The sequence below is a fragment of the Myotis nattereri genome (assembly GCF_964212035.1).
Source record: "Myotis nattereri genome assembly, chromosome: 11".
NCBI lineage: Eukaryota > Metazoa > Chordata > Mammalia > Chiroptera > Vespertilionidae > Myotis > Myotis nattereri.
Window position 1 is genome coordinate 17,243,754 of NC_138086.1, and position 144,179 is coordinate 17,387,932.

The window sequence follows — 144,179 nt, forward strand, 5'->3', positions numbered from 1 at the left end:
AAACCATCAAAATATTCTCTGCATCTATGAGTTTGTTTCTTTTTGTGTGTGTTTATTTTGTTTATTAGATTCCTCATATGAGTGAAATCATATGGTATTTTTCTTTGACTTATTTCACTTAGCCTAGTACCCTCTAATTTATTCATGTTGTTGTATGTGGCAAGATTTGATTCTTTTTTATGGCTGAATAATATTTCATTGTATATATGTACCATCTCTTCTTTATCTATTTGTCTATCAATGGATACTTACATTGCTTCCACATCTTGGCTATTGTAAATAATGCTGCAATGAACTTAGGGATGCATGTGTCTTTTTGATTAGTGTTTAGGATTTCTTTGTGTAAATACCCAGAAGTGGAATTGCTAGGTCCTTCTTTGTCTCTTGTATACCTTTGTTTTAATTTATTTTATCAGATGTAAGTATCACTACCCCAGCTTTTATTGATTTTTAGAGAGAGAGAGGAAGGGAGGGGGAGAGAGAAACATCAATACGAGAGCAAAGCATCAATCAGCTGTCCCCTGCATGCCCCCTACCGGGGATCAAGCTTGCAGCCTCAGTATGTGCCCTGACTGAGAATAGAGCCAGCAACCTTTAGGTGCATGGGATGATGCCCAACCAACTGAGCCACACTGGCCAAGGCTCCTTCTTCTTAAAGAAGTTCCTGTAACATTTCTTATAATACTGGTTTGGTGGTGATGAACTCCATTTGCTCTGTCTTGTCTTTATTTCTCCTTCAATTTGAAATTGTAGACTTTGTGTTTAGAGTAATCGTGCTTGTAGATTCTTGCTTTTTATCATTTTGAATATTTTGTGCCAATCCTTTCTATCCTGAAAAGTTTCTGTTGAGAAATAAACTAACATTCTTTTTTAAAATATTTTATTGATTTTTTACGGAGAGGGAGGGAGAGGGACAGAGAGCCAGAAACATCGATGAGACAGAAACATCGATCAGCCGCCTCCAGCACACTCCCCAACAGGGATGCGCCCACAACCAAGGTACATGCCCTTGACTGGAATCGAACCTGGGACCCTTCAGTCCGCAGGCTGACGCTCTATCCACTGAGCCAAACCAGTCAGGGCTAAACTGACATTCTTATAGAAGTTCCCTTGAAGATAACTAGCTACTTTTCTCTTGTTGCTTTTAAGATTCTCTCTTTGTCTTTCCCTTTGGCATTTACATTATGATATGTTTTGGCGTGGGCCTCTTAGGGTTCATCTTGTTTGGAACTCTCTATGCTTTCTAGAGTTGTATGTCTATTTCTTTCCCCAGGACAGGGAAGTTTTCCATTATTACTTCTTCATATAAGTTCTCATTTCTTTGCTCTCTCTTCCTTCTGGTATTTCTATTATGCAAATGTTGGTGCACTTGATTTTGTCTCAGGGACTCCTTAAACAAGCCTTATTTTTGAAATTATTTTTTCTTTTTGCTGTTCTGATTGGGTGTTTTCTGCTACTTGTCTTCCAAATATCTGATTCAGTCCTCTGCTTTGTCTAATCTGTTGATTTCCTCTAATGTATTCTTCATTTCAGTTGTATTTTTTATTTCTGACTGCTTCTTTTTTTATGCTTTCTATCGCCTTTATTTTTGTTTCTTATTTCTTTGTTAAAGTTCTCACCGATCATCCTTATAACCAATGTTTTGAACTTTGCATCAGGTCGATTGCTTGTCTCCATTTTGCTGAGTTCTTTTTCTAAAGTTTTGTTCTGGTCTTTCATTTGGGACATGTTTCTTTGTCTCCCCATTTTGGCTGCTTTTCTGTTTGTTTCTATGTATTAGGTAGAACTGCTATGTATCTCAGTCTCAGAAGAGTGGACTTATGCAGTAGGTGTCCTGTGGAGCCCAGTCTTGCAGTCTCCCTGGGCACCTGAGCTGGGTGCTCCAAGTTTGCCCCTTGTGTAGATTGTGTGTGCGTGTTTCTGTTGTAGTTTTGCCGTGATTGCTTTTGGCCTGCTGTGGGAGGGATCAAGCCTCAGGCTGATTGACTGTGAGCACTGGCTGTGACGATAGCAGAGGAGCTGACACCATGGAGCAAGGTTTGCTTTAGTGGGGCTCTGGTGCCTGCCGAATCTGCCTTTCAATGTGCCATTTGAAGAGGTGGTTGGGTGGTGCTCTGGTGTGGTCTGAAGCTGGCCCCTAGGTGTGTTAGTTTTGGGCCTCTTGGGAGGGCATCTGGTATAGGCCAAGGTCAGCCACTGTCTTTGCTGTGTTCAGTGACTCCTGCTACAAAGTAATCTGCAGATCGTTGCCCCTCTTGCTTGGCTTGGAGCTACCTGGGAGAGGCTAAGCTGTAAACCAAGGCTGGCTGCCACTAGTGCCCGACTTGGCATCACTTAGCATGATGAGGCCAGGTGCTGCTTGATTGGAGTTTGTGAACCACTGAGAGATTTTTTTGGAAGTCTGGAGCATGAGCCAGACAGTTTGTATGAAAAATCCACTGTAAATGGCTTGGGTGGGCTCACAAGTTGGGTGGGTCAGGGTCTCAAGGATACACTAGGGCCAGGAAAACAGTGTTAGCCGGGTTGATGGAGATTCTAATATGGTACCTGCCTGCCCCTGCAGTAGGAGGGCTCAGCAAAGAAACAATGGCCTTTATGAACACTTCTGCCTGAGAGAAAGCTGTCCCCCCTCCAAGCCTTTATTCTGAAGCCCACAATTTAGCTTTTCCCTGTGTGGCCCTCAGGTTTTTGAGCTGCTGCTCTAGTACTGGAGCTCAGAGTGAGTGAGTCTGTCAGCAAGCAAGTCCATGTGCTGGCCCTTTAAGAGGAACACCTGGGACTCCAGCAGTGCTCTGCCTCACTTAGCTGCAATCCCTGCTGCTTTTCACAGCCAGAAGTTATGGGGACTTCTCCTCCCAGCACTGAAACCATGGGCTGGAAGCCTGGTGTGGGGATGGGACCCCAGGCTCCTCAAGGGGAACCTTGGAAGCCAAGATAACTACCGCACATGAGTGTGGGCCAGCTTATTCTGCATCTCTGTCCCTCCTACCAGTCTTGACGTGGCTTCATATATATATATATATATCCTTAGTTATAGGACTTCTGTTCAGGTAGATTTCAGGTAGTTCTCAATGATGGCTGTTCTGAAGTTTAGTTGTAATTTTGATGTGTTTGTGGGAGGAGGCAAGCCTAACATTTACTTATTCCCGTATCTTGACCAAAAGTTGTATATTATGGTTTCTGTGTGTCAGAAGTTCAGGAGAGGTTTTCCTGGGTCTTCTGCTTATGGTCTCACAAGGCTGTAATCCAGGTTTCAGCCAGGCGAGCTGTGTTCTTTTATTGCGCTTGGAGTCCTCTGCCACTCACGTGGCTGTTAGCAGAATTGTGATTAGCTGTGATTACAGGATGGAGGCCCCTGTTTCTTTATTGGCTGTCATCTGCAGCCTGCTCTAGGCCTTGAGAGATCCCCCGTGTTTTCTGGCACATGGCTCCCACTACATGGCAGCTTGCTTCTTCAAGGCCAGCAGGAGAATCTCTCCAAAATGTTCTTGCTTCATAAAAGAGCAAGGCCTTTCATAGTGAGGTGTGAATTTTTCATTAGCACAGTTGACACCGAAATAGTGTTTTTTATTTTATTTTTAAAATATATTTTTTATTGAGTTCAGACAGGAAGGGAGAGGGAGATAGAAACATTAACGATCAGAGAGAATCATTGATCGGCTGCCTACTGCACACCCCCTGCTGGGGATTGAGCCCACAACCCGGGCATGAGCCCTTGACTGGAATCAAAACCGGGACCCTTCAATCTTCAGGCCAACATTCTATCCATTGAGCCAAACCAGCAAGGGCTGAAAGAGTGTTTTTTATATACTTACTAAACTTAAGCATATTTTTAAGAAGACTGGAAGGGAAATAGTTTTGTACAATCACGATAATTCGGCAGTTCTAAAATTTGTTCAGCTGGAGGGACACCAGTGTTCTTTGATAATTAAATGAAACAGTTCTAATAAAGTTCAGTTCCTCATGATGAACTTTCCCCAGAACAAACCTTACTCCTAAGAAGAAAAAACTAAACTCCTCACTCATCCTCCCCTCTCCAATATCTTGCCAACTCTTTCTAAAATTCCACTAATTAGGGATTTGTTTAAATAAGCAAACCTTCCTGGAAAGATTATGAGAGAAAAAGAAGAAGGTTGCTATTGGTGACTCACAGTTAAGTGTGGGTAATTGCATAGGTTGCCAGGCTGTGGTAACTAGTCAAGATACAGGTAGAGCCCGAGCCGGTTTGGCAAAGTGGAGTGTCGACTTGCAGACTGAAGGGTCCTGGGTTTGATACAGGTCAGGGGCACATGCCTGGGTTGGAAGATCAATCCCCACTAGGGGCCGTGCAAGTGGCAGCCAATCAATGATTCTCTCTGATCATTGATGTTTCTCTCTCTCTCTCTCTCTCTCTCTCTCTCTCTCTCTCTCTCTTCCTTTCTGAAGTCAATAAAAAAAAATATATATATAAGATAAAGGTAGAGCTCAGCAGGCAGGTGGATTTTGATGGAGTGAATGGGATGAGAGAAAAAGGTCTAAGCAGCAGTTCTCAGCCTGTGGGTCGTGACCCCTTTGGGGGTCGGGCGACCCTTTCACAGGGGTCGCCTAAGACCATCCTGCACATCAGATATTATGAATCAGATGATTCATAACAGTAGCAACATTACAGTTATGAAGTAGCAACGAAAATAATTTTATGGTTGGATCACAACATGAGGAACTGTATTTAAAGGGCCAGAAGGTTGAGAACCACGGGGAAAAATTCTGAAGCAAAGAGTACTCTTGGGAAAGGCAGGCCTGGGGAAGGTCCAGGTGAGGGAAAGAGGTTAGGAGAAGCAGACAGCTAACGATTGCCTGGTGTGGGAGTGGGACTGAAAAAGGTGTCTGGGAGGTACCAAGTGAAGGGATGTCCTCCAGCGAGGCAGGATTAAGAGAGGGCTAGAGGGTTCACCAGCACTATCACCTGCCTTAAACATGAGATACCCACCAAACAGGAGGCATAGGCACAGCATCTGACTTATTTATTTTGCCGGTATTCTTTGTGCAACCTCACATTTTATCAGGAGCTCTGCCTGTCACCTGCTATGGAATGTGTACCCTCCACTAAACAGAATTAGGGGAATAATAATGGCCCAGGAGAGAAGAAAAGAATCACTTGGTAACTTTGTAATAAGTGAATGAGGACGTTCTGTGGCAGTATGAGGGGGTTGACCAAAGGAAATGATACTCAGTAAAAAGCTATGTGCTGAATAAAACCAAAAGCAGGAAGGATTTTGGAAGAATAGACTTTTTTTTTTTTAACACAGGTAGAGCCTTCTCTAACATGACTGAATTTTAACTTGTTAAAAAAAGCTTCCCACGTACTAATGAATATGTATGCAGATTCATTTTTCTTATCCTGAGGCAGAATAAACTAAAAAAATCAAAAACAGCATTGAAAACCACAATTTCTATTGTATTCATAAAATTATATTTCCTTAAAAATACTGTTCTCTTTTTCATTTATATATTCAGTGGAATATATTTCATCCCACTACGTGAAGCCACCTCATTCATTTTATATTGTGGAAGAGTACAGATATTTATTCAATGAATGGATGAAGAAAATATTTACCTTCATAGCTCTTAAAAACTAATATTTTTTGTAGAGCCATTTGCTTAGGACTTTTTAAATGTCTTTGAATAAAATTTTATAAATTATTTTATTTTTTCCTTTTAAAATAGTTATTCAATTTTTCAATTACGGTTGATATTCAATATTTTATACAGTGGAGCCTTGACTTATGAATGTCCCGACTAACGAGTTTTTTGAGATACCAGCTGTCTCTCTGCCGATTTTTTGCATTGAGTTGATAGAGTAATTTGAGTTAACGAGCTCCTTAACGAGCTTTGTCTCGGGATGAATTAAACTCGTAAGTCAAGGCCCCGCTGTATTAATTTCAGGTGAACAGCTTAGTTGATAAGGCAAATATATATTTATGAAGTGATCCCCTCAATAATTCTAGTACTCACCTGGCACCACAGTTATTAAAATATTATTGAATATATTGCCTATGCTGTACTTTATGTCCCCTTGGCTATTTTATAACTACCAGTTTGTACTTCTTCATCCTTTCGCCTTTTTACCCAGCCCAACAACCCCTTCCAGTCTGGCAATCCTCAGTTTGTTATCTGTATCTGAGTATGTTCCAGTTTTGTTTGTTCATTTATTTTATTTTTTAGATTCCACATAAGAATTAAATCCTATGGTATTGGTCTTTTCTGTCTGACTTATTTCACTTAGCATAATACCCTCTAGGTCTGTGCATGTTGTCACAAATGGTAAGATTTCATTCTTTTATATGGCTAAATAACATTCCATTGTATATACACACATCTTCTTTATCCAGTCCTCTATTGATGGGCATTTGGGTTGCTTCCATATCTTGGCTATAGCAAACAATGCTGCAGTGAACACAGGGGTATGTATATCATTTCAATTTTAGTGTTTTGGGTTGCTTTGAATATACTAGAATACCCAAGAGTGGCACTGCTGGGTCATAGGCAGTTCTCTTTTTAATGTTTTGAGGAACTTCCAGACTGTTTTCTATACTGGCTGCACCAATTTGCAATCCCACCAACAGTGCACAAGGGTTCCATTTCCTGGTCACGGCACATTCTGGGGTTGCTGGCTCTATCCCCAGTAGGAGGTGTATAGGAGGCAGCTGATCAATGTTTCTCTCTCATTGATGTTTCTCTCTCTCCCTCTCCCTTCCACTCTCTCTAAAATCAATAAAAACATATTTAAAAAATAAAATAAAGCTTAAATCACTTTGTTTTAAAAAAAGGAGAAGATGTGTGTTACATGAAGTCTATTGGTGATAAATTAGGGAAGTGAGAGAAAGCAAAGTGGGGAAACCTCTGGGATTGAATAAAAAGCAAAATGATAGACATGTACATCTTTTACATAGGTGGGTACAGGATAGTTAACAGCCAACAATTAACATGATAATAACAATTATAGGACTTATAGTGTCTGCTCTGGCATGGTCGTTTTGCCCTGAGGGGTCCAGAAAAAGAGACGTTACCTTTACATTCTGAAAGTATGTTATCATAGATGCAAAAGATAGTAGACAGGGTCAATTAAAATAAAGATTAACTTTCTCAGGGAAGATTCTAGCCTAGGATATGACTACCCATTATAAACTGCTTTCAGTTCCAAAGTTTTTATTTCAGACCATCCTATGTGGTTACTTTAGGTCTCTGAGTTTGTAAGGCCACTACACTGGCCTCCCCTGAGCTTGTCAGGTTTAGTATGTGGCCCTTTTGTGTCCACAATCTTATTGTTAACCCATGCATTGTTTAGTAACATATTATTTAGCCTATGTCTTTGTGTGTTTTTCAGTTTTTTTCTAGTGACTGATTTCTGGTTTTGTACCATTATGGACTTGATATGATTTTAATTTTCTTAAAATTATTGAGACTTGTTTTGTGTTCTGACATGTGTCTTATTCTAGAAAATGTTTTATGTGTATTTGAAAAGAATATATATTCTGCTGCTTTGGGGTGAAATGCTCTGAAGACATCAATTAAATCCATCTGATCGCATGTGTCATTTAAGACCGCTGTTTCCTTGTTGATTTTCTGTCTGGAAGATCAGATATCAGTGGGGTATTAAAATCCCCTGTTATGACTGTTTTACTCTCTATCTCTCCCTTCATGTCCATCTAGATTTGCTTTATATATTTAGGCGCTTCTATGTTGATTGCATGAATGTTTACAAGGGTTATATCTTCTTGTTGGCTTGCTCTCTTAATCATTATGTAGCATCTGCCTGTCTCCTATTATAACCTTGGATTTAAAGTCTATTTTTTCAGATATAAGTATTACTAGCCTAGTTTTTTTTTTTTTTCATTTGCATTTGCATGAAATATCTTTTTCCATCCCTTTGCTTTTAGTCTGTGTGTATCTTTCATTCTGAGGTGGGTCTCTTGTAGATGTTGTAATGTACCCCGTGAATCACAGAAGGACGCCTGAAGAAGTCGAATTAAAGAGTCACATTTATTGCAATCTGGGACTATGAGAGGCCATTTTGCTTTCCCAAATCTCATAGTGCTAAGATGGCCGCAACACCAGATTTATATAGGCAAAAATCACAAAGGTATTGATTACATCCCAGGGTTTGGAATGAGGAACCTGGTTCGCAAAAAAGCAGTTTACAGAAGCAGACTTAAGCATGTTAATTATAGTTTTGGGTCTCTGGATCACTGAGTTGACAGAAACACATTATCTGGGACCACTGGGTTGACAGGAACACATTATCTAGAGCCCTCGGGTCTTGAGACCACTAGGTTGACAGGAACACATTATCTAGAGCCCTCGGGTCTTGAGACCACTGGGTTGACAGGAACACATTATCTAGAGCCCTCGGGTCTTGAGACCACTGAGTTGCCAGGAACACATTATCTAGAGCCATCGAGGCAATTTAGAGTAATTGCGCTGTCCTGGTCTTGGGACACTGAGTTAACTGGAACCCATTATCTGTAGCCACTAAAACAATTTAGGATAATTATGTTGTCCTGTTTCCCAGGTACAGAAGAATGTGCTTCGATAACCAGTAAGATCACAATCAGTGTGATATTCACTTTACAGTTAATAAGGTATTCAATCGAGTGGGATGATTTATACAGTTCAGGAAATCAAAATAACTTTTCTATTGTTAAACAAAGCAACTAAGTACAGAAGCCAAACAGCAGGGTTAAAGTTAAACTACAGTTTCTACCTGAGATGACTGTTACCATACTTCATAGACAGCACATATATGGGTACTGTTTTCTTATCCATTCAGCTACCCTATGTTTTTTGATTAGAGCATTTAATCAATTTCAATTTAAAGTAATTATTGATAGGTATGAAATTATTGCCATTTAATTAGTAATATATATGTTCTCTTCCCCCCCTCTCCTCCCTTCTTCTTAAAGTCCCTGAAACATTTCTTATAATACTGGTTTGGTGGTTATAAACTCCTTTAACTCTTTCTTGTCTGGGAAGCTCTTTATCAGTCCTTCAATTTGAAATGATAGCCTTGCTGTTTAGAGTAATCTTGAGTGTAGGCCCTTGCTTTTCATCACTTTGAATGTTTTGTGCCAATCCCTTCTGTCCTGAAAAGTTTCTGTTGAGAAATCAGCAGACAATCTTATGGGAGTTCTCTTGTAGGTAACTAACTGCTTTTCTCTTGCTGCTTTTACAATTTTCTCTTTGTCTTTAACCTTTGGCATTTTAATTACGAAGTGTCTTGGTTTGGGACTCCTTGGGTTCATCTTGTTTTGGACTCTCTACTTCCTGGATTTGTATGTCTCTTTCCTTCACCAGGGCAGGAAAGTTTTCAGTGATTATTTCTTCAAATAGGTTTTCAATTCCTTGCTTTCTCTTTTCTCCTTCTGGTACCCCTATGATGCAAATGTTGGTATGCTTGATCTTGTCTCAGAGTTCCCTTAATCTATATCTTGTTTTAAAATTAATTTTCCTTTTTATTGTTTAGATTGGTTTTTTTCTGCTACATTGTGACCTAAATTGCTATTTTGATCTTCTTCATCTAATCTCCTATTGATTTCTTTTAGTCTGTGTGTATCTTTCATTTCGGTTATTGTATTCTTTATTTCTGACTGGTTCTTTTTTATGCACACCACATATTTTTTCCATTCTTAATATCTCTTTGTTAAAGTTCTCACTAAGTTTCTTGAGCATTCTTATAACCAATGTTTTGAAATCCATTTCTAGTGGATTGCTTGTCTCTTTATCATTTTATTCTTTTTCTGGAGATTTCTGCTATTTTTTCATTTGGGACATGTTTCTATCTTCTTATGTTGGCTTCTTTTCTGTGTTTGTTTCTATGTACTAAGTAGATCAGTTACATCCTGCAGTTTGGGCAGGTGGTCTTATGTAGTAGGTGGCCTGTGGGGCTCCGTGGCACAGTCTCACTGGTCACCTGAGCCAGGTGCTCCAAGAGTGCCACTCATGTGGGTGGTGTGTTTCCTCCTGTTGTAGTTGAGTATCAATGGCTGTTGTCACATCAGTCAGTGGGATTGACCCTCAGGCTGACTGACTGTGAGGTTTGGCCATGACCACAGTGTATGAGCTGCTGTGTAGGGCTGACCCCATGGAGCAGAATTTGCCCTAATGGGACCTGGTTTCTGCTGAGATTACTCTTTGTTGTGCCACTTGTTGAGCTCATTGGGTTCTGCTCTGCAGTCAGCTACTGTCGGTGTTGTTTCTGGGACCTCTTGGGAGGGCCTCCAGCGCAGGTCAATGTTAGATGCTGCCTGTGATGGGCCTGGGCTACCTATTAGGCTCTCAGAGCGATCTGTGGTTGGTAGCTGCTTGTGCTTGGCCTGGACATCCACGGAGAGGCCACAGTGAGAACCGAGGCCAGCTACTATCCGTACTGTGCCTGGGACAGGTCAGCAAAGGACTCAAGGCACCTGCTGTCACCTGCTGGCTCCCTATAAAGCTCAGCTTCTGGAAAGCCTTGGAGTTTGAGCGAATTGTGTGGGGCCGGGCCTCACAGGGCTGCCAGGGGAAAGCCAGTGGAGTTTACCCAGCTATTGCAGCTTCAGATTTCGCGATGATGGGAGAGGGCTCAACACAGGAAATACGGGGTCCATTGGCCATCCAGAATAAGGGCTCAACACACGGACTGTGGCAGCCAAACCTCCAGTCCTCACTTTGAAGCCACACCTGGCAGGTTCTCCCTGTGTGTCTGTGGCGCCTCCTGACCTGAGTGGAATTTCCTGAGATTTTTTCAGAAAGACTGTCATGGGCCCAAGCTGGCTGCCCGTAAGTCTCAGCCGCTGAGACCCCCTGTAGGGGCACACGCGTTGGGTGAAGCAGGTTTGAGGGAATAACCAGGATGGGGCAAGTGGTCTTCCCCAGGTTAGTTCAGGTTCACATTGGACACCACTGCTGAGCCTGAGGTCCTTCAGCTAAAGTCTCAGGGCACTCTGAGGCGAGCCACCATCTGCCTTGGGCTTTCAAACCTTCCCGGTGGGGCAGGGTCCCAGGGAGTCAGCAGGGTGGAGCTAGGGGAGGTCAAGCTAATGCAGATTCAGATTTGGTTGAGGGAGGACTCAGCACAAGAAAGATGGTCCCTGGCTGTCATGAGGAAGGAGGGTTCCACATGGGGACAATGAGGGGTGCATTTCTATCACTCGCCCCGAAGCTGCACAACTCAGTTTTTCTCTGTGTCTCTGATGCCCCCAGAGCCACTGTCACTCTGACAGAGACCAGGGGAGTGCCTGTGAGTGAGAGTGTGTGTGCCGGCCCTTTAGAGTCCCCCTGGGTGTTCAGCAGCCTTCCTTCCAGCGCAGCTAAACCGATGGAATCCCCTCTGATTTCACAGCCTGATGTTATGTGAGTTCCTCTTCCAGACTGGTGTCCTTGGCTCTGCCTGGGGCTCAGACCCTTCTCTCCTTCGAAGGGACTTTCGTAGCTGAGATATCCCTCCAGTTTTGCAACTGACACACATGGGTGTGGGACCAGCCTGTTTGTGTCTCTTTATATCCTTAGTTATAGGACTTCATGTAAGTTATTTTATTTATTTATTTATCCTCACCCAAGAATATTTTTCCATCGATTTTTAAGGAGAGTGGAAGAGAGAGGGAAAGACAGAGAGAGACATCAATGTGAGAGAAACATATTGATTCGTTTCCTCTTGCACGAGCCCCGACTAGGACCCCACGCCGGGGAGGAGCCTGCAACCAAGGTACATGCCCTTGACCATAATCAAATCCAGGACCCTTAAGTCCACAGGCTGACACTCTCTCCACTGAGCCAAACCGGTGAGGCAAAGACCTCATTTTATTCATTTTTGTTTTCTGGACACAGGGCCCAAGCATAGATGAGGGCCATATAAATTATTTTAAATTTTTGTTTACTTCAGTGTCCAGGCCTGAGAAGGCTATAAGGTTTGGCTAGTGACAATGGTATAAAATGATAATGACATATAACAGAGGATCAGCTTGGTTAAAGGAAATGCTCAGACGGCACACATTCCAGGAAAAGATCTGCTGTGAAATAGTTCCCAGTGTTAAGCAACCAGAACAAAACCTCTCTGACTTGAGCAGGAAAGGGCTGTCCCCTGAGGACAATGCTGCCATTTAGCATTAACACCTTGGAGGCAGGTTCAGGAAGCCCTGGCAGGCGCTGCCACTCCCGATCACGGAATTTCTTTCACAACCTGCGCTGCCACCTTTCAGACTCTTGATTCCCAAGATTTCAATTCCAAGTCTGGAATAGGATGCATCTAACTGGCCGGCCACGACACATACCTTCCTAGCTGCAAGGAAGGCTGGAAAAGCAGCTGGACATTTTGGCTTACTTAATGAAATAATCAAAAAGTGTTTACAAGATTAAATGAGATAAATATAGAGGATTTAAGCACCGTGCCTAGGATTTGATGAGTTTTCCAATGAGAGTGGTTATATTTTACATCGTTATTTGATCATGAGCTTTTTTTGATGGCAAAGACCTCATTTTATTCATTTTTGTATTCTGGACACAGGGTCTGATCTCTGTGAATGTTTGCTGAATTGCATTGCTTGCCCTTGAATACAAGCTAGGTTACTACACTTGCTTCTATATCTCAATTTACTTACAGGCCTCTTTAAAACTTTTAAATAAAACATACAGTAGGTCCTCAGGTTACGTCGGAGCTCCGTTCCTAGGCGTTCAATGCAATTTTCACTGTAAGTTGGAACCCACCTACGTAAGCACCTACGTCACTCACATGGAGCACACACACAGCAGTAATGAAGTGAAACAGTAAAAAGCATTTAAAAGAAAGATAACAATTCCTCACCTTTACTTGTGGCAAATAAATAATAAAAAACATAAAGCACATATATACATACATCGAAATGACAGAATTTTTTTTTTTAATAAATAAATGGGGGATAGCTACGTAACCACGAAATGATGTACGTCGAGTCCGATGTAACCCAAGAACTGTCTGTACTTTAAAATATAAATATATAGCAACAATAGTAATATCCATCCAATGTTTGAGTCTTTTTCCTCAAAATTACTACTAATAGAAAATTAAATTTATCCACAGGTCTTTGAGAGCACATAAAAGCAGAAGACAACATTTTCGTCTTATCATGAAACGATTACCTGAAGGACAATTAAAGTTCTGTGTCCAACCACTGCATCTCACCTCATGGCTGCTCCTATTTTTCTTTCTGAAGTCTCTCTCTTCTCTAAAACCCGCCCGGCTTCCAATTTACCAAAGGAAACCTTTTGTAGCAGCTTGGAATGCTCCAATCGATCAGTGTTTGATAAAATATAACATCCGACTAAACTTGAAAATGTTTCAGATGATCGGAAGCCCATTTGCCAAAGCCAGGGGGCAAAATGTTACTATATTTTATGTGGACAGATTGGGATACTATCCATGGTACACGTCACAGGGGGCTCCCGTCAACGGGGGTTTGCCCCAGAACACAAGCCTGCAAGTTCATCTGCAAAAAGTTGACCAGGATATTAATTATTATATCCCCGCTAAAGATTTTAGTGGACTCGCTGTGATAGACTGGGAGCACTGGCGGCCCCAGTGGACCCGGAACTGGGGGGAGAAGAATGTCTACAGACAGAAGTCACGGAAGCTTGCTTCTGACAGCCTGAAGAACGCGTCCGCTACGGACATCGAATGTCTGGCTAAAGCAACCTTTGAGCAAAGTGCAAACGCTTTCATGAAGGAAACCATCGAACTGGGGCTGAAGAGCAGACCCAATGCGCTCTGGGGTTATTATTTATATCCCGATTGCCACAATTACAATGTTGAGGCCCCCAACTATACGGGGTCGTGCCCAGAAAAGGAGGTGCTGAGGAACAATGAGCTCTCTTGGCTTTGGAACAGCAGCGCCGCTCTGTACCCTTCCATCGGTGTCAGGAAATCTCTGGGAGACGGCGAAAACCTCTTGCACTTCTCGCAGTTTCGGGTGCACGAATCCATGAGGGTCTCCGCCATGACCTCCCGAGACTATGCGCTGCCTGTGTTCGTCTACACGAGGCTAGACTACAGGGACGAACCTTTATTCTTTCTGTCCAAGGTAAGACCCCCCTCCCCTCCTTGCCAAAGACAGGGGACCTCCTCCCTATCTCTAAAAGAGCCATTTCTGTGTTAATTCAGTTCTTTGAAGAATTCCCAATTCGTGGTCCGCTAGAAAGGAGCATACGTCTTCCTTTGACTAGTCACCCGCTTAAGTTTTTAGGTGAGCGACATAAATTTTGATGATCTAATTTCTTATTATTCTTTTAAGGAATGAAATAAGGAGGGACCAGGGTACAGTGCAATGTCAGCCACTCGTGCTCCCTGCTCCCCACCTTTGTGCTCCCTTGTGATTGGCCGGCTGGAAAGGGTTTTGAAACGGCTGGTGGTCAACAGGTTGAAGATCGGAGAGGATGTGTGAAAACGGAGTCGTTTGCTCACACATGTGGAAGTGCAAGGGAAGGCGCCATCTGAAATGTCAAGAGGGAAGAAAAGTGTTTCCTTTTTAATGTATAATGCCAGCTCTGAGGAAAGGTGTAAATGAGGCACAGCAAGGTGAATACGCTTAACACTGCTGAACTTTATACACTCAGACATGGCTAAGACAGTTAATTGTATGTTTGTGTTTTTTAACCACAATTAATCTTCTTATTTAAAGGCATAAGAGAGTTGCAAATCTTCTAAAAGTAGGTGAATTTATAGATTTAGCCATCTGGTTTATTCTCCCTCCTTGCCCCCCAACTTCCATCATAATTTATTTTTCCTAGAATTTGGATACAATTAACTATAGCAAGACAGTGCTCTATACTATTTAAGCCTCACTTTAGGTTCTTAAACTACCTCAGAATTTGTAAATGTGAATTCATATTCCAGTAAAACTAGAAAACTAAAAATTGCCATACCAATAAATTTACTCAGTATTGATGTAACTGAAAAATTTTGTATGTAAAGGTGTACTTTATACAATTTAGCCTTTACTTTTAAATATATTTTTATTGGTTTCAGAGAGGAAGGGAGAAGGAGCGAGAGATAGAAACATCAATGATAAGAGAGAATCATTGATCATTGATCGGCTGCCTCCTGCATGCCCCCTACTGGGGATTTGAGCCCACAACCCCAGCATGTCCCCTTGACCGGAATTGAACCCGGGACTCTTCAGTCTGCAGGCCAACACTTTATCCACTGAGCCAAACCAGTTGGGGCCAGAATTTAGTCTTTAGAAAATAGCTTACACATAAACAAAGTTACGCTTTGCTTATCTGCCCTTACTTATTTAGTGTTATACAAACAGACCCCTTCCCATAGCTTTTATCATGTAGAAACAGATGATTCCTCCCTTTAGGACAAAGTGAAAGAAACAAAGTTCTCACCCAGAAAAAATGTTAACAGAGTTATCCAATTCTAAAATATCAGCAGATATAACACCAGAAATAGGTCATGACAACTCTGAAGTCTTTTACCTAAATAGTACAATAAAAGGTTACAGTGTTGACTAAAAGAACACACAGGTTTTTCATTCAACTTTGTTTTAATGGGTCTCAAAGTTCGGTGACAGATTTTTGTTCAAGTTGTTTCCATTAAAAAATACCGATTTTAAAAGCGAATAACTTAAAAACTGCCACACACACAAAAGAACCCAATGGTCCACAAAACATCCTCCTTCCCTTCCGAAGGTTTTCCGATGCATTGTAATCATTAACCAGTCTTTTACTATATACTTAGAGGCCTGGTGCATGGATTTGTGCAAGGGGCAAGGGGAGGCGTCCCTTAGCCTGGCCTGGGCCTTCTCGCAATCCAGGACCCTTTGAGGGATGTAGCAGTGCACCAAGCGGCAGGTGGCCAGGGAGGAGCCTGAGCTGGGGCCAGGCACTGCGCCACTCCTGCTCAGCCTGACCCGCTGCGCCTGCCACCACCACTTGGTAGCGCTGCTGCAGAGTCGGGAGAGGCTTCCACTGCAGCAGCGGCGCTTGCCAGCCGTGAGCCTGGCTTCTGGCAGAGCAGCGCTCCCCCTGGGGGAGTTCACTGACCACCAGGGAGAAGCTCCTGCATTGAGCATCTGCCCCCTGATGGTCAGTGTGCATCAGAGCAACTAGTCGACCAGTCATTCTGGTTGTTCTGGTCATTCGGTCGTAAAGGTTGCTTAGGAATGAGACAAACATTCCTGAGACCGTTCTTCCACCCATGATTGAGACTGGGGTGGCAGGTGTTGGGAATAATATTCATTTAGCTTCTGAACTTTTGGGGGCAGACTTGGTGGCTTTGCCAGCTCCAGCTGTCTTCTTGTCCACTGTTTTGATCGACACCCACAGCAACTGTCTGTCTCATGTCACGAACAGAAAAACAGCCCAGAGGAGGGTAATCAGTGAAGCTCTCGACACACATGGGCTTGCCAGGAACCACATTGACATCACCGGCCAGCTTTTTCCCAGGCGAGCAATCTTCTCCGTCAGCTCAGCAAATTTGCAAGCACCATGACCTGTGTGACCATCCAGCACCGGTGCATAGCCAGCACTGATCTGGCCTGGGTGGCTCAGGATAATCACCTGAGCTGTGAAGACAGCTGCTTCCCCTGGTGGATCATTTTTGCGGTCGCCAGCCATATGGCCACGGCAAACATCTTTGACAGGCATGTTCTTGACGTTGAAGCCCACATGGTCCCCAGGAAGAGCTTCATGGTGCATTTCAACAGGCTTCCCTTCAGTTGTAACACTGACCGGAGCAAAGGTGACCACCATGCCGGGCTTGAGAACACCAGTCTCCTCTCGGCCCACAGGGACAGGACCCATACCACCAAGTTTGTAGACATCCTGGAGGGGCAGGCGCAGGGGCTTGTCAGTGGGACCAGTTGGTGGCAGGATGCCATCCAGAGCTTTAAGCAGCGTGGTTCCACTGGCATTGCCATCTTTACGGGTGACCTTCCATCCCTTGAACCGAGGCATGTTAGCACTTGGCTCCAGCATGTGGTCACCATTCCAACCAGAAATGGGCACAAATGCCACTGTGTTAGGGTTGTAGCCAATTTTCTTAATGTAGGTGCTGACTTCTTTAACAATTTCCTCATATCATTTCTGGCTGGAGGGCGGCTCAGTGGAATCCATTTTGTTAACACCAACCATCAGCTGTTTCACACCCACTATCTAAGCCGGAAGGGCATGCTCACGGGTCTGTCCATCCTTGGAGACACCTGCTTCAAATCCACCACCACCGGCAGCAACAATCAGGACAGCACCGTCAGCCTGAGATGTGCCTGTAACCATGTCTTTGATGAAGTCTCTGTGTCCGGGGGCATCAATGATGGTCACGTAATACCTGCTGGTCTCGATTTTCCGCAGGAGGTATCAGCGGTGATACCGCGCTCCCGTTCGGCCTTCAGTTTATCCAAGACCCAGGCGTACTGGAAGGAGCCCTCCCCCACCTCAGCAGCCTCCTTCTCAAAATTTTCGATGGTTCTTTTTTTTAAAAAAAAATATATTTATTGATTTCAGAGAGGAAGGGAGAGGGAGAGAGAGATAGAAACATCAAGGATGAGAGAGAATCATTGATTGGCTGCCTCCTGCACACCCCCTACTGGGGATTGAGCCCACAACCAGGGCATGTGCCCTTGGCCGGAATCAAACCTGGACCCTTCAGTCCGCAGGCTGACACTCTATCCACTGAGCCAAACTGACTAGGGCTCGATGGTTCTTTTGTCAGCCCCACCACATTTGTAGATCAGGTGGCCAGTAGTGATAGACTTGCCAGAATCTATGTGACCAATGATGACGATGTTGATAGGAGCCGTCTCCTTTCCCATTGTGGGTTTGATTTGGCGGTGGTTTTCACGACACCTGTGTTCTGGCGGCAAACCCTTTGTGAAAAAGCCATCTGGTTTATTCTTGACTTTATGACCACAACTAATGAAAAGTTGGTAAGAGCAGTCTGAGTTTCTAAAATTCAGTCATAAATGTCATAAATTCATCGCTAGTAGATGGTTGTGTGATCCTAGGTTAAAACTTACAAATAGAAGTTTTATTCTGTTTATTTTACGTAAGCCACACGTCACCAAAGACCTCACACAAACCATGAGGTTAGCTTTTAAAATAGATAAACTTTCAGCCTAATTTCCCCTCCCCTTTTTTCCCTTGGCTACTCTAGTCACTTAAATGAAAAATTCTAGAAATAAAAACTTAAAAGTAAATGACACCTTGACCTTTGGCCTTGAATAATTCTACCTAACTTTTCTGTAATGAGACTTGCTCATGTCTTCCCATTTGTGATACGATACGGTGGCGCTCTAAGATATTACGGGTTCATCACACTTCTTCTTTGTCTACCATTACAGTTTCAGTTCTCCAGCATGTTTGAAACATATCAATCTATAGAGATGTTCTGAGTGTTAGGCATCGTCCGAAGGCAGAGACTCAGGAAACACTCAGGTGAGGGCTCTGCCATAGCCGGCAGGTACCTGCGGAGCACAGAGAGCAGGGCTTACTCCTCAGAGGAATGGCACAAAGGTATGAGGACTTAGTACATGCTATGCCTTTGACACATGAATGAAATGAGGAAGAAAAAAACCCTCTATTGTGAACTGATATCTGTATTACCCAGGAAAATTAGCAACAAATGACAGACATCATATAGGAAGGCTTAAAAAAGTTATCTAAATCTTTGCGAAATAGTGTTGACTCTGGGATTGAAAGTTAACTACCACCTTCTTCTCTGAAACTTGTTTTCCTTTTCTGTGTTTGGCTTAAATAAGTTCCTTTCTTTAGTAATAACACATTCACTTTAGGAAGAAACAATAAATTTCAAAGGACAAAGTGTTCATTTCAGTGAGGCTATTTTAGACGACTGGCACATTCTTCACATTATCCAGACGTAGAGTAAGCTACTGCATGAGCAGCTACAGCCTCAGAAAAGCACATGTTCTCTTGTGGGAAAGAGGAAGCAACAGGCAGGCTTCTTATCTAGAAGCCGTTTTCTTTGACCGTCCCAAGGGATCATTCTGTATCATTTGGAAAACTTTCTGAGTGGCAAGCTATTTTCAAATGTTTGAAGCCATCAGTTGAACCACCATTTTACTCTATCCTCCATAAAAACCTGCCCACAATTTTTAGAAACTTGATAGTTATTTATGCCAACACATAAGTGACCAGGCATGGCTTCCATTTCTGATCTTCTCAAAGATACCTGCATTTTATAAAGTGTGTGTGTGTGTGTGTGTGTGTGTGTGTGTGTGTGTGTACACATGTGTAGTTAGGATTAGAAAAACGATTAACCACCCTAGCCAGTTTGGCTCAGTGTATAGAGTGTTGGCCTGTGGACTAAAGAGTCCTGGGTTTGATTCCAGTCAAGGGCACATACTAGGCGTTGTGGGCTCAATCCCCAGTAGGGGGCATGTAGAAGGCAGCCAATCAATGATTCTCTCTCATCATTGATGTTTCTATCTCTCCCTCTTCCTTCCTCTCTGAAATCAATAAAAATATATCAAAATAAAAAGGATTTACCAATAAGTAGCAAAATGGGGCAGTATTACATGCCCTATCTACATAGCAGAAGTCTTATGAAAGTCAAATGAGAAAATAGATGTGAGAATTTGAAACACTGCAGAAATGTATTTGGTAAAGCTACCACTTTTTATCAAGCGCTCAAGCCTTACATTTGGGAGGGGGACACCTAAGAATGGGCTCCCTGTCAGTAGCCACAGCTTGAGGGAAGGGTAAAGAGCAGTAACATGTCACATCACACAGAAGACTGCCTGCATTACTTACATATATATACAACCTAGATATCATTTGATGTCTGCATTAAATAATAATGCAAGAAGTTCTCTTGACTGTGGATTTCAAGATGTTTTTCCCCGTAATGGATTAATATTCCCTCTGGTAACACACAAAGGAAGCTTATTAGTGATGCTCCAGCTCCCCACAGTGGGTACCTTACATACTTGTGCTGTGGTTTACCAGGGACAGAAACCTGAGTGTGGGTTATGAATCCTCTGGGTGCCCATGTGCTCTACTTCCAAAGACCAGGAGCAGGGCGAAACAGTCCTATACCATGCTAGGATCTGGAAGATTTGTTGCTATTACGTCCTTTGCTTTTTCTCTTTTTATTTGAGAGAGAGAGAGAGAGAGAGAGAGAGAGAGAGAGAGAGAGAGATGAAGGGAGAGGAAAAATATCAATTTGTGTGCATTCATGCATTCATTGGTTGATTCTTGTATGTGCCCTGACTGGAGATCAAATCTGTAACCTTGTATATCAGGACAATGCTCTACCCAATGACCCAGGACTTTGCTTTTTCTTTATTTCTTTATTTCTCCTTTCATGTGACATCACTCAGGTGGTCCCAATCTACTCCCAGAGGCACCTTAACTATGACTTCCCTGAGTAGTGCCCTTGCTTTTTTGATCCCCAAAACAGCTATTGTCTGACTCATTCAGAACCCTGCTCTCCGCAAGGTGATGGTAAGCTAATTTGGTACAGAAATTTCCATTAACTTCTGCTACTTCCTCCTCATCTCCAGTCAACATGTGCATGAAGACTTGCCATTTTGAATAAGCCCCAATAAACTCTCTCTGATAATGACACTAAAGAGAGAAGAAATATTCTCTCCTGATAGCAACCTCACAAAGTGTGGCTTTCATGACAAACTTTTGTAGTTTCCTTACTTAATATGGATCAATAACCCCAGGCCCTCACTAATCCATTGTCTGTATCCATGGACCATGCACACATGCATTCAAGGTCCTGGTTGATTACTCCCCCCCCCCACCCCCAACACACACACCCCTTTAAACACCCTTTTCCTTGGAGTTTCTGCACTCTAATGGAAACATTTTGAATACTCCAGAGCTTTCTGTTCTTAACAGAGTGCACTCTCAGGAGAAACTATTCAACCAGAGCCAAACCTACCTGGGTCTTATCAGAGCCTAACTGATCTGGGGGAAGAGAAATACTCACCTTCAGCTGGCTCTAGCCTTCCCCTTAGAAGAAGGGAAATACCAAACTCCAGCCCCATTTAGCCAGCCTGTCCCACCTAAGATGGGGAAAAGCATTTGTGAAGTTCACAATCTAGAGATAGTCTCACTAAAGACAGACCTAATCATAGCACTGTAAACCCTTCCATTTCCCCCACACCTTACTAGCACATTACTAAAGCCTGTTCATCATATTTCCTTTTACCCAGTGTGAGCTATATGCCCATCAAGAAAACTTAAATCATGTCTAGCTATCAAGAAAAAAATTACAAGACATTCTAAAAGGCAAAAGCACAATGTGAAGAGACAGAGCAAGCTGCAGAACCAGACACAGATGGCAGGGATGTTGGAATGAGTGGACCAGGAATTTAATATGCTGAGGATTTATATGCTAAGGATTCTAATGGATAAAGTAGACTGCATGCAAGAACAGATGAACCAGGTTAGCAGAAAGAAGGAAATTCTAAGAAAGAACCAGAAAGAAATGTTAGAGGTAAAAAACACTGTAGCAGAAATGAAGAGTGTCTTTATGACTGAGAAAAGAGTCTTTGCGTTTCAGGGTATCTGAATAGAAGCTTCCAAAACTGAAAAGGAAAGCAAATAAAGACTAAAACAAAACAAAACAAAACAAAAAAAGCAGAACAGAATATCCAGGGTAGCTGAGATAGCTGAAAAAGGTGTATCATACACTTGACAATTCATAGAAGGCCTTTGGGGGATTTGGGCCCCACAGATCACATGATGACATCATGCGAGTATGGCATCACTGTATTCAGGGAAGTTTCAAAGTGAGTAAGAGGGAAGAGCTCTGGCCTCTGATGTCTTTGCCAAAAAAGGCCATGGACAGGCTTCATTCGGGGCACTTACGCTATTTCACTTGAGCCTCACAAAATCTGCCCTTCCTGTCATGTGAGTGCTGACCTGTTCAGCAGACGCTGTGGTCATTGCAAATGGAAATGGATATGAGCCTGAAAGGCAAATTACTTTAAACCAAAATCATTTTTCTTTTTGAAAATTTCCAGAAAGTCGTCCAGAAAAAAAAAATAAAATAAAACCACTTTAAAAATTGAGATTGCAAAACCATTAATTTGAGTGGTATCAGATAAAAGTATCAGATAAGGAGACTTATTTTTTAAGTATTGATCCTATGTAATAAAAGCCTAATATGTTAAGTGTCTGGTCATCCATTCAACCAATCAAAGTGTAATATGCTAATGATATGCTAAGGCTGCTCAACTGCTCGCTGTGACATGCACTGACCACCATTAGGGCAGATGCTCTGACTGGTAGGTTAGCTTGCTGCTGGGGTCTGGCCAATTGGGACTGAGTGAGATGGGCTGGACATACCCTGGAGCCCTTCTGCATTCTGTCCCTGGCCCTGATCATGCACAGTTGGGGTCCCTCGGCCTGGCCTGCACCCTATCTCAATCTGGGACCCCTCAGGGGATGTCGGTTTCTGCCTGATCCCACAGGCCAGGCCGAGGGACCCCAACTGGTGTACAAATTTGTGCACTGGAGCTCTAGTATTAATATAAAATGCCCCAGGCAAAATATAGCTTAAAGTTCTGCTTTTCTTTGCCACCAAATCACTAAAGTACATCTTCCAGCATATGTAACTGATGGGGGACTATTTTATAATTTAACAAACTTATTTAGGAAACCTGCTGTAGGAACTTCATTTAGGAAACCAGCTGCATACATTCAACTCTGAATTTCCCTCAGAGATCAAGGGATCCGTGTTCATCTTTAAACACTAAAATGATGATCATTTAGGGTTACAAAACCACATTCTCCCTGCTGAAATTCAGTTTTCATCTATCTTAACCATATTGACAAACCTTTCGGCAGGCCTACTAGAACTTGAGGAGTCATCAGTAAAGTTTATTGAGACAGGTACTCTGATATTAAACACAAATGATTTCAGGGACCAGATAGAAGGGCCAGACCCATCAGATCCTGCAGCTCCTCCACACTGCGCTCCTTTGCCTGATCCTGGGATCCAAATGATGCAAAATCCTCCCAGTCACTGCAGAGTCGACGCTCTCAGTAGAGTGTTGCAAATTGAAAAGGTAGCTTAGCAAAGAGAAAGCTGAGCCATTCCTCACATTTGGAGAAGGAAAACTTTTGGATTCTGTTTCTGGGTCCTATACATATAGCAGGTTCCATGAAACCACCTTTGGTGGCTGTTTACAGGCTACTTGCCTTCAAAATAATATCTTGGACTAAGTGTAAGTGTTTCTTTAAAAATAGTTAATAGGTTTGTCCACAGGCTTATAGAGTGTTAATTTCTGAGCATTGGGTCTTTCAACATTTTCATTATCCTGAGAAAATAGAAAATAGTTTCATCCTATTAAACTGAATTCAGCCTCCAATCCTAATTCCTGGCATGTTGTCTTATATTCAAATGGATGATGAAGTCTACTCTCTTCCATCTAGCAAGATCTAATCAGGACCATTGGAGAAAGTGCTGCCCTGGGAGCTGCAGGCATTGTTATTTGGGGAGACATGAATTTAACTTCATCCAAGGTAAGACAGTACCTCGAAGGACTAGTTCATGTTGTTTAAATAATTTGCTCTGTTTTCCTAAACTCACTAATCAGAGGTCTCATGGCTTTCCCAGTAAACCGGCTTTAGAAAAAAAGTCCAAACTAGTGCCTGATACACAGAAGGAGCTCAATAAATATTAACTTATATTAAAGACAAGAGGCCCAGTGCACAAATTTTCATGCACTGGGAGGGGGGTATCCATCAGCCTGGCCTGCCCCCTCTCACAGTCCGGGAGCCCTCAGGGGATATCCTACCGACGGCTTAGGCCAGCTCCCCCTCTTTGGGAGGTGACCGGGATGATCAGGGGAAGGTGCTGCCCCCATCACCCCAATGCTGCTGCCACTGCCTGCGGCGGTGGCTGCGAGGCCTGAGCTCTGGGCCTTGCAGCTGCCAGGCTCACAGCTGCCTGAGTCCATGGCCGCTGTGAGCCAACAACTGCCTGAGCCCTGTGCCTCACAGCCACTGTGGCTTTGCCCGGATGGACATCCAGATGGATGTCTGGAAGACGTCTGCCCTAATTTGCATATCACCCTTTTATTAGTATAGATAGTAATAAGGAAGGTGGGGGAGGGTGGGTGGGTGGAAGGTAATCAATCAAAGACCTGTATGCATATATACATAACCTTAGGGTGCTGAAGGGGTTAGTAGGGGAAAAAGGGGGCATATGTGATACTTTCAACAATAAAGAATTATTTTTTAAAAGATAGTAATAAAAATACTGATATTTGTTGAATGTTTATTATGTGCTAAGATTGTGCTAAGTGCTTTTTTGTTTTGGCTTGCTCACTTATTAATCATAATAACCTTTATGAGGTAGGAGCTACTATCCTTATTTGCAGCTGATGAAATAAGAAGAAATCTGAGGTAATAGCTAGTTATTCTAGTTAGTGGTGGAGCTGGCATTAACCACACACAGTTTCACTCTGCATTCAACAATCACATAAAATATGTTATATCTTATTTTGAGAAATAGAAACAGATGGTAACTTTTTAAAAAAATATATATTTTATTGATTTTTTACAGAGAGGAAGGGAGAGAGATAGAGAGTTAGAAACATCGATCAGCTGCCTCCTGCACATCTCCTACTGAGGATGTGCCTGCAACCCAGGTACATGCCCTTGACCGGAATCGAACCTGGGACCTTTCAGTCCGCAGGCCGATGCTCCATCCACTGAGCCAAACCGGTTTCAGCAATGGTAACTTTTTAATCCTCACGTTGAAGTTATTTTTCCTGTAGGGAGAAATCAGCTGAAAATTAATAACATTTAAAATAAGACTTATATGGCTCTTCAAATTTCTCCCAGCTCAGACACTATTTACTCCAACAAGTCTTCCTACTTTTTCCTAATCCACATTAGTCACAATCCCTTCTGTATTTCCAGGTGTTGTGTGTTTATATCACTGTAGTGCAATGTATTTTGTCTTAACTTGTATCCTCAGCAATTTTTGTTAACTTGAATTTTTTGAATGTTCACAATCACCTGATATTCTTCAAATTTCATAGCCTCAACCTGTTGTTACTAAGATATTGTCCATAAAAGTATTTGTGACAACATAAGGTTAAAAGTCTCCTCTATCCACATATGAGAACTAGGTAAAAACGGACAGAATTAATTCCTGTCTCTCCAGGTATGACATTTCCCCTCCAGCCCTTGTGGCTCACGAGAAGACCTAGATAAGGAAGCTGACTGCACAAACTGGCTGGCCTCTACTTAGAACCATAATAGGAGAGACACACACACACACACCCCTAGTCAGCTTCCAGGCTTTGCCCTATTTGAATTGTGTACAGACAACTAGAACCCAGGAGAACAGATATTTGAGCATCATTAACAGGAGCATCCAGAAGGCTAGACGGTAAACAATAAATTCATAGAATATGATGCTTCAGGTTCTAACACAACCACGAAAGGCACCACAGACCTGAAAGGTGCAGGAGAACAGCAGTTGTGGCGTGGTTTCTAATCTAGGTCTGTTCCTCTTTGTCACACACCCATCAAGTTGGGAACTAGGAGGAAGAAAAAGGGTATAAACTGGAAGAAGGCAAGGCCACATCAGCTAACTCTGGGGCCCGTTTACAAGTTCAGTGGTTAGCGCTGCTGTCGCATTCTCCACCTCCTGTCCCTTTACTTCTCCCCCTTTCTGGTCTGGGTCTCCTGTGCTATGTGCCTGAGCAACTGGAACCAAGCTGTCAGGGTTCATCTGATGTTTTCTGGACCTAGAATGCTCTAACCCTATCAGTACCAAAAACAAAACAAAACACACACACACCAAAAAACAAACAAACAAACAACCCCCACACACTAAAAGCCGTTTGTTTCCACATGTCTAGGGCAACTGTACAAAGGTGAAGCGGTTTGTGAGTTCCGATTTAGGGAGCTACATCGTCAACGTGACCAGAGCCGCTGAGATGTGCAGCCTTCACCTCTGCAGGAATAACGGGCGATGCATACGGAAGGCGTGGAAAGCGCCGGATTACCTCCACTTGAACCCTGCAAGTTACCACATAGAGGCCTCTGAGGACGGGGAATTTCATGTGGAAGGGGAAGCATCCGTTGCAGACCTGGCAGGGCTGGCGAAGAAGTTCTCCTGTCATTGCTACCAGGGATACGAAGGGGCTGACTGCAGGGACATGGAGGCGGCTGGCACCTGCTCTGGGGTTTCCCCTTTCCCGGGCTCGCTGGGAGCACTGTGTCTGCTGGCTTTAGCGGGTTTTTCGAGCCTCTGACTGTGAGAGAACTGAGGGTAAAGGGACTTGTGTGGTCTCTAGCGCAGTCATTTAGGAAAGAGATGAAACCTACAACAATCTTTCTCTTGTGAAATCCACTGAGAGGTATAATAGGTAGACATGATGGATGTCACTTAACAGAAATAGTAATATTGCACTCACTCTCTTTAGCTTCACTTTAGCTAAGAAACCAGACCCAGGAAATCAACACACTCTTTTTCCTTATGGGAAAAAGTTTAAGTTGTTTTTAAACTAGAGCTAGTATATTTTAGTCTTTATATGAACATAATATATATGTAAAAGTATACCTATACATATTAAATTACTGATTTCAAAGACAGGTTTGCCACCTAGCAATTTAGAGGAGAGACAGATGACTAGGTGATCATCTGATTCAACAAACAGCGTCCCCTCAGGCGTGACCTGGCCATCTGGTCCCCGGAAGAGGTCAAGTGAGAGTCCCTGTTCAGCCTGCGCTTCCAACAAGGTTTCTGCTCCCTCCTGGGCTTCTGGAGCGAAGAGCCAGCTCCTGGTGTGGCTTCTCATGCGGGTTCAGGGACCGAGGCAAGGGGAGCTGTTCCCAACGTGATGCACAGGCATCGGTTCCAATAGGGGCCCTTCTTTCCCACCGGAGCCCCTCCCTCACAGACCCTGGTGACCTAAACTCTGGGAAAGGCTTTAGGGCGGTGGTTCTCAACCTTCCTAATGCCGTGACCCTTTAATACAGTTCCTCATGTTGTGGTGACCCCCAATTTCGTTGTTACAAATTGAACATAATTAAAGCATAGTGATTAATCACAAAAACAATATGTAATGATGTGTTTTCCGATGGTCTTAGGCGACCCTTGTGAAGGGGTCGTTCGACCCCCAAAGGGGTCGCGACCCACAGGTTGAGAACCACTGCTTTAGGGTACTATTCATGCTCACCTAGGCTGACCTTGCCTAGATCCGGAAGCTTGAGTCTTGTGAATGAAAATGCAGTTGGTGTCTTTTGCAGAAGACTTATTTGCACCAAATTTCTTTTAAAAAGAAATATATATATATATGTATGTTATTGATTTTAGAGAGGAAGGGAGAGATAGGAACATCAATGATGGGAGTGAATCATTGATTGGCTGCCCCCTACACACCCCACATAAGGGACTGAGTCTGCAACCCAGTCATGTGCCCTGACCGTGAATCAAACCGTGACCTCCAGGTTCTTAGGTTGATGTTCAACCACTGAGCACGCCAGCCAGGCTCTTTTTACTGATTGACATAGAATCATAACCCACAAGTACAGTGATCCTGGTTTTAGGCAGTCAGTGTTTTTTTCTGACTGCATGGAACAAAAACTGTTAATTACTTAACTAATCTACTAACAATGTAGCCTGAGCTCTCTTAATCTAAATATCATTTACCCTTAAAAATACCAAGGTCTCTTAGGAAAACCTCTGATTCCTGGCCTGAGAGAGGGAAACCTACAAGATGAGTCTGTAACATCTTTTTATTCCATACAGCAAGGATGCTATCCATGATCACTAAGACTGTACAAAAATGCTCACTCGTTAACTTACAGTCAGTCTTCTACTGACAGAGAGGAAAAATTTGAAAAATAACTAAAGAAATCGCTGCAGTGGGTTGAAATGCATTAATTATAGTAAAACCATGAGGTCAAAATGGTACAAGAGGAAAAACCTTGATTGACCACCTTTGAAGAATCTTAAGGAACCAACTCATTACTCTGAAAACAGGTAAATAAAGAAAAGAATCAACCATTTATCATACACTTTCTATATGAACTATATCTCAGGGTAACCAAATAGGGGAGGAAGGGAAATTTCTTCTTGTTGAAACCAATGACTGAAGAAGGTATGACAGAATATAACCATTTTGCAGTTTCTATGAATTAATGGATCTAGGCACTGATTCTCAGTGGCTGCTAACATCACACAAAAAGATAAAAGCAGACATTACAAACCACCTAATTGAAGTAGCTGTCAGCATCAGTTAAGAAGAAATCCTTATAAAAATCAAACTGAAATCTGATCTGCCTCTACCAATTCACAGAAAACATAAGAAACAAAGAAATATATAAAACAACACATCAAGGGTGTAATGATCAAAATTCAGATCCTAGGGACCTCTACAGGACAAATAAGAGTTGTTGCCCTAGCTGGTTTAGCTCAGTGGCTAGAGTGTTGGCCTGTAGACTGAAGAGTCTTGGGTTCGATTCTGGTCAAGGGTGTATATCCGGGTTGCGAGTTTGATCCCCAGTAGAGGGCATACAGAAGGCAGCCAATCAATGATTCTCTTTCATCATTGATGTTTTTATCTCTTTCTCCCTCTCCCTTCCTCTCTGATATATATATATCATATATATATATATATATATATATATATATATATATATATATATTAAAGTTGGTTTTATCAACAAACAAATGCAAAAAAAATCAAGGAGAAATAAAGAACCTTTATGTATATCAACATGGGGCTTGCTAAATAAATTATAGTACATTTGTACAAAGAGATAACATTTAGTTTTAAAAAGAATTGAGGAAGTTCTCCATATGCTGATGTCAAAAGATATTTTGTCCTGGCTGGTGTGGCTCAGTTGGTTGAGCATTGTTTGTGCATGGGAGGGGTCGCTGGTTTGATTCCCAGTCAGGGCACATGCCCAGTTATAAGTTCAATCTCCAGTCTGGGTACATATGAGGGCAAACGATTGCTGTTTCTCTCTCAAATTGATGTTTCTCTCTCTCCTAAAAAAAAAAAAAAATCAATAAAGACATTTAAAAAAGTTGTCTAAAATACAATTATTGTTTAGATGTTATTGTGACTAGTACTTAATATTGAGGAAAACTCCTAATCTAATACATTAGAAAAGTATTTCAAATCATATTTTAGAACAACTTCCTGGGTATGGCTAAACAAATCTAAAGTTTCTTAAGCATCTACTGCAGCGGTTCTCAACCTGTGGGTCGCGACCCCTTTGGGGGTTGAACGACCCTTTCACAGGGGTCGCCTAAGACCATCGGAAAACACATATATAATTACATATTGTTTTTGTGATTAATCACTGTGCTTTAATTATGTTCAATTTGTAACAATGAAAATACATCCTGCATATCAGATATTTACATTACGATTCATAACAGTAGCAAAATTACAGTTATGAAGTAGCAACGAAAATAATTTTATGGTTGGGGGTCACCACAACAAGAGGAACTGTTTTAAAGGGTCGTGGCATTAGAAAGGTTGAGAACCACTGATCTACTGGTTATGGAACTCTAAGGGATACTGATACAGACACCATAAGCGATTGACCAACTATAGCCTCATCAAGGAAGCCACTACTAAGCCATGCATATGACACATAAAGTCATGTATCGTGCTGTTGATTTTTTGTATATTTTCTTATTCTGAGCTTTGAGCAGCAGCCCTGTTATGTTATTATAATTTAAAATGATAGAATAAAATTTAATGGGAAAATATTGTTTCAAAGTGAATGTTAGTGGTATGCTTTTTGTTTCTCCCAGAGAATTAAATATATAAACTTACTGCTTTCTTTGTCTTTAATGCTAACCTTAAAACATTGAAAATTTTTTAATGTTACTGAACATTCGTCTTTGAACTTGACACTGTGTTCTTCTCTGTGGGACCAGGAACCGTCAATGTTTCACTCTAAGTTTCTCTTTAATTGTAGGAACTTGGAATGGGGTACTCTGTTCACTGGGCCTGGGAAGTAAAGGTCTTAGGTCATCACTGAGACAGCTCATCGCATTTGTTCTGTTCAGATGCTGAGAAAAGTAATTTTCTGCAGTGAGATTTATTGCTACCCCAAAGTAACTAACAGTTCCCTTGTCAAGGAAAAATGGATAGAAAATGTTGTATTCCTAATGTACTACCTGTTGCACTGTTTGTGCACCTAAATGTAACAAGGTGCTATACGCTTTCACTTAGGAACATTTGCTGATTTTAATTTGTGTGTATACTTACAACCTATTTTCCCTTTGGACTTAAGAAATGTGCCATTATTCCCTACTTAAAATTGTTAATTTATTTTGCCCTCTGGAGGCAGATGGTCCTAGAAGACTCTGCTCTACAAAGAATGAAGGGAGATTGTCAATCTCACTATTTGATGACTCCCCCCCCAACTACCCAGCCCCCCCCACTCTAAGGAAACACTAATACATACATGGGCATGCCTGGGGTGACAACTGGGAGAGGGCAGCCTTAAATTAGGTAGTACTCTGTGCCAGAGAAGTGTTAGTTTTTAAAAGAACCATAAGATTCTTTCAAATGCTTTCAGCTTGACACTTACCTTACAGGATTAAAGGTTATTTCACAAGAGGATTGCGAAAGACATTTCCGTAGTGGTGCTAAAGCATCCTACAAGAAGAAATAGACCGAGATGCTAACGAGAGTCACTATCAGGGGCTAGTTTCCGGTTATGCCAGAAATATGATAAAGATATCCCTTAGTAGTAAGGATGAAAAACTAAATTCTGTGTTCCCTAACCAAGGCCAAGTGTCCCCTTTCCAATCCATTATCTCTTTCCACAGACTCCCAAGATATACATCTACAGATACTTCCTTGGCCTTCAACTTTCTGAAAATGGACTTTCCCAATAACTTTGGCACCATCAGGCCTGACTATGTAAATCCAGAAAGAGGTGAAGGAGAGGAGAAAACAAATTATTCATGAGGGATTAGGTCAAATGCTGGGTTTGAACTTCTCTATTTTTTCCCTTCATTGACCCCTGACTCACAGATTGTTAACAGCCACCGGATCCCCAACGTCCCTCCATTGTCTGTTGTACACCCCTTTCCCAGCTTCCTCTCTTCCCTCCCTCCCATTCATTCAGCACCGTTTGCTTCTAGTGGCCTTCCTTGGAAAGCCGGTATGATCAGGCAAACGCTGTCCTCTGCAGGACTTTATGTGAAATTGCAACCTTGCTTGGCTTCCTGCCCTTCTGCTTCTTTAATTCTCTTATGAGTTTTTTTCTGGTAAAACTTCCTTAATAAATCTCTTGCACATGAAACCTCATGTTAGGGTCTACAACTGGGGAACCTGACCATTTATTCTCCAAATATTTAGAAACAAACATAGAAAAGCCTGGACAAGTCAAAGCACAAATTGGAAAAAGATGTTTGGTACTTATAACAAAGGGCTAATTCCCTTAATATGTAAAGAGTTCTTAAGCAAATCAATTCAATGTGACCCAAACCTAACATGGGAAAAGGACATGAACATTAAAATCACAGTAAAGAAAGTATGACTAGCATAATTTCTCAAAATAAAATAAATTATGATTAAAATGACAATGAGATACAATTTTTACATTACTTAACGAAGTATGATAATAGAGTATCAGCTTGATTGGGGGAAATAAAACTCAACTTGTAGAGGAAGTGTTAACTGATACAATCTCTTTGAGAGTTAGCATTATATATTATACTGTAAAGTGGAAATGGCTTGCCTTTTCAACACTAATTGCTCTTTTTCTCACTCTTCATTTTAAATTCTGTAATGACATTTGCTAGTGTCTGAATGTTTGTGTCCCCTCAAAATCCATAGGTTAAAATTCTAATGCCTGATGTCATGGTATCAGGAGGTGCGGCCATTCAGAGGAACCTTAATGAATGGAATGAATACCTTTCTCTTTGTTTAAATATATTTTTATTGATTTCAGAGAGGAAGGGAGAGGTAGAGAGTGATGGAAACATCAATGATGAGAATCATTGATCGTCTGCCTCCTGCACACCTGCAACTTGGGCATGTGCCCTTGACCAGAATCGAACCCCGGACCCTTCAGTCCACAGTCCGACGCTCTATCCACTGAGCCAAACCAGCGAGGGCTGGAATGAATACCTTTCTAAAGAGGCCCCAGTGAGCTCCCTAGGCCCTTCCACATGAGAAGGTACAACAAGAAGTCTGCAGCTCAGAAGAGGGCCCTCACCGCTGTTTCTAAGTCACCCAGTTTGTGGTCTGTGTTACAGCAGCCCAAGTGGACTAGGACAGCAGTTGTCACTCTGAAATTATTCATTTATTTGCTTATTTTCTGTTTCCTAGAATGGAAGCTCCAAAAGAGCAGAGCCTGGTCTATGTGGTGTCGTCCATGCCTCCACTGTGCATGCAATAAATACTCCATTTACAATGGCTGAGTCAGTAAATTAAGTGGTTGGAACCTGTGGTATGGTCTGAGATGCCCAGCGACTCTAGCACATCTCTTTCATATTCTTCTGCCGTGTCGGAAATTCTCAATTAGGCAATCAGTGAAGACAGTGAGGGAGGGAGTCCATTGAACAATTATACCATCAAATCTAAATAGAAGTAAATTACCTAAGGAATTGGAGTGAGAGAGAAGTAAGTTTTAACAGAGACATGGTTCCAGCAGCAAAGGCCTCTGGGAAATGTTGTACTCAACTCTCTGTAGCCCCAGGCTTGGCTGACCACCCAGAATGCTGCCCAACGTTAAATGTCACGGCCCCAGGAAAGAGGGCGATGAATGTATAGAGTGTGATAATGCGTGATGTTATCTGTTAACTTAGGAATGTATTGTTCCTCCTGGGGTTCTACCTGACTACCCCCCATGTGGGTTCACTGTCAGCCCCTATAAAAAAGAGAAGCTGTCCCAGGCGGGGTTTGGATTCCTCCTTCAGCCACCACTGAGAGCAGCTCCTTTGCCCGTGTATGTAAGTTTCTCCTACTAAAACTTTTATACTTTGCATATGTTCCTTGAATTTAGACTTTTGGGGCTTTCCCCCAACATCCAGGTAACATCAGAATCAGTTTTAATTGCTTCTCGGCCTTTTGGCTAAGATCAAGTGTAGAATCAGTTTTAATTGATTGCAAACATGTGTATGGCAGACGTCGGTAGTCGTGTGGGGAGACTTACTAGGATTATAGAGATTATAGCCCAGAGAAATCTTAAGATCAAGTACAGAGAACAAAAGAGAATCAAAACCAAAGCAGGCTGAGTACTACTGGTTACCAGAATGCTTTAAGCGGAGAAGAGAAAAAGCAGGGCACAGAGAAAAGTGAAGGCATCAGGACAAATTGAGAAATTAAAAAACAATGGGTTATAACAATAGCCTAGAGCAGTGGTTCTCAACCTGTGGGTCGCGACCCCTTTGGCGGTCGAACAACCCTTTCACAGGGGTCGCCTAAGACCATCCTGCATATCAGATATTTACATGACAATTCATAACAGTAGCAACATTACAGTTATGAAGTAGCAACGAAAATAATTTTATGGTTGGGTCACAACACGAGGAACTGTATTTAAAGGGCCAGAGGGTTGAGAACCACTGGCCTAGAGAGACTAGCATGCCCCATAGTTGCAGAGGAATGATAGGGAATACATGGCATTACTTTTGGGTAAAGTGGGCAACATTTGTGGTGCCAGTCAATTTAGGCAGAGATACAACAAATAATGGAGACTCCCCAGTTTGCCAGTAGTAGGAATATGAAAGGAGGTAGGGTTGGGGTGTGGAATAATCTCTGTCCCTCCTGCTAGTACTCTTGTCAGGTGCCGGTGGGGGCCAGGTGTAGGCGGTCACTGGAAACGGAGTGAGGCAGTTTACTAGAAGCCGAAGACCAGGCCATTAATCATGAAACCTACAATGAGAATAACAGGAAAATTGCCAGGAGGGGCAAGAGCCCCCAGCAGGGCATAATGGAGTGCAAGAGTGCCTAACAATTGGGATTTAATGTGTCAATGTGTTATGTTAATACGTTATGTATAAAAGGAAAAAAATTGAACTGTTCATGACTGTTTAACTCTTCCCCCCCCTTCCCGGGAACTGGCTTTTCAGGTCATTTCACCATACACATTCACTGTGCTGAGACCACATTTCGCTTGTGGTGACCACATTCCATTATCTCCCTTCTGGGTATGCATAAAGAAGTCTCCACCCAGAAAAATCCCGCCACAAGTCCTTTAAAAGCCACTAACTCCTGTCACTAGGGGCTGGAGCCATCCAGGCTCAGCCACCTGGTGTGAGGATGATTGAATAAATTTGCAGTCCCTCACCATTCTGGCCTGGTGCGTTCCTTCTTCAGTCACCTAACATTTGGTACTGAAACCCGGGAGGGTCCCACTGGGATGGGGAGCCATGCCCCCGGCTTCGGTCACCCTGAGTTTGCTACTCAGAGAGCAGTAGGCAGCGGCAGCTCGTCCTGGGCTTACCTCTGAATCCAACTCGGGTGACTTGATTGCCGGCCTCCATCAGGCCTTCCTCCCTCACGGGCCCTCCTGAACTGGGGAAGAGGAGCCATCGTCCTGGCTTCGGTCACCCCGAGTTTGCTACTTGGAGAGCAATAGGCAGTGGCAGCTCACCCTGGGCTAATCTCCGAATCTTACTCAGGTGACTCGATTGCTGGCCTGGATTAGGCCTCCCTCCCTTAAGGGGTCCCCCACACCCCTGCAGCCAGCCAAGGATGACACTGGACTGGGAATCTCTCCTTCTCTATTGCTGACCCTCCATCCCACACAGGCCAATCTTCTCTAGGTGAGTGATGTTCCACAATTCCCCTCGTCTCGAGTCTTCTGCCCACTCTCTCTCTCTGACTTCTCGCAAATCTCTCCTCTCAAAAGTCCTAGCGCTGGGCCAGAAGACTCCTCAGCCATTGAGCTTTGGGTCCTTCTGGATTGGGGACGCCCAGTCCAGAGGGTCACCTCTTGTTTTTTGTGGTGATTTGTTTAGCAGTAGGGATGCCTGTGCTAAACAGTCACCTTTGGATTTGTGGCCTGTCACTCACTCTTCCTCACTCGTGGGCCACACCACCCTTCCTCTGCACACTCATGGGGGAGATCATGCCCAACTGTTTAGCCACAACATAAACTAGATAATAAGTCTCAATGGCCTGAAAACAGCACTTCCAATTTTAACACACTGAGTAATTTACAGAATTGCTGTCACTGCAATGGAAAATGGTCAGAGATTCCCTACGTCAGGCCTTTTTCACCCTTCAGCCCCAATCCTCTCTCTCAGTCCTGCTCTACCCATCAAATCTTTTTCCTTCACACAAAACATCTTACCCCTAACACTGAATCTACTTTTGACCCAGGAGACCACTGACCTCCATCCCCTTACACATCCCCTCCCTCACCTGCAGTAGATTCCCCAAACCCAGACCTTCCTAACCAGCAACCACCCTTCCCCGGCCCCTGAGAGCCCAAAGACCAAGAACACAAGCTCCAAAACAGCCTTTTCCCACCCAACACTTGTTCTCGGGCCACCCAAAAGATGACCCTCCTCAACAGCCTCTTTTATTCCCATGCCAATTCCACCCCTGAGGGAGGCAGCAGGAACTGAGGGCATAGTCTGAGTCCACGTCCCATTCTCTATGTCCAGCCTCACACAGGTTGAGAAGCATCTCATGTCTTTTTCCACTGACCCAACCACCTTAACTAAGGAATTTGAGTGCCTGACCCAGTCCTATGACCTGACTTGGCGTGACATCTATGTCCTCCTGTCCTCCTCTGTAGAAATTTACCACCTTAGACCCCACTTCCCCAAAGGGAGCCCTTCTTCTGAACACCCATTTTATATCCCAATCAGCCCTTGACACCTACCATAAACTTCAAAAAATAGACAGAGGTCCACAACCCCCTTAAAAAGACCTCGTTAACCTGGCTTCTAAGGTCTTTAATAAGAGAGATGAAGAGACACAAATCCAAAATCAAAAGCGAGATCAGGCCAAAGCTGAGGCCCAGGAGGAGGCCTTCCAGCTCCTAGCATTGCTCTCATGAACCCCAAACGTAGTGCTAGTCCTCCAATCAAGTCAGGGGCGAAGCCTCCTCTGGGCCCATGCTTCAAATGCAATGAGGAAAGACACTAGGCCAAGTCCTGCTCAAACCCGAGACCCCCCTCCCCCCTCCCTGGGCCCTGCCCAAGGTGTGGAAGGGAAGGCCACTGGAAATCAGACTGTCGTCTCTCCCTCCAGGTCAGACCTCAGCCAGTCCAGCAAGGCCACCCTCTGGATCCAGTTTGGAGCTCCCAGACCTCCTGGGTCTGGCCACTGAAGAAGCTTCCCAGGCCCTAACAGGGCCCCACAGACTTACATCACCAGGACAGAGCCTTGGGTAATGTTTGTGGTGGCAGGTAAGCTGATCTCTTTTTTAACAGACACTGGGGCCACTTATTCGGCCCTCTCCGAATTCGCTGGGACCTTTGTACACTCCTCAGTCTCTATTATGGGGGTTGACAGATTAGTCTCACAGCCATTAGCCACCTCACCTCTACACTGCATTTTACTAAATACCCCTATTCATTCTTTTCTCATTCTACCTCAGTGCCCGGCCAGAGCTACCATGCATTTCCTTATAAAACCCAGTTGTCCCAAACGATAGTCAACTACCTCAGTTTCACTCACCCCACAAAGCCATGCCATTCCTTGGACTGTAAACGCCTATCTCCTTAGCTTCTCCATGACTGTCCCTTCTCTGAACAAGAGATTTTCTCCTTTCTCAGGCTCACTGTGTACTCTCACCTCCAGGTTCACAATTTTAGTCTTCTTGCAAAGCTCCTTTATGACATGACATGGCGAAGGGACGCTCTCACTGAGCCTTTAGGTCCCACGGTCAATATTTTTACCCCTTTAATGCTCTGAAAACTGTTCTGACCTCAGCACCTTCTTATCCCCCCCACCCACACTCCACCTTTCCCAAAGAACAACTTTCTTTACTGCACATGCTTACTTAAAAGCCTGGCTATTATCAGAAGCTGAGCTCATTATCTCCCAAACCTTAGCATGTTATCTCTAAGGAAAAATCCGGCAGGTTTGAATCTAAATGGCTAGAGGCCTGAGAACAGGCAGTGGGGCCTGCTCCCTCCTCCCCCTGTCTTTTCTCCAGCCTCATATGCCTATACATAATTTCCCAAAGTCTTTATTAACTTAATGACTTTGGAGCATTGCTGGGATAAATGATAAACGTCTAAATATTTAAAAATAGCATACAATACTGAAACATTAATTGCTAGACACGTATTAATTCGCCTGCTCTTAGTTTTTATTACAGAAGGTCTCTTGTACTTTGTTGATTGTATATTTTCTTGAAAGTACAATCTAAGAAATATTGGCTGTTTACTTTTTGGTTATCATTGAAAAATTAAGGTTTGTAAGAGTGAAGGATTCTAATACATTTAAAAAAAGAAAAGGTCTGTACAAATTGCTGAAGGTATGGTAGAAAGAAAGAATATCAGAGTAGAAATACTTTTTATTTTTTATTAAATCTTTATTGTTCAGATTATTACATTTGTTCCTCTTTTTTCTCCCCATAACTCCCCTCCACCCAGTTCCCACCCCACCCTCCTCCCTCACTCCCCACCCACTGTCCTCATCCATCAGTGCATGATTTTTGTCCAGTCTCTTCCCGCATCCCTCACATCCCTTCCCCCCCCCCAAGAATAGTCAGTCTACTCCCTTTCTATGCCCCTGATTCTATTATAATCACCAGTTCATTCTGTTCATCAGATAATTCACTTGATTTTCAGATTCACTTGTTGATAGATGTGTATGTGTTGTTCAAAATTTGTATCTTTACCTTTCTCTTCTTCTTCCTCTTCTTAAAGGATAACTTTCAGCATTTCATATAATCCTGGTTTGGTGGTGATGAACTCCTTTAGCTTTTCCTTATCTGTGAAGCTCTTTATCTGACCTTCAATTCTGAATGATAGCTTTGCTGGATAAAGTAATCTTGGTTATAGGTTCTTGCTATTCATCACTTTGAATATTTCTTGCCACTCCCTTCTGGCCTGCAAAGTTTCTGTTGAGAAATCAGCTGACAGTCATATGGGTACTCCCTTGTAGGTAACTGACTGTTTTTCTCTTGCTGCTTTTAAGATTCTCTCTTTGTCTTTTGCTCTTGGCATTTTAATGATGATGTGTCTTGGTGTGGTCCTCTTTGGATTCCTTTTGTTTGGGGTTCTCTGCGCTTCCTGGACTTGTAAGTCTATTTCTTTTACCAGGTAGGGCAAGTTTTCTGTCATTATTTCTTCAAATAGGTTTTCAATATCTTGCTCTCTCTCTTCTTCTGACACCCCTATAATTCGGATGTTGGTGCGCTTGAAGCTGTCCCAGAGGCTCCTTACACTATCTTCGTATTTTCGGATTCTTTTTTCTGTTTGTTTTTCCAGTTGGGTGTTTTTTGCTTCTTTGTATTTCAAATCGTTGACTTGATTCTTGCAATCCTCTAGTCTGCTGTTGGGAGTCTGTATAATATTCTTTATTTCAGTCAGTGTATGCTTAATTTCTAGTTGGTTCTTTATCACAACATCGAGGGTCTCATTAGATTTCTTGTAGATCTCATTAAGTTTATTGGCAGTTTTTAGAAAATTATTGAAAGACCTGAAAAGTGTGGTTTTGAACTCTATATCCAGTAGTTTGCTTTCCTCCATTTCTGTCATTTGTGTCCTTTTTTCTTTGTCTCCGCATTTTTTATGCTTCCCTGTGTTGATACAGTGGTTTTCTGTGCTAAGTGTCCTCTAGGGCCCAGTGGTTCAGCCTCTCCAATTACCTGAGGAGGACACTCTTGGTGCACCCCCTTGTGGTCTTTGTGCACAGTCTTGTTGTAGTTAAGCCTTGATTGTTGTAGTCATCACTGGGAGGAATTGGCCTCCAGGCCAATTGGCTGTGAGAATAAGCTGTGTCTGCAGTGGGAGAACTTCTGTGCTGGAGACACCCCTCTGGGGCAAGACTTGCTTCAATGGGGCTTTGGTGCTCACTGAGTCTGCCCCCTGAGTGTGTTTTTTATGTTTCCACGGAGCTGCAAACTGGATGGTTCCACTCTGACCTCTGGGCTTCCTGGCTCCTGGATCTCTAGGGAGGTGCTATTCTAGCCTTTGCCTGAGGCTATCCAACAAAAGCCTCCCAGCAGGGCTTGGGTGGGGCGGGTCCCATGGGATCAACAGGGCAGGGCTAGCAGTTATGGCTGCTCTCAGTCCTGCCCTCAGAGGCTTTGCTTCTCAAAGTCCCAGTAATCGCTGCAGGCCCTTCAGAGAGAAAGCTGCCCTCGAGTTCTGACCGCTGCCAGACAGTCCCGCTTCTCCCGTATGAGTCTGGGTCCCTAGAGACTCTCCCGGAACTGGAGCTCAGAGCCTGAGACTCCCTCCCGATTGAAAACGACAACCGCGCCCTCAGCAGCCAGCCCGCTCCGCACGTACCTCCGCACCTTAGTATTTTACTTCCGCACTGCGCCTCCTCTGAGTCTCGGTATGCTTTTCTCTTTCCTTCTAGTTGTAGAATTTCCACTCAGCCAGCCTTCCTGTGGTTCTGGGTGATGTCCGTTCCGTCTTTTAGTTGTATTTTTGAAGTGGTTGTGCGAGGCAGCAATCTCCGGTGTTTACGTATGCCGCCATCTTGGTTTCTCCCAGAGTAGAAATACTTAATGGAAGGTCTGAGGCATGGTTATGCATTTTTGAAGGACATAGAAAGAAGGTTTGAAGGCTAATTTGAAAGTGTGAAATTTGTGAAGGTTGGGTATTTAATGAGAAGGAAATGAGAAATGTTGAAAGAAAGAAATAAGTTCTAAAGTTGACTATAATAATAAAAGCATAATATGCTAATTAGACTGGTTGCCCTTCCAGATGAAGCTGGGGCTCCCCAGGTCCTGGGTGACTGCTGGCAGCTGGAGGGAAGCCCAGGTCCTGGGTGCTAGAGGGAAGCTGGTGCCGGCAGCAGGGGTTGGGGGGGGGGGGGAGGAAGGCCTACTCTTGCACGAATTTTGTGCATTGGGCCTCTAGTTTACAAGAATTGTAAAAGGGCCATTTACTCTGAGCAAGAAAGCTTGAGGTTTCAGTCTCCAAGCCTGGCAGGACAAGGTTGCTGAATACTTCTTAAGCTAAACCAGAATATTCAACAGTGAAATTTTAAGACAGGAGTGTACATAATGCCTCAGACCCCCACACAGCCTGCTCTTCAGATTGGCTTGGGGGGAGGGTTGGCATCTGTACTTCATGGGTCAAATGTATAGGCTTGCTTATTACTTGATAAGCAATATAATCAAGGTCTCATATAAACTCATTCATATGAGAAGCCAATATTTTATGAGCAACTGGCTTTAGTTAAGTCCAAAGTAAAATTTGCATGTATATGCAAATGAGCACTAGCCAAAAGGAATGATGTTTAGAAGTAAATTTAAGCTTAAAAAGAAGGAATTAAAAAATCTCTTCTACTTCTACTTATAGAATAAACTAAAAGTTATTATTCAAGCATTAAATCTCACCATTAATGAGACACCATAAGTAAAAAGAAAGTTACTTTTACTTGAGATATATGCATTGCAGTATTGGCCAGCATGTCTCTCTCCTACCTGTTTTTTCTGGAAGGCAACCAAGTTGGTTGTTCTGTTTGAAAGAAAAGTAAAAGTCTCTAGCATAGCAGTTTAAGGTTTAAAAGTAAAAACAGCAAGGGTTAAGGTTCAGTAAAAATAAGAAGTTAAGCCAGTGAGTGGGAGATTATAACCTCAGGAAATTTTAAGTACTAAATTTGGCTGATCTGAGTGCAGTGGTATCTTACAACTGATTGATCACAGCCAGTCTGTCTTATCCAATCTCCAGGTCCCTGGCTTCAACTACTCCTTTCCTTCCCTTTCTCTTTTCCCTTGAATAACATCCTATTCCAGCCTTCCTGCCCAGTTTCACGGCAATAAAATCTCAAACCACTCATCTGTCACTTCTAATTGGTAGTGCCATGGTGACTACTCTCTCAGCTTGGAGCCTGGAACCGGGAAAGGGAATCTCATACCCTTTAGTCTACCTCTTCTCCTTACACCTTTCAGCTTGTCTCCATGATCAGGGATTTTTCTTCCTCTGTGGGGAAAACACATACATCTGTCTCTCCATCAGTTGGACAGGAACCTGTATACCCAATATAGATGTAGCCCCTGATAATCAGTCTTTACCTGTCCTCATAACCCGTCATATCTGACACACAAGAGGAGTCCAGATAATCCCCCTCCTAATAACCTGGGCATCCCATCAGGGGTTGGAACTGCCATAGAGAGCTTAACCACTGCTCTACCTATTTTGAAACCCTGTCTCAGGACCTACAAGAAGCCTGTGGATGCCCAGCAAGGGGCAAAACTGGGAAAGCAAGAACCTCACCCCCAGGGGAACCCATTCACCTCTTTCATATCACTAGTCAGGCAACTGAGACCTCTAATCTGTCCCCCCCCTAACGATAACATCTAGGTCTCAGTTGTATTTTAGCTCCAGACCCAGAAAAGCAGCAAAGCTAGACAAGTGATGCTGTGGCAGTCTCAGGACCAGCTTTCACCTCCCAAGTCACTCAACAGGTCCACTTTCGAGACTTCACCAACCAGCCTCTTGGGGAAATCAGGCTGCTGCACCCCTCGTCCAGCCACTACTATCAAAGTCCATCCCCCTGTGATCTTGACATCCCCCCTCAGTCCCTATTCCATTAAACAAAAAGGCTGGAATGTTAGGTTTGATGGAGCAATTGAATTGATACCGCTCCCCTGGGAACTGGCTTTTCAGGTCATTTCACCATGGACATTCCCTTTGCTGAGATCATATTTCACTTGTGGTGACCACATTCCATTATCTCCCCACCGGGTAGGCATAAAGAAGTCTCTGCCCAGAAAAAAGCCGGCCACAAGCCCTTTAAAAGCCGCTGACTCCTGTCACTGGGGGCTGGAGCCATCCAGGCTCAGCCACCTGGTGTGTGGATGATCAATAAATTTGTAGTAATCCCTCACCATTCTGGCCTCATGTGTTCCTCCTTCAGCAACCTAACAGGCTAGACTCAAGCGAGTACCCTTTGTCCACTGTTTCCTCAGTGTATCTTATATCACCAAAATATGTGGGTTCAGTAATTTGAACCCAGACTTTATCCATCATCCCCATTGTACTTTCTAAGAGAATTATGAACAAGTCTATTCTTCAATTAATCAGTGTTGGTAAAGTTAGAAGGTGTCAAGGAGGTAGATGACGAGGTCAGGCGTATTCAAGGTGGTGGGGCCAGGGATGGACTATAAGAGGTCAATTGGAGAAAAAGGGGGACATACAGTATATAATACTTTCAACAATAAAGACTTTTAAAAAAAGAAGGCATCAGGGAGGAAGAAATTTTACACTACCTTCTTAGGTTCTTCTGGATGGTCTAAGAATTAAATTGACATGAGACAAGTTAACAGGAGAAAATAACCAAATCTAACTACACAGGTACATACTGAGGCTCGATAAGAATATGGGGCCCATTGGCAAATCAGGCAGACAGGGCTGATAGCTGTCTTGAGCTAAGGAGAAGGGCACAGTGGTTTAGGACTTCAAAGTGGAGGAAGGCACTTGACATGGAGATAGACATGAAGATAACAGATGTTTGGGAACACAGGTTACCTGGGCCACACAGAGACAGTGGCCCCCAAGGACAGTCCGATCTCTAGACCCTGCAGAGTGTCCCTCACCACACCTGGCCCAGATTCTTTGTAGATCCCCTCTGACAGTTCTGTTCTAGAACACGCCCGTTATTCTTTTAGGCAACGAAGGGGGAAGTAACAAGAAACACTTTCCAAGTTTTCTGTTTCTTAAAAACACTCAACCTAAATTAATCCTCGTGCCAGAGAGACACATTTTGGGGTGGCACATCTTGCTCCCCTACAGTTCCACCATCTCATTGAACCAGTTAGTCCTGACTATTGGTCAGGGCAGTTCATTTCTTTTCAGGAGGTGGTGCCATGGGTGGGGTTCCAAGGTCAGGCCTTTATTATATAAGCAAGCAGCCAGGTATTCAATAAGAGGCATTTCTATGGAAACAGAAGATAGACAAAGGTCAGTGGCAGGAGCAAAGTATAAACCAGTTTCTGGGTCTTGGTGGTAGCCAGTCAAGAAGTTTTCTTGATATTAGAGTTGAAGCAACCTTTGCAGTTTGGAAAGTCTCCTATGATGTCATTGGGTATTCAGGTAAACTTTCTGAATGGCTTACACAACAGGCATGAAGGTCGTCTAAGCATGCACTACTGTGGTGATTGATCTCTCTTAAGATTATATCTGGTTGTTCAGCTTCAGTGTGTAAGGCTTTAGAAAAAGGGCAGCTTTAGTTCTCAATGATTCCAAGACAAAAGTAGGAGGAAAACTGGAAGCATCAGTTGGATAGTTGTAGCCAGATATTTGAGGAATATAGAAGAATTTAAGTTCCAGTCCAGTTTACAGGTTGGAAACAAAAACTTAAAGACGATGAACAGAACTTGAATTTAATCCACAAAGGAGTATTATATTTTCTATAGAAACATAATTTTCTTTCTCTCTAATATCGTCCTAATTTTTAATCAAATATAGCCACATTAAGACTAATTTATTTGTAAAACAAGTTTAATTTCAAAAACCTTGCCCTGATTATATCACTGCAGCAAGAATAGCAATTGGTCAGATAGGCTCGTATATTTATTTATCCTATATAATAAAAGCCTAATATGCAAATCGACTGAATGGCAGAATGACCGATGGAATGACTAGTCACTATGATATGCACTGACCACCAGGGGGCAGACGCTCAATGCAGGAGCTACCCCAGTCTGCAGGCCCCAAGCCAGCCAAGGTGGGTGCCAGTGGGGGCCCGCCCCCGATTGCCCTGCCAGTTGCCCCACAGAGGGAGGTGACCAACGGCATCAGTGGGGTGATGGGGGGGTTGGGGGCAGGGCTGGCCAGTGAGAGGGCGGTGCTGCCCTCCCCCCAATTGCCCTGCCAGTTGCCTCCAAGGCAGATGCCAGTGGGGTCCCCTGATTATCCTGCTGGTTGCCCCGCAGATTGGCCCTGATCGCCGGCGAGGCCTAGGGACCCTACCCATGCAAGATTCCCTACACAGGGCCTCTAGTTTTTAAATATATTTAATTGATTTCAGAGCAGAAGGTAGAGACAGAGATAGAAACATTAATGATGAGAATCATTGATCAGCTGCCACTGTACCCTCCCCCTCCCCTGCTGGGGCTGGAGCAGGGGTGGGCAAACTTTTTGACTCGAGGGCCACAATGAATTCTTAAACTGGACCGGAGGGCCGGAACAAAAGCATGGATGGAGTGTTTGTGTGAACTAATATAAATTCAAAGTAAACATCATTACATAAAAGGGTACGGCCTTTTTTTTTTTTTTTAGTTTTATTCATTTCAAACGGGCCAGATCTGGCCCGCGGGCCGTAGTTTGCTCATGGCTGGGCTGGAGCCTGCACCCAGGGCATATGCCCTGACTGGGAATTGAACCATGACCTCCTGGTTCATAGGTTGAAGCTCAACCACTGAGCCACACCAGCTAGGTCAGATAGGCTCTTTTAAGTCATCATTCTAAAAACTTTTCATAAGGAATCTCCAGGTTGGACTTTTAACAGCCTCCATATGTTAAGAAGCCAAGCCAAATATTTGCCATCAGACTTCACCTGTAAGACTTTTAGAGATGGGTAAATTCCTCTCTCCTCCAGGTCCCCAAAATATCCTGAGGTTTTTGTGCCTGCCAGGGAGTGACCTTCCTTACTGACCTGGTAATGCTGCTGGAAACCCTGTAAGCGATGTACCAGGCTGATTAAAAAAAAAAGTATATATATATATATATATATATATATATATATACACACACACACACACACACACACACACACACACACACACACATATATATAAAGATACATGTCATATATATATATATATATATATATATATATATATATTTCAGAGAAGAAGGGAGAGGGAGAGCGAAACATCAACAATGAGAGAGAATCATTGATCCGATGCCTTCTGCACATCCCCTACTGGGGATGGAACCCGAAACCTGGGCATGTGCCCTTGACCGGACTCAAACCCAGAACCCTTCAGTCTGCAATCAATGCTCTGTCTACTGAGCCAAACCAGCCAGGGCCAGGCTGATTTTTTCCAAGTTCCCTTTATTAACATCCATAAAGTCAGTCTTTGTTCCGTAAAATTGTCTGGTCATATCTGAGTCTATGCATGTGTCTCTCAAACATGATATTCCAGTCAAAGGCTAGTAATATAGACACTGTTTCTAATTCTCCTATTAAAAGTGGAACATATTCTTAGTAAACTTATATGAATAACTATATTGACATGAAAATAGGAATCCTCACTAAAAGTTTTAAAATTCTGTATAAATCAGGTAGGGAGACAAAGATACATGTTTTAAGTCTGCTTACAAACTCAATTAACCAAATTGCTCTAGGTATAGCAAGTTTAGGAGAAAGAAAATATCCTTATAACTGGACACAAAAAAAATGAAAGAACCATTAATGTTTCAAATAAAAAGTAAAAAAACAATGTCACCAGCTTCATTAGTTCATTTAGTCCCATATAATTATTTAATTTAGAATTTAATTTTGGGGAAGTTTGTCGGAAATATCAAAGAGGTTCCTAAACACTTGGTCAAATAGGATCATAAGTTATTGTGAAACAATAGTTACCCATTTAACCATGGTGACAGTTAAAAACTTCACAAACAAATAATAGAACATTAAACAGTTGTAAACTAAACTTAGCTTTTTAAATATTAAAAACTGATGAAGACACGAAATTTTGCTTTCTAGGAAAACAACTTTAAAATATAAAGAAAAACCTGTTACAATCTATTATCAAAAGTGGATGGAAGTCCAGGAAAATTTGTCGTTTTAGCAGATGAAAGAAAATTAAGCTTTACTTTTTCATAAGTACACCATTGGTATGAACACTTATTTTTTAAAACCCTTGTAATGATAAATTCAACTTTCACAGCTTGATTAAACAAGACAAAGTTCTCATTTTCTCTCTTTCCATTCTGAGACAACCAAGAAAAAATTACTTTCTTTCCCCCTTTAAAAATGCATTTCCATTCCTCATCCCATCCCCCCCTCTACCCCCCCACCCCGCCCCACAAACATATCTTACTTTCCTTGTATACAGAGTTGTTTCCCTTATTCACTTTTAGCAACTTTAATCACATATATTAATTATAATTTTTAGCCCTTAGGAAACTTAACTAAGAGGTAAACAATTATGAGCTGTCTGTACATTATATTTTGTGGCTTGGCAAACTTGTAAATTTTCACAATATCTAAAATTATATGCCCTTTTTGATCTTTTATTGTAATATAGGTGTTGTTTATTAACTGACTCAAAATTATATTTAGTAGTTCTGTAATAGAAAGCCAAAAGTAGATAGACCCTACTTTCAGTAATTAATGTTGCATTATTTTATTCAAAAATGATGTAGATATTCAATAAATTCCCATCATTTAACTCAACTTAGCAAAAGTCTAGCTTCATGTTACCAAAAGACTTTGGAGGCTACTTTTAAGTACATGTACCATAAAATATTATTATACCTTAACATTATCTTGTTTATTTAATTTACTTCTTAACAATTATATATACGTTATTTATGAAAATTTTATCACACCAAGGTATTTTTCTTGCCAACAAATATTATAAGCAGAGATAATATGAACTTATTTGACTTCTAGTAAACCTAGGTAGTATAAAATATTGTATTAAATGTGGATAACTCTAAAGATATGCCTGTTTTAATTAAACCAATAAACCCAAACAAGCTTTAGTGCCAAATATTTTCCAGATCAGCTCGGGAACCTGAAACTTTTTTGGGTTAGTTTTTATTATGTTTCTTAATTAACATAAGTGATTAATTTTAAGCCAATTAAATAGCACTCTTTATAAATGAATTTTGGCAATAGCACTCAGAAGTAGAAGATATTATGCATTTATGATACACATATGTATACATATACATATATACAGAGTTTTTCACATTTGTTTAAAATTTTTAGTTATGAGATAGGTACAATAATGCAAAACTCATTAGTTTATAAGGAACTGTTTGAATAGGTTAAGTTTCTCAGCTGAGATGGCTACAGTTTTTTACTATTTGTGGAGAAGGTGCTTAATATTTCTACTTGTCCTTGACAAACAATTTTAAGGGAGCTGCAGGGTAAATTTAGGCTAGGGAGCCTTTCAGCTATACTTTTATTTGTTTTTATTTTTTTGTTAATCCTCGCCTGAGTATATATTTTTCATTGAATTTTTAGAGAGAGTGAAAGAAAGGGAGGGAAGGAGAGAGAGAGAGAGAGAGAGAGAGAGAGAGAGAGAGAGAGAGAGAAACATTGATGTGAGAGACACATTGATTGGTTGCCTCCCACATGCACTGACTAGGGCTGGGATTGAACCTACAACCCAGGGGTCTGCCCTTGACCAGAAATTTAACCCGCTACCCTTGGTGCCAGGGCCGATACTCTACATTAAGAAACACAGGCCAGCCTAACCGGTTTGGCTCAGTGAGTAGAGCGTCGGCCTGCGGACTGAAAGGTCCCAGGTTCGATTCCGGTCAAGGGCATGTACCTTGGTTGCGGGCACATCCCCAGTAGGAGGTGTGCAAGAGGCATCTGTTCGATGTTTCTCTCTCATCGATGTTTCTAACTCTCTATCCCTCTCCCTTCCTCTCTGTAAAAAAAATCAATAAAATATATTTTAAAAAAAGAAAAAAAAGAAACACTGGCCAGGGCTGTAGTTTGTACTTTAAAAAAAAGCCCTTCTCCCTCCCCGCCTCCCCCTTCTTCAAGTTCTAGTAATTGAATTAGCTGGGCTCAGTCTTAGGCAACTGTGGACTGTGTTTATATAACCTGATTTTGTAGAGATTTACAAGACAAAAACAGTTGCTTCTGTTAGCCCTTGAACATTGGCTTCCAGTTGATCTATTTCCTCATTCCTTGGGGACTGATGAAGAAATGGGGCCGTTTCTGAAAGGGGTTCTTTATGTTAGATTTTTGCTTTAAGTCTTATTTCTCTTCTTTCATCTTAGGCTTGCTGTTATACTTTTTTATATGAGAGCCCTCTAATTCTTTTTTCCTCTCAAGCATAGTCAATTCAAAAAAGATCCACTATCTGGCCACTGGTAAGCAGGAACTATTAACCAATAATCCTCTTTATGGCTTAACAAAGGGCACAAGAAGCATCCAACATGAGATTTGGAGAGAAAAAAAAAAGCAGCCCTCACAAGATCCAGAAAGTTCACTCCCAGAGCTAGCCTAAGAAAACAGAGACCTTTGTTGTCCTAGGAGGAGACAATGAAAGTTGACTGTATAAGGTTGGCCCCTTAAACTGAGACACCTTATAATAAATTATCCTGTTAGCTGGCACGACTGGACAAAGACACAAATCAATGCCAGTCACAGGCCCAGCTTCTTACCTGTGCTTCTGATCAACTGGCGACAGTTGCTCAGAACCTCAGTCTCTTTGATTGGCTGCAAAATGCACATTGATATGTGGACCTTCTGGATGGCACAGTATTCTTACTGACCAAAAAGCCCAGCTCTCGAGACAGAGAACAACACAAACGAAATGAGAGAGAAAGAACAGTGACCACTTGTGGGAGAAAATGGATCCAGAAAGCCGAGAGTCCCCTGCCAAATTTACCAGTCACTAACCCCCAAAGGTATAGTTTCATAGGTATGTTATCAAGCTAATTAAAATTTAGGAAGAGAGAAAAATGATTCTCACCAGGTTAGCTTCCAATGGACCATGCAGGCAGAGATCTGGGAGGCTGGCATAGTAAGAACTCTTACTTCCTATCAGCTTTCTGGGTCAGATATACCAGGGTCTCTCAGTTGCAGCCCCAAAGTGCAACAACTGGCCATATGTTGAGTGCCAAGTGATGGAAAGAAAGGTTCCTCTACTTTTTCTGGTCTAATTCTTAGACCATCCAGAACCTTCTTCTGGACTGTCTAAGAATTAAATTGACACGAGACAGGTTAACAGGAGAAAATAACCAAATCTAACTACACAGGTACATACTGAGGCTCGATAAGAATATGGGGCCCATTGGCAAATCAGGCAGACAGGGCTGATAGCTGTCTTGAGCTAAGGAGAAGGGCACAGTGGTTTAGGACTTCAAAGTGGGGGAAGGCACTTGACATGGAGATAGACATGAAGATAACAGATGTTTGGGAACACAGGTTACCTGGGCCACACAGAGACAGTGGCCCCCAAGGACAGTCCGATCTCTAGACCCTGCAGAGTGTCCCTCACCACACCTGGCCCAGATTCTTTGTAGATCCCCTCTGACAGTTCTGTTCTAGAACACGCCTGCTATTCTTTTAGGCAACGAAGGGGGAAGTAACAAGAAACATTTTCCAAGTTTTCTGTTTCTTAAAAACAGTCAACCTAAATTAATCCTCATGCCAGAGAGACACATTTTGGGGTGGCACATCTTGCCCCCCTACAGTTCCACCATCTCATTGAACCAGTTAGTCCTGACCATTGGTCAGGGCAGTTCATTTCTTTTCAGGAGGTGGTGCCATGGGTGGGGTTCCAAGGTCAGGCCTTTATTATATAAGCAAGCAGCCAGGTATTCATTAAGAGGCATTTCTATGGAAACAGAAGATAGACAAAGGTCAGTGGCAGGAGCAAAGTATAAACCAGTTTCTGGGTCTTGGTGGTAGCCAGTCAAGAAGTTTTCTTGATATTAGAGTTGAAGCAACCTTTGCAGTTTGGAAAGTCTCCTATGATGTCATTGGGTATTCAGGTAAACTTTCTGAATGGCTTACACAACAGGCATGAAGGTCGTCTAAGCATGCACTACTGTGGTGATTGATCTCTCTTAAGATTGTATCAGGTTGTTCAGCTTCAGTGTGTAAGGCAAATTGGAAACATCAGTTGGATAGCTGTAGCCAGATATTTGAGGAATATAGAAGAATTCAAGGTCCAGTTCAGTTTACAGGTTGGAAAACAAAACCCCAAAGACGATGAACAGAACTTGAATTTAATCCACAAGGGAGTATTATATTTTCTACAGAAACATAATTTTCTTTCTAATATCACCCTAATTTTTAAATCAAATATAGCCACATTAAGAGTAATTTAGCCCAGTGGGTGTGGCTCAGTGGTTGAGCATCGACCTTTGAACCAGGAGGTCACAGTTGGATTCCTGGTTAGGGCACATCCCCAGTGTGGGGGGTGCAGGAAGCGGCCGATTAATGATTCTCTCTCATCATTGATGTTTCTGTCTCTTCCTCTCCCTTCCTCTCTGAAATCAATAAAAAAAATTATTATATAGTAATTTATTTGTAAAACAGTCCAATATCAAAAACCTTGCCCTGACTATATCACTGTAGCAAGAATAACAATTGGTCAGATAGGCTCTTTTAAATCTTCTTTGTACAAACTTTTCATAAGGAGTCTCCAGATTGTACTTTTAATAGCCTCTAGACCAGTGGTTCTCAACCTTCCTAATGCTACGACCCTTTAATACAGTTCCTCATGTTGTGGTGACCCCCAACCATAAAATTATCTTCGTTGCTACTTCATAACTATAATTTTGCTACTGTTATGAATCGTAATGTAAATACCTGATAATGCAGGATGTATTTTCATTGTCACAAATTGAACATAATTACAGCATAGTGATTAATCACAAAAACAATATGTAATTATATCTGTGTTTTCCGATGGTCTTAGGCGACCCCTGTGAAAGGGTCGTTCGACCCTCAAAGGGGTCGCGACCCACAAGTTGAGAACCACTGAACTAGGAGCACCTGATTTCCCTCCATGCCTCCTGATCTATGGTAAATGGGCGATTCAATTGTAAATGCAACTTTTACTGCATTCTTACAATTTGAAGTGAATTTTTCTTCTTCCTATCTTCCCTTCTTCACTGACCACACTCTTTAAAGGAGCGTTAGACTACTGCTATTACACCAAAACTTCTCTAAGAATATCATATCTATGGCAAATATGTTGTTGGTGTTCTTGGACTAGGATTTCACAATCCCTAAATTTTTCTAGAGAGACCTTTTTTTTTTTCTCTATTTTATTGATTTTTTACAGAGAGGAAGGGAGAGAAATAGAGAGTCAGAAACATCGATGAGAGAGAAACATCGATCAGCTGCCTCCTGCACATCTCCTATTGGGGATGTGCCCGCAACCCAGGTACATGCCCTTGACCGGAATCAAACCTGGGACCCTTGAGTCCGCAGGCCAATGCTCTATCCACTGAGCCAAACCGGTTTCGGCTAGAGAGACCTTTAATCTAATTACAGATTGGCTTTTATGGGTGCTATAGGTTAAAAACAACTCTCTCCACACCTTATGACAGCTGCCTCTCATAATTTGGAGTAAATGCGAATGAACTGTAATAAGCAAGATTTAATAATGTCGGTGGTCCAGGGGAAGTGACGCTGCACTTCAGATTTACAGAGCTTCCTAGCCAGCACTGCACGCCTCATCCCAGCATCCCTGGGAGTGAAATTGATTTAGGTATTACCAATGTGTTTTTAGAGTTAAGTGATACCTGAAGATTATATAATTTTAATCCTTCAGCGGTCACTTAATACAGCTAAAAACAGAAATAAAGCCTCAACCCTTTTCTAAACCTGAGCTCCTAACCCTTTTGCCAGGAGTTGAAGCCATGAAGTGGAAGATTCTGTTAAGATAGAAAAAGGTTAAAAGTCAATGTAAAAAGAGGGAGGAAAAAGACACTGTAAAGGGAGACACCAATGAATATTTCTAGTACTGCTATGGGGCACTAGTATTCTAATCTTGGACTGTATGCACCATTAGCTAAAGAAAGGGCAGCAGTTGGGGGCAGTTCTGAGAAAATAAGATTATATTAGATTATGTTACCTTTATAGTCCCTGATCATTTGTAACTTTTTTTTTTAAATATATTGATATTTTACAGAGAGGAAGGGAGAGAGATAGAGCGTTAGAAACATCGATGAGAGAGAAACATCGATGAGAGAGATCAGCTGCCTCTGGCACATCTCCTACTAGGGATGTGCCCGCAACCCAGGTACATGCCCTTGACCAGAATCAAACCTGGGACCTTTCAGTCCGCAGGCTGACGCTCTATCCACTGAGCCAAACCGGTTTTGGCAATTTGTAACCTTTAAAATGCATCTTACTGGTGTGGCTCAGTGGTTGAGCAATGACCTATGAACCAGGAGGTCACGGTTTGATTCCTGGTCAGGGCACACGCCCAAGTTGCTGGCTTGATCCCCATTGTGAGGGGTGAAGAAGGCAGCTGATCAATGATTCTTTCGGGTCATTGATGTTTCTCTCTCTCTCTCCTCCCTTCCTCTCTGAAATCAATTAAAAAAAACAACACATCTTACTTTCCATAGAACAATGTAAGGTCAAAAGTAACTATTGTTACTTAAAGTTGATAGTTGTCACCTCTTCAATTTTTTTTTTTAATGGGTAGCATAAGATAAATTGGATTTTTCTAATAGTTGAGCTTGTGCTTTGAGAGAATGATTGAAACTGGGGAAAAGGAAGAAATTATTTGATGAAAGGATTAATGATGAATAGATAGATTCACTCATTCACCAATTCAATGAAGTACTCAGGTACTAGGCACAGTTCTGGAAATTAGGGACACAGTGGTGACCTTACAGTCTAACAAAAGAGACAGACATTTCAAATTTGAAAGCAAACTGGCTCACCTGTCAGAATAGCTACCATCAACAAATGATTAAAAAATGACAAGTGCTGGTGAGGATGTGGAGAAAAGGGAACCCTAGTACACTGCTGGTGGGAATGCAGACTGGTGCAGCCACTATGAAACAGTTTGGAGTTTCCTCAAAAAATTAAACCTGGAACTGCCATTTGACCCAATGATCCCACTTCTAGGAATATATCTTAAGAAACCTGAAATGCCAATCAGAATTTATACACCCTTATGTTCATAGCAGCACATTTACAATAGCTAACATCCGGAACAGCCCAATTGCCTATCAGTAGATGAGTGGATACAAAAGCTGTGGTCCATTTACACCATGGGATACTATGCAGATATAAAAAAGAAGAATCTCTTACCCTTTGAGACAGGATAGAGGGACCTGGAGAGTATCATGCTAAGTGAAATAAGTCAGTCAGAGAAAGACAAGTATCACGTGATCTCACTCATATATGAAATCTAATTAACAAAATAAACTGATGAACAAAGTGGATCCAGAGACATGGAAGCATGGAACAGAGTGTGGAATCTCAGAGGGAAGGTGGGGGAGGGTGGGTGGGTGGGAGGTAACCAACCAAAGACCTCTTATGTATATATGCACAACCCATGGTCAGTCAGGTGGTGAGGGCCTGGGTCAGGGGGCGGGGGGCAGGGGTGAGCTGGAGGGGGCCGATGTGGGAAAAGGGGACATATGTAATACTTTTAACAATAAAGATTTTAACAAAATGATTCCATAAAAAAAGAAAAAAGAAAGCAAACTGGGAGTGGTGTTAAGTAATAAGTACAATTTTTGTGAGGGCCTTGATACATTTAAAGTAGCCTTGGTGGCAATCAGAGATTAACACCTCCACAGTCTGAGCCATTGGGCAAGGCTGTCCGGTAGAACAGTCTCTGAGAGACGTCTCTCTGGGCTCAGAAAGGAGGCTAAAAAGTGTCCAAAGCAAAGAGGGTTACACCAGAGGTGCAAGGTAGGATCCACAGAATGAGATACTTACTCCTTCTGCCCATAAGAACCTGTAACCACATAACCCTTCTTGTTCAAAGAAATAGGACTTTCATGTGAATAGTAAACGATTTGGGTTGTATTTTCCTTTAGATCCTGGCTAAAAATTGACCTAGACTGAGTCGCCGTGCATTCCTCAGAAGTGGAGGAAGAGATGAATATGCTGGGGAAATACTTGGTTGCTTGAGACTTCAGCCAGAGTTTTGCTTTCACAAAATGTGCATTCCCAAGCTAAACCACAGAACAAAGCTTTTTAGAAAGATAACTAACAAATCACTTAAAGCTGATGAGATTTTTGAACCAGTTCTCTATCCTAAAGAAGAAGAAAAAAAAAACAGTCTGCATCCTAGGTGGTCATTTAAAAGTCAGGTATCTCAAGTAATAAGAGCAAAAAATACCTGTTGCATGCTCTTATGGAGCTGAGCTCATATAGTTTTCTCTAATGGCATTAATCTTCAGCATTATTAAATGTGCTTAGTTATGTTGGTGCCATTTGGGTCCCTATCACCTTTGGACAAAAGTAATTTATGAATTACTGGTTTGGCTCAGTGGATGGAGCACTGCCCTGCAGACTAAAGGGTCCCGAGTTCAATTCCGGTCAAGGGCACATACCAGGGCTGTGGGCTTGATCCCCAGTAGGGGGTGTTTTGGAGGCACCCAATCAATGATTCTCTCTCGTCTTTGATGTTTCTCTCTCTCCCTCACCCTTCCTCTCTGAACTCAATTAAAATATATTTCTTTAAAAAGTAATTTATGAACAGATAGGTGTTTTCTGTTTGTGTTAGACTACAGTGGCCATTTGTATCCTTGATATAATCTCCTATGTAGAAGAAGTAATTATGATATTGATAATTCAAACAAAAGACATCTGACTGGTCAAAGGAAGAGAAACACTGGTTATTGCTAATAGAACAGGTGCAAACCCATTTATCTTATGATATTTCACTGGTAGATGTCTTAATACAAATGGCTTCTGTGACTTTGCCATTATTTTTATTTTCAAAAAAGTTTTTACTCACGCCAGATATAAATCTTACTCTTCTTGATTTTTTTGAAAATATATATATAAAATTTGTCCCTAATATATATAAAAGGAAAGTGAGGCCAAAGCTTTAAGGTTGATTTAATGTCTTATATAAATTTACTGATAGTTAATATACCTCTTGACAGACACATGCATATATTTATGCTGTATATACTTTATCAGGTATCCAGATTCTATAAATAGATACTAATATAATAATATCTTTGATTGCTAAATTTGGGTAATTTGAACACATGCTATAAAAGGATTTCTTCTCCAGTGGAAATTTGTTGAAACCACATCATCAAAATGGTTTCTTGTTGAGACAAGAAAATTTCCTCACATTGAGTGGGAGGACATTAAAGACAAAATTGACCATGTAAAATTCTGTAGGGGAGGTGATTTTGTGACTGGGCTTGAGAATTAAACTGACCAAAGGGAGATTTAACAGAAGAAAAGCGTAAAAATTTTTATTTGGTGTTAGTATTTTCATGTGGCTTGGGAGACTTTATGGAAAAGAAATGAAATACCAAGCATAGGGTCTGAGAGCTTATATATCATTTAAAGAAAGAATGATAAATTGTGCAGGTATGGCAAGACAAAAGGATTGTGAGAAAGTGATGAGGAATTATATGGGGGAAGATATAAAGTCCTAAAATGTTTTATTAACTTTAAACATGAGAGTAAATTACTTTGAGATACAATAAGGATCTGTTCTAAATAGTACTTCAATAGGCCATTTTGACTGTGTCAGCAGATTTAGGCAAAACTTTTGACTTACTATTTCAGAAGTGAATTTTGCCTTTTCTTGTACCTGCCTCCCCCCGCCCCCCAAATAAAATAAGATAAAACCTCACAATTCTGAGAGGTTGTTTTAAATTTTGGCAGAACACTATAAATTGGTCTTTAAAAAACTAAACAGGAAGGAGAGGTACAACTTAGAAATTATTTTTATTTAAGGGGCTTTGCTAAGGCATTGATCGATACAGCATTCTGCACAATGGGGAAGGCACAAGGAAAAATAGCTGCGTACACCTGTCGCAGCTGCAGAGTCATGATTTGGGAAAAGGAGACAAATGTTAGTGATTATAGGGGTTGTATCATACATAAGAGGAAATGACTTCATTAATTCAAATACAGGAGTCTTCCATCTTCAAAGATTGAGTTAAACTCCCTGTACTCAAAGTTAAGAATTTGGTAAAGCTTACAATCTCTGATACAGAAATGCAGTATAACCACAGATTCAATATTTCTTCCTTTTTCAGTTATAGATGCAGCAACTTGCAATATGTCCCTGAAACATGAAGCAGGAAGAATAGTATTGAAAAGTAATATCGTTATATACCTTTACCCATCAAAGAGGCTTCATTCCACGAGTCTGTCTCCCATGCCTACATCTTGCATCAAACATTGGATAAACCAAAGTGTGTAGGAAGAGATGTGATTCTTGCAGTCATTCTCTTTGCCATGGGAGTGCTAAGGTTCAAGTATATCTTCTTTAGGAGCTTTGTTGGGTCCAGTGGAGCATTTCAGGTTGTGTTCATCTTCCTTCTGATCCCATGCTGCTTCACTAAGGACTACAGAGCAACCCCTATGCTCCCCAATGTTTCTTTCCTCTGGGCCTGGAATGCCCCAACTGAGCCTTGTCCTAAGAAGTTTCATGTGTCGATAGATTTGAGCCTCTTCTCTTTAATAGGAAACCCCCAAAGAGATGCTGTAGGACAACCTGTCATATTATTTTATGTTGATAGACTTGGCTATTATCCTCATATAGATAAGAACGGCAAAAAAGAGCACGGAGGAATCCCCCAGATGGGTGACACACAATCGCATCTGGATAAAGCTAAGAAAGACATTGAGTTTTACATACCAAAGGACCAGCCCGGCTTGGCCATCATTGATTGGGAAGAATGGAGGCCTATCTGGGCAAGAAACTGGAAACCTAAAGATATTTACAAGAATGAGTCTATTCTGCTGGTTCAGCGACAAAATCCAGCATTTACTCTCGAAGAAGCCACCGAAAAAGCCAAAGAAGAGTTTGAAAAAGAAGGAAGGAAATTCATGGTACAGACTTTGAAACTGGGAAAAAAACTTCGAACGAAATACTTATGGGGTTTTTATCTTTTTCCTGATTGTTACAATCATCAATATACTAAACCCAATTACACTGGGGTGTGCTTTGATATAGAAAAGAAAAGAAATGATGAACTCAACTGGTTGTGGAATGAAAGCACTGCCCTTTTCCCATCCATTTATTTGAATACCCACTTAATGAATTCTCCTAAGGCTGCACCCTTTGTCCGGAACCGTGTTAAGGAAGCCATTCGGGTTTCTGTAGTATCCAATGAAAAAAGTCCACTTCCGGTTTATATATATACTCGCCCAGTTTTTACTGATGATTCTTCAAAATACCTATCTCAGGTAAGCAAATCAAGGCATGAGGACTATGAAATAGAGCCCACAAATAGCATGTGATGGAATTTAACATCATTAAAACTTTTTTTAATGAGAATTTGAGCTAAACTGACAATGATATGCCGGGAGCAAGATATCAAATGCTCTGGAGAATAAAAGTTTTGCAGCTTAACATCATTTTTGAAGGGAATGAAACTTAGCTTTTAATATCCTTTAGGAATATGCACATATATAGTTCTGCATTATCACATGCATGTCAAATAAGAATACATTTCATTTTAATGCAAGCATCTTAGCAATCATGGGAGATTAGGTAGTAGAGGCCATATATTTTCTCAGGTTTTTTTTTTTTTTTTCTTTCATGGGCCTGCTCTGCTGTCAATAGAAGTAACTAAAAATAATAGAATACCTGTATTTTTTAATAGTAGGGTATTAGTAGTGTGAAAGATGGAACTATATAGTGGGGAAAACAAAAGAAAAATTGTATTTCATAATACATGGAAATTATGTAAAATTTAAATTATTATTGTTGGGTCATCATTCTTAGCTTTGGTGTTATTGTCCTACGTATAACACTTTTATTTTATTATGCATATCTGCTAACTTTTTCTGTCTCATTTGCCAGGAGGACCTTATACATACACTTGGTGAAACCATTTCTCTAGGTGCCTCTGGACTTATAATCTGGGGGAGCCTCAATTTAAGCCACAGTGTGGTAAGTTGAATTGATAAGACATAGATGCAAACATTTCTACTTTTAATGTTTTTGAGGATTGTTGAGGTATTAAGTAATAAAATGAGCACTATACTTGGCACACAGTAGGAGGTGCTTAATACTGGCTGACTAAATCATACTATCATTGTGCGGTTATTTTGGGGAGCAGAAAATATTGTACTTGTTTTTCAGTGAGAAAACAGAAATTCAGTGAGACAGAAATTGAAGTTCTCTAGGAGTACAGTCCCAGTCTTCAGACAGTGTTTGGTGTGTGTGTTTTTTTTTCTTTTCTATTACACCATGCTATAGCTCTTTTCAAAAGAATGAATGCATTTATTCATTCTTTCACTCATTCAACGACTCTTCATTAAGCACTGCTTTATCCACTTAGTCATTTAGTGATTCGGTGACAGTTTTATTGCAACGGTCAGCAAGCAATGTCCATAGGCCAAATCTGGCCTACTGCTTGCTTCTTCCTGTACATGAGCTAAGAGTGTTTTTTTTTTTAAGTATATTTTATTGATTTTTCACAGAGAGGAAGGGAGAGAGATAGTTAGAAACATCGATGAGAGAGAAACATCGATCAGCTGCCTCCTGCACATCTCCCACTGGGGATGTGCCCGCAACCCAGGTACATGCCCTTGACCGGAATCGAACCTGGGACCTTTCAGTCCGCAGGCCGACACTCTATCCACTGAGCCAAACCGGTTTTGGTGCTAAGAGTGATTTTTACATTTTTAAAATGGATTTAAAAAACAAAAAAATAGTTAATAATACATGAAAATTATGTGCAGTTTAAATGTCAGTGTCTATTAGTAAAATTTCATTGGAACAGTCAAGCTCATTTGTTTAGGTATCTGTGGCTGCTTTTATAGTACAAAGGAATAACTAAGACTATCTCATTTAAAAACCCCAAAGTATTTGCTGTCTGTCCTTTACAGGAAAAGTTCCCAACCTTGGCTTATTGATTAAGTACCAGGTAATTGTTTAGATGCTAGAACTACAGCAGTGAACATAGCAAAGTTCTTTCACCATGAACCTATCCTATATAATAAAAAGCTAATATGCAAATTTACTGAACGGCAGAATGACCAGTTGCTATGATGTGCACTGACCACCAGGGGGCAGATGTTCAATGCAGGAGCTGATCCCTGGTGGTCAATGCACTCCAATGCGGGGAGTACCACTCAGCCAGAAGCTGGGCTCACAGCTGGTGAGCACAGCAGCAGTGGCAGGAGCCTCTCCCACCTCTGTGGCAGCCCTAAGAATGTCTGACTGCTGGTGTAGGCCCGCTCCGGCATCAGTTGGACATCCCCTAAGGACTCCTGGACTGCAAGCCGGGTGCAGGCCGGGCTGAGGAACCCCCTTGAGTGCATGAATTTTGTGCACTGGTCCTCTAGTATTCTCATAAGTGGAATACAACATTATATACATAACTAGAGGCCCGATGCATGAAATTCATGTATAGGTAGGGTCCCTAGGCCTGGCCAGTGATCAGAGCTGATCTGTGGGGTGACCAGTGGGGCAATCAGTGGGCCCCCGCTGGCACCTGTCCTGGCTGGCCTGGAGCCTGTGGGCTGGGGACAGCTCCTGCATTGAGTGTCTGCCCCTTGGTGGTCAGTGTGTATCATAGTGACCGGTTGTTCTGCCGTTCAGTCAATTTGCATATTATGCTTTTATTATATAGGACTAGAGGCCCAATGCACGAAAATTCATGCACTGGAGGGGGGTGTCCCTCAGTCCAGCCTGCCCCCTCTCACAGTCCAGGAGCCATGAGGGGATGTCCTACTGATGGCGGGGAGTGGGCCTAAGCCACAGTCTAGCCTCCCTCTGCAGGAGGCGACTGGATGATCGGGGAAGGTGATGCCTCATTATGTCTCCACTGCTGCCACTGCCAGCAGCCGTGGCTGCCTGAGCCTCGGCCCGGCCCTCATTGCCTGAGCCTTGGGCCCCTGCAGTGGCTTGCCTGAGCCTCGGGCTGGCCCTGGGCAGCCACAGCCACCATCCATGGCTTGCCTGAGCCTCAGGCAGCTGCTGCGGCTTTGTCAGGAAGGACATCTGGATGATTGTCTGGAAGACATCTGGTCTAATTAGCATACTACCCTTTTATTAGTATAGATATGTCAGGTAACTGATGTATAAGTGCAATGAAGCAGTATAGGCAAGATAATGATGGAATCATATTATTTAAGGTGTGGTAGTCATAGAACGGGCCTCTCTGAAGTCCCATTGGATTATTGACTTGATGGAAATAAGGGACCAAGTCTCTTGATACCTGGGGATGGTAAGTGCAATAGTTTTGAGGCCAGAATGTGCTTTTCAAAAAAAAGCAAGAAAGTCAATGTGACTGGAGTGCAGTGAGCAAGAAAGAGAGTGTTAAAGGGTGTGGTCAGTGAGATAACAGAGGATTAGAGATGGGACTTTATAGGCCGTGATAGGCTTTTACTCAGAGCTGGAAAGCCTCTAGAATAGTGGTTCTCAACCTTCCTAATGCTGTGACCCTTTAATACAGTTCCTCATGTGTGGCGACCCCCAATTTCATTGTTACAAATTGAACATAATTAAAGCATAGTGATTAATCACAAAAAATATGTAATTATATATGTGTTTTCCAATGGTCTTAGGTGACCCCTGTGAAAGGGTCATTCGGCCCCCAAAGGGGTCTCACCCACAGGTTGAGAACCGCTGCTCTAGAAGGTTGAGCAGAAGAGTGGCAATTTTAATGAACATTTCAGAAGAGTGACAGTTGAGTTGAGAGTAGGTTTTAGAGGGGCAAGAGTGGGAGCAGGGAAAGTAGGCTATTGATGGCGTGGACCATAGCTGTTTGGGTTTTGAATATAATTCAACAGTAGAACTGAGAGGATTGGCTGAGAGGTTGGGTGAGTTGGATAGATGAGAGTAGTGGTTAAAATGACTTCAAGGTTTTTGGCTTGAAGAAATTGCCTCTGAGGTGGGAAAGACTTTAGGAGCAGTGTGGTGAGGGCTGTGCAAAGAGTAAATTGGGATGGGGGTTCTTGGGAGCTATTTTTTTGAAAATATTAGTAAATTATTCAAAGCTTCCCTAACTGGAAGAAAAAGGAACCCTTCTTTATTTCTCACAAGTTATAGTTAGTGGTGTCTATTTTAAGTAAAACTTGTTTTATGAGGGAAAAAAAATGTCTGTTTTGGTCTGTAGAGTATGAATTTTATTCATTTTTCTTCTAATGCATTTTATTTTGTTCAAAAAGCCTTTAACTATCATGGCCTCATCATTTTCTCTCTTCCTTTACTTTCATCCTTGTTTGATTCTCCATCTCAGGGCTTTATCTTCCACTGCTTTGATCCTCTTGTCTCAGAGTAAAGCTCTCACATGGACACTACTGAATTGGAGCTGAACTTTTTCTCTGGTGGATGTGGAAATACTAGTGATGTAGGTGCCATGAAGAATGTCTAATAAAGTTCATGGCCCAGGGGTCTTATCCTATGACCCACAGAGAAGAGACTGTACTCTAAGACCAGAAGAAACCTTTTGATCTCTTGTCCTTAGAGACCAGTTATATTTTGACTTCATTTATAAAAGTACTTAACAAAACTCATCTTTTGAAAGTCAAATACTTTCAAGATAATCTGAGCCCTTTTGACTATTTGGTAGACTTCTATTGTCTCTGGTTTGATCCCCAATAAAGAGAAATAACATAAAATATAAATTTAGAGAAAGATATATATGTTCCTTTTGCAAAATCTTTCATATGTCAGAGAATTATTATTATTTTTTTAAATATTTTATTGATTTTTTACAGAGAGGAAGGGAGAGAGATAGAGAGAGTTAGAAACATCCATGAGAGAGAAACATCGATCAGCTGCCTCCTGCACATCCCCCACTGGGGATGTGCCCACAACCCAGGTACATGCCCTTGACCGGAATCGAACCTGGGACCCTTCAGTCCGCAGGCCGACGCTCTATCCACTGAGCCAAACCGGTTTCGGCATATGTCAGAGAATTATTTAAATACTAGGGGCCCGGTGCACGAAATTCGTGCACTGGGTGTGTGTGTGGGGGTGTGTCCCTCAGCCCAGCCTGCCCCCTCTCACATACTGGGAGCCCTCAGGCGTTGACCCCCATCACCCTCCGATCGCCTGATCGGCCCTTTGCCCAGGCCTGACACCTCCGCCAGAGGTGTCAGGCTTGGACAGGGGACCCCCATCTCCCCCCGATCACTGGCTCTGGCCCCCGCCCAGGCCTGAGGCCTCTGACCCAGGAATCATGCCTGGGCAGGGGACCCCCATCTCCCTCTGATTGCTTGCTCCACCCCCCGCCCAAGCCTGATGCCTCTGACTCAGGCTTCAGGCCTGGGCAAGGGGACCATCGTATCCCCCCAGTCCCCGGCTCCGCCCCCCACCCAGTCCTGATGCCTCGGCCAGAGGAGTTGACCCTCATCACCCTCCGATCACCAATCACCGGATCGGCCCCTTGACCAGGCCTGAGGCCTCCGGCAGAGGTGTCAGGCCCAGGCAAGGGACCCCTAGCTCCTGGGACTGCCAGCTTCGACCGTGCCCAGCTCCCATCGCTGGCTCCACCCCTACTTTCTGCTATCACTGGCCAGGGCGGCAAAGGCGCCTGATTCTCCGATCATGGCTGGGGGGCCGGGCAAAGGCGGCCCTGGGGCCGCCTTTGCCCGGCCCCCCAGCTCTTAGCTCCCCCCTGGGTTTCCGATCACTGTCAGTGGCAGGGGGCTTCTTCCTGCTTTCCCTTTTGCCTCCCTGCATTGTGCCTACATATGCAAATTAGCCGCCATCTTGTTGGCAGTTAACTGCCAATCTTAGTTGGCAGTTAATTTGCATATAGCCCTGATTAGCCAATGAAAACGGTATCGCTGTACGCCAATTACCATTTTTCTCTTTTATTAGTGTAGATTATAATTCACCTAAGTATATTCCTAGTTTTCATTAGTAGTTTTCCCAGACTTATAAACTTATTTTTCAAGGGTCCTTGATGGTTTATGATGAACCATTTATAAATTCTCTGTACTACCTTTTTTTTTTTTTTTTTATGACCTGAGAACTCCGTTACTCTGATAAGGAATGAATCAGGCATCCCCCAATTAGTAGAATTATGTGACATACTATTTAATTGTCACACTTTTCTTAACTTGCACTTTTATTTTAGATTCACAAACTTATCAAGGAACTCAGACTGTCTTCAGTATTATTCATACAGGGACAGTTCTTCAACTTTAATGTCACTATTTTCTATTTAATGACATTGCTTTATAATTTCTCCCTATGGATTCTGTTCTATATTTTTTGCCAATTTTCCCAATTATGATAATTCTGAATGCTAGTTCTATTATTATTCCCCCAATTTTTCTATGTCATTTGTAATCAATAGTCATGGATTATTTATCATGTTTCCTGAGATTCACTGACAACTTGAGATACTGGTAATTGCAAATCCAGTTTCAATTTACTTAAAACAATTGTTATCAAATGTAAGCAAACCATTTCTTTTCATTCCATTTTATTAGATCAACTAGAGGCCCAGTGCACAAAATTTGCGCACTGCGTGGGGGGCCGGGGTGTCCCTCAGCCCAGCCTGCACCCTCTCTAATCTGGGAACCCTTGAGGGATGTCTGACTGCTGGCTTGGGGTGATGTAGCTCCCTCAGCAGTCGGACATCCTTCTCACAATCCAGGACTGCTGTCTCCCAACCACTCGCCTGCCTGCCTGATTGTCCCTAACTGCTTCTGCCTGCCAGCCTGATCATCCCCTAGCCACTCCACTCCCAGGCTGATTGATGCCTAACTGCTCCCCTGCCATCCTGATTGCCCCTAACTGCCCTCCCCTGCCAGCCCAGTTGTCCCTAACTGCCCTCCCCTGCTGGCCTGGTTACCCTTAAGTGCCCTTCTCTGCAGGCCTGGTCTCCCCTAACTGCCCTAGCCTTGCTGGTCTGATTGCCCCTAACTGCCCTTCCCTGCTGGCCAGCTTGTGGTGGCCATCTTGTGCCCACATGAGAGCAGCCATCTTGTGTGAGGGTGTGATGGTCAATTTGCATATTACCGCTCTATAATATAGGACTAGAGGCCCGGTGCATGACATTTGTGCACTGGGGGAGTGTGGGGGTCCCTCAGACTGACCTGCACCCTCTCCAATCTGGGAGTTTCTGTCTGTCTTTGCAATCATATGAGTGAATTGTCTGAGACCCCAACCCAGTGTGGTTTGTTGCTCACAGAATAATAGAGGATTTTTTAAAAAAATATATTTTATTGATTTTTTACAGAGAGGAAGGGAGAGAGATAGAGAGCTAGAAACATCGATGAGAGAGAAACATCGATCAGCTGCCTCCTGCACATCTCCTACTGGGGATGTGCCCGCAACCCAGGTACATGCCCTTGACTGGAATTGAACCTGGGACCTTTCAGTCTGCAGGCTGACACTCTATCCACTGAGCCAAACCGGTTTTGGCGAGGATTTTTTTTTCTTTGCTTCATTGGTGGAAATTTTCTGGAAGTTTTAGGATATCTTCCCTTTAATTTATCTAGACACTCTGATTTTACTTATGTCTCTCAGCTTTGCTTTCCCTCCATCCCCCACCACAACAGTAACTTGCTCCAGGCTTATTTTGCTCTAGTGTCTAGGAGATCCGTCTGCCACCAGAACTATGATTCCCAGCATTCCTGGTGCTCCCTGCGCTGTGGGCTTCTGCTTCCAGTCCTGGGGCTGACACCAGAACTACTATTCCCAGAATTCCTGGTGCTCCCAATGCTCTTGGTTTTTCCTTCCTGCTCTGTCTCCATCCCATGGCCTCCCACTTTGCCAAATCCTCCAAGCTGCCAGATCTCCCTCTCTGTTCTCCATCAGGCAGCTTGGGGAGCCAAGTTCCCCAAGCTGCTCCACTCTCCGCTGGCTCTCCCGCTCTGCTCTCCACCTGGTGCCTGTGTATGCAAAGTAACCTGCCAGCTTTGTCAGGTTAATTTGCATACTCACTCCTGATTGGCTGGTGGGTGTAGTGGAGGGACAGTCAATTTACATGTTTCTCTTTTATTATATAGGATTGGTGTGATAGATCCAGCATCTATTGGTTCCAGCTCATGAGACCTGATTATTCAATATTCATAAATTTTGTGAACTCATTATTCAACACAGCAATTATTAAGAATTGAATTATAAAAACTTAGAATAAAATAAATTGTGTTAAAGTAATTAATACCCACAATGTATCAATTACTTCATTTCTTGGGGTTGTTCACATCTATTGTTTCTGTAAGTAGAAATATTACACAATGATGTGTTAACTGCACCCCATACTACCATACTGTATAATGATTTTGCACTCAGTGATATCAGGTTCGTAGGTTAAAACTTGCAATGGTGGGAGTATTTACACCATAGGTAATAAAAAAATGCTATAAACCAGGACTTACTAATATTTTTCTTAGTTAGTTTTAGATCTTTTCAAGGACTACACCTTGTGTAGGCAAATGATTCTCAAATCCTTTTCATTTTTCCATTACACTTTTTGCCTAGTTCTTGTCTCTGTGGACAACTGCAATGTCATCTGAACTTGATATGCATTCTCATATATTCTTGGCACTAGGAATACAGTGTTGAAGTTGACAAAGTCCCTGCATTCATGGAAATTATGTTAAAGTTGGAGGGATAGAAACAATAGGCACACACAAAAAATATTTGATGTGATATGAACTATGCAGAGAATTAAAATAGATGTACAAAGGTAGAAAAGGTGTCTGAGAAAGGCACTGTCTAATTGAAGCTATGAGTTGAAGGACAAGATAGAGGGAACCATGTTAGACACTAGAAGAAAGAATATTCCAAGCAGAGGGAACAGTAGTGCAGTTTGAAATGAAACTGCCATGCTTGTGAAAAAACTAGGATGTCTAAAGTAAAGTGGGTGAGAGAAGGTTGTAAAAGAAGAAGGAAGGGGTATGGTAGGTGAATTTATATCTCAATAAAGCTGTTATGAAAAGTGCAAAAAAAAAAAAGGATTACATCACATCAGTCTATATACAAGTGGAGAGAAGTTGAATTTTATTTTAAACACCATGCAAAGCTATTGGAGAATTAGGAAGAAGTTTTCTTGCTCTGGCCGGTGTGGTTGGTTGGAGCATTGTCCCATGCACCAAAAGATGGCAGGTTCGATTCAAGTCAAGGAACATACCCAGGCTGCAGGTTGCTTGATCCCCTGTTGGGGTGTGTGCGGGGGCAGCTGATCGATGTTTTTCACATCGATGTTTGTGTCTCTCTCTCTCCCTTCCTTTCTCTAAACAATCAATTTAAAAACAGGGTAGGTTTTCTATTGCTGCCATACAAATTACAACAAGCAGTGGTTTAAACAATATCCTCTTGCTTGTAGTAATGAGATCTCTATTTTCTGGCTGGCTGTGGCTAAGGGTCATTTCCAGATCCTAGAAGTCACTATATTTCTCAGCCCTCTCCTCTGTCTTCAAAGCCAGCAATGCTGGGTTGATTCTTTGATTTTTTTTTTCCTCCTTATTTTATCTAATTTCCCCATCCGAAGGTCCATACTCTCAATCATATGTGTAAAGTCTCTTTTGCCTTGTAAGTTAACATAGTCACAGGTTCCAGGGGGTTAAGGCATGGACATCCTTGGAAGGCCGTTATTTTGCCTACCATCGGTGGTATCATCCCAAAGAAGGTAACAAGAAACAGATTCAAGAGAAAGCTGCCAAGATTCCTTGACTTGCTTGCTGAGCTACCACCACCAGTTCTTTTGGTCTGCTGAAGGACTAGTGCAGCCAGGTCACGCGATACTGTTGTTCAGGAAAGAAAGTGACTATCTCCAATGTTTTTTTATTTTATCTTTAATTTTTATTAAATTTTTATTCTTCAGATTATTACAGTTGTTCCTCTTTTTTTCCCCCATAGCTTCCCTCCACTCGGTTCCCACCACACCTTCTGCCCTTACACCCCACCCTCCAACTGTCATCATCCATAGGTGTACGATTTTTGTCCAGTCTCTTCCCGCACCCCCACACCCCTTTCCCTCCTTGAGAATAGTCAGTCCACTCCCTTTCTATGCCCCTGATTCTATTATATTCTACAGTTTATGCTGTTCATTTGATTATTTATTCACTTGATTTTTAGATTCACTTGTTGATAGATGTGTATTTGTTGTTCATAATTTATATCTTTACCTTTTTCTTCTTCTTCCTCTTCTTAAAGGATATCTTTCAGCATTTCATATAATACTGGTTTGGTGGTGGTGAACTCCTTTAGCTTTTTCTTATCTGTGAAGCTTTTTATCTGACCTTCAATTCTGAATGATAGCTTTGCTGGGTAAAGTAATCTTGGTTGTAGGTTCTTGGTATTAAACACTTTGAATATTTCTTGCCACTCCCTTCTGGCCTGCATAGTTTCTGTTGAGAAATCAGCTGACAGTCGTATGGGTATTCCCTTGTAGGTAACTGACTGTTTTTCTCTTGCTGCTTTTAAGATTCTCTCTTTGTCTTTTGCTCTTGGCATTTTAATGATGATGTGTCTTGGTGTGGTCCTCTTTGGGTTCCTTTTGTTTGGGGTTCTCTGCACTTCCTGGACTTGTAAGTCTATTTCTTTCACCAGGTGGGGGAAGTTTTCTGTCATTATTTCTTCAAATAGGTTTTCAATATCTTGCTCTCTCTCTTCTTCTGGCATCCCCATAATTCAGATGTTGGTACGTTTGAAGCTGTCCCAGAGTCTCCTTACACTATCTTGATATTTTTGGATTCTTTTTTCTTTTTGTTTTTCCAGTTGGGTGTTTTTTGCTTCTTTGTATTTCAAATCTTTGACTTGATTCTTGCAATCCTCTGGTCTGCTGTTGGAACTCAATATAATATTCTTTATTTCAGTCAGTGTATGCTTAATTTTTAGTTGGTCCTTGTTCATAACCTCAAGGGTCTCACTAGATTTCTTGAGGGTCTCACTAAATTTATTGGGGGTTTCTAGAAAATTCTTGAAAAACCTTGGTTTTGAACTCTATATCCAGTAGTTTGCTTTCCTCCATTTCTGTCATTTGTGACCTGTTTCTTTGTCTCCACATTTTTTATGCTTCCCTGTGTTGATAGAGTGGCTTTCTGTGCTAGGTGCCCTATAGAACCCAGTGGCTCAGCCTCCCCAATTACCTAAAGTGGACACTCTTGGTGCACCCCTTTGTGGGCTTTGTGCACGGTCTTGTTGTAGTTAAGCCTTGATTGTTGTAGGTATCACTGGGAGGAATTAACCTCCAGGCCAATTGGCTGTGAGAATTAGCTGTGACTAAGGTGGGAGAACATCTGTGCTGGAGACACCCTTAGGGGCAAGACTTGCTTCAGTGGGGCTTTGGTGCTCACTGAGTCTGCCCCCCTGAGTGTGTGGATCTGAGGAGTTGTAATCTGGATGGTCCACTCTGACCACTGAGTACACTGGCTCTTGTATCTCTAAGGAGGTGCTAATTTAGTCTCTGCCTGAGGCTACCCAGCAGGAACTATGGAGAGATCTGAAGATTCCTCTTCTTTGTTTGGGATTTGGAGGTGCCCAGATGAGGCCCAGCTGTGAAGCAATGCAAGCTGCTGTGGGGCCTTGGGCCTTCTTTTGGATGTTCTGGGTCTCTCTGACCAGCTGCAGTTTGTTAGGTAATTTTAGATTGCAAAGGGCCAGGGCATTCATATGCAAAAGCCTCTGCGCACAGCTTGGGTGGGGTGGGATCTCAGGGAATCAATAGGGTGGAGCAAACAGCTATGGCTGATCCTCAGTCCTACCCTAAGGGGCCCCACGTCTCAGTGTCCCGGGGTAATCGCTGCAAGTACCTTTGAGAGAAAGCTGCCCTCGAGTTCCGCCTACTGCCAGACAGTCCAGTTTCTCCCCGTATGAGTCTGGGTCCCCAGAGACTCACCTGGAACTGGAGTCAGGGCCGGAACTGGAGTCAGGGCCGGAACTGGAGTCAGAGCTGACGGGAGCTTGTGTCTCCCTCCCGATTGAAAAAGACAACCGTGTCCTCAGTTGCCAGCCCTTTCTGCATGCCTCCATACCTCTGCACTTCACTTCCGCACCTCCTCTGAGTCTCAGCGTGCTTTTCTCTTTCCTTCTAGTTGTAGAATTTCCACTCAGCCAGCCTTCCTGTGGTTCTGGTGATGTCCGTTTTGTCATTTAGTTGAATTTTTTTAAAAATATATTTTATTGATTTTTTACAGAGAGGAAGGGAGAGGGATAGAGAGTTAGAAACATTGATGAGAGAGAAACATCAATCAGCTGCCTCCTGCACATCTCCCACTGGGGATGTGCCCGCAACCCAGGTACATGCCCTTGACCGGAATCGAACCTGGGACCTCTCAGTCCACAGGCCGACGCTCTATCCACTGACCCAAACCGGTTTCGGCTAGTTGTATTTTTGAAGTGGTTGTGCGAGGCAGCAATTTCCGGTGTTTACCTTTGCCGCCATCTTGGTTTTTCAAGTCTCGCCTATGTTTTTAAAAAGACAGTGTCCCAGTTTTAGAATGCACTAATATCAAGAGGAATAATTTAATTCCTCATCACTCATACTCGGCAAAATAAGTATATTTGGAAAAGAGTTGTTATAATGCATCCATAACCCGAGCTATACATAACATTTAATGTAAAGAATACTTAGTTGCACCTGTGTAGTTGTTTTGACCTAGCAATTTAGAAGTCCCTCTCTCCAATGCTGTTTAAACTTATCTGACAAGTTTTAATAAGTGGTACTTATTACATTGATTTATAATTTCTTGAAGGCTAACTAATAATATGCTGGGCCCTGGGCTAAACACTTTTATACACCTCATCTCTTTTTTATCTTCACAACAACATGGGGTAGATGCTATAATTATTCTTATTTTACAGATGGTGAAGCTAAAGAACAGCCAGGTTAATTCATTTGCCCAAGGTCACCCCGATAGGAAACTAAGTTCACTGGGGGTCCAATCCAATCAGGGAAGATGGACTCCAGAGCAGATTCTGCCCCCCCCCCCACTAGTTTATAAATTATTAAAGAAGACCAAGGCTAAGATATGTTAAGCCTCAATCAGTCAATTATTTCAGTGGCATGAAATAACATGTGAAACTTATAAATGTTAACAAAAAACAGAATAATTTTGTTAGTTAAGGTAAAGAAGATAAAATAATTCTAAATGCTTGCTGGGTCTGTTTTTTCATGTTTCCTTAGCAATTTCCTATTGCAGTGAGTAAATTCACATATGAACTAAGTTGGATTTTGATATGCTGACCTTCTTATAATTTTACAGGACACCTGCAAAAAACTACACGATTACATGATTTCAACAATGAATCCTTACATAGTCAATATCACCCTAGCAGCTCTAATGTGTAGCCAGGTGTTTTGTCAGGAGCAAGGTATGTGCACAAGGAAAGATGCAGATTCCAGTGAATATCTCCATCTGAACTCAAAGAATTTCGTTATTGGAAGTTTCGGAAATGGAACATTTGGAATATTAGGGACACCTACGATGGATGACCTGAAACAGTTTGCTGAACATTTTCAATGCAGCTGCTATTCCAACACCGACTGTGAGAAGGAAGTTAATTTCACACAAACAATTACTGTCAATGTATGTATGATAGAAGATGTTTGTATAAAAGCCATTGTAAAGTCGAAAAATGAAATATTCCATTCAAGTGCAAGTTTAGTGCTCTTTTTATTATTTTTAATTGTTTTAGAAAACGAGTACTCTGGCATGCAAATAAGACTTTGAAGGTATCAGAGAAGAATTTTGAGAGTGGCATGGAAGAGATCATAGGTTTATGGCTTTGAAGATGAGTAACAGTGAGGTGTGTGGGAACATGAGACAGAAGGAACTTGAGGAGGAACATTGAGTGTGGTGTTGACAGTGGTATACAGAAGATGATGGCCAAATGATGACTTTACAATAAAGGCACTCTCAAACCTCTTGACCTGCTCTATTTTTTTTCCATTCACACATATCATAACATTTTACCCCCCATCAACTCTCTGTAATGTGAGCATCATGAGGACAGGTTTAGGTCTATCTGACTTGCTGCTATATCCACAGTGTGATGAACAATATCTGGGTCTTAGTAGGTGTCCACTAAATTTTTGTTGAACAAATGAAATCCAATGGGGAACGACTAGAGAATTTTAAGAGTGGGAGTTGTCATGACCACTCTTCACAATTTGGGTCCTCTTGGACCAAGGCTGCCCTTTTCCTTAGCTCTGTTCTTCATCCTCCACTCCAATTATGATTCTACTGTCAAAGCCATCTTTGCATAAGAAAGCCATGAAGCCCTAACCAGTTTGGCTCAGTGGATAGAGCGTCAGCCTGCGGGACTGAAGAGTCCCAGGTTTGATTCCGGTCAAGGGCATGTACCTTGGTTGCGGGCACATCCCCAGTAGGAGGTGTGCAGGAGGCAGCTGATCGATGTTTTTCTCTCATGGATGTTTCTAACGCTCTCTCCCTCTCCCTTCCTCTCTGTAAAAAATCAATAAAATATATTTTTTTAAAAAGCCATGAAAAGGGACAATTTGATAATGACCTGAAAAGGACACTTTATATGGACTAGTTTACTTAGAATTTATTATTGGCTGTCAGATGATCAGGATTCAGAACAAACAGAGGCAGCAAGGCAAATTGGAAAGAGCATGAATTGGACAGTTATAAAAATAAATCCCAGCTTCCAACATTTCTAGCTAAAAGAGTCTGAGAGAATTAGTTAACCTGACTCAGCTTCCATTCTGACAAAATGACAATGATATATACTTTTTAGGGTCCTTGAGAGGATTAAGTAGCATCATACATGGAAAGCATTTGGCCTTAGAAATAACTCAATAAGTGTCTGTGGGAAAGAGATGAATACATTTTTATTGCATACACAGAGGTGCTTCTATGGCTGTTGTAAGATGGAATGCCAAAACAGTAGACTTCTGCCATGCAGACTTGGCCGTGAACCCAGTAAGATACCACTAAATAGTAAAAGACACTCGGCAGGAATAGTTGATATAATACATAACTCTGATTTGATTAGATTTGCAAAAGCAAAGTTGTATTTCTATTTAGATCAAATATTTTTGTCAGGGATCATGCTTATAGCTCAGGTACAAAGAAGATAATATAGTACCCCAGCTCTTCAGGAGGGTGTATGATGCTGGAGATAATGGACACGTAAACAGAACTTGCCCGTAGTCTGTGCTATATACATAAGGTGTAAACATTAAAGAGCTCTAAGAGCACAGGCTCATCCACTTGATCCACACAAAATACTAAAGAACGACTGTCCACTTTTCATCAAACCTAGTGTTAGATATTAATGAAGGAAAGGAGCAAAGGGAGACATCATTAAGCATAATCAACTAGGGAGCATCAGCCTATTTCATCAGCATCACACACTCCGGGGGATGGCAGCATTGCCCTGCCAAGGGGGTGTACACCCCTCTCTTCCCCCATGTAGGGAGCACCCTGCCCTTCCATACCAGATTGTGAGGGGAGCAGGAGAAGGTAAGCAAAATGATGTCTGGGGAGGTGCTCCTATGAGGCATGTGCAATAGGAGTCAAGATGATGACTATAGAGGCCCATCAGTGTCTCCCCGGGAAAGAATGGATTGGTTGGAAGGTGGACCCAGTACAGGCCTGTGGATGCTTGGGAAATTGATTGCTTATTTTAAAAAAGCCGCTGGTCCTTTCCAACACCGAGATAATTTACTCCCAGCTAAGAAAGTCATTCTCTGTCTCCCCCAGTAATACACCCTTGCCCAGTAACACGTACTCACCCCATTCCTTCGCATGTTCTCTCTACAGCAACCAAAAGTCTAGCAGCCATCTGGGACCCCACCCCCACCTCCACTCCCACGACAGACTGCCCGGGCTCCAAAGGACTAAGCTTTATTATGAAACAGAAACTCTAGTCACTGGCCTTTGTTTTGCCTTGATGAAGACAAATTAGATTTCTTCCATGATGGGGCAGACAGAGAGTGGGCATTGAAAACCCAGGGGCAGCCTTCTATTTCCATGTCACCGTGCCTTCCTCACTGAAAGGGTTAAAGAGAATAAAAGAGGACAGAGAAAACTTATTGTGCTTAGCAGATAGCTTGCAGAAAGCTTGCGACCTTGAGCACCGCATAGCCTAGATAACGACTAGGTGTGAACTGCTGGGAGGAACCAAGGATAGGCTGGACCCTTACATCAGCAGGTCTGTTTGCAACCAACAGAAATTAATAAAAACTTGCCTCTCCCTTCAGTCTCCACTGATTCCTTTTTCGGACTCAGCCCACTTGCACCCAGGTGCCAGAAATAAAAGTTCTTTTGATATATTATGGCCTCATGTCATAGGTGCATGACCTCGGCCCACTCCGAACCTTTTACTCATGATCCCATGAAAAAACACAATTTCCACCAGCAACACTAGCATAAAAATGCACAGGTTTAACCGTTCACTTGCATCTCCATTTCCTTATGAAGGTTCTCATGTCTCATAAAACATCCTATATAATAAAGAGGTAATATGTAAACTGACCATCATGCCTTCACACAAGATGGCCACCACAAGATGGCCAGCAGGGAAGGGCAGTTGTGGGCAATCAGGCCAGCAGGGGAGGGCAGTTGAGGGGGGACCAGGCTGGCAGTGGGGGTAGTTAGGGGAACCAGGCCAGCAGGGGAGGACAGTTGGGGGTACCAGGCCAGTAAGGGGGGGCAGTTGGGGGCAACTGGGTCTTCAGGGGAGAGAGGGCAGTTGGGGGGACCAGACCAGCAGGGGAGGGTAGTTGGGGGTGACTGGGCTGGCAGGGTAGCATTTAGGCATCAATCAGGCTGGCAGGGGAGTGGTTAGGGGGTGATCAGGCTGGCAGGCAGAAGCAGTTAGGGGCAATCAGGCAGGCTGGCAGGTGAGTGGTTGGGAGCCAGCAGTATCGGGTTGTGAGAGGGATGTCTGATTGGAGAGGGTGCAGGCTGGGCTGAGGGACCCCTCCTCCCACCAGTGCATGAATTTTGTGCACTGGACCTCTAGTATATTAATAAACTTGTATACTCTTCTCCTCTTGATCTATCTTTATCCGTTTAAATTTCATATCCAGCCAGGAACTCAAAGAGGTTGGAGTCAAACTTTTTTCTCTCCCCAAGGCCTGGAGCAGCTGAAAATACTCCAACTAGCCCATCGTAAACTCTCCAATCTGCTCTGCCTTACCTTTCCCCAAAAATACCCTACTAAGGGTTGCTGGCTCCCCCATCCCTTTGGCTTCTGCTTCCTGTCCCAAACCTGGTGTTCCTCATGTGGCCCTCCTTGTCATCATTCAGTCACCTTGATAAATTTAGATTCTGGCTTAGAACAAAGGGGGAAGCAGAAATGCTTTTCTCTTTACCATTGTTTCTCACCATGAGTCCTTCTGTAGTGAATTCAGAGCTGGACATGTTAGCTGAAATTAACAAGATGACCATTTTAAAGTGCACGTTTTTAGACTAACTCTGAAGATAGCATCTCTCATTGAAGGGTCATTATTGGGAAGACCTTTTGAATTACTGCACCTCATGAGTGACAGTTTCCTTTGAATTTGACAAATAGTAATATCTCAACCCTGGATTCAGGATTCATATTTCAAAACTCAGCAGCTTGCTTACCAGTGTTCCCCAGCTTAGAATATTGGGACTTACATTATCTGTTTTACTTGTGAAACTGCCAGGATTGTTTCAACACAATCATTACACACAAGATACTGACATGTTCATGACACTAAAATTTGACATGGAGTGGTTAATAATTGGAATGCAAAAAGCCATCAACAAAATCCATCAACTTGAGAACCTGGTGTTCCTCTTTTCTCCTGTTTGCAGTCATGGACGGAAGGAAGCAGAGAGTGGGTGGGAGAGAAAAAAAACAAGAGGGAAGAGATGAGGGAAAAGAACTGAAATTCATTGTTTTCTCTGATTCTACGGAGGCATCTAATTACAGGATCGAAATTCTTTTCAGTGATGCAGACACAATTATCCTTCAACTCCCTGCAAAAGTCTAGAGTGTTGGTACTTGAATGCCTTATCTATCTGCTGTTAAAACATTTTAACTTCTAGGGTTGAAAGTCTTTTTAAAAGAAAGGGTTTATTAGGTTATTCCTAGGGGGGGCGGGGGAAAGACTGGTCTTGGGGCATGGATTCTAGACTCCCAGCAGCACAGCTAGTTAGAAAAGACAGCATGTGTTTGTCCTGGAGATTTGCAAGTGTTTTTCAAATACATGATGTGGTGGTGGTAGTAAGACATTCTGAAAGGATCTCCATTAGCTATAGACAAAGGGAATGGGAAAAGGTGAAGAGGGGCCACCAAATGGTGTAGGTGCAGCTGGGTCTCAAGGAAGAAGTGTCTGCTCCTATGGATTCACTGTGGGCAGCAGATTGGAAAATTTATGTGTAAACTAGAGGCCCAGTGCACGAATTTGTGCATGGGTGGAGCCCGGCTAGCCTGCCCCTATCTGGGCCAATCAGGCTGGGCTGGCTATGGGGAGGGGCTGGCTAAGGGAGGGACCGCAGGCTGGCTGGCCCTGCCCCCTGGTAGAACTCCTGGTCGAACTCCCAGTTGATGGGACGATTTGCGTATTAGCCTTTTATTAGAAGCAAAGACTCAGGGTTCTATGGCATCTGGCTATTCTCTCCTTGGGTAATCATGGACATAGCTACTGGAAATGAATTCTAAATTCCAACAGATGTAAAGAAATGTGAGCAGTTTTTTTGTATGTTTTTTTTTTTTTTCCAGAGCTGATCCACAGGCTAACTGTGCTGTCTCTTTCTCTCACTCTCTGACTGCTATACTCTTAATGTAGAATATCTCAGAACTCTTACTTTTCCCTACACCTTCTATTCCCCTGGCCTCAGACTTCCTTTTAGAACCCCAACTATGAAGCCACAAGGCAGTGGTATTGTTGGGATGTGCCAAACCCATTAATCTGCTCTGCTCTCACAGGTTAGGGTACAGTGAGAGTCACTACAATCCTACATTTTCTGTGAGGAACAAGGAAAATGTTTTATCTGTTACAGAACATAATTATTTTCTTCTTTTTCTTTCTTCCTTCCTTCCTTTCTTTTTTTTTTTTTCATTGTTAGTCCTCACCTGAGGATATTTTTCATTGATTTTTAGAAAGAGTTGAAGAGAGAGGGAAAGACAGAGAGAAATACATCAATTGGTTGCCTCCTGCACAAACCCAGACAAGGACCCGAACTGGAGAGGAGCCTGCAACCCAGGCATGTGCCCTTGACCGGAATCGAACCTGGGACCCTTTGGTCCCCAGGTTGATGCTCTATCTGCTGAGCCAAACTGGTGAGGGCCAGAACATATTTCTTTATGTTTAAACTATCTATATACCCTGAGTGGCCAGATTATTATGACCTCCCCATCAGTACTTTGTTGGGCCACCTTTTGCCTTCAATACTGCGGTGATTCTTCTTGGCATTGACTCCACGAGATGTTGAAAGGTGATGCGAGGAATCTGACACCATGCCTGATGAATAGCACTGTCCAGTTCTGTGAAATTTGATGGTTGTGGAACCAGCGGCCTGATGGCTTTTTAACTTCGTCCCACAAATGCTCAATTGGATTGAGATCTGGTGACTGTGGGGACCACCTAAGCAAGGTAAAGTCTCCCTCATGAATCCAGTGGTTTCATGTTCTTGAAACCACTCCTGCACAATATGAGTACTGTGGCATGGCGCATTGTCTTGTTGGAAGAAGCCATCTCCATTGGGATACGCCATCAACATGATAGGATGAACTTGATCAGCAATGATACTTAGGTATGTTGTGCTATTCAGATGTTGTTCCACATGAATTAAAGGGCCCATATCATGCCAGGAAAACATGCCCCAAACCATAACACGGCCCCCACCAGCTTGAAGGGTTGTACTCATGCGTGTGGGGTGCATGTTTTCATGCTGTTTCCACCAAATTCTCAGTCTGCCATCTGCATGATGCAACTGGAAACATGATTCATCGGACCACATGACTTTTTTCCAATGCTCGACTGTCCAATCCTTGTGTTCCTGTGCTTGGGTAACTGTTGTGGTAAACAACCTGCTTCCCTATTTATAATGGTCTGGCCCTCTAGCAATTTCAGTGCAAAATTATAGCTAATTTGCCTACAAAGGTCAGGTGGTCATAATAATCTGGCCACTCAGTGTGTATAAAAGGCTAATATGCAAAGTGTCCCCTTGGGAGTTCGACTGGGAGACTGGGCATTCTATTGCTCGCTATGCTGGGTGCTGACCACCAGGGGACAGCATGGAGTGAAGGAAGGCCCTGGCCAGCAGCCGGAAGACCCCCATCTGCCCTGATCACCGACCAGGCCTAGGCACCCTACCTGTGCACCAATTTCATGCGCCGGGCCTTTAGTATTCTTATACAAGTCATTGCTACTTGTGGTAAATAATACACAACTACACAGTGGAAAACTAATGTCCTCTTCTCTCCTCCCTCTGCTAGTGATTCCTCCTGGCTATAACTTCCTATATATAAATCCAGAAACGTCCTAGGAATGTGGAAGCAAATATGTGTGCATATTGTTAAAAGATTAACTGAGGCAGCCTGGCCGGCATGGTTGAGCATCGACTTATGAACCAGGAGGTCATGGTTCGATTCCTGATCAGGGCACATGCCCAGGTTGCAGGCTTGATCCCCTGTGGGGGTTGTGCAGGAGGCAGCTGATCAATGATTCTCTCTCATCATTGATGTTTATATCTCTCTCTCCCTCTCCCTTCCTCTCTCTGAAATGAATAAAATCCTATCTAATAATAGACAAAGATGGTAATTGACTGTACCTTCACTATGCCTCCCATTGGCTAATCAGCATGATATGCAAATTAGCTGCCAACAAAGATGGTGACTAATTTGCATACTGTAGGCAGGGCGGAACAGCACGAGCCACCATCTGGGCCCTGTGTGCAGCCCTGCCCTCAGCCGAGACCCCCATGTGCTGCCTAAGCCCTGTGTGCCTAAGCCCCGCACTGCCTAAGGCCCTTCCCCAGCTGGGACCCCATGGCGATTAGAGAGCAGGAAAGTGCCGCCCACAGGGAGCACCCAGCAGGGCCTGACCCCAGGTGCCCTGGTGAAACAGCGATCGGTGAGCAGGAAAGTGCAGCCTATAGGCAGCACCCATCAAGGCCTGCTCCTGGGTCGCCATGGTGATCCCAGAGCAGGAAAGGGTGCCCTGCAGGCAGACCCCGTGTGCACCTGCTCCTGGGTCACTGGCCTGCAGGCAGCACCCCACCCTGGCCACAGCTCAAGGGAGAGTACAACACACAGTGGAGGCCAGGAGCTTGAGAGATCAACAGAGGGGGCGCCTGCTCCAAGCCTCCAAGGTGTGGCTGGGGGCAGGCCCCCAGCAGACACACACACACACACACACACACACACACACACACACACACACACGGGATGCCTGCTCTGAGCCTCTGCTGCCAGGCTGTGGCATCCACTGAGGGCTCCCAGACTGAGGCGCAGGCTGGGATATATATATATATATATAAAATAAAATGAGGCATATTAAAGAGTTTATTTGAGCAAAAATTGATTAAAACTGAGCAGCATCAAATCAGAAGTGGTTGGAAGCATCCTACCAGTAACAGCAAAACTTATGTAGAGAAAGTGGGGAAGCAAAGAAAAGAAAGTATTGGATTGGCTGTAGCATGAAACCTTCCCGTCTGTTTGTGATTGGTTGTCCTTAGCATTTGAATTTTGTAACTCTGAGGCTTGGATTCTGGTTTGCTTATATGGTCTGCCATGGCATCAGAGCTACATCAATCTAATAGCCACCTCATTTAACAATGTATGTAACACCAATTGGGCTACAGTGCCTGTAACTGTCTACACTATACAATACACCCAACATATACAATATATGTTGGGTGTCTGTCCATATCAATGTATTTTGTAGTGATTACATTGTATGCCACTATAGTTCTACATGACAAAATCTTTAAGAAAGTTCTTATTAATGCACATTTCATTTTCTGGAGATTTTTCTCCTCTATAATGTTGTAGTTAGCGCATATATATTGCCAGGATGAAATAGAATTGCTAAAGCAAAGGGAGCCCTAGCCGGCTTGGCTCAGTGGATAAAGCATTGGCCTGTGGACTGAAGGGTCCCAGGTTTGATTCTGGCCAAGGGAACATGCCTGGGTTGCAGGTTCAATTCCCAGTAGCGGGTGTGCAGGAGGCAGCTGATCAATGATTCTATCTCATCGTTGAAGTTTCTATCTCTCTCTCCTTCTCCCTTCCTCTCTGAAACCAATAAAATAAATAAATAAATAAAGGGAATATATATTTCAATTTAGATAGACATTGAAAAATTATCTTTTTAAAAAGTTGTAATAGTGAATATGAGAGACAGTTTCTTTACCAACACTGGGTGTTATATTTGGTAATTATTGCTCATCCATAGGTAAAAGTTGCATTTCAAGAACTTGGTTCTTTAATAAAGTTGACTTTTTGTTTTCATAGTTTGTTAAGGGTATTCTTTTTTTTTCTTGTCAAGATTTTTTCTTAAGAGTAAATCTTGTTTTGTTTCTAATTTATACCTAAATTCTATTTTTAGGAGATTGTGGCCAGTTCTAAAAATTAAGATATATCTTTGCAGATATCAACAGATCATAATATTAAGCAGGAAACAAAAGACCTAGTTTTAAAATAATGTTTTATTTCTTCTGCCTATGTATTTCTTATGTGGCATTCAATTTTCATTATTGTTTTTTCAGTATATTTTTAAAGTATATCGATCACTAGAAGCTACAAATTCATTTATCCACTGAATCTTATTGTTGTCATACAGCCATAGAGCCTCATAAAGTTTTGGCAGAAAACTCTTTTATAAGGAGTGTATTTTAAATAAAATTCTAGTACTTTTTCATGGGAAGACTATTTCTTAGTGATAGAATATAGGGAAAGAACAAGCCAATCCAGTTCAGCCATTTGCAAAGTTGTTGACTTTGGACTAGTTACTTATCTCTCTGGGTTTGTTTCTTCAACTGTGGACGGCCAACTCTTGAGGAAATTAGAGAAAATAAACAAAATTACATAGCACAGTGCTTGTTAAAAAAATGGTGAGCATTACACAATGATCATTATTTATTTAAAGACTTTACTACTTTTCAGTTTTTTCTCTATTAGATGATTTAGAGTTTCATGTGGCTTTATAGGGATAGTTGAGATCTTGCTGGTTGTTGTCAGTTTAGCTTAAATAAACTCTTATAAAAATTTAAAAAAATTCCCAGCCTGTATGGCTCAGTGGTTGAGTGTCGATCTATGAACCAGGTCACAGTTCAATTCCCAGTCAGGGCATATGCCCAGGTTGAAGGCTCAGATTCCCAGTGTGGAGTGTGCAGAGGCAGCTGATCAATTATTCTCTCTCATCATTGGTGTCTCTATCTCTCTTTCCTTTTCCCTTCCTCTCTGAAATCAATAAAAATATAATTTTTAAAAATTTAAAAAATAACAATAGCTAAAACTGGCTTTAATATTTCATTTGTAGGAATAATATATTAAGTACAATGTATTTGTAACTGTTCTTTACTTAAAAGGGAAGGCAAGCAACCTACCGAGACCTCAGGTTTCTTGGGTGTCATCATCCTCACCTGAGAAAGGAACCTGGGGTGGAGAGCAGGGTTGGGGGACTCATTTGAGCATGTTGTATCTGATGCACCTGTGGAGTATTCACAGTTGTTGGGGGTTTTTTTTAATCTTCCCCTGAGGATATTTTTTTATTGATTTTTAGAGAGAGTGGAAGGAAGGAGGAGACACAGAGAGAGAGAAACATCGATGTGAGTGAGACACATCAACCGGTTGCTTCCCAAATGCGCCCCGATCTGGGGCCAGGGATTGAGCCTGCAACTGAGGTACTGTCCTTTTCTGGAATCAAACCTGGGACCCTTCCATCCAAGGGCCGATGCTCTATCCACTAAGCAAACCGGCTACGGCCACAGTTTTTTTTGTTTATTTGTTTGTCTTAAGTCATATGATTTGGAGGCTCAAGGGAGAGAGTAGGGCTGTGTCATTAATAATGAAAAGTAATAGTCAGAAAGACATGGTACACCTAACAGTTTGATAAGATGGTCTCTGGAGCCAAACTACCTGAGTTTGATTTCCAGGTCCATCCTTTGCTGATGGTGTGAGCTTGGGCAAGTTACATAATTTCTCTGTGCCTTAGTTTCCTCATCTGTAGGTGTAATTTTAGCAGTTCTTCACATCCTATATAATAAAGAGGTAATATGCAAATTAACCCTGCTTCTGCTGGGGTTTCTATGGCCCGCATGTGCGCTGTGGGGGCGGGGCCTGGCGGCCGAGCAACCTGGAGGCAGAGCATCGAAGCAGCACTCCAGGACTTGGGGCCCTCCAGTGGTGTGCCGGCCACACAGGGTGGGACTCAGGGCGGTCCCATGGCACAGGAGGCGGGCAGGGGATGGGGAGGAAAGGGGTCCCAGGTCTCACGCAATTTCGCGTGATAGGTCACTAGTATCATATATTGGTTTGTTGTACTGTTGTTATTTCAATTTTAGCTCTCATTTATTGTTCAGGGCCCAGACTGTGCTAAGACCTTACAGGCGATTTCTCACTGAATCTCTATATCTCCCTGTGATGGTGATGCTATTTTCACCTGGATAGTATTTCTTTAGATATTATTACCTAAATAAACTCACACCTCAGGAAGACTGAGCAACTTTTCCGAAATAATCTGCTGGGCAATAACAGGCAGAGCCAGGATGGAAGCTCAAGGCTGAAGGACACCAGGATTCCGAGCCCATGTAGATGGTATTTGAAACCACGAGAGCAGGTGAAACCACGGGAGAGCATGTAAAGGGAGAGAGGAGCCAGGGAACACCGACGTCCTCTGTGGGCGGGGATGAAGGTGGAGAAAAGCAACTGATAAGAAGATGCCTGCAAGAGGCCAGAGAAGCAGGTCAGCCAAGTACATTGCAGCTGTGGCCCAGCAAGCAAGGATTTCCTTTTGAATCGGCCCTTATATGACCCCTAATATTGAAATTTTACACTCTAAACTTTCTTTGTGATACAATAACCAAAGAGCTCCTAAGTGTTGATTCCTACACCAGAGGCATCACATTCTCTAATAGATTTAATGTATGACAAAGGTACTTAAAACTTGGAGCCTCAGAGTTGCCAGTCTATGTTAGGTCCTTTCCCTAGGCTGTGCCCAGAGAGAGCAGTTATCCTGTCTGCTTCTGTGACCAGGCTCAGTGTTTCCCCCAGGGTCCCTGAGCCTGGATGCACTGCCTTTGCCTGGAGTTCCCTGGGATTTATTCTGTGTACCTGTATTCGTTTCCTAGGGCTGCCATACAAAGTATCTCAGACTGGGGGCTTGACAACAGAAATGTATTGTCTCACAGTTCTGAAGGCCAGAGTCCAAGGTCCAGGTCTAGGCAGGATTGGTTTCTTCTGAGGGCCTTAAAAGAAAGACCTGCTCCAGGCCGCCCTTCTTGGTGTGTAGATGGCTCTCTTCTCCCTGTGTCTCCCACCTGTCCCTGTCCTGGTCCAAATTTCCTCCTCTTATAAGGACACCAGTCATATTGGATTAGGGCCCACCCTAATGTGCTTATTTTAATTTAATTATGTCTTTAAAGACCCTGTCTCCAAATAAGGTCACATTCTGAAGGATTATGGGTAGGACTTCAACATACAAATTTCAAAGGGACATAATCCGCCCCATAACAATATCAATACCCTGCTGATATTTGCATTCATTGTTAAAGACTTTGACTTCCATGAATCCAGTATGGAAATTCAGTACCAGAAACATATTCTTCCCCAACGATTTTGTGGTATCAACCAAAGGAAATACATTTTTGTTTTCTATCCTTCCAGTCAGATCTTTCTTCTTCAATGTATAAGATATTTAATAAAGAAGATTACAGCCTTCCCTTGATAAGGAATAAAGATTTACACACAGGCCCTAGTCAGTTTGGCTCAGTGGCTAGAGTGTTGGCCTGTGATGCCACCCACTAGCCAGATCAACAAGGACAACCAAACCACCGACTTGAGGACAGCTGAAATCCCTTGACTGAAGAGGCCAGCAACCTTCTACAGGAACAAGGCTCCTTGTGCACTCCATCCACTATGTTTATAGCTATGCTCGCTATCATAGCTTGTCAGGCTTCTTCCGAGTCTTAAACAACCCAATCCGAGAGGTGGCCGCTGATTTTCATGCGCTATCATTTAAAAAACAAAAAAGGGGAAATTTGCCGGAAGCTGGTCCATCCTTGCTGCTTGACACAGTCGCTGCAGGGAAGAAACATCTGCACAGCATATGTTTCAAGGGACCTGGCGTATATGGCATACTGTTCTTAATATGTTTGCTCCCCTTCTTGGCGCTATGTGTTTTAACCAAGGTCACCTCTCCGAGAAAGGTTGTTTCCCCAGGTAGGGATTTTTCCCTGAAGTTAGGGAGGGAATAAAACCCCTTAACTAAGTGCCAGGTGGGTAGTTAATCACTTTAACAATGAACAATCATGCTTAAGCTACATAATCTTTACTCCCTGGAATGGAGATAAGAAACGCCCTAACCTTTGGAATAGAAATTGATAGGGTTAAAATCAACTGGTATAAATACAGATGTAACAAGACAATAGAAGACCGAACCTGGCTAGGCTGCTGATCAACTGAACGCTGTCTCTGTGTCATTCCTTCTTCGCCGACTCCGTCCACACCTTTGGGAACCCCTGGATCTGCTGGGGCTGGACCCCAACAGGCCTGGTGACTGAAGGGTCCCAGGTTTGATTCCTGTCAAGGGCACATGCTTGGGTTTCAGGCTCAATCCCCAGTGTGGGGTGTGCAGGAGGCAGCCCATCAGTGATTCTCTCTCATCACTGTTGTTTCTATCTCTCTCCCTCTCCCTTCGTCTCTGAAGTCAATAAAGATAATATTTATTTTTTTAAAAAAGATTTACACTCAGTTTTAAAGTTGAAATCAGTGGGTATAACTGTTTATTTAGAATATTGACTCTTTGGGAAGTAAAAAAAAAACCATGACTAACATGACCAACATCCATGGGTATTAAGAGCAGTCAGTCACTCTTCCAGGTGCAGTGGGCAGGTGGCAGTTACAGAGATGGTCCTCACTCAAGGAATTTATTTCATGCGATTGTCCTTAACCCTTTGGGCATCATGGAGGCTTTAAGAATCTATAGCTTTTCTTCACAGAGATATTTATATAAGATTATAAGCAAAATTATGTCCACAACTTATTTTGTTGCACTGGATCAAAATACTTTTTATAATGAATTGTGCCTTTTCCCTGCAAAATTAATTTCAGGCAATGGTCTAAAAAAAAAAATAATAGGAAGAAGGGAAAAAAATCCAAAGTGTACAACTAAAATTTAAAAATATACTTTGGTTTTGTTAAAAAAATTAGTGTTCGTAAGAAGATATCTCTCTCTTGGCTGGAATGAGAAGCTGAACTTCCCAAGGGGTCGTTGGCCTCGCAGCACATGCACTTTGCTGCGGACTTTCTGTTTTAAAGGCACCACATGCTGAAAAAACAGGCTCGCAACAGCATGTTGCAGCAAACGGTATCACTTCGTGTTCACAGATGGCACAGTGGGCTAGTGACAAGGGAACACCAAGACATTCCAACATGATCTGAATTAGATTCCTGCCCTTTAATTTCCACTGGCTTTGCATCACTGAGTTTCATCTTCACTGAGGAGATGCTGTTGATGTCAGCAAAGGGAGGATGAAGAAACATGTTTCAATTTTCAGGTTGTCTGAGCAGGAGCACTTTGGAGTTAGGTGGAGTTTCAAGTTCAGCCTATTTCTGTATCACAGATTTGTACAAGTTCATGTTCTGCTTTCATTTCTTGAGGAAACTTTATGAGAAATCCAATGATTTAAGGTCCTGGCATTAATGAAGTTCACCTTGCTGTAGGTTGTGGCGCTTTCAGCATAAAGATACTAGTATACCCCCTAAACAGTGTTGCCAAGTGGCATAGGTGTTCTATCTATTCACAAGGTGCCCGAGGAGTTTGGTTTGTAGGAGAGACTTTTCAGAGTTTCAAAGATGTTGGATTTGAAATGTCAAATAGGACGTATTATATAAAAATACATTCTGAAGGCATCAGCCGGCTGCATAAAGAAGCTTGTAGTTCTTCCATCTCATGCCTCAAAATATTATTTTTAAAAAGTCAACCATCATAGAGTGATTTCATTTTTTAGAGGCACTTCTTTAACCTGCCTCCTTTGACTCAAACCGCACACTAACTTGACCATTTTTAAGATACACAATTTTTTACCAGTTTTGTTGTTGCTACTTTAAGACCAGGCTGCTGCTTCAGGGCAGACCAAATGCTGGTAAAATCTTGCATTTTCAACTCGCACCTTCTCTTCTTGAAAAGACCTACACTAACATATCCTCGCAACCAGCTATGAGCTGCTACATCTGCATTTTTGGCTTCATGCTCTTCCCCTGGCAAGAACGCTGTTATACAAAAAGCACCGGTCGTTGGTAGTCTATCTCACACAGTGAAAAGCAAAGCCAACAGATACTTGCTGTCTCTCCTTTCTTATTTTCTTTGACCTTCTCTAACTCAAGCAAATCCCGAAGCAAACAAAGACAGATGCTCATCATCATAATGGCAGGACACATACTTAAAAATCCCTGCTAGTGGAAAGTTGTGCTGACAGATTATGATGAAGTGATGCGTGATTGGTGCTTGTCTACAGGAGCAGCCATCATAGACATAACAATATTGTGTTCACCAAGACGATTTGGGAAAAAGTCACTGCTGGGTATGTGCGTGAGCACCACTGTCTCCGTGTGTGTTCACACGTTTATCCATATGCCTGATTCACACACCTCCCTCTGCTGCCTTCCCATAGACCAGTGGTTCTCAACCTTCCTAATGCCGTGACCTTTTAATACAGTTCCTCATGTAATGGTGACCCCCAATTTCATTGTTACAAATTGAACATAATTAAAGCATAGTGACTAATCACAAAAACAATATGTAATTATATATGTGTTTTCCGATGGTCTTAGGCGACCTCTGTGAAAGGGTCATTTGACCCCCAAAGGGGTCGCGACCCACAGGTTGAGAACCGCTGCCATAGACATCAAGGTAAGAGCCCTGGATAAAGGACAGTATCTCCAACCAACCCCCAGATCCATTGTTATGATAATGACAGGCATGAGCCCAGGGCTGGGGGACACACTTTCAGGGTGGCCTTAGAAAAGGCCTCACAAGGATCCAATAAGATAACACTGGCGCTGCAACCTGAAGCTTGAGCAAAGGTTGATTGGTTTGAGAAGAGGAGGAAAAGGACATTCCAGACAGAACTGAAAAGGACGATATTGCATTAGGGGAATGTGAGTAGCGTGGATGGCTCTAAGAAGCTAGGAGATATGTTGGAAGTGTTCAGCTATCAAGGCAAAGCAAACTCCTTAGGCTTGAATTTTAACTCTGCTCTGTCTTTATTATGTGACCCTGGGAAAGTTTCTTAATATTTTGCCCAGTTTCCTCATTTTTAACATGGGATGACAATTGGGTGTCAGCTTGTGCCAGGATCTTGTGTTTGTTCAAATAAAATTTCTTTAAACCCTCATTGCCCCACCAAGTATATAAACACCCTATAAAAATGGATACAGCCCTAGCTGGTTTGGCTCAGTGGATAGAGTGTTGGCCTGTGGACTGAAGGGTCGAGGATTTAAGGGCACGTGCCTCGGTTGCAGGCTCAATCCTGCACCCTGCCCTCCTCCCTACCCTCCACCCCCACGTCGAGGTGCTTGAGGGAGGTCACCAATCTATGTGTCTCTCTCACATCGATGTTTCTCTCTCTCTCTCTCTCCCCTTCCCTTCCACTCTCCCCAATAATCAATGGAAAATTGACTAGTATATCCTTAGGTGAGGATTAACAACAACAACAACAAAATGGATACAGTCACCCTCCCCTTTGTTTAGAGTAAATAACAATAACAATAGTAATAATTCTAACAGCCAGACTGTGCTAGGCCTCTACTCTGTACTGAAACCTTGTATGCCTGTTTTGCATGTATTCTCACAGCCCATCTTTACAACCCCTCAGGCAGACGCTGTCCGTGACGAGGAAACGGAGGCTTAGGTAGGTTCAGAGACACAGCCAACATTTCTCAGAGAGCAGCCATGCAGCCGACACTCACATCAGCCACTGCCTTGTGCTCTGCTGTACGTTTCCACCGGCCGCTGCTCTCTTCCATTTGTGACCAGTGAATGTGTACCAGCACTAGCTCTCTCTGGCCGGCCCCGCAGAATGATGCTGCGCTTGGGTGGTCTGCACACATTGATTGACTTCTTTATATAAAGTTTCTCAGGACATGCTCCTGCTGCACACACCTCAATCTGTGTGTGCGAGTGGCACAGGCCCCCGCTGGGCCTGGTTTTGAAGGACGTTGTGCGCTTTGACTAAGGCCCGGATCTGCAGACACCGGTTCATCTGGGGGAGGGGATTCGATGCACAAGTGAGCTATAGTCAGGCCCAGGTGAAACACTTCCTCCTGGAACATCCTAGAAATGAGCGCCTGTTACCGCTAGTGACATGAAATTGTGTTAAGCAAAATGCCGGAAGCCAATTCCAGACAGCAGGGCTGAATCTGGAGTGGCTGAAGGGCATTTCCCCAAACCTGAAAAGGATGCAAAAATGATTGCTTGCTGCCAGACGGCTAAAGGCATCTTAATCTACATGCTATTGCCTCCTACTGGCCAAACACCTGAACAGCCGAAGGCAGTTTCTCCAAAACCTGATAATCTGACAATGGACTCTGCATAGAAACCTGACTCTTTGACGTGTGTATCTCCACCTTGCCTTAGGACAAATTCTGTTAATAAAAAGCCAGGGGTCCTGAAACGAGGAGATCTTAGTTTCTTTAGCTAGGCTCCTCTAATTCCCTATAATGCCTTTCAAAGCTATGCTTCGTCTCTGGACTCTTTATTAAGTTACACACAGCCCTTCTCCAGATTGCTGAACCCTTCTAGATGCTGGAACAAGAACCCTGGCAGCAAAAGTGGTGACTACCCTAGGTCTCACTTGAATGTTAGGAAACTGAGCAGGACAGAGAAAAGAAAAAAGAGAAGGGAAGGGGAGGAGAGGGAAGGGAAGGGGAGGAGAGGGAAGGGAAGGGAAAAGAAATAAAGGAAGAAAGGAAGAAAGAAAAGGAAGAAATGAAAAGGAGCACACACACACACACACACACACACACACACCCCAAACAGATATTTTTAAAAAGCATTCATGGAATAGAGGCAAGGTATTTCTCTGGGGTCTGTTTGAATGCATTCAGAGTTTTCTTTCACTTCTTCTGAGGAATGTTGTCAGGTTACAGTGAAGGCAGTAGCCCCTGCTTGTGGGAAACGAGTGCAGCTGGGTCTAGCTTGACTTAACTCAGTGGTTCCCAACCTTTTTTTGGCCTGGCCCCTCCTAAGCATCTCTAAAATCCTGATGCCCCTCCCCCCCCATGACATATAATCCTTATTATTCAAAAAGTGAACACTTATTCACGGGGAGGAAACCTAAAAGGCCATTAACTTGGTCTAAACCAGCTTCCAAAGAACATGGCATCCATGAAAGAGAAAAATAAAAGAACAAAAGGACAGTTGAAGTACTGAGGAAGAACTCAGTAAGAAATTGTTAAAATAATAATAATAATAATATGAAGTGATATGAAAAAATAGCAAATAAAGTTTCAAAACATATAATAGAGAACTGAAATGCATAAATATGTCATAATATATGTTTACATACTGTCTATGAGGCCCCTAGAACCATAAGAAATGCAAAAAATTCACTGTTAATAACTCATTCTCAAATTGACCCCCTTAAAAATCAAATTGCCCCCCACCTGTGGGGCGTGTGCCCAAGTTGGGAACCACTGATTTAACTGTTCACATTTCTGAATTTCCTCCCTCAGATCTTTCCCCGTCCAATTGTCTTATCCCTCCAGCTCAAGGTTATAGAAACACAGCATCTTAGGAGATGTCTCAGTCCATTCAGGCTGCTATAACAAAAATATCCCAGATTGTGTAGCTTATAAACAACAGGCATTTGTTGCTTACCTTCTGGAGGCTGAATGTCCAAGGTCAAGGCCCCAGCATGGTTGCGTTTCGGTGAGGGCCCAGTTCCTGTTCACAGCCAGTGCCTTCTCACTGAGTCCTCTCTCCCTGGAGGGCTAGGGAGCTCTCTGAGCGTCTTTTATAAGAACTCTGATCCCACTCCTCAGCGCTCCACCCTCACGACGTCAGCACCTCCCAACAGGCCCTCCTGGCTAACACCATCCTCTCTGGGAAGTAGGATTTCAACATGAATTTGGGGAGGAGCGAGCCGCAAACATTCAAACCGTAGCAGATGTATTCTGCCATTTTTTGTTTATTTTAGTTGATTCTGTGAAGGAATGGAAACAGAAGGTTAAACTCTGGGCTTGCCAACCTCAGCGTCCTGCCCACCCCACTGCCCTCTGGAAGGTTTGGGCTAAGAGTGTTGTCATCCTCAGCCCTGTAACTCCTTTCCCATCCCATTCAAAAACAGTCTCACGCTCTTTGCTGTCGTAAATATAACCCCTGCGTAAGATGGTTACATTGAAAGCCAGCATCATCTGTTTTCCTCAGCGTCCCTTACCCTCATCTTGACGATGCACTATATTTTGAGCTAGACTTTTTGTCGCTTCAAAGGCATATGTACAGATATAAGTGAGTGAGTGATTTCTTTCAGCCAAATCATGTGGGAAAGTTTGAAAATCTAAGAGAAATCTCTCTCACAGCTTGCTTTCTTTACCATAAAAATATTCACACACGCTGTGGCATGGTCTTAATCATCGGGTAGCCTACATGAAAGCCTCTAAAAGAGGGAGTGGGAATAAAGAGAGTGCTGTACTTCTGTCGGAGGCACCCTGGACGCAAGCAAAGTTCTCATTTTCTCCCTTCCCATTCTGAGACAACCAAGAAAATATTACTTTCATTCCCCCTTTTGGAAATGCATTTCCATTCCTCATCCCATCCCCCCACCCCCAACCCCACAAGCACAGCCTACTTTCTTTGTATTTAGAGTTGTTTTCCTTATTCATTTTTAGCAACTTTAGTCACATATATTAATTATACTTTTTAACCCTTAGGAAACTTAACTAAGAAGTAAACAATTATGAGCAAGCAGGGGTGCAGTGCCCATGGCTACCTCCCTTCAGGTTGCGTCTGAAGTGACCGCTGACCTCACACAGCTTCATTTCAGTCCCCACCCCGAGGGAATGATTGCTAAAGCCCAGTCGCCAGAGCTTGCTGTGAGCTGTTCGTAAAGAGACCCGAAGCCACGCTCTCCAGGCTGCTTCCTCTGCCCCCACCCGACCTGGCCGGGTCTCAAAACCCTGGAGGAGCTTTGGCTGCGTCCTCACATCTCCCCCGCAAAGGGGGACATTTGTCATCTGCCTCCAGGCGTGAGGGAAAATATGTATTTGACTTGTTTGAAGTCATAGAGAAAGGGGGACTAAGAGAGCCAGAGCGCCTCAAGAAGTCGAATTAAAGAGTCACATTTATTGCAATCCGGGACTATGAGGGGCCATTCCGCAATCTCATAGCGATAAGATGGTGGCAAAACCAGACTTATATAGGCAAAGATCACAAAGGTATTGATTACATCTCAAGGTTTGGAATGAGGAACCTGGCTCGCAAAAAGCAGTTTACAGAAGCAGAATTAAGCATGTTAATTACAGTTTTGGGTCTGGGGTCACTGAATTGACAGAAATACATTATCTAGAGCCCTCGGGTCTTGAGACCACTGGGTTGCCAGGAACTCATTATCTAGAGCCATTGAGGCAATTTAGAGTAATTGCGCTGTCCTGGTCTTGGGACCACTGAGTTAACTGGAACCCATTATCTGTGGCCACTAAAACAATTTAGGGTAATTGTGCTGTCCTATTTCCCAGGTACAGAAAAATGTGCTTCGATAACCAGTAAGATCACAGTCATGGGATAGTCACGTTACAATCAATAAGGCATTCAATCGAATGGGATGACTTATACAATTTAGAAAATCGAAGTAACTTTTCTATTGTTAAGCCGAACAAATAGGTACCATACTTCAAGATGAGGAAGGGGCAGTGTGGGGAGACAGGAGGACAGGGGATCCAAGGTCAAGGCTCAGGGTAAGGGGCAGGTAGAGAGATCCTGGGGCTGAATGTGAAGTGCTGGGGGAATTGCAGAGGAAGAGAGCACTCAGAAACAAGTCTAGACGGAGGAGAGGTAGGGAAAAGTTTGTTCTGTGTCCAGGACTTAATTCATGAGGGGGACTGAGTGGCAACACACAGAGGTCAATGCTATTGAAAGGAAAGGTTAATGTTACTCAGTTTCCCTAGAAACCAGAGGCATGGCTCACCACAGGAAATAGAGTGGAGGTGGGTGTGGCTAGGCTAGCGCTTAGGCCGCGGCCTTTATTGGGTTTCTGTGGGAAAATGCAAGGATGGGCAAGCTAATTTTTTTTTTTTTTAAGAATTTTTGTGAGTTTATTTGAACCAAACTGCCGACAATTGCTGAGAAGCAGAATCTCAATGGATTGGGATGATGCTCCGGAGAACGGCAGTTCTTCACCTTGTTTTATACATTACAATCCAAGGAGGAGACAGAAGTGGGCTACAGGAAATCCATTGGTGATAGGTTAGGGAGGCGGGAGAAAGCAAAGCGGGGAAACCTCTGGGATTGGATAAAAAGTGAAATGGTAGACACATTACTTAGGTGGGTACAGGATCGTGAACAGTCAGCAATGAACACGGCAAGCTGAATCATTTAGGATTGACTAGTTGGAATAATTTGGGCAGGCGCTGGGCTTTAGGAGTGGCCTCTGATTGCCTTGAACTTGCCCTGGGATGAGGGAGGCAGAAGAAATTTCCTACTGGGGTGTACAGGCCAGATGGAGAAGGTAGGGGTCTGGGCTGATTAGTTTGCATATCAGAGAACATGCCCTCTGGTGTCAGTAAGTATTGGTCAGCCCTGAGGGGCAGGCTCTCCCCCAGCAGAGAGGTTTCTTTGAAGATGTCAAAACATCATGATACAAAGACAAACACACAAAAGAAACCAAATAAGCCACAACTGACTACAACCTTGATTGGCTTAGGGGTCAGTAGGAAGGTTGCAGTGGGTGGGCAAGTGACTCAAGGTCCCTCAAACTCTGAAGCTTAGTGACTACAAGGTCAGGGTGGGGAATTTTCCGCAGAGGGCTTGGACCCACATTCTGCCATTGGCGTCGGCTTGCTCCATCCACCATGAATGTTTCGCTGTTTTGTTTGCAGTAATACTTGCTGGCTTTTGTGCAGGTATACTAGAGTTTCTATTCTCAATTTGGAAAAACTGGTATATTTTGGAAAAGATCCTATCTTAGCCTACGGAAACTACCAGGTTCCCTTTCCCTAACCTGATTTAATTCTCCAGGACCCCCCTGGATCTTCTCCTTAGTTGAGCATAGGCCTTGCTCTTCTAATCTTGCCCATCCTGTCTGCCTACTTCATCCAAACCATCATTCCCGGAGCTGCACACGATGCTTCTTTAGCCTGTCCCAGCCTTCGTCTCAGATATCTGCCTGCACTGGCTAACCTGCTTTACTTGCTAACCCTTCCTTCCTTCCATCCCTGAGGCATAGATCCTGACCTGCTTTTCTCTTGTTTTTGTCTTTTTTACCTTTAACTACAACCCCATTGTTGCCATTGCCTGTAGTTTTTCCATTCTCTGTATGGAAATTGGCTACCCAAGCCCTTGCTTCCTGCCAGTGGGTATGGTATCTGGAGTCTCTGGAGATGGAGGAAGTGGACATGCCTTCAGGCCATCCTTAGTACAGTTTCTCCCCTCGTCTATAAAACAGTTGTCACAGACCTCAGAGCTCCAGACGATTTTTTATCATCTTTGTGATGTCATAGCAACAATATTCCACTCCCTTTTGAGCAAAAAATGATGATCACGGTACGACAACACACCCAGCTAATATTCTTTAAACATCTATCAAGCCACAGACACTGTTCTAAACATTTCACATATTCAACTCAAGTAAACTTCACAACCATCCTATGAGGTTCATACTATTACCAACCACAATTTAAATATGAGGAAACCCAGACGTAGAGAGATTAAGTAACGTGTCCATGCGGCTAGGGAACATAATTCCTACTTCCAATTCTATTCCTCACCATACTTTGTTGTGAAAAAAAAAAAAAAAAACAACAAAAACCAAACCACACAAAACTGAGTAGTTTAGTCACTCTGAAATGGAAATTAAACCCCAGCGAGCCATCACAACACCGTCACTGAAATGGCTAACTTGGTAGAGAACCCTTGGAGCGCACATTCTGCTGGGGGGAATTTAAATGCTGCTGCCACTCTGGAAAACTGTCTGACACTTCCTTATAAAGTGAAACATGCATCTACCGTACAGTCCAGCCATTCCACTCCTATTTACTCAAGAAGAAAACAAAACTGCGTGTCCCTACAAAGACTTGTTAGGAATGGTCACAAGAGCGTTAGCATAATGGCCCCAAATTGGAAACAACCCAATGTCCAATAACTAATGAATGGGTAAACAGTTATGGTACAGCCATACAATGTCATACTCTTCGGCCATAAGGAAGAACTATGTAATAACATGGATCAATATTGAAAGCAGTATGCTGATCAAAGGACGGCAGACATGAATGACTACAGAGCGTGGGAAAGGCCTGACTATAGTGACAGAAGGCAGGTATGTGGTTGCCAGGGGCGGGGGCGGGGAGAGGGGCTTGACTGCAGAGAGGGTAAGAAGGAGCCATTCTGTTCCTCGATTGTAGTGATGGTTATACAGTTGCATACATTTTACAACACTCACTGAGCTGTGCATTTAAAATGGATGAATCTTATTGTATATAAACTGTAACTCAATACATCTGGTTTTCAGAAGGAAAATAATACTCAGCTCAATTAAACACACAAAAAAGAAAGAAATCAAACAGTTCTTGTACTGGAGCTGCAATCAGCGTGCTCTCTGAGGTCAGGCAAATCACTTCACACTCATGGCAACAATTTCTTCTCTGACATCAGGATGCTAATAAATGCTTATCTAGCCCTAACTGGTTTGGCTCAGTGGATAGAGCGTCGGCCTGCAGACTGAAGGGTCCCAGGTTAGATTCCAGCCAAGGGCATGTACCTTGGTTGTTGGCACATCCCCAGTGGGAGGTGTACAGGAGGCAGCTGATCAATGTTTCTCTCTCATTGATGTTTCTAACTCTCTGTCCCTCTCCCTTCTTCTCTGTAAAAAATCAATAAAATATATTTTTTAAAAATGCTTATCTAACACACACGATTATTGTGAGGACAAATAAGATAGTGGATAATAGATGAAGAAATACTTTAAAATGGAAAAAATAAAAGGTCAATTTTTGGCATAGGACATCAAAATCTTCCAGAAAGTCCCCTCCTCCGATGCATGCTGTCACCAGGTTCCTCTCTCCAACCTAAACAGCCCTTTGATAGCCATAACCCATGACAGCCAGAAAAGTGGCCACCCCAACCCAAATTAATGCTATCCATCTTTTTTATTGAACTTTTTTTTCTTTAATTTCAGGGAGGAAGGGAGAGGGAGAGAGAGATAGAAACATCAATGATGAGAGGGAATCACTGATTGGCTGCCTCCTACATGCCCCCCACTGGGGATGGAGCCTGCAACCTGGATGTGTGCCCTGACTGGGAATTGAACCGAGACCTTCTGGTTCATAGGTAGATGATCAACCACTGAGCCACCTCGGCTGGGCAATGCTAGCCATCTTAAGACCTCGTTATGGCAATTAGAAAGTCCATCAAATGAAGACCCATATCAAAATGGAGCCACGTGTGAAGAAGAGATCGAAAAGTATGTCTAATTGTTGTCGTTGCAGCATAACTCGCTAGATTGGGCTGTAGCGTCAGGCAAATGTGGGTTTAGGATCTGGATGGACACTTCTCAGTAGAGGAGACTCCTCTCTAAGCCTCCCTCATCGGTAAACCCAGGAAACTGCGATGAGGATTACATGAGAAAACGCATGAAGAAACTTATTGCTGTGCCAGGCACAGAAATGCTTTGTGATCATCATCATCATCATAACAACAATAATAATACATGATTAGCTAATTTATTATTATTATTGCCCTTCAGTTTATATATAACTCCTGCTTTATCTTGCTGATAATTTTCTCAAATCGTATTTCCTGTAGCTTGTTATTCCCACGTGATAAGCTTGAGTGCTTTAGAAATAAGGATGTTTACTTTAGGGTCAGTGGGAGACCTGGAAGTCGTTGACTCTAATAGGGCCGGATTTCTCATTTTCTCTAGACCTGGGTTCCCAGCCGCTGAGAGAGGTTCCCACCCACTCTCTAAATGTTGATGGAGATGTCACCCACATTCAGAAACTGCTCAGCTACGTTCCCGTCTCTGAGAAGTACATTCTCAAGAGCAGGTTGGTTCCTTCTTTAGAGATCATTTCTCACTTGGCAGTTTAGTTGGTCCCTCTAGTGGTCTGAAAGCAATAAGACACTCCACAAAGGAGGTTCCTTGCAGGTGTGTCCCATGGTCCATTTTTCTATCAGCGAGAGGGCTCTAAAGAGTAGCATTAAAGAAGGACTGCCTTCTTTGTTGCCCAGTGTTCCTCTCTCATGAGGCCTTTTTTTTTTTCCTCTTTAATTTTTCCATCAAACTCAAGTGAGGATGTAGTCATACATATTCCCTGGAGAGATGAGATTTTAAAAAGATAACTAATACAGTCTGTTAAACATCTGAGAGACTAAATTTTTCATTTTATGACCAGAGCATATCACAGAATATGATTCCCACGGAAACCTCTATTATTAGAAAATAAAACAGGACAGTCCATCCAGCCTGACTCAGTGGTTGAGTATCCTAAGAACCAGGAGGTCAGGACCTAAGAACCAGTCAGGATACATGCCCCGGTTTTGGGCATTAAAAAAATATATATATTAAGAATACATGATTATCTAATTTATTATTATTATTACTATTCATTATATATATAATATTATTTTTTTAAATTGATTTCAGATAGGAAGGGAGAGGGAGGGAGAGATAGAAACAACAGCGATCAGCTGCCTCCTGCATGCCCCTACCAGGGATCCAGCAGCAACCTGGGCATACGCCCTGACTGGGAATTGAACCGTGACCTCTTGGTTCCTAGGTCTATGCTCAATCACTGAGCCACACAGGCCGGGCAACATATTTTCTTACAGTCTGGTGGCTCGCACTTATTCTTTCTTCATGATTTATTTTAAAGAACATAAGTTCTTTATTATTTTTTAAAATTCATCTTTACTGTCGAGGATATTACAGATGTCCCCTTTTACCGCATTGACCCACTCCACCCACCCCCACCCTCATCCCAGGCCTACCACACTGTCTATGTCCTGGCTTATGCATCTATGCATATAAGTTCAGAGTTCTTTATTTTAATGTAGCCCAGTTTACTAGTCTTTTCCTTTAAGGGTAGTGCTTTTTGTGTCCTGCTTAAGAAATCTTTGCCTAGACCAAGGCCATTAGTAAATTCTGTTACCCTCTGGTAGCTTTATTGTTCTGCCTCTCATATTTAGATCTTCAGTCTACCTAGAATTTTTTTTTTAATAAAAGGTAGGGTCAAGATTCCTTTTTCCCCCATATGGATATCCAATTTAACCATCTATATATATAGAAGCCTAATATGCCAAGTGTCCCCTCTGGAGTTCGACCAACCGGGAGTTTGATCGCTTGTTATGATGTGTGCTGACCACCAGGGGGAGGTGTGGAACGAACAGAGGCCCCGGCCGGCAGCCAGCAGTTGCTAGGGACCCTATCCATTCACAAATTTTGTGCACTGGGCCTCTAGTTTAGTTATAAGATCCTTTTTCTTCTCCAATGTCACCTTATCATACTGGTTTTAAGTAACATTTACCAATGGAATAAAACCCAAGAAAAATGTTTTTGTTTTTTTTTTATCATCTACACATCTTTTTGTGCATCTGAATATCTGGAATCTGTGGTAAAAGATTTCTATAATTTATTTATTTTTGGTAAGGCAGACATTTTTTTAAGATACATTTTAATGATCTTTAAACCATGACCACCACAAGATGTGACCATGATACTGGACTTTTGCCATGGTCTTGAGAAAGCAACTTAGATTGTTTTTTGTTTTGCTTTAAAAGAAAATTGTCAAGAAATAAAAAGGTTAATACCTAAAGTTAAATTTCCTTCCCAAGATAAAATGTATTTTTTTCTGAAAACAAATCTGTGCTTCTGTAAAAGGGGAGGGGAAAAAAACATATTGAAATGTAGCTAGCATTATGTAATTTTAAGATACTTAAGTTTCTTATATTACTGAAATTTTGTAAAAAAATGTTTTTTTTCAAGTCTTCATTTCCAAGCGCTGAGAAAATCGCACACTTTGCTTAAGAATCAAGAGAGGTAGGCTGACAATAGTGATAGAGTTGCAAGAGCACTGGGTTTAGAGCCACGCCCTGGTTCCCATTCCTGCTCCCCCACCAGACACTTTCCCAACTCTTCTTCGTCTTCTTCTTTCATACGATTAAGTGGCCAGATCAGTATTCTCTTTTTCTGTCCTGCTGTGACTTGAGTCACATGCACTTGACTGTACACAATCTGCCCCTGTTTACTAATTTCCTTTTCAGCTTTACCTCTTATTCAGGAAACTGTCCTGCCAGCAAGAAAATAACAGGCTATTGCAAAGCAATCAACTTTAACTATCTAATTTCTTAAACATAATTTTCAAATTAGTATTAATTCATCTCTTACCACATTAAGCAGAGAACTTAGAATAGCCTATAATTCCTGATGGATCCCTCTTAATTTTTTTGTTTTGTTACCAAAAGTTTTAGACAATATTGGCTTTTCTTGCAATACAAAGACTGTTGGTAAACCGTCTTTGTATTGCAAGAAAAGACAGCAGTTCTAAGGAAATGTGTAGTTCCTCCTAAATGTTTTTAGCCAGTTGCACCTTGTGACCAAAGGCATGTATTTATTTGTCAACAAATATTTCATTGAATCTAATACTCCCTGGATGTCCATCATCTTTTTAAGCACCAGTAAGAAAGAAAAAAATGCCCTCAAATAAACCAGGAAACATCAACTGTAAGATATATACACTTTTAAAAAATACTAAGAGAGCAGCAAAAACGTCTCTGCACCCAACCCTTTTTGTTAAGCCTAGATCTATGAGTTAGCGGTTATTACATTTCTGGGGTTTTTACATTTTTTTGGGGGGGGGAGGGGAGTGGGGGTGGTTTGAAGGACATAGCCTTTATTACTTACACATGGGGAAGACCCGCATTTCTGTTCTTTTCATCTGCATCTGTGCTTGTGTTGCTTAAATATGAAATTGAGTTTATGATTATATAATTGTTTTCTAAAATTTTTAAAACTTTTGTACTAAATGAAGGTGAAGGAAAATATTGGAGAAATCATGCTTTATTTTAAATTAGGAAACAAATATTGGGTAATGTTTTTCTTCTTGATTAACAAAAAGTTCCTGACGTGCATAGCATTTTTTTCATCTTCATAAGAGAATGTAACATGTTAATTATACAAATAACACTAATGGCAATGAGTAGTTATTTAGTGCTTATCATATATTAGTCAGATATTGGGCTTAGTATTTACATTTCTACCTTAACAGAATCCTTGGAACAGTCCCGTGAGGTAACTCTTGTTATTGTAACTGCAGAACCAGCTCAAAATAGTTCTGTCCCGTTTAACAAGATACTGAGTTGCTTTTCAGAGACAACGGGCCAAACCGAAAGTCACGCAGCCGAAGCATGCACAGAGGCCAGGGCGTTGACCTCCGGCTGCTCTCAGAACCAAATCTCCTCCCTCCCCACCCCCTGTCTGGTGCTGGTGCTCCTTATCATAAATGGCCAAGCCCCAAGGCCCTCCAGTGAGCGTGCCCCACTGCATTTCCGCATCCACGTTCCCACCAACTCTTACAAGCCCTTAGCTAGGCCCGCGAGCGGGATGAATCTGGAGCTCAGCCTCCCTTCTTCTCGGTTGGCGCCCTCTCCATCCATCAACCTTTCTTTAATCCAAACTCAGGCGTTTTGAGTTTTGGCTTTTCGAAGTGCGAGCAAGAGTGCATATAACATTATCATCGTGGCGCAGGTAAGGAACCCAGGTTACAGACGTTAGTCAATGGCAGAGGTAGGATTCTAGCCTGCGTGGACTTCAATCCAAAATTCAACAGGCTTGCTACTGTTCCCAAGTATGTACAGCACAGCTGTAAAATGCAAGACCATTTTGGACGTTACAGGCATGAACATTTTTTTTAAATTATGTACTTGTGCCCTAGCCAGTTTGGCTCAGTGGATAGAGCGTTGGCCTGTGGACTGAAGGGTCCTGGGTTCAATTCTGGCCCAGGGCATATGCCTGGATTGTGGACTCGATCCCCTGTAGGGGGCATGCAGGAGGCAGCCAATCAATGATTCTCTATCATCATTGATGTTTCTCTCTCTCTCTCCTCCCTTCCTCTCTGAAATCTGTAAAAATATATTTTAAAAAAGGAGAAGAAGAAGATCACCGTGGCTAAGGTGGAGAGGGCAGTGGGAGCCAGCAAGATCTAACACAGACTAGTTTTGTTTAGGAGCTTCGGCCCGTAGCAGTAAATTTTATTGCTCCATATTTCAATTAGCATTTTAATTGCCAAGTTGTAATCATATTTCTTTTTTAAGATTACCTTTTTAGTACAAGCAATACTAGTTTTCCTTTTACAATACTAATTTATTTTTACTTTACAATTAATTTATTTAAAAATGAACTTTAATAGTTTGTAATCAGCATGGTTACAGAGGTGCATAGATTTAGAAGAAACTCCAGAGGAGGTATGGACTTGACCCTCGTCTGAGAAGATACTAGACCAGCGCTTGGCAAAGTATGGCCGTTTGGCCACATTTGGCCTGGCACCTGCTTTTGTAAGTACCATGCTTTCGGGACACAGCCACACCCATCGGCTTATTGTTGCCTGTGGCTGCTTTCCCTACACCGGCAGAGTTGAATAGTTGAGACAGAGATGGTATGGCCCCAGAAGCCTAAAAAGGATTTTTTAAGACTCCCACGGGACAATGAGGGATTTTTATGTGCCTGAGAGTAAAATAATTACTCTCTGGCCTTTCACAGAAATAAATTGCTGACCTCCCTTCCCAGCTATCTTATGAGAGCATTTAAAAAAACTGAACCACCAGTATAATCATGACTTTTTAAGGTACAGATACATTTAGCAGCTTTACATGGGTCCTGTCACTGTGGTGCCCCTTTTCCATATTCAAAACAGTTGAGTGCCTTTCTGCCGCTCAGGAGCATTCCAGGACGCTGGCCTCCAGGCCACGGGAGAACACTGGGCTCTTATGAGAGGCTCTTTGTTTACTGTTCAACGGGGTGAATTCTGTCTTCTCCTCGAATTCTGTTTGATCAGAAACACTTTGGCATAATAAAGAAGCAGATAAATGACTGAGGCCCTGAAGCTCCACTACAGATTAGAGGAAAACTTGCACTTCAAAGCATCCTGGGGAAGGAGGGAAGGTTAATGGCAATAGCTTTGAATTCTTAATGGGGATGAGGCCCCTGGATACCATCATTCCTAAATGAGCCTTTGCAGGGCATTGAGGGTGTCATTGGTGCGAGAGTGTGTGTGTGGGGGGGGGGGGGGAGGGGGGAGGGGACGGGGGTTCTTGTTCCCTCCTGTATCTCGTGGGAGTAGAATTATGGTGATATCCAGAGAAAAAGGATTTTTTAAGACTCCCACAGGAGAATGAGTGATTTTTATTTGCATGGGATTCAGTCCCTGAGTTTTCAAGGTCCTATTTGAGAAATGTAGCTGGGGCTTCCGTAGGGATACATTCAAAGCCAGCATCCAGAGTTTCTGTTGGTGGCGGCACCGTCCACTACAGCATCAGGCTAGATTCATTTGTGTGCCCTGCAGGCCATCCGTCCATTGCATGTGGGGTCTGCAGGGCCACCTGGCTGTGGCGGAAACATGGGCTCTTTGCAAGGAAGCAGGAACGAGACAGCCCCATGAGCCAAGAGTCACAGAGAGAATTCCTTTGTTTAGAGGATTGTGTATTCCCACATTTCTGTGGGCTTGCAGTGGCCATGCCCATCTTGGCCAATGATCTCTGTTCTCAGATGTGACTGACAGGCACCTTCCCTAGTCACCCCAAGTTCACTGGACATGACCTGTCTCCCCTTTGTTGGACCCCTTTCCCCAGGGATCTGTGGAGAATGTGAGTTGCAGCTTCTTGGTGAAGCTGCCCAAATGACATGCCTATGATGTCCAGCCTTCCATTTGTTCCTTTCCTATTATTAACTAGAGGCCCGGGGCATGAAAATTCATGCACTGGACGGGGAGGGAGGGGGGTCCCTCAGCTCAGCCTGCCCCCTCTCACAGTCCAGGAGCCCTCAGGGGCAGGAGGTGACCCGGCAATCAGGGAGAGGTGATGCCCCATCACACCTCTGCTGCTGCCACTGCTGGTATCACAAGTCTTGGCCGGCCCTGGTTACCTGCGCCTTGGACTGGCCCTGGGAGACTGGGGGGTTGAGGGTACTGGGGGACTCCGGAGGCCTTGCCATGCACCTGCCACCACGGCGGGGATGAGGGGACTGGGCGCTGTCATCTTGTGGCTGTGGGCACCACCATCTTTGAGGGCATGGCAGTCAATTATCATATTCCCTCCTTATTAGCTGTGGGCGCTGCCATCTTTGTGACAGCGTGAGGGTCAATTCGCATAGATAGGATAACTAGCTAATTATAACAGTATCAAGGGAACTATTTCATCCAGTGGCCAAGGTTCTGCCATGCTCTGGTTTCACTTTCCTTTTCAGCTTATATACTTTCTGACTAGGTCTTGCATAGTCAGTATTCTTGCAAGAGAACATTGCTCTTAACCACCCCAGTGCCCGTTGAGTGGGTGGTAGACAACCTCTGCATTACTGCTAGTGTGGGCCTTGGTATGGCCCACACAGTTTCCAGGGTTTGACATCTGTTACCTCACCTCATCCTTACATGAACCCATGTGGTAAGTCCCTATTCTATAAAGGAGGGCATGGCGACGTAGAGGAGTTTAGTAACCTGCCCAAAACCACAGAGCTGGTGCTTGGTAGAGTGCAAATTTGAACCCAAGGCCTACATTTGAATCACTACCCTAGCCTGCCTCTATTCTGACCTGGACACCCTGCTGAAGACTCGGTGTACTTAAAGCCACGCTCCCTGCTCAGGGGGTGGAGTCTCCCTTGGAGGGGTGAATCTTAGTGTCAGTTCCTGAAGAAGAGATAGGGATTAGGCAGGAAATGGGGGAGGCTGGTCTCAGACAGGTTGCAGGAGGAATTCCTGTCCCCACACTTGGTCTTTTTCTCTGCAGACTACCATTTTAGGAAGGCGGAGCTCTAGACATCAGCTCTTGGATGTGGGTTGCCACAGTCGGCCCCTCATGTGGAAACAAGGCCTTGAACGCAGAGAGGAAGTAATACCTTGAATCTCTAATTGTACTAGGGGAAGAAACCATGGTCCATATGTAACCAGAAAGAATGATGGGGCCCTAGCTTGTTTGGCTCAGTGGATAGAGTGTCAGCCTGTGGACTGAAGAGTCCCGGGTTCGATTCAAGTCAAGGGCACCCATGATCTCCAAGATGCCAAATGGGTGACCAACCAGTCTCATCTGCCCTGACCTGGTCACCCATTTGACAAAAGCAATTTCCATAAGAGGTTGAGACAAAATCTAGTTAGAGTGTGTTCAAGAGAGAATGAGTAGGGAGAAAGTAGAGACTACAAGTAGGGAATCTTTTTCTTGAATTTTTGCTGTAAGGAAGAGCAGAGAAATGGGTACTAGGTAGAGAGAGTTGGAACGTTGGGGGAGGTGTTTTTGTGTTTTTAAAATATTTTTGTTTGCCTGTCCAGTGTGGCTCAGTGGTTGAGCATTGATCCATGAACCAGGAGGCATTGGTTTGATTCCTGGTCAGGGAACATGCCAAGGCTGTGGGCTCAATCCCCAGCCTTGTGTGCAGGAGGCAGCCGATCAATGATTCTCTCTCATCATTGATGTTTCTATCTCTCTCTCTCCCTCTCCCTTCCTCCCTTTGAAATAAATACAAACATTAAAAAATATTTTTGTTTATTAAAGTATGTTTGTCAGCTGACTAAGTGATCTTATGGTGAGAGAAAATTTGATGATATAGGAGGTAATCAAATTACTGTAGGAGCAAAACCCTGAGCTTGAAGAAGTGATTAGATGAAGTTCACAAATGGAGTAGTTGACCTTATGCAGGAAGATAGACATTTACTGTTCAGAATAGGAGAATGTGCAAATGTGCAAAGGTCGTACAGCTAGTCATGTCAGAACTAGAACTCAAACCCAAGCAGGACACTCTGCCCCTAGTGTTTCATATTGGTGGCTATATTGGTTATCTATTGCCAAATAATGCAGTGTAACTAACCACTCCAGAACTCAGTGACCTGAGAAACAATCATTTATTATTTCTCATGTGTCTGGAGTTGGTGGGCAGCTCATCAGATACAGATTGGCTCCATTTACCTACAGACTAGCCTAGGCATGTTCTCAAGGGCACAGCAAATGTACAGGAAAAGAAACTAAAAAAGAAAAATATTTAACTAAGTAAATTTAAAGATCTAATTGACTTTATTCAGCAATTAATGATTTGGGAAGCATCCCACCTAGCAAGTAGAAGGGTGCTCCAAGGGCTGTAACCACACAGAAACTCCTTTTCTTTAACATGACCCCTTCTCCTTTCTGTATGTTCAGGACCTGATGCAACCGTCAACTACTCTCTCTCCTGGACCCAACTCATCAGTAGAGCCCACAACTGAAGCCCCTTTTAATCATCACGATTAGTGGTTTTTCTCCTCTATAACCCACTCCCTAGAAGCCATCAGGGAGCCAGGAATTTGAGCACTAACGAGCTTGCCGATGACTCCAGGCTGGGTGCCATTCCCTCAAATAATAAACCCTTCCTCTGGGTGCTGCAAACTCCTGTTTGTGTTTGATTAGGCTTTGATTCGTGAAGGCAACAGGGGTTGTACAAAATGGAAGGCTTTTATAGGAAGAATGGCAGGGGAGGTATTAGCAAAGAAAAGAAATAATTACTTTTAGATCAAGACATCTTCTTTCTGGGAGAAGGGAACTGTGAGGTTTTGTCAGGTAGCTTGCCTCCTTGAGAGGGTTCTTGTGATCTTTTGCTTTACTGATGCTTGACCAGAAAATTCCAGACTGGTTGGTTTAAGATTATACTTCTGGGAGAAGTAGAAACTGGAATTAGGTCATATATTAAATTAGGTTTGGTATCCTGGGCTTTTAGCATGAGTGATGCCATTTTGGGCGTCTGGTTTTCTTTTTAACAAAACAATTGTACAAGTGCTTTTCAGCCTTTGGTCATCACAACCTTCTAATGTCCCATCGATTAAAGCAAGTTATATAGCCAAACCCAAAGTCAAGGGACAAGAAAGTTCAGTCCACCCATGTGTATGGAGGGTGGGAAGAGGGAGTGAATATTTATTAATAACTAGAGGCCTGGTGAATGAAATTCATGCATTGGGGGCGGGGGGTTGTCTCTCAGCCCAGCCTGCACCCTCTCCAATCTGGGGCCCCTTGGACATCCCTCTCACAATCCGGGACTACTGGCTTCCAACCACTCACCTGCCTGCCTGCCTGATCACCCCCTAACCACTCCCCTGCCAGCCTGATTGATGCCTAACTGCTCCCTTGCCGGTCCGATCACCCCCAACTGCCCTCCTCTGCTGGCCCAGTCCCCCCAACTGCCCTCCCCTGCAGGCCTGGTCACTCCTAATGCTCTCCCCTGGTGGCCCGATCACCCACAATTGCCCTCCCCTGCTGGCCATCTTGTGGCTGTGGGTGCCGCCATCTTTGAGGGTGTGGCAGTAAATTAGCATGTTCCCTCCTTATTGGCTGTGGGTGCTGCCATCTTTGTGACAGCATGAGGGTCAATTGGCATATTTTCTCTTTATTAGATAGGATAATTGAATCTACCACGTTGACAAACAAGTAAGATCTATGAATGACATTCAACTCCATCAAAATATTTAATGATTGATATACATAAACCAACTTATTTTGAGAATCTCAATTAGTTGCTTTCCCTAAAGCACAAGCAATTTTCTTAGTTCTAACCATGAATTCTGATAGAAAATATGTAAGCATTCAAGTCATATTTCAATGTATTTGACTATATCAAATACTTCCATGTGATTTTTTTTTTGCTTTCTTCTCATTCTCTTTCGTAGTTTTTAAATTTTATGCCATATAAATGGGCATACCCATTTCAAAAATTGAGTGTTATAAAATTTAACTAAATTATGTGAACCTTCAAGCAGAGCATTAAAATATCTTTCTGTTAGACTTCGTTGCTATTTGAATGATAAAATTATGCAAGTCTATTTTATTCCTAATTAACACTTCTAAAGTTAAACAGTATCTGTACTTGTCAAATTTGTAACAGGGCATATTTTTAAAATATGCTGCTATAAACATGCTAATGTAACCATTCCTTAGGGCCATTCACTAATAAGTACATCCCAGAACAAAGCAAAGACATTTTAAAAGATGAAAGACTTGCAAATTTCTGTCTGAAAATTTTAAGTAAATTACTTTAAGATATGCTTGTCTTTTACAAAATGTATAAGAGTTCAGCTGTATAAGTCACTTAATATACTATGCAAAGTAATCAAAATAACAGCCCAAACTAATACAAAAATGTTATTAATATATACTTATATATATTTATCACTTACTTGGTAACATTATCATCATACACTCATTTTTTCTGTGATGGTGCTTTTGTTTTAATATGGATGTCTTTTAACTCTGAGATAACAGATAAGAGAATTACAAAAAAAAAAAAAAAAAAAAAAAAAGGTTGGAGGGGGGTTATATACAACCATAAATCCAGCAGCAAAGAGATATTCTACTAGTAAATCCTTCTCTCTTATTTACACTTCTATAGCCTGTGGCTAAATGGATTTTGCCCTTTTTGCTTGGACAATGTGGAAACAGGTCCGGGATCAGGACTGCCCTTTGTTAGGATTCCATGAAGGTCAGTAAACTGTAGTGCAGGCCTGTCTGCAGCAGCCTCATCGTCTGTAACAGGCTCAGATCATATACATACTCTCTGGCATAGAAAAATCTGAATCTACTGAAGGATTCTCAGCCATTAAACTTGAGTCCTCACGCAGTATATCTGTTCCATCCTGAAAAAGTGTCCTTAACAGAGTTCTTATCGCAGACCTTTCTGCAGGCTGTAATTAGGAGGGTGTCTTAACTCCCCTACTAAAAATACACTCTCTGAAACCTAGCCCGCAGCAGCCTGTGAGAGGGAACAGAGGGAGGGGGACAGACAGACTGTGGGCCGCTCTCTGAAGTGCCCCTGACCCTGTTTGCTGACCCCAGGTTTGGAGCTTGCCAGCACCAATCCTTACATTCTGTTATTTCCTCCTGGGAACAGGTAGCAATTGCCCAGACTACCCTTGTATCTAGATTACCTCTAAAGCCAGTTAATTTGCATTTGCCACTAGTTGCTTTGTGCCTCTCAATTGATGTGAAAATATTAAGGTTATGATGTTGATGAAAACATCCTTGACTACCTGCACTTCCGGAGGAGTGGGCCCAGAAAAGGCCGCTGGGCAGCTCCGAAGGGAAGTTTGTGACCTAAAGTGGCCCAAGGTTAGTTAGGTTCCATTCACAGACACCTGGGAGCTGCTCCATCCTCTCCTCAAGTTGTTAGTCAAAGGGAGCAAAATATACCCCCACCCGATAGGCCTCTTTTTGGCGTGTTGTTCATTTTGAGCCGGCTATTTTTAGGGAACAGCAGACACAGCGGAAGCTCTGAAAACTGAGCAGAAGTTACCCTGGAGTAAGACACACTCACATTTACAAGGAAAATCTCCATTGGTAAGGGTGTCTCCCTCTCCAAACCAGGAAGAAGAGGGTGACTCTAAATCTCTAGAAACCCGTACCTTTGGAGGAGGCAAGGACTTAAATATGCACAACCTTACCCTAGTTTCCCGTGCTCTTCCTGATCACCTCCCTAGCTCTTCTTCTCTCCCTGCCTCCAAAGCCGTTAGTCTTTAGCTGGGGATGGTATTTAAGGTGGTGGCTTAGGCCATTTCAGGGTTACTCAATTTTCCTTGGGATTGTGGGGATGTCAAAAATAATGTGTCCTACATTCTTCTGGCTGAAATAATAATCAAATCAACATGAGATAGGCCTGGCCGGTTTGGTTCAGTGGATAGACCGTTGGCCTGAGGAATGAAGAAGGGTCCCAGGTTCAATTCCAGTCAAGGGCATATTCCTGGGTTGTGAGCTCCATCTCCAGTAGGGGCATGCAGGAGGCAGCAGGCCAATGATTCTCTCTCACCACTGATTTTCTATCTCTCTCTCCTTCTCCTTTCCTCTCTGAAATCAGTAAAAATCTATTGTAAAAATGTATTTTTTTAAAAAGATGCTTTAAAAAAATCGACATAAAACAGATTAGCAGAAAAAAGTAACCAAATTTATTGTGGATGTGCACATGGGGGTACCATAAGAATATGAGATCCAAGAACACATTGGGTAGTTGGAGCTTATATGCCATTAAGGAGTTAAGGGGGAGAGGGTGGCTTGTGGTTTGGCGCGCCAAAGGACAAGAAGGCAATTCCCATAGAGGTGGAAAAGCAAATGTTTGGTAAATAAATGTTTTCTGGGCCATGTTTAACAGAGAGGACTGACTCTGAACACGTGCCTCCTGCTTGCTCCTGGACTATCACACCTTGTTCACATCCCATATAATAAAGAGGTAATATGCAAAATAACCCTCTTTATTATGCCCTCACAAGATGGCTGCCTATGACCAGGCCGGCAGGGGGGTTAGTGAGGGATGACCAAATGACTGAACAGCAGGCTGTGCGGGGTGACCAGGCTGGCGGGGGGGGCCATGAGGGGCAACCAGGCCAGCAGGGGGGGCAGTAAGAGGTGACCAGGCTGGTGGGGAGCGGGAAGTTAAGGGTGACCAGGCCAGTGGGGGGGGGGGTGCAGTTGGGGGCGACCAGGCTGGCAGGGGGGGCAGTTAGGGGCAATTAGGCCAGTGGGGGGGGGGGCAGTTAGGGCAACCAGGCAGGCAGGCAGGTGAGTGATTAGGAACCAGAGGTCCAGGATTGTGAAAGGGATGTCCGACTGCCAGTTTAGGCCCGATCCCCAGACTTGGGCCTAAACTGGCAGTCAGACATCCCCCAAGGGGTCCTGGATTGGAGAGGATGCAGGCTGGGCTGAGGGGACCCCCTCTCCCCCATGCACGATTTCGTATACTGGGCCTCTAGCTAAACTATAGTTATCTATGATGATGTTTTCCTTCCTGGAGCAGGTCTTCTATCTAAATTCCTTTTATGCAGTTAGGGGGAAGGTCAAAGTTTTTCTTGAGTCTTTCCTTTCTTATAACATAACCTGCTTGCCCTAACTGGTTTGCTCAATGGATAGAGTGTGGGTCGGCAGACTGAAGGGTTCTGGGTTTGATTCTGGTCAAGGGCATGCACCAGTAGGGGTTGTGCAGGAGGCAGCTGATTGATGATTCTCTCTCATCAATGTTTCTAACTCTCTATCCCATTCTTTCCCTCTCTGTAAAAAATAAATAAATAAATAAACAAACAATAAGATATTAACACAAAATAATAATAACCTGATTAAAATAGTCAATATCCCACAAAGCATGCTTTGGGGTAGCACACTCTTCTACCCCTCGTTATCTACCATATATACAGGAGGTATGCATATTATTAAACTTTTCTTTATTTTTTCCTGTTAATCTGTCTTTTTCTTATGGAGTGGGAGGAGTCTCAGCAAGAATCTAGAAGGGTAGAGGTAATTATTTTTCTTCTCCTATATTTAGGATCTTGGACCCCGGATCTTTCATATCACTAGTCAGAGAGTCTAGAGAACCTCTGACCTTTTCCTACCCAAGGATAACATCAAGGCCTCAGTTGTATTTCAGCTCCAGGCCCAGAAAAGCAGAAAAACCAGACAAGTGACTCCGTGGCTGCCTCAGGACCAGCTTTTACCTCCTCAGCCTTGGGTATCACATACAAAGTCCACTCAGCATACCACCCGCAATCTTCTGGGAAAATAATAGAAAATGAGCCACACCCTAAAGAAGAATATAACCAAACTATGTCAGGAGACCCATCTGCATTGGGATTGGGTGTTACCAATTGCCCTGTTCAGGATTGGAGTAGTTTGACTCCCTACAGAATAATATATGGGTGCCCAGTCGGTGTGGCTCAGTGGTTGAGCGCTGACCTATGACCCAGAAAGTCATGGTTCGATTCCCGGTCAGGGCACATGCCCGGGTTGCGGGCTAGATCCCCAGTGTAGGGCGTGCAGTTATGCTACTCAGCATAGTAGCCACTAGCTACATGTGTCTATTTAACTTAAATTAGCGAAAATAAAATACAATTTAAAATTTGTTTCTTCAGGTATATTAGATACATTCAAGTGGTTCAGGTATTACATGTGGCTAATGACTATCAAATTGGCAGTGCAGACAGAACATTTCTCATTGCAGAATGTTTTATTGGACAGCACTGGTATAGAGTGAAGTTGGTTATCAAATTATTTATCAACATTTAACTGGCCTAGTGAATAGGCCTATTCAAGAAAACTTGGCATGGGGAAAGAAAGCAGTTTTGTAGAAAGGCCATTTTGAACAGCTAACTTAAATCACTGACCTGTTCCATTTTGAGAAATTTTTATTGCCCCCTTATTTATTTGGGGGCAGCAAGTTGACCCTTAACAGAATGTTCACCATTAAGGTAACCATATTATCCTAAAGATATAATTTGTGTGGTAAAATTTGAAGTCGGTAATTTATATATCCTCAAATAAACACCTGTTTCCATAGGAAGTCTTCGCTGACTCTATTCTTAATGTTTTGGAAGGCTGATGATTTCTAACCCCAGGGGTGACATACAGCTTCCAAATTAATATACAATTTTCTGGATTAAAAAAATCTTTGACTAAGAAAATGGAATGCCTTATTATCTATGTTTCCTATTTTATGCCACTGAAACAACACATCACATTGGTAAGCAAATCTGGAGTTATTTATAGATGACCTAGAACTCATATTAGGAATTCATGTCTCTGAAATGGAAGTAAACACCCTATAAACTTAATAGAAATGGGGTTACCTAATATTTTAAACACTAATTCCAAAGTATGTCCTATGGAATGAAGTGAATTGTCTCTGAGTACAGTTGCCTCTGTCTCAGCTCTCAGAAAGTCCTGGAGACACAGTGTCTGTGATCAGGGTTCCCAGAGAGCTAATGTTCTGATAACAATGCTAACATGAAAAAACAACAACATTCAAACCGGTAAAGAATTTTTGTGAGTTTATTTGAGCCAAACTGTCGACAATTTCGGGGAAGCAGAATCTCAACCGACTGGGATAATGCTCTGGAGAATGGCAGGTTTTTACTTCATTTTTATAAATTACTATCAAAGGAGGAGATGGAAATGGGTTACATGAAATCCACTGGTGATAGATTAGGGAGGCGGGAGAAAGCAAAACGGGGAAACCTCTGGGATTGAATAAAAAGTGAAACGGCTAAAAAGTGAATTGGATAAAGAGTGAAATGATGGACACACGCTTTTGTACACAGGTGGGCACAGGATAGTTAACAGTCGACAATTAACACGATAAGATAACAACAACAATGAGGAAGTTTGTGGTTTCTGCCCTGGTGCCATTTGTTGCGCCCTGAGGGGTCCTGAAAAAAGGGAAGTTGCAAGTTACCCAGACATTTCACAGATACGTTATCTCAGATGCAGAAAGACTATAGGCTCGGTAAAAATCTAAGTTGATTTTGTCAAGGAAAAGTCTGGCCTAGGACATGATTACCCACTATAAACGGCTTTTAGTTACATTTTTAATTGCAGACCACCCTTTGTGGTTACTTTAGGTCTTTGATTTTGCAACCCCCCCCCCCCCCCCCCGCCTTGCAGGCTTTCCCTGAGCTACTCAGGTTAGCATGTGGCATTTATGTATGTATGTATGTATGTATGTATGTATGTATTTTCTCACAACAAGCAGACTGAATCTGAAGAAAAAAATAAAATGGGGAAGAGCTCACCTAAAAATCTGTACAAACGCTAAAATAGTTAAACTTAGGAATGGACAATATAATACTCATTCATAGAGAGAATAAAAGTCAATGGTGATTAGATTATGTAACATTAGGAAGATAAAACTAAGAGGATGCTCTTTTTCTTTTTTTAAAAAAATATGTTTTTGCCTTATTTAAGGGTACTACCCTGATCTTTCTGAGAGACAAATTAAGTTGCCTAAAAAGAATGCTGAAATGAAGTGTCATTCCAGTCCTTTCCCAGCTGTGTGACAGATACATTTCATTGATTTCATCTTTGCGCGGTAGATAACAACAACAACTACAACTACAACTACTACTACTGTTATAATAACCACACAGGTCATTGTGGCAAATAAGGCTATAGGTGCTATGGACTAAATTGTCTTTTCCCAAAATTCATATGTGACTGTATTTGTATTTGGAGATAGAGCCTGTAGGGAGTTAATTAAGGTTAAATGGGGTTATAAGGGTAGGGCCTAATATGACACCCAAGAGATTGCTCTCTTTTCTCCATGTCAGGAAACAGGAAGAAAGCAGCCATCTGCAAGCCAGGATGAGAGCTCTCACCGGAAAATGATGCTGCTAGATCTTGATCTTATACTTCTAGTCTCCGTACCTGAGAAAATGAATTCTGTTGCTTATGTCACTCAGTCTACGGCATTTTGCTACAGCAGCCTGAGCTGACTAATACAATAGAGTATCAAGGGGCCATGTTAGACTTGTTCATTTTTTAATCCCAGGGCATTCTTGGTGCCTATAGCGTAGGTGCTCAATAAATCTTTATTGAATAAGTAAAAAATACAAAAGTTAGTCATTACAGATGCACTTACATTCTCTTCGAGCAGAGCTGACTTCAGAAGCGTTCTCCGGGTTCTTCATTAGATGGCATTTGTTGGGCAGCATGTAAATTCAGTGCAATGCCAATCCCAGGTTTCCTTCCACCCCCTACCCTTTTCTGTGTGTAGATGCAAGATAGTTAACTCTCCTGTGTGCCAGCAACGGCGTATGAAAAAACTGAGATAATAATGGTGCCAACCTCACAGGTTACTGTAAGAATCAAACAGTCTGGTACATGTCATGCTTACAAAACAAAGGTTCAGGTCTCATCAAAGTTAATAGTTATTAATTATTCCTAACCACACTTTAACCTCAGACCTTATATCCCCTTCCTCTTTTAAACCTTCAACTTCTGTACTGGCTCCTCCCACCAATGTTTTTATCTGCACAAATCTCCCACTTCAGAAGATAAAAAAATTCTTCCTTGACCCCTCATTCCTTTCTAGCTCCTCTTTTAGGCCAGTCTTTTTTCTTCACTTTATAGCTAAACTTTTTAAATAAGTCATTTATGCCATAGTCACCATTGTCTCAGGTTGCACTCCTCAATCTATTTTTTTTTTTTTAAATCCTAACTGAGGATATGTTTCTACTAGAGGCCCGGTGCATGAATTCATGTACGGGTAGGGTCCCTTGGCATGGCCTGGGGGGATTGGGCTGAAACCAGCAGTCTAATGCTGCCTGATGCTCCTGCTCCTATTCATCCCAGCCCTGCTGTGCCTGCTGCAGGCTCGCGCCCAGTCACTCCTGATTGGGAGAGGCTCACTCCCCTGCAGTGGTGCTCGCAAGCAGTGAGCCCTGCATCTGGTGCCCATCCAAGAGGGGTGGGGGAAGGCCTGGGATGGGATCAGCCCTCCGGGTGGGACACCCTTGCTGGCCCAGGATCCAGATCCGTCCTGCTGATGTTCGCGCCAGTTGTCTGGAGCCACCTGGCACCCGCTTTTATATCATTTCTTCCTTGTAGAGTGTCTAGGGAGGGTAAACCGCCACAGTGCCCGAGGCTGACTTCCAGGATGCTGGTGGTGCTGTTGGGATTGTGTTGGTGGCCTGGTCTATCAGTGCCTGGTCTGTTCTCTGGAGATTGGACTTGCAGGACTACTGAGGGAGTGAGTGGCTGCCACCGGGCTGGGGGGTCGGTCAGCTGAGCAGCACTCCTGCTGTGGAAGTGCACTGACCACCAGGGTGCAGCTCCTGCATTGAGTGTCTTCCCCCTCGTGGTCAGTGTGTGTCATAACGACTGGTCAACTGGTTGTTTGGTTGATCAGTCATAACGGCCACTTAGGCTTTTATATATATATATAGGTAGATTGATTTTAGAGAAAGAGGAAGAGAGAGAGAGAGAAAGAGAGAGAGAGAAATACTGATCTGTTGCCTCCCATACACGCCCCAACTTGGATGGAACCCACAACCTAGGTATGTGCCCTGACTGAGAATTGAACCCCCAACCTTTTGGTACATGGGCCTACACTCCAACTGACTGTGTCACCCTCAATCTATTTTAACCTACCACCCTCCCATTCTTGCACTCACTCCCCCTTCCCAAATACTTTAAAATACTATGGCTGTTGATTCTATTCTTAATTTTCTTTCATTTTTGGCTGAATTTGATGATACTGAACATATCCTCCCTCTCTTTTGTTGTCAGTGATACCACATTCTCTGGATCTCCTGCCTCTCTGACCATTTATTTCCTCATCTCTTACAGTTTCCTCTTCACTTACTTTCTGAGGTCCTCAAGGCTCTCAGTCTGCATTCACTTTACTGCCAATTGCATTTGTTTCCCTCCCTCAACTTGTACAGCTATCTGATCACCACACCTAGTCTATTAAGTATCTCTCAAATCTGTGTATTTTAGTCCATTTCCATTGTCACAATCCTGGTTGAATCCACCACCATCTCTTTCACAGTTTTGTATAATGGCCTCATAACTGGTCTTTCTCTGTCTCTAATTTTGTCCTCTCTGATCTCAGTGGTTGTTTTTTTTTTTTTTAAATCAATGGATATTGTTTCCATTGATTTTTAGAGAGAGTGGAAGGGAGAGGGAAACAGAGAGAAACACCGATGTGAGAGAGACAGATTGATTGGTTGGCTCCTGCATGACCACAACCAGAGCCTGGAGCCTGCAACTGAGGTACATGCCCTTGACTGGAATTGAACCCAGGACCCTTCAGTTTGCAGGATGATGCTCTATCTACTGAGCCGAACTGGTTTTCTTTTAAAAATGAAAATTAGACCAGTCCTTTGCCTGCTTAAACCCTATATAACTTGTCAACTCTCTTAGGAAATGGTCTCTCAAACTCTAACACATCCATCAGACATTAAGACCTGTCTCTTGCTACACCCCTGGCTTCAGGCCTCACTCATACCCCACCACTGTCCTCAGCCAGGCACAATGTGCTTTGAGTTTTTCAATGCTCTGACACTTACTCCTGCCAGGACTTTGAGCACACTGGACCCTCCATCTAGAACTTTACTAGCATGTTCTACAGTCGAGGTAGCTGCCCCATTATTTCCTCCAACAGCATTTTTCTCCAACACTTACACTTTTGTTTTAAAACCTGTATCTCTGCTACATGAAAAAAAGTGTCTCTGTCCCATTTACCTTCAAATGCACAGAAAACATTTAAATATTTGTTGAATAAAAGAACGCCCCTCAATTTAACTTATGCTCATTTTTACTCCTTTGGTTCAAATGCTTTGATCTATATAATGACTATTTGTGTCAACTTGACTGGGCTGCCCAGATATTTGGTCAATTGTTATTCAGAATGTTTTAGAGAGGGTATTTTTGGATGAGTTTAAGGTTTCAATCAATAGATGGAGTAAAGCAGATTTTATTTTCTTATATAGGTGGGCCCATTGAATTAGTTGAAGGCCTGAATAGAACAAAAAGACTGACCTTCTCTGAAAAAGAGGGAATTCCTCCTGCCTTTGAGCTGAAACATGCTTTTGTTTTGTTCCTGTCTTCAGACTCAAACTGAAACACTGGCTCTTCCTAGATATGGAACTTGCAGGTCTTTGGACTGGAATTACACCATTGGCCCTTGTAGGTCTCCAGCTTGCAGACTCATCCTGAGCATCTGAGGATGCTCCATAATCGTGTGAGAAAAATCTCTATCATCTATCTATCTATCTATCTATCTATCTATCTATCATCTATCTATCACCATCTGTCTATCTCCTATTGGTCTGTTTCTCCGAAAAGTCCCAATGAATACAATATTCCAATAATATTTGGGGTTGAAAAGATAGCACAAAATCAATCATGTTTATAGATAACTGGAGGCCTGGTGCACAAAATTCATGCATGGGGTGTGTGTCCCTCAGCCCAGCCTGCACCCTCTCCAACCTGGGACACCTTGAGGGATGTCCAGCTGACCATTTAGGCCTGATCCCGGTGGCCCAGTCAACCCTAACTGCCCTCCCCTGCCGGCCTGGTAGCCCCTAACTGCTCTCCCCTGCCATCCCAGTCAACCCTAACTGCCCTCCCCTGCCGGCCTGGTTGCCCCCAACTGCCCTCCCCTGCCATCCCAGTCAACCCCAACTGCCCTCCCCTGCAGGCCTGGTCACCCCCAACTGCCTTCCCCTGAAGGCCTGATTCCTCTTAACTGCCCTCCCCTGCAGGCCTTGTCCCCTCCAACTGCCCTCCCCTGCTGGCCTGGTCCCCTGCAACTGCCCTTCACTGCAGGCCATCTTGCGGTGGCCATCTTGTGTGTTGGAGTGGTGGTCAATTTGCATATTGCCTCTTTGTTATATAGGATAAACATAAATATTTACCACCTGCCACTAGCAGCAATTTTCTAAATTTAACTAATTTTGAATTTTTTTTTTACTTCTTTTTGAAAAGTTGCCAAAATCTATAAGGTCATCAGCAAAAATAATGATAAGAATCAGGAGGTATAATAAGCTGCAGACTAGGCAAAGCAGTCCTCGGGGGAGTAATATGTACACTGCAACTATTTCATGTGCACATCAGGTTTTTGTTTTTAATTGTATTTCAGAAATAATGTTTTAAAGAGTAGTTAAGTTCTCTAAATAACTGACAAAAACAAACAACTCCCCGATCACCCTCCCCTCCCCCCCCCCCCCCCCCCCCACACACACACACACTATAATGCAGCTAAATTCTCAGAGAACTGAATTCTGTGCCTGGAAAACACGTCATTGAGCAGTGGAGGAAAGAATATAAGAAGATTAAGCAATTCTTACCTTTCTTCTAGGCACATATTGGGTTTTTTTTTTAAGGCCCATAAATAAATGTCTGTTGAAATCACATGTTGCCACCTGATGGCATTCCTAATTCTAGCTTCCTTTACTGAATTATATCTGACATGAAAATTCAGATAAGTCCATCAACAAAAAATTTTTGAGCACTTGCTCTGTGCTAGGTTCTTTGCTAAATATTGAGGAAATGCAGAGAATTATTTATGGTTGCTCCCAAAAGAAGAAAGTATGAAAATATGAGAAACAAAAAATGAATTCAATGGCAATTTTTCTGTTCTTCACTCTACTAGCCTTCATTTCTTTCTTAGTCACTTTCAGGACTGGTCACGGAGGATGGGCATAGTAAAGATTTATGCCAGTTATTTTTATTTGATGTGTACAGGGGCATAAAGAGGATCACTGGCTTATTGGAAGAAGACAACGTATTTTGATAAATGCAAATTCAATTGAAACAATGATGTGACTGAGCTGCTAAAAAAGCTAACAGTACTTAATGCTGTTCCCCATTTGCAGAAATAAAGTGTCCAGATCAAAGTAGGTAATAAAAGTTTCACTTTTGTATAATTATATTGCTGAATGATCTCAGGTAGTTAGCTTGAAGTAAAACAAAACACAGTTGGAAACTTTTTTCAAACCTTTGGTTCTCTGTTTATGGATGAAAAACTTGCAAAAATGAATGAAAGTTATAGATATGGTTTTAGTTACTATTAAGAAAGCAACCAAAGTTATAAAGCAAATAAATAGGAGATCTGAGTAAGTACAATGATCTCTATCATTGGAAGTGATCAAGGAGAGGCTGGGCAGACACACCTGCCAAAATGATCTGGAAGGCATTCTTCTATTGGCTGGGAGTTGAATTAGATGACCTTTACTTATCTACTCAAGCTCTGAAGTCCCAGGATTTTAGATTTCAATAAATAGTAGACTGTTTCCCTGTTCATAGGGTTTCCCTGTTCATAACTCTTCAATGACATATTAAAACTTTTATAACATGTCCAATGAAATGATATCATTATATAAAAGATAAACTCAGAAATTTCATTGAATAAATATCAACATAATAAAGTACACATTTATTTTGGTACCCAACCAAACCTAGAGTGGACAGTATTTCATGAATGTCACATTTTCATTGTAATTCAAATCTTACATGGTATACACACCTAGAATAATATTCATAACCTGAATTATTTTAGCCATAAAAAAGTAATACATGGGTTCTCTAATGCCCTTGAATACTACTCCTTTCATTGTATCTTCTATTTCTGCCTTTATTACTCTTCTGTCCCTGTTTTGTTTTGTTTGCTAAAAATATCAGCATTATGAATAAGTACAGTGATAAATTTTGCTAAACTCTTGCTGTTAAATACTAATGTACTCCAAGGTGCTATTTTATTTATTTTTTCTTCCTGCCTTTCATTGTTTCTAATAAAAGGTTAAGACTAAAATAGTCCTCCTTCAGAAATGTACAAGAACATATTTAATTTAGTTTTTGTTCCTAAAAGTGGGTAATCAAAATGATATGATATGAACTTTCTGCATGTTCCTCTCAATGTTATTTTCCCCCAACAATGACTTTTCGAATATTTAAAGTTTTGAATTTGAGATCCTGTAAGACTACTTTATTTTTGGCCTGGATGTTAGTAACATGTTAATAAACGATCTTGTATGTAATACAAATGTCTGTTGGAATCCCATCAAAAGTATGGCTAGCTTTCCCCTTACTTTAATGAGTATGATCTAATTAGTTAACTTTGGGAGGAGGTATGAGGGAGAGTTGACCCATGACATCTTCCATCCTTCCAGGCCAGCTTCTTGCTTCTGTGACATCTATGGCCTCAGTTTCTTTCTTATTGCGTCTGTTTAGGTCTGCCAGGGCAAGCGACCAGGAAAAGCCCCCTGTTGATATCCTCTAGCTAGACCTGAACAGCAGCCTAAGGCTTTTCCTGAATTGAACCAGGTTGAGATTCCAATAACCCAAGCAGGGTTCCTACTACTTAATCCTTGACTTCTATACCCGCAGCCATTTTTTTCCCCTGAAGCAATTTTAATTACTTTCAAGGCTCTCAAAACCCTGCTGCTTAGACTCAGTGAATGAAGCATCATTTAAAAAGATACACTGCAAGTATCATGGTAAAAGGACAAAACACTGATTTCTTTTTTAAAAAAGAGAAAAAGAGTATCTTTAAAAATGTTTCATTGCAATATACAAGCAGGGTGAATGGTATATATAGATTATTCCTTTCAGCCTGTAGGCCGACGCTCTATCCACTGAGCCAAACCGGTTAGGGCTTAGATTATTCCTGAAAGCTTGGACAAGCTTTCTTCCTTCACTGGTAGACAGTAGGGTTTATCAGCTCAGCTATTGACAGCCTTCCCTTCAGTTTGCATGAAAAACACAATTAATATGAAACTGGACAGTCAATGGGTCTGGGCTGCCTGTCACTAGTTGAGTCAATTCAGCAAAGACAGGGTTGAATCATATATGAATGTTTGTTCCAATAATGTGGACAATATGGGAGAGCAGCAGGTCATCCACAAAAATCTGCTCTGTACCCCACCAAAAGTCAGCTGCTTTATTGGGTAGCAGGACAAAGATTACATGGGGAAGTAGGCAAAAGGGGTAAGAATGGGGATGCAAAATGGGCATTTTACAGGTAATTGTGGGCTGGGGGATTTGCAAAGGCTAGGGGTATGCAAAGGTCTGGTGCCTTTGGTTTCTGCAACAAGGTTGTTAATCTTTCCATAATAGGCAGCTCCTGGATAGAGGATAGAACACATTTCCAGGTGAGCTCTGAGGTCCTGTGTGCAACTCCCAGCCAGGTTAGAATGTGCTTTCTCGAATCAGAACAAAACAATCACGGTTAACAGAGCATAATTAACACTAGAAAGACTGAAATTTGGTATATACCTATATTGCCCAAAAGCAGTCAAAATGACTGCATTGTGAAAGAATAATATCGGAGCACTCTTCACTTATGTTCCTTAGCTTTTCCAATAACTCACTTCTATTCGACATTTCTTTCATGAATTTAGGGCGCAAAAGAAATAAAATAAACAACTTATTAGAACAAGTATCACTGCATAAAGATTCGAATAACAAGTACTAGTTTAGCTTATTGAGCAACTGCAACTTATCAAGTATCGACAATTTATCATGTACTTGTATGTTATCATGTGACGGTAATCGAAAAAAAAATGAAAACTGTTATTTCAATACAGAGCCGAACTGGTCATATAAGAAATTTACTCAATTCAATAATAAGAGTCATAATTCCCCCCCCCCCCCCAAGCAGTCAAAATGACTGCTTTTGGGCAATATAGGTATAACACATATATATATACCAGAAATGGAGGGGGAGGTAACTACAATTATTAATAAACGCATTTATATGTTGTACAAAAAGTCACAAAATTCTAAGACATTGTGTCCTCATATACATAATTGTTTTTCTAATTGAAATTAAAAAGCAGTCAAAGTGACTTCCGTGGGCAATCTAGTGTTAATGTTTTTATAATTACAGTGGGTCCCCAATATTGCATTTCTGCTTGTAACAAATACTGTCTTGAAAAGTCCAAGCTGAGTTGAGAAACCATCTGTCAGAGATGTAAGAAATTCCTGCCTCTGGGGTGGAAGGTTTCATTGTTTCTTTCAACCCTTAATTTTCCTTAATAATGGTGAAGATTGTTTTCTAAATAAGGAAGTTGGTCCATATGACTTTTGGACTCTATTAGAATTGTTAAGAGGTAAGAAGATAAATTAAATTGTAAAAGACCAATCTCTCTCTCCTGTCTGATATTGTTTGACCATTTCTGCAAAAATAATTTTAAATAAAATAAAATATCCTCTATATTTATCTTCTCTTTATGTTTAGATTTTAAAAATCTCTACGAAAAATATCCTTGCCCAGCTGGTGTGGCTCACTGGTTGATCATTGACCATAAACCAGGAGGTCACAGTTTGCTTGCCTGTCATGGCACATGCACAGGTTGCGGGTTCTATCCCCAGTGTAAGGCATGCAGGAGGCAGCTGATCAATGATTCTCTCTCATCATTTGTGTGTCTTTCTCTCTTTCCCTCTCCCTTCCTCTCTGAAATCAATAAAAATATGTTAAAAATGTAAAGAGAAAAAAATTCAAAAGGAAGGAGTACTTCCAAGCTCTTTTTACAAAGCCAGCATTACCTTAATTCCAAAACCAGATAAAGACACTACAAAGAAAGAAAATTATAGGCCAATATCCCTGATGAACACAGATGCTAAAATCCTCAACAAAATATTACCAAATCAGATTCAAAAATATATTAAAAAGATAACATACCATGATCAAGTGGGATTTATTACAGGCATGCAAGGCTGGTACAATATTTGCAATAAAATAAATGTGACACATCACATAAAAAAATTGAAAGATAAAAACCACCTGATCATATCAATAGATGAAGAAAAAGTATTAGACAAAATTCAACCTCCTTTTATGATAAAAACTCTCAGCAAAGTGGTAATAGAGGGAATACCTCAACATAATAAAGGCCATATACGACAACCTGTAGCCAACATAATACTCAATGAGCAAAAACTAAAAGTGTTTCCCTTAAGAACAGAAACAAGATAAGGATGTCCACTTTCACCACTCTTATTCAGCACTCTTATTCAACACAGTAGTGGAAGTCCTAGTCACAGCAATCAGACAAGAAGAAGAGATAAAAGGCATCCAAATTGAAAAGGAGGAAGTAAAAACTGTCATTATTTGTAGTTGACATGACATTGTACATAGAAACCCCTAGAGACTCCACCAGGAAACTACTAGACTTAATAAATGAATTCGGCAAAGTAGCAGGATACAAAATCAACATCTGCAAGTTGATGACATTATTTTATTTTATTTATTTATGTTTTAAATATATTTTTATTGATTTCAGAGAGGAAGTAGAAAAAGAGAGAGATAGAAGCATCAATGATGAGAGGGAATCATTTATTGGCTGCCTCCTACATGCCCCCTACTGGAGAATTGAGCCCACAACCCAGGCACCATGCTCTTGACTGGAATCAAACCTGGGACCCTTCAGTCTACAGGCTGACACTCTATCCACTGAGCCAAACCAGCTAGGACTCAATGGCATTTTGATATACTAATAATGAATGCTCAGAAAGAGAAACTAAAAAAGCAATCCTATTTACCATTGCAACAACAACAACAACAAAATAAGATACCTAGGAATAAACTTAACCAAGGAAGTAAAAGACTATACTCGGAAAACTACAGGACATTTACAAAATAAATAGAGGAAGATACCAAGAAATGGAAGCATATACTATGTTCATAGATTAGAAGAATTAACATCATTAAAATGTCTATGCTACCCAAAGCAATCTACAGATTCAAACCAACCCCTATTAAGGTACCAATGGCATACTTCAAAGAGCTAGAACAAATATTTCAAAATTTTATATGGAACCATAAAAAATCCAAATAGCTGCAGAAATCTCGAGAAAGAAGAAAAAAGTAGGAGGGATCACAATACTGGATATCAAACTATCCTACAAAGCCATTATAACCAAGACAGGCTGGTACTGGCACAAGAACAGGCATATAGACCAATGAATCAGAATAGAGACCCCAGAAATTGACACACACCATTACAGTCAATTAATATTTGACAAAGGAGGCAAAAACATACAATGGAGTAAAGACAGCCTTTTCAATAAATGGTGCTGGGGAAACTGGACAGCCACATGCAAAAAGATGAAACTAGATCACCAACTTATACCACACACAGAATAAACTCAAGGTGGATAAAAGACTTAAATGTAAGGCGTGAAACCATAAAAATAGTAGAGGGGAACATAGGCAGTAAAATCTCAGATATCTCATGCAGCAATATTTATGGATACATCTCCTAGGATAAAGGAAACTTTCACAAATGAGACTACATCAACATAAAAAGCTTCTGCACAGCAAAAGAAACCACCATCACACTCGCCGGTTTGGCTCAGTGGATAGAGCGATGGCCTGCAGACTGGAGGGTCCTGGGTTTGATTCTGGTCAAGGGCACATGCCCAGGTTGTGGACTCAATCCCCAGTAGGGGGCTTGCAAAAGGCAGCTGATCAACGATTCTCTCACATCATTGATGTTTCTATCTCTCTCTCCCCCTTCCTCTCTGAAATCAATAAAAATATATTAAAAAATAAAAAGAGAAACCACCATCAAATTGAAAATGGAACCTACTGAATGGGAGAACATATATGCCAATGATACATTTGCTAAGGGGTTATTATCTAAAATATATAAAGTACTCATACAATTCAACAACAAGAAGATAAACAATCCAATTTAAAAATGGGCAAAGAACCTAAATAGACACTTCTCTAAAAAGGACATACAGATGTCCAAGAGACATATGAAAATACTCAACATCACTAATCAACAGAGAGATGCAAATTAAAACTAAAATGAACTATCACCTGTCAGAATGGCTATCATAAAAAAATCAAGAAACAACAAGTGCTGGCAAGAATGTGGAGAAAAGGAAACACTAGTTCACTGCTGGTGGGAATGCAAGGAAAACAGTATGGAGTTTCCTCAAACAATTAAAAATGGAACTTCCTTTTGACCCAGTGATCCCACTTCTAGGAATATATCCTAAGAAACCTGAAACAGACATCAGAAAGAATGTATGCACCCCTATGTTCATAGCAGCATTGTTGACAATAACTAAGATCTGGAAACAGCCACGTACACATCAGCAGATGAATGTATAAAAAAGCTGTGGGACATTTACACTATAGAATACTATGCAGCTGTAAAAAAGAAGGATCTCTTACCCTTTGGGACAGCATGGTTGGACCTGGAAAATATTATGCTAAGTGAAATAAGCCAAACTGAGATAGAAATGTATCACATGATTTCACTTGTTTGTGGAAGCTGATGAACCACAAACTGACCAAAAAAATAAGACAGGAAGCAGGGAGGCATGGAACAGACGCACATACCTCAATGTGGAGTGGGGGATGAGAAGAGATAAATCAAAGAACTTATATACTTACTAGAGGCCCGTTGCACAAAATTCATGCACAGGGGTGGTGTGTGTGTCCCTCAGCCCAACCTGCACCCTCTCCAATCTGGGACTCCTCAAGGGATGCCCGACTGTCTGTTTAGGCCTGGTGGGATCGGGCCTAAATGGGCAGTCAGAGATCCCTCTCATAATCCAGGACAGCTGGCTCCCAACTGCTTGCCTGCCCCTAACTGCTTCTGCCTGCCAGTCTGATCACCCCCTAACCACTCTCCTGCCAGCCTGATTGACTCCTAACTGTTCCCTTGCCAGACTGATTGCCCCCAACTGCCCTCCTCTGCAGGCCTGGTCCCCCCAAACTGCCCTCCCCTGCAGGCCTGGTCCCCCCAACTGCCCTTCCTTGCAGGCCTGGTCCCCCCTAACTGCCCTCCCCTGCTGGCCATCTTGTGTCCACATGGGGGCGGCCATCTTGTGTGTTAGAGTGATGGTCAATTTGCATATTACCTCTTTATTCTATAGGATCCACTTATATGCATAGTCCATGGAAATGGGCAATAGGGTAGTGAAGACCTGGGGAGAGGGGTTAGGAGTTGAGATGAGGGGGGATGGGGGGGGAAATGGGATATCTGTAATATTATCAATAATGAAAAATATTAAAAAACATATTTAAAAAGAAGAAAAAATATATTCTGTCTACACATCCCAGGTTAATTACAATTTGGGTTACTAGTGACTGGAAGCCATTGTTTGTGTCATGTCTCATACCTTAGTGTCAAAGTAAGAATGTGGCCAATTCTAATGAATAAAAGTCCACACAGACAATTGCTGTTTTTGTTGGTTCCTCTGATACCAAATCTAAGAACATAAAAAAAAAAAAAATTGCAACACAACAGACCCATCTTTTCCTGCCGTGTTTCCCTTCAGCATTAGCAGAGGCATGTTTGTGATGGGAGGAGGTGAAGGGTGTTTCTCCTTTCCTTCAGTAAAGCAGCTTTGTTCCACTCAGCACTGTTGGGAAATATATTGAGGGTAATATATTTAAAATTAATTTAAAAGGCAAAGGGTTTTAATGCCTTTTAATATGAGCAAAAATTGATCGTATTAAAAAGCTTCCAATCCAATGATTTATTTATCATTTTAAGCCCATATCATGAGTATAACTCCCTGTCCAAGCATATTGATTTTTTAAGTGTATTTTGGAAGTGGAGAAGGAACTAAAGCAGCCTAACAAATTCTTCTTCACCATCCTTTTTAAACAGGACCAGGTCCGCTATGTCAACAGAGACTATTTCAAAACAGTAGACATTTTTTTCCCCCCAAAGGGGTAGAATTAATCAATTAGAAATGTGTGGGGGTTTTTGGTGTTTTTTTTTAAATAACATAGAAGAGGTCATATTTTTCTAAGCTGTTTTTTGGTGAGTTGAAATACGAAATGTTAAATATTATAATAAAATATTCAAAGTTAATTACATGAAGTCACTGAAATGTATGAAATATTGAAATGGGATATCAACTTGATTGGAGTCTTCGTATAACATAGGAACTTCTGTATTTGTTAGCATGAAAAACTTTAAAGGTTGTATTTCTCTTTAGATTCAGAACTAAAATAGAGCTTATTTAAAATTTAAAGCACTTCTAGTAAGAAATTTCAGCATTGTATAAGTTAAACATGGAGGGAAAATCATTTGTTACTTCTTTATGTTTTTCTATTAAGAACTTTCTTAGAGTCTAGGTGTTTAATAGAACTCAGAATAAATGTCTCCAAAAATAATTAAAGGCAACATGAAAGAGTGTTTTTGCTACTAGTGTCTGGCTTTTCTGCAGCTGCCCTTGCATCTGCGATAGGGGAGGGAAGAGTAATACAGATTGTAAGGTGAAGCCCATAGGAGACCCCAAATCACTGTGGTCAGTAGACAGAGGCACAAGTCTAAATGTTCAATAGCTGTATGACTTGGGCAGTTACTTAACATCTTTGGACTTCATTTTCACTGTTCTCATCTGTAAAAGGAGGGTTGTTAGAGGTTTAAGTAAATGTGTGTATATGTGCATATATATGTATGACCTTAATATATGTATGGATATATTTAATTAAGATTATATATCTTGACTTAAAATGTATCATATATCTTTTCCTGCTTTGTCTTTGAAGGTTCAAAGTTGTAGTCAAACCTCACTTGTGAGAAGTTGAGTAAACACAGAATGATATGTCCAGAGCAAGGTGCTGAGTTAAGGGACAGAGCAATCCCTCCCTGAATACACACACATCAACAAGCTCTTTGTAAAACTTGCAGACAGTTAAAAGGCTTTTGCCAGGGCCTGGCCTGATGAAAGCCCTTATAACAGTTGCCTTCAGAGTTTACTACTAAAACAGTAGCCTTGCAAATAAGTATCATCTCACATAAAGAAAACCACTAGAAAGTGAGCTTTATAAGGACAGAGATTTTGTCTGCGTTGGGTCACTGCTGTATCTGAGTCCAAGCGAGAGCCCAGCAAACAGGTGCTCTAGCTACTTCTTGAGTGAATGGAATGAATGAAAACCTTGACTTTCCATTAAATAAGATGATCACTCACAAGCAAACAGTAGCAGGCTTTCCCAGGTCCTGACAGACCCTGAGAAGGCTGGTAAGCAGGTAAGCAGGGCTGAGGAGCAGCCTGTGAAGGGCATAAGGGCAAAGATGTACATGTAGCAAGGATTTCAGAAGTCGTGGATTTGGTTAACTCGGATTTATGCCCATGTGTCACACTTGAATTACAAATATTTTGCTCAGCATCTGCCTAACTTTAGTGTCTGCACTTACACTTTCCCCCTCATGGTTTTCAGGAATCTTTTACCCATGACCAAGTATCATAAAATGACTTTCACTCTCTGAAAACATTTGAGCTTACTGTTACATTTCTACTCAGCTTTGACTGACTAAAAAAATCAGTTTGACATGATCAATATCATGGGTGGGGTTGATTATATAGCATTACTTATAAGTTAGCTCACAACCTCATAGTGGATTAAAATAATATATTCTCACAATTACGTCTGCCTTAATCAAATCTAAAGACATATTCATCTTTACTGCTATAGCAAAAGTGTTTGTTTTTTGTTGGTTTTTATTTTTGAGAAAAGGAAGAAGTTCTCTTTCACAGCATAGGCAAGCTAACAATTTGGATGAGAAACCATTCACTTGCACATACTGTAAGTTTTCCTAATGATGTTTATAATGAAAACTGAGAAGCTATTAGTCATCCTCAGCTGAGCCATACTCAATTCTACTTGTTTATTTTATTTATTTATCTTATAAGATTATTCATTTTCTTTTTTTTCTTTTTTTATATATTTTATTGATTTTTTTTACAGAGAGGAAGGGAGAGGGATAGAGAGTTAGAAACATTGATCAGCTGCCTCCTGCACACTCCCCACTGGGGATGTGCCCTCAACCAAGGTACATGCCCTTGACCGGAATCGAACCTGGGACCCTTGAGTCCAAAGGCTGACACTCTATCCACTGAGCCAAACTGGTTAGGGCTCTACTTGTTTTTTTTTAAAACATTTAATAAAAACAGCAAACAACCTTAAATACACGTTTAATAGATTAGACATGATTTCTTTAAATGGTTTACATCATCTCATTTAACTTTGGAACTTGCAGACATTAATAATGAGTCACCAAAACACTATCGATTTATAGTTTGAATTACACACCGGGCTTCGCCCAAGAACTCTGAGTGGGCCCAGAAGGAAAAAAAAAAAATGTTTACAAGTGAGCCATGGCAGAAATATGCAGAAAACAGGTAGGCCTAATGCAATTAGGGCCAACGTTCAAGTTCATTTTCTTTCAAGGAATTGTTTCTGTTCCTGAAGTTCCACGGAGAAAGGCCCCTAAGGGTTGAACACTACTGAGGATGGTATAATTTGGCTTGGCCCTTGGACATGTAAGGTAAACATTTTACATTATTACACAGTAACAAACATGGACAGCCACAGATAACATAGGATCTGATCAACCTCGGAGTTTAAGGCTAACTCACGTTGGAAAACCATCATTTCCCGGATGGAGATCAAACACTTAACACAGTGTCACCTGTTGGGGTTGCTAGAAAAGACTTATTTAAACATCAGTTCATAGGATGGTTTCACATTAGTCAGTTTCTTTCCACTTTGTAGGCTAGAAGGGAGGCACTTAAGAGCTATGAACTGTAGTTTCAGGAGTACAAGACACTGGATTTCGGCAGTCTTCTATAAATATGGCAAGGAATTAAAGTGAAATTGGATTAAAAAGAAAGTAAACACACCATTAAACCACAACATTTTGCTAAATCTGGTAAAAATCACTGGCCTCTGATTTGAAGAACTTCCTCACCAAAATAAAAATTAAAAAAAATACAGCAGTTATCAGCCACCTATGCCCACACAGGTGAATCCTACAGCTTCCCGATGTTTGGGCTTGTGAGGGTTTTTACAATATGGACGAGTTAGTACTTTGAGTAATATTTCCAAGTAAGGTATCATGCACGGGTCCCAAACAGCCAGAAAAACGAAAAGATAAGATGAAATCTGTTGCAAGAGTTTAGTACAACGCATGAAAACTAAAATGCCAAGAAGACCACTCCGTTTTAAACGTGTAAAAATAAATCGCATTCATGGATGGGAATCCAGAGACCGGTTTGCTTTAGTCCGCTGGGATGTACTGCACTCGCCACAACGCGTTGGAAAGCAGGTCCTGGTACACGCAAAGGAATATCCAACCAGGCAAATACATCAGGGTAATGAGGCCCATGAAGTTGAGCGGGTAGTGGGAGTAGTCCCAGGAGCAGGCGCCGCAGGCGCGCAGGCCCAGGCCCCAGGACAGCTCCCACAGGTAGATGAACATCACATAGATGGGCACCCGCTGCCAGGTGCTCCAGCCGCGGCTGTAGTGCAGGTAGAAATAGAGCTTTTCCACCACGAAGCTGCAGCTGCCGTACATGAAGAAGGACCAGAGCGACGTGTGGCCGCTGGTGGCCCGGTCCCCCTGTCCCAGCACGTCAAAGAAGAAGGTGAAGAAGATCTCATCCAGAAAGCCGTGCATCCCGTAAAAGAGGAAGCGGAGCAGGTCCGGCAGCCCCTTGCTGGGGACGCCTTCGGTGCCCCGGGGGCCGCGGGGGCGTCGCCGCCGGCCACCCGCCGCCGCCGCGGGGGCTCGGGCGCCGGGAGGGGCCGGGGCAGGGGCCGGGGCAGGCGCAGGGGCAGCGCCGGGTCGCGGCTGCAGCTGCCGCCGGCACCGCAAGCGCAGGAAGCGGCGCAGGAACACTTGCGAGTGGTAGAGCGCCAGCAGGTATTGCAGCGCCAGGTCCAGCGCCCCCGGCGCCCCCGGCGCCCCCGCGCCGCCCGGCCCGGCGCCCAGGCTGAGCAGCAGCGCCCGGGCCGCCAGGGTCTGCAGCCCCACGTGCGCCAGCGGGTAGAGGAGGAAATTGAAGGCCAAGGCGCTGGGGCAGCGCCGCCGCTGCAGGTAGACCTTCTCCAGGGCGAAGTGGGTGAGCAGGTGCAGGAGGCAGCGGTAGGGCGAGGAGAAGCCCAGCATCCGGAGGTCGGGGCTGCGAGCGAAGCGGCGCGCGGACGACACCAGCACGTCCAGGGTGATGCCGTGCATCCCGTAGAAGTAGAGGCGCATCCAGGCGGGCAGCTCGGTCCCCTCGGCCGCCGCTTCAGCAGCGGACAGCGGCTCGGGGCGGCCGGCGGCGGCGGCCTCGCCCCCTCGCCCGCCGGAGCCCGCCGGCCGCCGCGCCGCGCCGCCCCTCCGCGCCGGTCCCTTGCCGTCCGCGTCGCTGCCCGCCATGGGCTCCGAGGCCGCCGCGGCGCCCGATCCCACGCCGCCGCCGGGAGCCTGGGGCTGCGGAGCGGAGGAGCCCAGCCCCGGGCCGCCTCCCAGTCGCCGCCGGCCCGCGGGGGGCGCGGCGGAGCTCCGTCCTGGCCGCGGCTCGGCGGCAGCGGGAGCTGTTGCGCTCGGGGGAGGCGCGGGCCTCCCGGTGCACGGAGTCCCCGGCGCGCCCCGCTGCGCCCTCCCCTCCAGCCCGGGGCGGGGTGCCGCCCGCGCTCAGCCTGCGCGGCCTAACAGGCGCCGCGGCCCGGGGAGGGACTGCGGCGGCGGCGCCGGGGCTGCGAGGAGCAATGTCGGGGCTGGTGCAAAGCCCATGTTCCCTGCGGCTCAGCCCGCCCGCCGCCTCCGCCTCCGGCTCAGTAAAGCGTAAAGCGAGCGGCGACGCCCCGGCTCCCGGCCCTCTCCGTCCGGTTCACACCTCTCCCGCCTGCTCGGGCGCCCCTCCCCGTCCCAGCCCTCCGCGCTCAGTCCCTCGGGGCCCCCCGGAGGAGGCCCGGCCCTGGCGGTCGGCCTCTTCCCACACTCTGCAGCCCGGCCCCCGGCCCGGCCCGGCCCCGCTGGAGGCGGAGGCGGAGGCGGAGGCGGTCGCTGGGGCGGAGGCACCGGGTGGAGAGCGACCTAACAGGTGCGACTGCGAGCTGATTGGCGTTCCCGGTGTCGCCAAAGCCAGCGCCAGGGCCTGGCTGGTGGAGACGCGTGGCCAAGTGCCACAGACTAGCGGCCGGGCCTGAGACCCAGCTATGGTCCTATTCCATGTCCTCATGCAAAGCCAGCTGTGTCCCAGTCCCAGAGAATAAACAGGAGGCTCCAAGCCTGCCCACTCCAGGGTTCCCTGCATCGGAAATGTTGCCTCGGGGCCTAGTCTACTTTTTCAGTCTCCCAGGCCAGTCGGCTTTCCTTGGTTAGTTTACCGCCGGCCAAGGGCAGAGATCAAAGTCCCTCAGAATGAATGCAGTGGCCCAGGCTTTGCCCAGGCTGGGGTGGAGCCTCACCCCGAGAACAGTACCTTTGCTTACACGGCCACGCCCCAGGGCCACTCTTCCTCCTTGCGGAACTAGGTCACCCCAGAAATGAAGAGTGGAATAGAGGGCGAGGATGATGTTTTATTTTCTGAAGTGGAGAGGGTGGGGGAATCCAGAATTGTGGTGTGTTTGGGCTCCACCTTTTCTCCAATTTCTAAATCAGGCTTAGAATTGGAAAGAATCTTAGAGTTCAATTATACTAATACCTACCCCCTGCCCCGCCCCCCTCCACCCCCCCTCGCCCAATAAAAGTCATGTCTGGGCAGAAACTAGGTAACAATTCTAATCTGCTCTTAGATAAGGAGATCAGATGTTTCCAGATGTTTCCTTGATGGCTAAGCACATTTTTTTTTTCTTCTCTGAGAATAAATTGTCTGAGGCAGTTCCCTATTTCTACAGCAACCTCCTCTCCTTGCTTCTTAAACTCCTTCTGTTCAATTTGTGGTTTCTAAGTTGTCTGTAAATTAGATATGAGAAAAATTAAGGGGATATCAACACTCGTATAAGGTCAAAGTACTGATTTTTTAAAAATATATATAGCATTGTTGACATGTGGTTTATTACAGACTTCCTTTGGCAGCTGTTAAAAGTCAGTGGAGGATGTTATTATGCTAGCTACAGAAGCACCAGCTCTCCAAACCTGCTGCAAAACAGAGATGGAGTTAGTTGCCCAAGCGCCTGAGCAGGCACAATGAAGAGAAATAATAATGTAACATTTTCTTGAGCACCTACTATATACGAGATGCTGTATGTACTGGTAAAATATAGGATTATAAAATTCATTCTCTAAGGTATATAATCTAGTTGATATCATATCTGTGTAAAGCCTATTTACGTATTATTATTATTATTTTAACTGTTTAATAAACTATGTCTCATAAAAACTGGGTCCTAGTGTCCTATAAATTTGGGGGACTCCTGATGGGTTCTTCTCTATGAATAGCAACACTTAAGCATGGAGTGTTCCCCAAAGTATGATTATTATTAATAGCTAATTGTGAACAGCTGGTAGTACCTACCAATTAAAACATCTCAAATAAACATTTGAGCTATTGTTTTATTAAAGAAACCCAATCTTGGGCCCAACTTATCAGGTATTAAAAACAAATGCACTCTTTCTCCATCATTGCTATTCAGACAAGGGAAAGCTCTTCACGATAATAGCATAAATACAGCCATCCCAATGTGCATACACTAATTTCCAAGGTTAAGCCTGAATTGTTTTCAAATCCTAGCTAATAAAAGAGAAACATGATAATTAGCATACGTCCGCTACCCTTCCCATTGGCTAATCAGCGAGATATGCAAATTAACTGCCAGCCAAGATGGCCGCCGGCAGCCAGGCAGCTTGAAACTAACATGAGGCTTGCTTGCTTCAGTGACAGAGGACTCCAATGTTCTTTGCCTGCCTTGCCGGACTCTGAGCCTGCAGTTTAAGAAACATTGTAACAAGTATAGAAACTAAACAAAACCCCAGACACCTGCTTTCAGCCGGCCGGGATCTCAGAGCTGGAGTTGATACTGTGTTTCGATTATAGAACCGAAACAAACCAGATACCTGCTTTCAGCAGCAGAGGCCTCAGAGCTGGAGTCAGAGCTAAAGCTGGCCCAGAATAAAAAAGAAAAAAGAAAAAAAGGAGCAGTTGGGAGCTTCAGTCACCCGCCAGCCTGAAAACAGCCCTCAGCCCCTCACCCAGACTGGCCAGGCACCCCAGTGGGGACCCCCACCCTGTAGGGTGTGTGACCAGCTGCAAACAGCCATCATCCCCTCACCCAGGCTGGCCAGGAATCCCAGTGGGGACCCCCACCCTAATCCAGGACACCCTTCAGGGCAAACCAGCTGGCCCCCACCCGTGCACCAGGCCTCTATCCTATATAGTAAAAGGGTAATATGCCTCCCAGCACAGGGATGAGCGGAGCCGAAAGGCCTCCCAGCACCGGGATCAGCGGAGCTGAGAGGCCTCCCGGCACCGGGATCAGTGTGACAGGGGGCAGCGCCCAAACCCCCTGATCGCCCTGCGGCTCTGTGTGTGATAGGGGGCGGGGCCACAACCTCCCTATCCTCCCTGCTTTGTTCGTGACAGGGGAAGGTACCCCAACCCCCTGATCAGCCCTGCTCTGTGCCTGATAGGGGGGAGCTCCCCAACCCCCTGATCGCCCTGCGGCTCTGTGTATGACAGGGTGTGGCGCCTCAACCCCCTGATCGGCCCTGCTCTGTGTGTGACAGGGTGCGGTGCCCCAACCCTGCCCCCCACGGGCCCTGCTCTGTGTGTGACGGGGTAGAGCCATAACCTCCCCATCGGCCCTGCCCTGAGTGTGAGAGTGGCAGCGCCCCAACCCCCTGATCGTCCCTGCTCTTTGGTTGATAGAGGGCGGCGCCCCAACCCCCTGATCCGCCCTGCTCTGTGCGTGACAGGGGGGAGCTCCCCAACCCCCTGATGGGTCCTGCTCTGTGCGTGACAGGGTACGGAGCCCTAACCCCCCTGATGGGCCCTGCTCTGTGCGTGACAGGGGGTGGCGCTGCAACCTCCCCATCGACCCTGCCTTGAGTGTGAGAGGGGGCGGTGCCCCAACCCCCCAATTGGCCCTACCCTGATCCTGACTGAGGGTGGCATCACAACCTCCTGATCCGCCCTGCTCTGTGCATGACAGGGGGCGGCGCCCCAACTCCCCAATCGGCCCTGCTCTGAGCCTGACCAGGGGCTGCACCTAGGGATTGGGCCTGCCCTCTACAACCCAGGAGCAGGCCTAAGCCAGCAGGGTGTTATCTCCCGAGGGGTCCCAGACTGCGAGAGGGCACAGGCCGGGCTGAGGGGCCCCCCTCCCCCCCGAGTGCACAAATTTTTGTGCACCGGGCCTCTAGTAGTAAAATAAACTCTAAGGGCCCACATCTTCTATTTGTTTTAACTTTTCTTAAAAGCGCAAGGAAAACTTTGAAAGGTCTAAATCTATTATTCAGTCAAGTTCCTCTCAGGTTGGCGTCTTTGACCTCAGCAGGAACAAAGCTGAGTAACCGTGTCTGCAGAGATGTCGTAGTTCAGTGGAGCCAACACTGGCCTTCCTGGACTAGGCGGGTCCGAACTGGGGTAGCCAGCATGACCAGGGAGATTTGAGACTGAGGAGAACAGCCCTTGGAGTCCTGGGGTCATCTTTTGCTTAGTGCCCATTGGTTCAAGGTTGTAGTGTTTTAGATGCCTGGACTGGGAGCCCTTTCATTACACATCAGAAGAACAAAAAGGAAGTGCATGGAGAACACAGCACAAAGAAGAAACCTTAAGGGAAGTTCAATAGAGTGAGGCATGAACGTAATGATAGAGAAACTATAAAAGACAGCAACCATATTAGCAGTAGATATAAAACATGTCTTCTTATGGATCAAATTACACACGCGCGCACACACACACATTGTTACATACAATAGTCATCTAACTAAGGAGGACATCCATCTAAGAATGCTTGCAAGTGTCGCATGCTGTCTTCCTAAAGCTGAGTCTGTTGCTTACCATTGTAAGGGAACTCTCTAACTTGACAAAGACTTAATAGCACCATGGATCAATGAGGGCAAGGTTGCACTGTTTATGAGGTTTTTGGAGTTTCGTTTGAAATGGGCTTTCCAGTATTCAGGCCTAATTAGAACCAGATAATGAATTATGATACAACTACAGTGGGGCCTTGACTTATGAGTGTCCCGACTAACGAGTTTTTCGAGATAACGAGCCATCCCTCGGCGGATTTTTTGCTTTGAGTTGCGAGCTACAATTTGGGTTACGAGCCAGCTTCAGTTACCCCACCGCTAGTTGGTGCAGCGAATGTCACAGTGAACGCCACAACATCAGCCCAGCATCACGTGTCTCACTCGTTCACAATTGATTTGACATACGAGTAATTTGAGTTACGAGCTCCATCACGGAACGAATTAAACTCGTAAGTCAAGGCCGCATGCAGAGGCCTAGTGCCAGAGTTCTTGTCCCAGCATCAAGAAGGGTTCAGGAGTCTAGAGAAGGTTGTGCGTAGATTAATAGGAGTCCAGAGACGAAGCATAATTTTGAAAGGCATTTGGGGGTCAGAGGAGCTTAGCTAAAGGAGCTAAGTTCTAAGGTCTAAGGTCTTAGGTCTAAGGTCTCAGGTCTCCTCGTCTCAAGACCCCATGCTTTTTATTAACACAACTTTTCCTGAGGCGAGGCAGAGATATACACTTCAAAGGGTCAGGGTTTCTACAGAGTCCATTGTCAGAATGGGGGCATTAGCCTATGGCTGTTCAGGTGTTTGGCTAGTAGGAGGCAATAGCACGTAGATTAAGATGTCCTTTAGCTGTCTGGCAGCCAAGAAATCAATTTAATGTATCCTATTCAGGTTTGGGGAAATGCCTTCAGCCATTCCCAGATGCAGCCCTGCTGTCATGCTGGAATTGGTCTCCGGCAGCCCAGTGCACAAATTGATGCATGGGTGGAGTCCCTTGGCCTGGCCAGTGATTGAGGCTGATTGGGGCCGCCTTGCCCAGTCCTGATCAGGGCTGGCCAGGTTGTGGGGAGGGACTGGGGGAGGTTGAGAGTGCACTGACAACCAGGGGCCAGCTCCTGCATTGAGTACCTGCCTCCTGGTGGCCAGTGTGCATCATAGCTACTGGCTTGTCCTCTGGTTGTCTGGTCGTCCAGTCGTAGTGATGGTTTAGGCTTTTATAATATAGATAGTTTAGGATTGGTGGACAGAGCCCGGTCAGGGTTTGGAGGTTAGGGTTTTGAAAAGTATTCAGAATAAATGGTACGCCTCTATGTCCTGGGGCAGAGCTTCCGGGAATAATAAAGTTGTGCTGATGAAGACAGTGGAATAGTAAAGTCACGTTAACCAAGGCAACCAAAAACTAAAGTCATGACCATGCAGACAGTAAGTTGTGGGAGTATTTGGTCTTGGGTTTGCATAATCTAATGGTAAGGACCAGTTTGGAATCCAAGAGGGGAATCATTTGAGTAAGGACAGGAAAGATAATGAGGAAGCAGGACTGACATTGAGTTTGGCTAACGTGATTCTCATCCCCAGTAGGTGTGGAGGGTAGGTGAAGGTAGGGAGGTTGACTGACAGTACAAAGGTGAAAAATATTTGGATGCATATATCTATAATTTACTTTATATAACTTTTCTTTTCTTTCTTAATTTCTTTTGTTGTATACTAAAGTTCCAAATTTAGCAATTCTTTCTATATATTGCTTAAACAACAGGAAGAGCAAATGGACAGGCAGAAGGTGACTATTAGTACTTGTGGGCAAATGTAGAAAGATCATCCAATGGAGTGTGTAAACTTGTTTGAATATGCCCTGTTAGGGGATCATCCTGGAAATCTGCCCTATTGTCTGTCTTTACAAAAATCTTTTAACTATACTCCTTTAGTTCCTCTTTCTCATAATCTGATTAGGTATCAGGAAAGTTTCTTTTGGCACCTCTGCCTGGTGGCTCTTCATATAATTTTATGTTATTAATTTTAATTTCAGGCCCTTTCTTCAGTTCATGGAGTTTCTTGAACCTCTTATTTTTCACCAGGAAATATTGCCTCAGCTGAAGCTTTATATGTATAAATATATTTATTGTTTTACATATATACTAAAGGCCCGTTGCATGAAAATTCAGGCACTGGAGTGGGAGGGGGGGGGAGGGATTTTCCCTCAGCCCTGCCTGCCCCCTCTCACAGTCTGGGAGCCCTCAGGGGTGGGAGGTGACCTGGCGATCAGGGGAAGGCGACATCCCCATCACACCTGAGCCTTGGGCCTGCCCTGGGCGGCTGGGCAGCCACCATCTGAAGCTTGCCTGTGCCTCAGTCAGTGGGGGATGCAGGAAGACCTGAGGCCCCCGGCAGGGCTGAGGGGACTCCAGTGGCAGGCATGCAGAGCGGCTGGTCCCAGCTGAGGAATGGAGGTTACTCTCAACGACATGAGTTATAACTTCCAATTTGTTGGACACAGTCAGGCTTCAGCTTCGGGGAGGGAGGAAGAGAGGGATGGGCAGCTCGTTGGAGGAGCCTGGGTGAGGTGTCAGTCACTGAGGGGTGCTGGAGGACCCGAGGCCCCCGGCAGGGCTGAGGGGACTCTGGCGGCAAGTGCTTGGAACAGCCAGCTCCACCCCTGCTGTGGGTGCCACCATCTTGTGACAGCGTGATGGTCAATTTGCATATTACCTCTTTAATATATATATATATTGATTTCATATATATATATATGAAATATATATATATATGAAATATATATATACATATATACATATATGTATATATGTATATATATTTATATACATATATGTATAAATATATACATATACATATATATGAAATATATATATATTTCATATATATATATTGATTTCAAAGAGGAAGGGAGAGGGAGAGAGAGAGACAGAAACATCAGTGATGAAAGACGATCACAGATCAGCTTCCTCCTCCTACTGGGGACCTCCTACTGACCTCCTATTGTTCCAGGTCAGGTTACAATACCAATGTACCCTGACCTGGAATTGAATTGCGACCTCTGGTTCATAGGTCGAAGGACAACCACTGAGCCACACCGGCTAGGCAGTTTTTTCTGAGATTTCCCTGAGTAGGGCTCCTAAATAAATTTTTTTAATTCATAAAACTTAAAGAAACAAGTTGTTTTGGAAAAGTTTGCTTAAAAAATGAAATTACACTTGAAGCAATATTCAAATCAGAAACCTCCCTTTCTGTAATCTTTGCCTGCCAGTGCCTCACCTGGAGTGCTCCAGGGAAACAAATGTTTTCCCCTCCCCAGTTCATTCCATTATGTTTTCAAAGGAACTAGCTTATTTTGAATAATGATAGTCCAATGCAATGGTTAAACGTTTACTGGTGACTTAGAGACTGTGTGAAGAGGGATGATTTCAGTGAATGAACATTACTTATTGAGCACCTACTTATTAGCTGTGCACTTTGCATATATTAGTAATTGACATAACTGTTTCCTTATTTTTTTGAACAGATCTTGAAAGTTAGGCTCAGAAAAGTTGCCTGCTCAAGCTCTCAGCTGATACGTCAGAAGCCAAGGTATGGAATCATTTCCACTTGATGCCAAAGCTCATTTGTGCTACACTGTGTTGCTTCCTACATTCTCATATTTAAGCTAATTTGAATGAGTTGTAGTTGCAGATTTAATAAGAAGAGAGATCAATTCTGTTTATAGTTCTAGTATCAATTTCTAAACCCTTCCCACCACTCCCTCCCTTCTCTTATTACGCATTTTATTTTAATCATCAATCTATACAGTCATTTCATATTTCCTTTTTTTCTGTACATTTATTTATCTTTACCCCATTTTTCCTACTGGATTTCTTTATAAATTAGTAAATGGCTATTCATTTGTACAAATGAAGCTATGTGGAAAGGATTGCTGTCTGGTGTGAGAATAGAAGAAAATTAGGGTTAGATAATAGGAGAATAAATATGGAATGCAAAGATATTCCTGGGGACTGTTGGAACATGTTTCTAGATATTGAAGTTAGGCAAGACCACACGTGTTTCAGTTGTTAACACCATATTCATGGTTACCTTAACCTGAAAATCTTGGCTTGGTTCAGTACAATGACTTAAATAGATTCACACGTGTTCATTTCTTTAACAATGTTTACTTGTGTCAGTGATTCTTCAAAACCTAAATACATATTATATTTGCACATTTTCAACATAGAAAAGGATATGTCACTAAACATGATTGTTTGCTAAAATAGAGATTTTGGGAAGAAATTATGTAAGTTTTCAAAGCTTCATTTGGCAGTGATTGTGATGGGAGGAGATAAATGCAGCTGAACAGACACGTCAAAGAATACCAGTCATGAAATGGAAATCATGTCTCCCGCGTTCTCAAGCCTTGTCCTGCTTCTTACATTTATTGAGCACTTACTGCATTCTAGGTGTTCTGCTGTGAACTGAGGATGCAAAACAGCACCACATGGATCTTCTCCTTGAGATCACAGTTTAGGGTCCTGCATTAATTTTTGATCATTGCCAGCAAGATGGCAAGTTCTAGACAGAAAGAGATGGATACAGCACAGTAGACCGTGGAGCTTTGCAGGGATCCCACATGTTGCAGCCTGCCTGCCGGGAGCCGGTCCATCCTTGCTGTTTCAAAGGACCTGGCATATATGGCATACTGTTCTTAATATGTTTGCTCACCTTCTTGCCACTATGTGTTTTTAACCAAGGTCTCCTCTCTGAGAAAGATTGTTTCCCCAGGTAGGGATTTTCCCCTGAAGTTAGGGAGGGAATAAAACCCCTCAACTAAGTGCCAGGCGGGTAATTAATCACTTTAACTAAGAACAATCATGCTTAAGCTACATAATCTTTACTCCCTGGAATGGAGATAAGAAACGCCCTAACCTTTGTAATAGAGATTGATAGGATTGAATCAACTGGTATAAATACAGATGTAACAAGACAGCAAGACACAGAACTAAGGAGACAGAACTGAGAGAGACAGAACCTAGGCACAGAACCTACACAGAACGTTCTCTAGAGACAGAAGAACTTCGCTGGAGAGAACATGGCAAAAGATCCTGGACAGAAACTGGCCTCAGAACCTAGAGACAGAACCTAGCGAGAGAACATGGCAAAAGATCCTGGACTGAACCTGACTACAGAAATTGGCAAGAGAACCTGACTAGAGCCTGGTGACTGAACCTGGCTGGAGGACCTGGACAGAACCTGGCTGGAGAACCTAGCAAGAGAACATGGACACAGAACCTGGCTGGAGATCCTAACCAGAACTTCGCTGGAGATCCTGACCAGAACTTGGCTAGAGATCCTGGCTAGGCTGCTGATCAACTGAACGCTGCCTCCGTGTCATTCCTTCTTCGCTGACTCCATCCTCACCTTTGGGAACCCCTGGACCTGCTGGGGTTGGACCCCGGCACCTGCCTGGACTGCCAGGTCTCTCCCTCACAAATACCAACCAAGGGAAGGATTTCTTTGATATGCAGAAAAGCACCGAGCACTTGTTGGCTGGCTGTTCACCTTTACCCAAGTTTCTTGTCTTCTAATCAGAGGTGGGTAAATAGGTAAGAGCTAGGTAAGGAGGCGGGAGTTCTGTTGTCAGCTTCAGGTTAAGCTCTTTGAACCAGACAAAAGGTTTTTCCTCTATGCCACAGACTGTTGTGAAATTACTTAATTTCTATCTGCTCTGAAGGCTGGCTTTATTGTAAAATGTTTACTTAATCACCAGGAAAGGCATTACACTTATTTTAAGGCTTACACATTTTATAGTTTATTGCACTTCTTAATTTTTTTTTATTTGGTTATTATCTCACTTTGTCCTCAATCTTGTGACGACTGGGCTGTTTTCATAATTCATACTGATCAGGTAAAGCCAGAAAACACGACTTGCCAAAACTCACACATTCTGCTAGTGGCGTTTCTCGTTTAGAATTTGAAAGCTCTCTCTTCCGGACCACTGCCATTCTCTGAAAACTGTCTCTGCCCGCTGAAAGGTCCAGAGCGCCCACTTGAACTGTGCGATTAGCTCACTGATCAGGGCTCAGAAGAGAAGGGTTATTTTCACTTAAACTCAAGAGGACAGGTGAAAAAGGCTGAGTCACATGGAATCTAAGTAACAAAATAAACTGATGCACGGAGTGGACCCAAAGACATGGAAGCCTGGAACAGAGTGTGGAATCTCAGAGGGAAGGCGGCGGAGGATGGGTGGGAGGTAATCAGTCAAAGACCTTGTATGCATATATACATAACCCATGGACGCAGACAGTGGGGTGGTGAGGGCCTGGGGCAGGGGACAGGGATAGGCTGAAGGAGGTCGATGGGGAAGAAAGGAGACATATGTAATACTTTCAACAATAAAGATTAAAAAAAAGATTAAAAAAAAAAAAAGAAGAAGGCTGAGTCAGTCCCATGGACCCAGAGCCTGTATTTCTAAGAAGCTCAGGTGAGGATGCAGTGCTGAGGACTCTGTGTATTCCTTGCCTTCTTTGCCTAAGCTGTTCACTCTGCTTCTGGCCACCTCATGACCTCCTGGTAGATTTCTTCGTTTAGCTGCAGTTATTTGGCCAGACCTGTGTGATCATGTTTCTTCTGAGACTGGTAATGTTGGTAGCATATTGTTGTCTTATGTATTACGACTGACACAACTCTTGCTTTAAATAGTATATATTTTTATATTTATATCAGATGTAACTTTTAACTGATAATCACTAAATATAAACACATATTTAAATATAATACATTTTCTTCATTCAACAATTATTGAACACTTAGGTGCAATATTGTTACCGAACTGCAAGAGTTCGTGCACCTGGCACTGGCAGAGCCAAACACTAGACACTGAGAGCCGCAGTGGAGAAACATTGGCTGCTTTATTATGAATGGTTTCATCCAGGAGAATGTGACGCTAGTGCTCAAAAGCCTGAACTCCACACTGGTGTATAGGTTACAGATGATATATGGCAAAATCACAAGTCACTGTGGGTTAGGGGCTCAGGGCTGCGTTGGGAGCTGATTGTTTGAAGGTACGGTAAGGATAATGAATCATTTCTTCAGGTCTTGAGAACAGCCCTGAGGTCTGTTATGGTGTTCCTCTGTCTGGTCACGGGAAAGTAGGTATGTGGTCATTCCACCTTAGGGCCTAGGAGCTGAAACATAACTTAGGTCAAGATGTTATCTTTAGCCTCCCAGAGGCCCAGGCTCTGTGTGACCATTAATCAGGTCTGGATTCCTGTCTTCTGCTGCCTCAAAGGTTGCTGATCATCTGATGAAAGGAAATATATATATATATATATATATATATATATATATATAGAGAGAGAGAGAGAGAGAGAGAGAGAGAGAGAGAGAGGAGAGATGCTTTGTAGAGCTACAATTTAAAACTAAATTTAATCAAAGTCATAAGGACCCTTAGTTTTAATATTTTATGCTATGCCCTGGATGGACATACAAAGATGAATATAACAAAGTCTATGTTCTCCTGAAGTTAAGGTAGAGTTTATTATAAAATACAATAGGGGCCTGGTGCACAAAAATTTGTGCACTGGAGGGGGGCATCCCTCAGCCCAGCTGGCCCCTTTCACATACTGGGAGCCCTTAGGGGATGTCCTACTCCCTGCTCCCTGCTCCCCTTGGGGAGTGGGCCTAAGCCACAGTCTGGCCTCCCTTTGTGGGAGGCGACTGGGCTGATCAGGGGAAGGCACCAGCCCCATCACCCCGCTGTTGTAGCCACTGCCAGTCACCGCAGTCACCAAAGTGTTTTCATCAACATGGACTCCAGTCCCTTCACCATGAAAAAATGACAACTTTCTTTAGGCATTTTCAAGATGTGTCTTTCATAGGATATGGCTTTTCTTTTCTTTCTTTCTTTCTTTCTTTCTTTCTTTCTTTCTTTCTTTCTTTCTTTCTTTCTTCTCACCTGAGGATATGTTTCCATTGATTTTTAGAGAATGTGGAAGAGCAAGGGAAAGACAGAGAGAAACATCAAAGTGAGAGGAACACTATGATTGGTTGCCTCCTGCATGAGCCCTGACCTGGGCCCCGGCCAGGGAGGAGCCTGCAACCTATGTACATGCCCTTAGTCAGAATTGAACCCAGACCCAGCAGTGGGCAGGCCGAGGCATTATCCACTGAGCAAAACCAGTTAGGGCAGGATATGACATTTTTTAGCCCTCCAGCAGCAGACCTTCCTTTTTTTTCTCCAGGAGTGTGGTGAAAAACCCTAGATCACCTATTTGGACTCTTATTACCCAAGTTACTAAGAATATTACCAGTGGCATACAGGGAGCTAAGCCAATGAGCAGTCAGAAAAGGTGTTTCCTCTGTAGTTCACACCAATTGCCGGCTTGGCCCCTGCCCAGGCCTAATGCCTCTGGCCGAGTCATTAGCCCTGGGCAGAGGACCCCCAGCTCCCACCATGGCTGGCTCTGCCCCTGCTACCCGTGATCGCTGGCACCGCCCCTGCCCAGGCCTAACGCCTTTGGCCAAGGCGTTAGGCCTGGGCAGGGGACCCCCAGCTCTCTGCAATTTCCTGCTCCACCCCTGCCCAGGCCTAACGCCTGTGGCCAAGGCGTTAGGCCTGGACAGGGGACTCCCAGCTCCATCGCTTGGCTCCTATATGCAAATTAACCGCCATCTTTGTTGGTGGTTAATCGCCATCTTTCTTGGCAGTTAATTTGCATATCACTCTGATTAGCCAATGGGAAGTGTAGTGAAGGTATGATCAATTACCCTTTTTGTCTTTTATTAGATTAGATAGTTACCTAGAAGAAATTGGAAAAAAAGTAAAACATATACATACCACCCATGATACCATGACTCATAGATAATCCATGATGATATTTTGGCATCACCAAAACAAAATTATATCGTGCATTAATTTAGTAATCTGTAATGTGCTCTTATCACTTACTGCTGATTAGGGTGAATCTCCATTTGATAGTCTGCTGCATCATTGGTACTGAAGGCAAAGGATTCCTTTGTATAGATATTCTATTTGTTTAGTCAATCCTCAAATTTTGCCTAGTTAGATGGTTAAAAAGAAAAAAAAAAAAACACCCCAAAACTTGCTGTCATGAACTTCTATGTGATAAGCATTTCTTTAGTCCTCTTTTTCTCTGTAGCCATATTTATTCACCTAGAGTCCATTGTCCATTCCTTAAAGTTCAGTGAGAGGATGGAGGTATGCACATTTGGTTATTGCTGCTAACCAGCCCTCAGAAGCCTTGCTGGAACTTTTGCAGAATAACTACTTCCCTTTGATGGGACTAGGAAGTCATGACTGGTGGGAGGGGGCCTTATAGTAGAATCTTGGTGCTGTGATTGTATGTTTGGGTGTGCCACACCATGGGCTGCACTGAGTGGGCAGTAATAAAAGGAACCTTTGAAAAAAATCTAGTTATTAAATAAAATGTAAATGTATTATTTTGAATGACATACTATTACGGACAGGGTACTTCAAATGTTAAAATAACTCTTGGGGAAGCTGGGCTTAAGCCTAAGTTTTTGAATTTAGCTTTTATTTAATTGAAAAAGATCCAATACTTTTATATCTTTAACATTTATAAGGTATAAGAACCTGTGCAAAAAACGATTTCTTCTGACATTCGTCCTCCATCCAACCGTTTTCCTTCAGTGGCATAGCATATTATTAGTTTCTTGACTGTCCTCCAGGGATGTTCTATGCATATACGTACAAATGAGTAGAAGCCCCTCTACCATTTTTATGCCCAGGCTAATATAATGTTCACTTTACTTTGCACCTTACTTCTTTTACTTATTAACTTTGTGCAGAAACCATTCCAGTTCTTTACATAAAGAACTCATCTTCAACTTTTATTTTAAACAGCTAATATAGTATTGCATTGTTTGAGTGAATCATTTATCTAACTAGGCACCTACTATTGGTTTCAAAATGTTTGTCATGGTAAAAAAAAAAAAAGCTGCAATATAAAAGCTTTGAATATAAGTCATTTTACTTACGTGAGAGTATATGTGTGGAGGATAAATTCCAAGAAGCGAAACCGTTAGAAGAAAGGATTTGTACATTTGTAATTTTAACACACAGGGTGGGACAAAAGTAGGTTTCCAGTTATATGTGAAACACAGTTTATACTTGTATTATTTTTTATTAATTTCTGAATTATTTTCCATACAAGCAACTGTAAACCTACTTTTACCCCACCTGGTATATTGCCAAATTGTTCTAAGAAATCATCTCAATTTGCACTCCCACCAGCAGTTCTGATAAAGGGTCTATTTCCACACAATCTTGCCAATGAAGATTTTATTATAACTTTTGATACATGCCAATTTGATAGGTGAAAAATAGTATCTCATTGCAGGTTAATTCTCACTGATCATATTATGAGTGCACTGGGGCAAGATGTAAAACATAGAGGAACTATTTATCTTTACTCTTCTGTGAACTATCTGTTAATATCCCTTTCTATGTTTTTTTTTATTGGCAACAGTTTTTATTTATTAAGAAAATTAAGGAAATTCATTTTTTGTGTGATGCACAAGACTTTTCGGTTTATGTTTCATGTTCCCACCGCTATATTCAACATGTAAACAAAACCTCATTTCTGATGAGTCTCCAGAACTTGCAAATCTTTTGCCTCATTTATCTATTTCCATGTAATAATACTCTTTTGTTTATTTCCCAATACAGTTATGTCTTTCCTGTAATTAAGTTACAACGTTGATAAATTTCAACGTCCCTCTAATGTTCCTTATTTCTGAAACATCTTTAGGGTACCTTCCAAAATTCTACTGATAATAATCTTACTGCTAAGAGTACTC

At 42.9% G+C, this 144,179-nt stretch overlaps 2 protein-coding genes and 1 pseudogene across 3 annotated transcripts; 1 reads left to right on the forward strand and 2 right to left on the reverse strand.

Annotated features, from left to right (window-relative positions):
- Positions 1-13,115: 13,115 nt before the first annotated feature.
- On the forward strand, positions 13,116-111,639 carry LOC308527319 (hyaluronidase-4-like; the record flags this gene model as incomplete). Its single annotated transcript, XM_081102636.1, has 5 exons — positions 13,116-14,066; positions 23,398-23,487; positions 25,842-26,220; positions 56,071-57,131; positions 111,475-111,639. 5 exons carry the CDS (start codon positions 13,116-13,118, stop codon positions 111,637-111,639), a joined length of 2,646 nt encoding a protein of 881 aa, XP_080958762.1.
- On the reverse strand, positions 16,225-17,798 carry LOC308527202 (elongation factor 1-alpha 1-like; annotated as a pseudogene). Its single transcript has 2 exons — positions 17,674-17,798; positions 16,225-17,454 (listed from the first exon to the last, which is right to left on the reverse strand). The product of its transcript is annotated as an elongation factor 1-alpha 1-like (transcript).
- A 14,946-nt stretch (positions 111,640-126,585) lies between the features above and the next one.
- TMEM229A (transmembrane protein 229A) lies at positions 126,586-128,832 on the reverse strand (the record flags this gene model as incomplete). The annotated part of the gene is made up of 1 exon (XM_081102408.1): positions 126,586-128,832. One exon carries the CDS (start codon positions 128,830-128,832, stop codon positions 127,687-127,689), a length of 1,146 nt encoding a protein of 381 aa, XP_080958534.1. The 3' UTR covers positions 126,586-127,686.
- Between the last annotated feature and the right edge of the window lie 15,347 nt (positions 128,833-144,179).